This window comes from Vicia villosa, linkage group LG3, assembly GCF_029867415.1.
Source record: "Vicia villosa cultivar HV-30 ecotype Madison, WI linkage group LG3, Vvil1.0, whole genome shotgun sequence".
NCBI classification, from domain to species: domain Eukaryota; kingdom Viridiplantae; phylum Streptophyta; class Magnoliopsida; order Fabales; family Fabaceae; genus Vicia; species Vicia villosa.
The window spans coordinates 6,670,441-6,796,035 of record NC_081182.1 but is presented as its reverse complement, the minus strand read 5'-3'; the positions used below and the strand labels follow the sequence as shown (position 1 = coordinate 6,796,035).

At 34.1% G+C, this 125,595-nt stretch overlaps 6 protein-coding genes and 1 long non-coding RNA gene across 12 annotated transcripts; 6 read left to right on the top strand and 1 right to left on the bottom strand.

Moving 5' to 3' along the window:
* The first annotated feature begins 11,344 nt into the window (after positions 1–11,344).
* LOC131654817 (uncharacterized) lies at positions 11,345–13,217 on the top strand. Its single transcript, XM_058924746.1, has 3 exons — positions 11,345–11,867; positions 11,965–12,309; positions 12,550–13,217. The coding sequence occupies exons 1-3, from the start codon at positions 11,586–11,588 to the stop codon at positions 13,060–13,062; spliced, it is 1,140 nt and encodes a 379-aa protein (XP_058780729.1). The 5' UTR covers positions 11,345–11,585; the 3' UTR covers positions 13,063–13,217.
* Positions 13,218–25,740: 12,523 nt separating this feature from the next.
* On the bottom strand, positions 25,741–26,240 carry LOC131654816 (uncharacterized). The gene is made up of 3 exons (XR_009299577.1): positions 26,148–26,240; positions 25,963–26,058; positions 25,741–25,877 (listed from the first exon to the last, which is right to left on the bottom strand). It is a non-coding gene; the product is annotated as an uncharacterized LOC131654816 (long non-coding RNA).
* Positions 26,241–41,465: 15,225 nt separating this feature from the next.
* Positions 41,466–42,327, top strand: LOC131654815 (transcription repressor OFP8-like). The gene has a single exon (XM_058924745.1). It carries the CDS (start codon positions 41,506–41,508, stop codon positions 42,271–42,273), a length of 768 nt encoding a protein of 255 aa, XP_058780728.1. The 5' UTR covers positions 41,466–41,505; the 3' UTR covers positions 42,274–42,327.
* Positions 42,328–50,660: 8,333 nt separating this feature from the next.
* On the top strand, positions 50,661–54,992 carry LOC131660174 (uncharacterized). Its single transcript, XM_058929347.1, has 11 exons — positions 50,661–51,438; positions 51,526–51,580; positions 51,667–51,766; positions 51,851–52,076; positions 52,423–52,476; positions 52,560–52,702; positions 53,032–53,608; positions 53,765–53,876; positions 53,985–54,034; positions 54,251–54,397; positions 54,563–54,992. Exons 1-11 carry the CDS (start codon positions 50,908–50,910, stop codon positions 54,803–54,805), a joined length of 2,238 nt encoding a protein of 745 aa, XP_058785330.1. The 5' UTR covers positions 50,661–50,907; the 3' UTR covers positions 54,806–54,992.
* A 2,906-nt stretch (positions 54,993–57,898) lies between these two features.
* LOC131660173 (uncharacterized) lies at positions 57,899–66,711 on the top strand. Of its 3 annotated transcripts, none has more exons than XM_058929344.1 (16): positions 57,899–58,055; positions 58,941–59,152; positions 59,575–59,711; positions 59,791–59,901; positions 60,009–60,110; positions 60,206–60,311; positions 60,407–60,607; positions 61,078–61,246; positions 61,334–61,415; positions 61,509–61,602; positions 62,150–62,246; positions 63,174–63,267; positions 64,199–64,271; positions 65,655–65,828; positions 65,927–66,046; positions 66,288–66,711. In XM_058929344.1, the coding sequence occupies exons 1-16, from the start codon at positions 58,043–58,045 to the stop codon at positions 66,444–66,446; spliced, it is 1,944 nt and encodes a 647-aa protein (XP_058785327.1). In that variant the 5' UTR covers positions 57,899–58,042; the 3' UTR covers positions 66,447–66,711. The 3 variants fall into 3 exon arrangements, with proteins under 3 accessions (XP_058785327.1, XP_058785326.1, XP_058785328.1); XM_058929343.1 differs by having other exon boundaries at positions 60,206–60,314; XM_058929345.1 differs by lacking the exons at positions 65,927–66,046; positions 66,288–66,711 and having other exon boundaries at positions 60,206–60,314; positions 64,199–64,266.
* Positions 66,712–81,235: 14,524 nt separating this feature from the next.
* On the top strand, positions 81,236–90,495 carry LOC131660170 (transcription termination factor MTERF8, chloroplastic-like). Of its 3 annotated transcripts, XM_058929340.1 has the most exons (12): positions 81,238–81,493; positions 81,573–82,851; positions 84,050–84,250; positions 84,724–84,892; positions 84,980–85,061; positions 85,155–85,248; positions 85,800–85,896; positions 86,826–86,919; positions 87,333–87,384; positions 87,848–87,920; positions 89,295–89,696; positions 89,952–90,495. In XM_058929340.1, the coding sequence occupies exons 4-10, from the start codon at positions 84,859–84,861 to the stop codon at positions 87,848–87,850; spliced, it is 456 nt and encodes a 151-aa protein (XP_058785323.1). In that variant the 5' UTR covers positions 81,238–81,493; positions 81,573–82,851; positions 84,050–84,250; positions 84,724–84,858; the 3' UTR covers positions 87,851–87,920; positions 89,295–89,696; positions 89,952–90,495. The 3 variants fall into 3 exon arrangements, with proteins under 3 accessions (XP_058785322.1, XP_058785321.1, XP_058785323.1); XM_058929339.1 differs by lacking the exons at positions 86,826–86,919; positions 87,333–87,384; positions 87,848–87,920; positions 89,295–89,696; positions 89,952–90,495 and having other exon boundaries at positions 81,236–81,493; positions 84,980–85,100; positions 85,183–85,248; positions 85,800–85,871; XM_058929338.1 differs by lacking the exons at positions 86,826–86,919; positions 87,333–87,384; positions 87,848–87,920; positions 89,295–89,696; positions 89,952–90,495 and having other exon boundaries at positions 81,236–81,493; positions 84,980–85,248; positions 85,800–85,854.
* Positions 90,496–107,422: 16,927 nt separating this feature from the next.
* On the top strand, positions 107,423–116,692 carry LOC131660171 (transcription termination factor MTERF8, chloroplastic-like). Of its 2 annotated transcripts, XM_058929342.1 has the most exons (12): positions 107,423–107,724; positions 107,804–109,082; positions 110,280–110,480; positions 110,955–111,123; positions 111,211–111,292; positions 111,386–111,479; positions 112,031–112,127; positions 113,058–113,151; positions 113,565–113,616; positions 114,080–114,152; positions 115,527–115,928; positions 116,184–116,692. In XM_058929342.1, the coding sequence occupies exons 4-10, from the start codon at positions 111,090–111,092 to the stop codon at positions 114,080–114,082; spliced, it is 456 nt and encodes a 151-aa protein (XP_058785325.1). In that variant the 5' UTR covers positions 107,423–107,724; positions 107,804–109,082; positions 110,280–110,480; positions 110,955–111,089; the 3' UTR covers positions 114,083–114,152; positions 115,527–115,928; positions 116,184–116,692. The 2 variants fall into 2 exon arrangements, with proteins under 2 accessions (XP_058785325.1, XP_058785324.1); XM_058929341.1 differs by lacking the exons at positions 113,058–113,151; positions 113,565–113,616; positions 114,080–114,152; positions 115,527–115,928; positions 116,184–116,692 and having other exon boundaries at positions 111,211–111,479; positions 112,031–112,085.
* The last annotated feature ends 8,903 nt before the right edge of the window (positions 116,693–125,595 follow it).

Genomic DNA, 125,595 nt, shown 5'->3' with positions numbered 1-125,595 from the left:
CCTTGGGAGAGAGATTCGAATTTGATTATCAATGAGAGAGGAGATTATTCACTCTTGTTTTGATCTTCATTTGTTCTTGAGATTTGATCTTGAATTGATGAAGATTGATGAAGTTTTTGTGAGTTTTTGTGGTTTTGATCCAAGAAAATTGAGAGAGAATTGAGAGAAAGTGTTTTTGATCTTTTGGGTGAAATGAAATTATGAGAGAATGTGAAGAAAAATAGCTTATATAGTGTGAGTGGTGAAACGTCCAAAATGCCCTTAATGATCTCTTTTTGGTTCGTTTTCGAGGAAATGTGATTCAGCGCGAAATTCTGAGAGAAGACCAATGTCAACTCGAAGATGACTAAATTTGTGGATCATAGCCGCGAGAATCGTCTCAATCCGATAAGCGGTGAAGAAATTACGCGCGTTTGAATGACGAGAAACGCCGATTCATCTGGCGCGACTGTGCAGAATTTTGTGCGTACCGCTCAAAGAATTCGATAAAACTCCATCTTCGGCTCGAAATCTGAACAAGCATGTGTGACGAAGAATCGAAGCTAACAAAATTTCCGAGAAAATGCCGCCGGATTGGACATCATACGATAAAAATCGAAGAAGTTATGAATTTTCAAACTTGGCGCGACATACTCGAAAACACACTTTTTTCCGGAATACTACGACATTCCTCAAAATGATGGGAATTTTCAGTGCATAATTGGTCTTCGGTCCGAACATATGAAATCTTGATAATGATGACACGGAGCTCCATTTAAATTTTCGAGCGAATCCAGCGAGCGGATTATGAGATATGATATTTCCGAGGCCCGAAACCCTACATTCAGCACCATTTTTCACTGTGAAATCTCGAGTAATTTGCAAATTTGACGACCTTCCTCAAAGAACTGGCCTCCAAGCCAAACATGAAAGTTGTAGATATTGTCGAAATAGATATTTTCACTATTTTAAACCATTTTTCACATCGCGCTTCCTTAAAACCACGGGAACTCTTTATTGATTTTCTTCAATTTTTGAATGACAAAATAAATGTCATTATTAACTTATGGCTCAAATAAAGAGGGTAAATTTTGGGGTGCAACAGACCTACAGTTTACAATCCCTAAAACACAGGGTTTTAGGGGCGATGTGATTTAAAATATATCAGTTCATAATCCCTCAAGCACAAGGTCTATAAAGGTGATTGATTTAAGATCTACGATTTATAGTCCCTCAAGAATAAGGCCTATAAGGGAGAAAGGATTTAAAGTCTGAGATTTTATTTGCTAGTCGAGCTTGTTTGCTATTATGCCTTTTCGTATGATATACAATTGATTTCATGATATTCTGGGTTTTATTAAACACCCATCATTAAATAAAAGGGTGATTAAAAACGTCTCGGAAAATTAAAATGAATCTAGACCTCTTGCTTTTCTATCGAACATTCTAGCTAGAGGGGTTTTCTTATAAAGACTAGGCCTTTTACTTCATTTTTTTTCGTAGTTTCATTTTAAACAAGTATTTGCTCCAGTAAACATATTTTTTTGTTTTTTCGGTTGCTTTCGATTACATGATCTTCAGTCAACTACAAAGCTCTAGTTCATGTTTTTTTCTTCTTTTGTTGCCTTTCATTTCCTTTATTTTTAGCCTTGGTTTTTTATTAAGGAGTGTGATAAGAGTGGGAAAATGATTGAAACTGATATGGATTATGAGAGGTGTGAGTCATAAACTCGATATTTAATGAGTTTATGGAGGATTGATGGTGGAGTGGATTGGATGTTTATTGTGATTGAGACGTTTGGAAGTTAGGAGAGCCTATCTAGTAATTATTTAGATAACGATGTTGATTTGGTATCTTCTTACCCAAGATCATTGAGAAACATCAGTTTGATGTCATATTTGAGGAGGATGGGAAACATTGATTTGCACTCTATTGAATGAGAAAGTTTGTGTCAATTACATGTTACAATTTTGACAAACATATGAAGGCAGAGATTGACAGTGTATAAATTTTCGATCAATTTTGCGTCTTGGGTGTCAGGGAATCAATTAATTATAAAGCAGATAAACCAATTCTTGATAGTTATTTTCATAAGTGTGTTTTGCATAATTGATTTATCGCTATTTATTTGTCATTTTCTATCTTTTTTATGCTACTTTTTATAGAATGGATAGCTTCGTCTCAAAGGAAGGCAATGATGATGAAGGAAAAAGGCAGACAAGGTGAATGAAGGAACATACCTAGAAAAGTGTCTCTGTTGATTTCATAACTAGGACTTACAAGAAAGGAAAAACAATGAAGAAGATTCGAGTTATATATGCCATGTCTATATCTATTGCGAATCTTCCTCCACACTCATTTAAGGACAAAAAACATAAGGTTGATTTGGAGAAGACCCCGTTTGACTTAGAGGTGGCTGCCTTAATAAATTTAGAGGGAGAAACTTTCCCGAAGGTGGTAGGGCGGGCTCCTCACATGATGTTTCCTCTATAAAGCCTTTAGGAGATCACATAAGCTCTCTTTCTAGAGTAAAGACTTTGATGGCATGAGTTTTCTCTATGACGACCTAGATGCACCAGTGATATGGAAAGGCCAAAAAATGGGTCCAAGCCCATGTTTCAAATGTTAAGGGCCTATATTATGAAACATGTTATGTTAGGAATATCAATGTTTGAAGAATTTGATTTTATGGAGAAAAGGGAAGAAATGTTGAAGTTTGATTTTGGGAAAATGAAGGAAAGTTATAACCTGAACAAAGCCACGCTTGACTAGACCAGTGAAATTATATCTCATTTTGAGAAAAAAGTACGAAAATGGTCAAATTTTTATGAAGAGATGGATAAAGAAGAGAAAAGATGTAGGAGTAGGCCTATTAAAAACAGGTGACAGGCTTACCAAGGTTGAAGTCGAGATGCAAAGTCTTAAGGAGGCAGGCGAGGCTCATGCCTCCATTTTTGAAATGCATCAAATCGATATGGATGAATCTCACATAGATTTTTTTCTGTTTGTTGATTAGGGCTTTGAAAAGGAGAAGAAACATGTTCAGTTCTTGTACCCCGACCTTCTCCTCAGCGAGCTTGGATATTTCAAAGTTATCCTAGACAGGAAGCTGATGTAGGAGGTTGATGAGGAAGAATTTAATAAGGAAACTAAGGAGGAGACTAATGAGGTGGTTTCTTACTCTTTGTTTGAGGATGTGCTCCCTCTTAATCAAGATTCAGTATCGTCTTTTGAAGATGAAGTTAAATCTCTGACTGGTGTTAAAACCACTATAATTCTAGAAGATTGATGCTTGTATTCATCTTGCCTTTTTTGAATGATTTATGTATTATTACTTTTTTTAGGGCTTCTTTAATGGAACCTTTTTTGGGTGATTATATATATATATATATATATATATATATATATATATATATATATAAGATGTTTCTCAAGGTTTATAGGTACCCAGAAAGAGAAATATTTTATGCTTGTAAGTAAGAAATATTTAAGAAATGTCTCTTCATATATGTGTTTCTGTATGTGAATTTATCTTGGTCGAGTTTTTAAATAAAGATGCCACTTTGAGCTTGATAGTATCCAGGGGAGAAGTAGTTTGGGGCATTTGGCAATTGTAGATGCATTTTAATACTCAAAGTGTGTTATGATTCTCCATGGGTGAAATGATACTCCAGAGGATGCGACTTGAATGCTTTGTACTTGGATCAAGAGAGGTCTATTTATCAAATAAGGTGTCTCGTTAAGAACACATATTCTTGTAGGAGGAAAAATTCCACCATAACATTTTTATTGGTATTGATGAATAAGAAATACAACTTTAAAGCATAACATGATGATACTTTATGACTTTGCCTATATTTACTTTTTGGATTTTTAAATCAACTATAGAAGTGCATTTAGTCTGTTGTATTCCAAGTTCTTAGGACAACATTGCCATTGAGCTATTCTAATTTATAGGTGCCATGTGTCAACTTCTCTCGTACCTTGTAAGGGACCTTCCTATTAGGGAATAGTTTTCCTATTCTAGCAGGTGCCACACCATGTTTAAGTACCAGGCTGCCTTATTTCATTTCTCTTGGTTTTATTCAGGAGTTGTAATTTCTTATTGCTCTCTATTTTGCTACAAATTCTTGGACGTGTTCAATCTCACATATTGCATCAAGCAAATCAGTGTCACCCTTAAGACTCGTCTCATTTTCTTTATGGAAAAATCATAAATAGTAATGATGTTTATATATTTTAGGAGCAATTAAGGGAGATTATGAAAATAGGGGCTAAAATTTGTGTAAAAGACGAGAAAAATAAATATGGTGCGTTCTTACCTTCTTTGTTGAAATGTTCACGTTGCCAGGTAGGATTGTTATTTTTCACGAATAACATGACATCTAGGACATAACCACCTTGAAATATGTCTCATTAGAGGAAAATGGGCTTATTGCATGGTATGACCATAGTACCTCATGTAGATGCTCGATCCATATCTTATTTGCTTCATCGAGCTTGTTCTTGGTATCATACAAGATAATCTTATTGGCGGATTCAATTTATCCATTTTCTTGAGGGAGTTCCATCGAGATGAACTTGGTTTATATTCCCAAGTGTTGGAAGAACTCAGCCACTATGGAATTAGTGAATTGGGCGTCATAAATGACGACGCACTTTGGGAGACCGTACATGTAGATTATTTGTTTCTAGTAGAAACGTCTTACCTTGCCCGTCATAATTTTGGATATTTCTTCGACCTCAATCCACATGGTGAAATAATCAACGTCCATGAGAATTTTTTTTAATTGCCCATAAGGCTTTAGTTTGCAAGTAGTATTGGATAGCAATGGTGTACTAGTAGGAATTTTGATGTAAACTTATTATCTGAGGTCACCATGGGGGAAGGCAACTCTGACATTTATCTAGTGAATTTTCCATGATTTTGATGCAACAATGGTAAGAATAGTTCTCACATTAGTCATTTTGGCCACATGTACAAAGGTATCCTCATAGTCTAAGCCAAATTCTTGCTTATTGCCAACCAATCTACCCTTGTGGCGATATGTTGATCCACCTGGAAAAAAAACTTTATATTGAACACAAATTTACTACCGAGAGGCTTAATAGACGAAGGACATTGCACAATGTCCCATGTCTAAATTTCCTACATTGCTAACAATTCAGCTTTTATAGCATTCATGCCAACATTTAGGCTCCATAGATTGTTTATAAAAAGGGATATGAATAGATGCTAAAGTTATTGTCAAAGATATATATGTTAAAAAACCATACTTATCAAGTGGTTTATGAAAGCGAGTATTGTAACATAAGGAGATTCGGTTTGGCTGAAATGTCGGACAAGTAGTGACAAAATAGTCAAGATGGGCGTTGGTGCAGTTTGACGTCTTTAGTAGAATGAGAAAGGTTTTTCTTGTATGGTCTCAAGAAAAAACGTTAGAAAATAATGAAAAAATCAATTTGTTTATAAAAGAATGGGTGTCTTGGTTAACCAAAAAAATATGTATTTTTTTAAAAATATGACATTCAAGAAACTTGAATCATAGGGAGATTATAATAATGACATAAGAAACTTTTTCATGGGGTAAATGACCAAGAAAATTAGATTTAATATATTGAGTTGTGAGTTTTATGTATTCTTCTGGCTAAATGTTAAAATAACAAACACAACCAAAAGTGTGAAGCATGGATAATTGTGTGACTTACCAAATAACCATGAGAAAAGAGAATCATTGTTTAAAACTTGAGAATACAAACGATTAGGTGGAAAATAATGGATAACACTTCACACTTAAATCAGGAGGACATAAATGAGTCCAAATTAAGGTGCGAACCACATCAAGAAGATGACAATTTTTCTTTCTGCTACCATATTTTGTTGGGGTGTGGAAGGACACATCCTTTGTGATAATATGTCATTTTCTTACAATAATTCTTGAAATAAATGAAATATATTGTTAGAATACGGCGACTTATTTAGAGAGGGTGAATAGATCCCTAAGCCAAAATAGTCAATTAAAAAAATTAGGTATTTAAAAGCTTATTTGAAAAGATGCAAGCGGAAGGTTTGAATTTAGATCGATAAAAGTAGTCTAAACGACCTTAGTTATTGAAACTCGGATATGCGCAAGCCATATGGAATTAGTACAATGATAAAAACAATTAACATAATCATTTCTTAATTTACCTTTTACCACAAATCACAATGGTTACCTATTTCTAATAAAATTATCGAACACTTGGTGTGCAATCTAATTTTTCAGAATTTTTCCTTTGAGTTGTGTTGACATGAAAACCACTTATAATCAAAGTGATTATAAGCTAATCAACACACCACTTTAAATAAAACAATTGTAGAAAAATTCTTACAGGTCGATCGATCAAACAATGCTATTCGACAAATTGTGTAATGAAAACAAAAGCGAGTAAAGAGATAATAGAGAGCGACACAAGAATTTATTAAGGCAGTTCCCACTTTCTTCCTTGTGTGTGAGTATGTCTACCCCCAATTTCAAATGAAATTGAGAAGTTATTTCTTACTTTGTAAAAAGTAACTACAAGAGAAGTGTTCCAAGAGTAACCGTTACAAACCTTAACCGTTTGATGTGGATTCAACCTATTCTCTTGTTTTGATCTTTAACAAGACCAAGCACACAATAGATTTCCAATTGATTTATCGAATCTTGCTACTCCTTTGAGATCTTTATATCCAAAGCTTTCGCGCATGATCAATTGCAACTATTGAACCCAAGAACTTCCAATTTCATTCGTCGTTCTCGTGCTACTTCCTTGCAAGTTACCAAAAATCCAAAGCTTTCACCTGGCCGCAATCCTTTGATTCACTGTTCTCGCGCTACTCCTTTGCGAGTTACCAAAACTCCAAAGCTTTCACTTGGTCGCAATCCTTTGATTCATCGTTCTCGCGTTACTCCTTTACCAATTATCAAAACTCCAAGGCTTTCATTGGGCCACAATCCTCTCTTGAATGTCTTGCAAGAAAACCCCCAAATCTACCAAAGATATTGGAGGATAAATCCACGGCTTTTCCTGATGAAACCCCCTCAAAATCTCAACCTAATATTCTCGGCTTCACAAGAACCTAATCGTACATTATCAAACCCCGTCTAGATGGCACCCTAACAAAAGATGGTTATGTGTGATTTGTCAGTATGTATGCATAAGTTAGAGGTTGAAGATGAAGAGCAAATGCAGTAAGTGTTTATAGTTTCATCAAGTTGTAATGACGCATGAATGATGTATTTATAGTTGTGAAAGTTTTGTGGCAACAAGAGGAAATTCAGAATTAAAAGAAATTAATGAAACTGACTTATGAAAAAGTATGTGTTGGCCTGTGTGGTGAATGTGCTGACAAATGTGTCAAAAAATAACATTATGTGTCTGCCTAAACGTCGCATGTGCCGACACATACAAATATTTCTTTCAGTATGTGCAGGCCGGTGGTCAGATTTGTGTCGGCCCATTAGACAGAACCTACATGCTTTATTCTTGAGTTTCATGTGTCGGCTTGAAGGTCGTATATGCCGGCACGAAAGAGCATTTCTTTCAGTATGTACTGGCTTGTGAACCTGTATGTGTCGGGTGAGAATAGGTCAAGTCGGCCTACATGGGCCTATGGCCTAGCTTATATAAGGCCAAGCCAGGCCAGACTTATTTAACAAAAAGGCCAGACTTAGGCTTTTTTAAAAGCCTATTTAATAAAATAGGTCAGGCTTAGGCTATTAAAAAAAGCCTATCAAGCCTTATAGGTCGGTCTATATTTTCATGTATATTAAAAATAGGCTAAATAGATCAGCCTATATTTGTATGTTTATTAGAAAAAGGCTAAATAGGCAAGCCTATATATGCATATATATTAGAACAAATGCTAAATAGGTCAGCCTATATATGCATATATAGGACGACTTATAAGGTTTCTTAAATAATATGGATTAATTGAAAACCATAATGAAAAATAGGCTTTCAGGTCAGACTAGGCTCTTAAAAAGGCCAGGCCATGCCAAAAAGAGAGCCTATTATAGGCCACAGGCTAGGTTCAAGCCTTTCAAGTGTGTCGTAGGCCAGACCCAAGCCTTATAAAGCCTAGCCTAGCCTAGCCTATTTCCACCCCTATGTGTCGGCCTATGAAATAGAAGCTACAAGCTTCGTATCGAGTTACATTTGTCGGCCTGAAAAGCGTATGCGCCGACACATGCAATGCATTTTTGTGCAGAAAATTGTTTTTCATGATTTTGGCCAATTTCAAAGTGGTTTTTGATGATCCGTAAAATCTCTAATGGAAGGCTGCCATACAAACTCAGAGATACCATCCAACATACAAAAATTCTAAATTTTCCTATAGTTTTGACATCATGCAAAACATCTAATGGTGAAGTTGCACTCACATGTGTATGTCGCATTGCCAGAATGCAAAATTTTAATTTTCGATGAAAATTGAGTTTGAACATATGCATGAAACAATTTGAAAGCATTAAAGGCTTTAATTTTAAAATGTAAAAAGATAGACTCATTGAAACAATTACAGTCGTCAGTAAAATTAATAAAATATTTTGTATTGTACATGAGATATAACATGTGCTAATTCCCATAAGCACTATTAGTCATATCAAAGGGATGATTTACATTTAACTAATGAATTGGAAAAATTTATGACTTTACTTTTACCAAGCTTACAAGAATTGCAATCAAATTGAACAACACTAAGAGACGGAGAATTGTTATTGTCAAGAAATCTTAATTTTACCAAATCATAAAGTGAATTTGAGTTTGGGTGAACAAGACATTTATATCGTACTAAAAAACTAGCAATCATAGAATTACAAGAAATAAAAGGCGGTAAAGAACATGAACACAACATGAATTTAAAGGAAAATGACATCTTACTTTAAGCCTTGTCACAATCATTTTCCCTTAGTGTTAATCTTGTAGAAAATAACCAGAATTTGAGAATGCAACTTGACAACCATTGCCAACTAATTGGCAAATTTAATTAACATTGTCGGTTAGACTTGGAGAAATATAAGCATCAATGAGAAATGAGAAAATATCACCAATTGTTGTGATAGGCTAACTATTTTCATCTCTAATATGTATTTTTAAATCACCTATGTAATTTGTACCATTTGTTAGTGTAGAAACATTGATAGTCAAGTGATTAGATGCCTCAAAGTCAAAATACTAATGCAAAGTAGGATAAAAAGCTATACTTGGAAGACCCAAAGCAGAAAATGCAAAAACAATCATTTGTTGAACCATGTTAGGTGTCAAAGTTTACACAAAATCAGACAAATTTTTATCTAGGGAAACAATAGAAGTAGAGTTGGCACATGTGGAAAATATTGTAACATTTCTCTTTGGAGGTTTAATTAATTATTCCTTAAAAATGTAACCTTCTTTTTTTGCAGTAGCTGCAAAAAACAGGACAATGGGGAGCAAAATGTCCAAGACCTTTTATAGCAAAAACATGGAAATTACTCATGTCACGACCTTGGGGTTTGCCTTGTACAACATATGCCACTAGAAGGAAGGACGACTTATTTACATGGCTATTTGAGTGACGAGACATTGTTTTTCATGGAGAAATTCATTTAACCATTCAACTAAGGAAATGACAATTATTATTCATGGGGTTAGTCTGAATAATCTCAAAATCATATCTCAATTTCATAAGAAATTGGTCTTGTTTTGTTATCCCGTGAATTGTTTGGACCGTAGTTTGTCCCTCACTTGACAAATCTTTATAAACAATATTAGTATACTCAACCTAGAAATTCAAGAAATGATAATAGAATTAAGAAATTGAAAGATTTTTTTTGTAGAGAAACAAAAATTTCATGTTCAAATTCGATTATCGAGAATTATTATTTTGCCTATACATTTTCTTCACATATTCTCATATTAACTATTGTGGAAAAGCATCTGAGATTGAGAACAATATTATGATAAATAAAGCCAAAGATCCATGCCCTAATCTATGCATCTTTGGCCTTCCATTTGGCATGTGCCTCCTAGTAGGTTGTTTTGTTAGAAGGCAAGTCAATGCCTTGAACATGACTTCAGAGCTCCACGTCTTTAAAAAATATCTGGAACTAAATGCCTAGGTGTAATAGTTCTTTCCATTAAAATGAACAAAAAGGACACCATACTTGTCGGTAGAGATGATACTAGAAAAAAACAAGAAACTAGATAAGTTGCTAAGGTACCTGGCAAAAAACTAAGAGAAAGAGAGAATAAGATATTGGGAAATATAGGGAATAAGAGACTGGGAAAAAAACTTGGGTTAGATTGAAATTTAGGCTAATACCATGTCAAACTTATTGTTGAGGATGATAAAATTGTGTTATTTGCTCCTATATTATTCTCATTTAAATAGTGTTAATATGATTTGAAATTGTTATTTACAACAATGCTATTTTATCAAAACATAGTTACATAATAACGTAAAATAATATAGAATAATTAGGCTTAAATGACAATTAAATATGTACAAAATTGTTGATTTTTTTTTTGGTAAAAAGGAGGGCCTAAGCCCAACAACATTGTTGATTTAAATGCCTACAAATATCAGCAATAATAAATAATACATTGCTATTCAATTTCATTGACAATTACAAGAATACATAATTAAAGAATAATTTTGTTTTTGCTATGAGTTACTACTACTATTCTTTCATCACATATTATTGTAGCAATTTTGTGGTAATGTCTTTTCTACCATGAGTAACTAATTCCTCTAAGATTATGATTTAGCTCTAGCTTATCTCCTCCCAAAATTATCTCATTTCTTTCCCCTAAACTCCCAAACAAAATCTTAGGTTTGCGATTTTCTCATTTTATAAATAATTGTGTGTTCATCGTGATAAGTAAGAAAATGAGAAAAGTGGTCAAAATGTTGATATTTGGCACAATTATTTAACTAGAGTGTGTGATTTTCTCATTTTATAAATAGAGAGAAAAATAATTTTTCCAGACATAACATTCCACTTTTAAAAAACTCCCTCTCGCAGTCCAAACCTTGGGTGTGTGATTTTTTGATATTATAAATTGAGTTTCAATCATATGTAGAAGCAAAACATATCATAAACAATTTCCATCATATCTATAAAAGAATATATAAAAATTTATGGCATTTTATTATTTTAAAATATAAATGATACATGTAAAAATAGTAATTAAGAAAGAGAGAAGGAAAACATATCACTTTTCTAAACACTTGCTATAAATTTCTATCTAAAAAAAAGAAGAAATATAAGCTAAAGGAAACACCTAAACCTACGGGCAAGGAACACCTAGTAAAAGAAATCTCAAGGGTTGGTCCTGTTTTGTTCTGTGTGTGTTTTGTTTCCCCTCCCATCATTAGGGGACATTATCATTCTACAAACACAAAAAACATTTTATTCTGTCACAACAAACTAATCAACCCCAAGCCCGTTGAGGCAAAGGGGTAAGTAGAAAGAGAGGAAGAAAACACTTTTTTTCTCTCTTTCTTAATTTTTTTCAATATCGTGTTTCTTGTTCATTTTAATATTAGTCTCTCCACGTGAAAAGGTAATTGGCCTTGATAACATTCCTTGGAAGGCAAGCTATGAGAAAATCATGTCCTAATTTTGACAAAGCAGATGGATTGGATACAATTCTGGAAGTGCCTATTCCAGAGGAAATGTTGGCCAATATGGGCACAAATGGGTTTAGTCGTTGGCAAAATCTAAAAACTCTAATGAATAATGCTCAAGATAAGTCGTCGGGTCTATCCGCACCTTCGAATAATGAGTTCACTGCATTGCTTAAGCTTGTTGGTGCTCCCCTTATTCCTTTTCAGGTTCAATCTGACAATACTTTGACTCGGCCTCTTAGAGATTGTTCCATCGTAAGCATTCATTAAATATCTGCATTTTTGTTTAAAAGATTCAACTCCAATTAAGTAAGTAATGATATATATAATTTTGATTGAAATGTTTGTGCAGAGAGATTCAATAGGGAAATACATAATACAACAGTATGTAGCAGCAACCGGAGGACAAAGTGCATTGAATTCATTGAAAAACATGTACGCAGTTGGAGAAGTTAGAATACATGGATCAGACATGCGTCATGGCGCCGATGATAATAGTGTTAATTCAAGAGGGAAAGCTGAAGTTGGAGGTTTCGTTCTATGGCAAAAGAATCCAGATTTATGGTGCTTGGAATTGGTTGTTTCTGGTTTCAAAATCACTGCTGGTAGTAATGGCAAAGTATCATGGAATCAGTCTTCTTCTCAACCTTTTCATTCAAATAAAGGCCCTCCTAGACCCCTTCGTCGTTTCTTTCAGGTAATACTAATTTTCATTACGCATATTTCATTCATCAAGGTCATCTTTAATGGCGTGCAAGACAGGCTATCATATTAGGTCAAAAATTAGTCATTGTTAAACTGCAACTAACTTATACAGAGCCTCAAAAAGCTTAAAGTGGCCCTGCCATTTATGACATGCATGATTTGAGGTTGATAACTTAAAGAATACTAAGGTGTTTCTATCTTTTTCATGTGTTGGCTTGTTAACTCTTACCAGGGGCTGGATCCGAGGTGCACGGCTAACTTGTTCCTCGACGCAGAATGTGTAGGAGAGAACAAAATTAACGATGATTTGTGTTTCATGCTAAAATTACAAGCGGAACAATATTTCCTCCAAGCGCAAAGCACGTCGAACACAGAAATTGTAATGCACACTGTATTGGGCTACTTTAGCCAACGAACTGGACTACTTATCAAATTTGAGGATACAAAATTGGTAAGAATGAAGGCTGTTAAAGGAAAAGACTCTGTGTTTTGGGAAACAAACATTGAGTCTACTATTGACGATTATAGATATGTTGGTGGTATTAACATAGCTCATGGCGGAAGGACAATTTCCACACTTTACAGGTATGGTGCGGCGCATAATCATAAACAAATGATTGAAGAAACATGGTGTATTGAAGAAATCGATTTCAACATTTTTGGGTTGTCTATGGATTGTTTCCTTCCTCCATCAGATCATGAGAAAGAACATGATGGTGCAGAGCATACAGTGGGAGTGAGTTAAGATTTTGATTCAATTTAATCACTTAACTCCTCAAATTGTAGGAAGTGTAAATACAACATAGACAAGTATAGGTGAATCAAAAGTTTTTGTATTTTGTCCTATACTTGGAAGGTCCAAACTTTATCTTTTAACAAAAAACTTTTGTTGACGTCGAATATCTAATTTTCCATTAAAAACAAAAAAACCATGATTCCATGTCTTGAGAGAAGGACAAAAAGTAAACAAAAATAACAAGGTATGTTGTGCAAGTAAAGAACAAGACATACAAAAAATAAAATAAAATAAAATATTCCAGGAACTAAACAAGTGATCAAATCGAATTAAAAGTTACTATTCTAGAATCAAAAGTTATAATTTCTAGATTAAAGTAGAATCATTTTTGGAGGCATAAATAAATTCTAGTTTAGGAACCAAAACATGTGAAAATCAGTGAATCATATTTTTAAAGATGTACTTATAGATTACAAATTTTGTTTGGTTCTCAATTCAACATTAAATTCAATAGCACAGAAACCAGTTCATTCAAAGAATGGCTATAATATTTCATCATTAAGAAAAACATAGAATCCAATGAACAAAATTGATTTTTTGAAGAAAAGAACTTAGCTATTCAGTGTTCCACCGACATAGTCGCTTCAATTATCATTATTTTCTTATCAGTTATTTCAATTTGTATTTTTTCCCTAAACTATGCATATCTAGTGTATAAGTTTTGTTAACAATACTTTTTTTAGTAGCTTACTGGAAGTAATTTTATCCTTTAAAAATGAATAAGTGAGATGTCGCGGGTTCAAACTTACGCTCCAGCACAGATGTCCTTGTACACATACCCACTAGACTTATGCAACAACAATACATGTCTTCTAGCACACCCTTTCCACACTTTTTTTAGGTTGAAGTTGTAATTTTATGTGTGGGTTACACGTTTATAAAGTCTATTTGAGTTACAAGAAGAGTGTGTTGGTGCTTGTCATTGTCAACATTTATAAAATATTTTGATTAGGAGTAATTTATCATTCATCCAATAAATAATTTATAGTTTTTTTATTATATTAAAAACCAATTAGTGTATTGGATCAAATCCACCTTATTAAAGTTATGGATGAATTTAATCCATCAAACATACTTTAAAAATTCAATTAATTGTTTTTTATTTTTAACACACAGGCTTACTCATGTACATTCACAATAATAATGAGAAGTTAATAATACAAATCTTTTAACAAAAAATATCATCTAAAGGTCCATTATTCACTAAGTATAATGCTTGATAAAAATTTCGAAATAATATGTAATATGGATCAACTGCCAAATCCACCATGCATTGATACATAGGGTCGGTAATCACTAATAATCTCTAATTAGAAGCACATGCGTCAGCACAAACTTCAAACATTAGAAGAGGGATGGTCTATGAGCGTCCTAAGCAGGAGACACCAAACGAGAATGTGTTTCTATGCAATATCACTCCATGCATTTCTTTGTATGCTCAAATTGATATGTAGCTATATACTATATTCTAACAACTTCATGCCAACTAGAATGGTAAGCAATCAACTCGACATCTACATCGAAAGTATGATGGTCTGGAAGTGATAATGGAACATCTTGCATGTACCCAAACTATTGGAGACATCTCTCATACAAGCAAGAAACTATAATGTTGCACCTATAAATGCAACCTCTATATAGAGATATTATGTTAAATGGGATGCAGTGTATGTGAGTATCATCTAGATATCATATGGCCAGGGGCGGAGCTATAGCCCAGCGAGCCCGGGCACGCGCCCGGGCTCAACCCCTCATTTCGTTGTATACTCCCCACCTAATAGTTGATTTTTTAGACAGCACTAGGGGCAAAATTAATAATTTTTATACAAAATTAAGGGCAAAATTACTAAAAATAGGGTGTAAAATTTTTGGACAAAATTAAGGGTAAATTTTTTAGACAAAATTAAGGGTAAAATTAGTATAAACAGGATGTAAAATTAGTAAAAACAAGGTATAAATTTTTTTGCCCAGGCTCCGTAAAATTTCTGGCTCCGCCACTGCATATGGCGTCTATAAGTGTCATAGCATATATAAGTTCATGATAGTCATCAACTTTAAGACTCTCATGTTTATACTTTTATCTTAACACTCGAGCTCTTCCATCTGCCCAGTTACAAATATTTTACGACTCCGCTTAATTACCAAATATTAGTGAATTTAGCATAGTTACATAACTAAATTAAAACTAATAATAATAATAATAATAATAACAATAATAATAATAACAATAATTATATTCCACATTAAAATTTCTTGAGGTGATTTCCTTCAAGTTACTTTGTGTTAAACCTAATTTCATCTTCAAAATACTTATAAAATGTAATTAAAGGAGTCACGCCCAAACAATATCTACTACAATATTACAAGCTTCTACAAACAACAACAACAATAATCAAGTCTCGTCCCACTAAGTATGGTTGGCTATATGAACCAAATCTGCCATAACCATGTTTCTGTCCAATTCGTTAATCTTGATTTTTCTTAATAAGTTCTCTAATAGTTTTTCTAGACCTGCATCTACCTTTTCAAGAGAAAAGGGGGAAATATCAATCGGGATAACTTTTTTAATATGTGATTCAAAATTTTACTCTTTTATTCTCTAATCACTTTGAAAACTTTTGATAAAAGTGAAGAAATATGAAAAAGACTGTAGTTTATACATAACAACAAAATGATCATTTCAAAAAATTATAGATGTGGATATATAATTGTAAAGAGGTGTTTAAAATGGATTTAAACCTAAAAAACTAAGACATAAGAGTCTAGCCTCACTTTATTTGGACTATGATAAACCCTAAAGGCATATGACAAAGGGGAATTCTCAATACATTCAAGGACCTTACAATAATCTAATATTTTTCTCTTTTTGAATGAAATCTTCTGAACGCATTGTTATGTGTATAGGTGTGCACGTGTGTGCGTGTGTGTGTGATTATGGCCAAAATTTCAACTCTCATTCAAGAACTAATCTCATATTTACTTAAACCCTCACAAAACCTTTCATTCTTAGTCAATTATTGCATTTGGTTACAAAACCAATATGTATTTTGAGATCACCTTTTCACTTATTCATACTCCGGTTTTTCTTGTTTTGGTAATGTTGTTATCTTCAGGAACCTTTCTTTCCAATTATTTTAAACCTTCTTCGAAAGTATCGTTTTGGACCAATGCAATATTTTTTTCTATGTTTATTTTATGTACAATGATTGTAGGTATGATGCGCCTTAATGTTTTCTACCCAACATATGTGAAACTAGATGTTGTTGGTTTGGATGCTAATAAACTAGGTGTTCCTAAACCCAATGTTACTAAATATTGATGTAAGGAAAGATTCTATCATTAAGAAAACATTTACATTTTATGATCATATAACTAAATGTGTTCATGCAGAAGATGCTAAGTTAGGTTTTGTGATAATTATCAAGAGGCCTAGTTTCTGTTCAGATATAAGATAATCTTATTTTGTGGTGAGTTGTGAAATATATGGTCAATATACAGAAACAAATAGAAATTTGAAATGTGATGACATCAGATCAAGGAAATGTGGATGTCCTTCTATGAAAAGGATTACAAGTTAGCAATATTAACAAATTTGAAAAGAAAGAGGCTCGAAAGTATAACGAATCTTTAAAAAGTTTATAGTTTTCAGCTGAGAAAGAACAAGGCAATAAGGAGTGAAAGAACTTAAATGTAACAGTTGTTAAAGCTTTGAAAGATGTAAGAAATTCTTTTGCAAAGGAGTCTTATATTGATTATGGCGTCTTTTTTAGTAACGAGTGCCCAAAATTTCCAAACTTTTTGGAATATTTTGAAACTATAATAATAGATCAAGTGAAAGAGAAAATAGTTAATGCTTGGGTTTAGTACCTATGATTATGCCTTAAAATTGATTACATTTGTGTTTAGAAGGAAATGCAATAGGTCATAGACTTATAGTAAAAAATATGGCGGAATTTTTTTATATGCGGAAGGCTTTAGTAAGCGCTTTCATTAGAAGAAAATATCATACATGTATCTCAATGAATTTGCTAGAGGATAAGCAATGATTCAAGTATAGGGGAATTTGATTAGTGTCATTCTTTACCATGTTTTCTTGTGTTTTATTTATAAGTTTTTAAGTAGTTTGACCATTATTTGGTGCATTTTACTATCGCATATGTGATTTTCTTTATTTCAGGTGAACGAGGATTAAACAGGACAAGTTGTGGCTTAATTGTGGTAGAATACAAGAAGACTGCGTAGGGATGAGGTCTTCCATAGTAAAAACTAGAGTTTCTTATGGTTTATTCGTAGCACGCATTATTAGGCATTATTGAGATTTAATTAAAATTAGAAAATGAGAGATATTTTAGAGTTGGGAGAAAAATAGAATTTTTATTAAAATTAGAGAGTAAGGGGAAGTTTGAGTAAGAGTTAAGGGTGTGGTGAGATTTAATGGAATAATAGAATTAGAGTAATATTTTAATTTAAAATAAAGTAATGATTTTTAGAAAAATAGAAAGAGTTTAGATGTGACAGAATATAGGGGTGAGAGGAGAATTAGAATTATTAGGTTGAATAAGTTGATAAAGTGAGGAAGAGTTTTTCATTGTACGTGCAAAACTTGGGAAAAGAGACAGAAAGAGGCAAATCTAGGAAGAACCTTGGAGAACGAGAAGAAAATTCCAAAAGGCCAAACAATTTCAACGATCACAAAATTCGAAGTAAGGGAGGGAATTATTCATATATGAGTTGCTAAACACACAAATAGTGAGAGTTCATTACCCTTTTGTCTCCTTCTCTTTCCTTATTTGTGATTGTTGTGTTTGTGGCCAATAAGGGTTTAGGCAAAACTTTCGGAGACATTGTATGATGAGGTTTTCTTTTACTATCATGTATATGTTATGAAATTATATAATTTGTAAACTGATATGCCTTGTTGATGCCTTGGGGTTGATTGATGATTTGTGTTACGCCTTATGGGGAAAATGTAAAAATTGAATAATTGTGTATGCTTTGTCTGTGGCTGTTGATATTTGTTTTTGGGCGAAATCATGTTAAGTCAAAAAATCAAAATAGCAGGAAAGAACTAAAAATTAAAAAATTGGACCGGGTCCAGGGGAATCCTTTTTAAAATTGGCGGCGACACAATGACGAGTCTAACCGGTGGCGGCACAATGTCACGCCTAACAAGCGGTGGCGTGATGTCGCGTCTGACCTTCGGCGGCACGATGCCACACCTGGTTAGAAATGAAGAAGGCGCGCGCCACGCGGCATGAGGTCGTATCGGCATCGGGGCATGCGCGGTACGAAGCCACAACAACGTCGGAGCATACACATTGCCAGGCCACTGCGATTTTGAGCGATCGCACATAAGAAGTGCGAATTAGCCACGACTCAGCGGCTAGGCCACGGTCGGGGAATCGCGCGATAGTGGCTGCGGCGGAGCAGCGAGAAAAAGCGTGGTTTGACGGGGTGTCGTCAGTTCGGAGGCAGGTGGCTAACTGAGCCTTAGAATTAGAAAGTGTGATAAGTCCTAGACATCTGGTGAAGTTGTCAATATGACGATATGACGATATCTTAGTACTCCACTTTATTTGTAGGATACCGCATTTCTCATGTGTCGATATGACGATATCTTAGTACTCCACTTTATGTGTATGGTACCACTTTCCGCGTGTTATTGTCTCTTGTCCCTTGTGTTATGAGGCGTATACTTGCATATTGTGTTTTGTATGGATTGTTAGTTTTCTTGCATGATACTTGTGTGGATGTTTCTGATGCATACTACATGTTGGTTGTGATTTATTTTTGCAACTGATGATGCTTTGGTGCTTATGCTTGCACCGGATTGCTGACTCGATTTTTGTTACTTGTTGCTAGCTTTTACGAGATCTACGGGTTTCTTAGTTCTACATGTATTGCTATTAACAGATTGTTTTCCGTTCGGTATGATTCCTTGAACTGATTTACTATTTTCCGCATTTTACTGCTTACTTAGGACTGAAGTCTGGACCGTTTCTTTTTGGCGAGCATTTTTCCAGAAGTCCTCACTAGGAGGCCATGGTTGTGTTTGTTTATCTTTGTGCTTGCGGAAAGGAGTCAATGGTGCCCTAAGACCTCATCGAAGGCAACACCGTTAAGTCCTCTTTGGTAGGAAAGCGGAGAGGGTTCTAATTGACCCCCGTCACGTTTCATCAAGTTGGTTCAGTTAGTGCGCGTTACACGCAGTTGCTTTTGAACCCCTCCTCGGATCTTTGTCTTAAGTCACAAGTGGAAAAAGAATCTTGCAATCAAATCCCCACATTTTGTCTAACTCGCGTCGCCCGACGCTGATGTTCGTGTATGCACGCATGATTATTTTGCTTTCCCCTTTTTTCGTCATTTACCCGGTGATATGATACCGCGGTATAGACACCCCTATCCATCAAAGTAGCTTTATTTTCCTCGGTCGATTTGACCATGTTGGCTAAAAGCTCCCCGTTTTATTTTATTTTCCCCCGTCCCTAGGTCACTAATTTGGTAGTTGTTTGCTTTTCAAGCCGCACTCGATTGTGTGATATATTACTTTGGTGTTTGCCTTTCCCATTAGGTTGCTAGTCTTAGAGTAGTTTCCTTTTGCATGCCAACTTAGGTAGATATTTCCCTTTCCATTAGGATTCCTTTTCATGCATGTTTAAACACAAACCACACTCTTTCTTTTCTTTTGCCTCAAAGACGCTTAAGAGCACGTTACTTCCTTCCTACCTTTCTGACATAAGTCTCCAAAGGTCGAGATGTCGTAGGATGTGAATGTAACTTTTCACCTAAAAACACAAAACAAACAGAAACTAGTTAGCCAAGCTACGGTATCTCTGATTCCTCAAAAAGGAAACGTAGGCAGCGGGGTAGGGCCTATGCGAGTACAACTCTTTATTTTCCCTACATTTTGCATGCATCCTAGCTTAGCTTTAGACATAGACTCTTTTACACACCCATAGATTAGACAACAAACATGGATCTCATCGAGTATGATGGACGTGAGGGGTGTTAACACCTTCTCCTCGCGTAACCGACTCCATTACTTGTTTCTCTAGTTTGCTTTGGCCATGCTTATCCTTCCCCAAGGTTTTTTATGTGTTTCCTTTCCCTCTATTAGGATAAATAGACACATATGACGACTCTATTTCTCGCGCCACTTTCGCGTTTGTACTTGGATGAAAATCCCGGGAGGGACAAGCTACTCGTGTCATTCTGGTGAACTTATCCATAAAGACACAAAGTACTTGTTTCCTCTAAGTGAAGGTACTTCAAATGGTCCACATATATCAGAATACACTACTCCCAAATCATGCTTTGCTCTTGGAGCCACTTTTGATGAAAATGGTCTAGGTTGCTTGTCTTTCATGCATATCTCACAAGACTTCTCAGGCTTCACAAACTTAGGAATACCATGTACCATCTTCTTAGAACTCAGATGCCCCAATCTCTTGTGTCATGACTCACTTTTACCTTCATCACCTTCTGCGCTAAGGCATTTAGTTTCAGCTGTCTCCACATTCACCTTGAATGTTCCGTTGCTTCCCTGCTCATATTGCATAATCAGATTCTGATCAGAATCATACAACTTCAAGAGATTATTCTTCATAGTTACTTTGAAACCTTTCTCATTGAGCTGACTTACACTCATCAAATTGCTCTTTATACCAGGAACATACCACACATCCTTGATTAGGACAATTTTTCCATTCTTTACTCTGACTTTGACATTTCCCATTCCTTCAGCATTAAGGTAGTTATCATCAGCACATCTGATCTTTGTCCTCTTTCTATAATCAAAATTAATCAGCCATTATTGGTTTCCAGATGGGTGATTTGAGCAACCAATATCAAATATACCACCAGTCTACCAAATATCCACCATTAGATTAACACATGTTCATCATCAAAATCTCCTATGGCTTCCTTTCCTTGTTCGACCAATAGTCTTTAGCGAAATGACCAAACCTATTATAGTTGTAACACTGAACTTTTCTTTTGTCAAGTGCCACCTTTCTCTTATGATGTTTCTTCTCATCAGAGTTGAAGGCTTTTGACTTCTGAGAACCACCATGTCTCTTCTTGGCCTTTGACCAAGAGTACTTCTGATTCTTCTTACCATAAGACACTTTCAGAGCATGCTCTACCTCTCTTTCAGAGTTTCTCTCTATTAAACTCAACTCTTGTGCCTCTAGACTCTGCAGCTCTTCAATTTTCATGGTGTTAAGGTTCTTAGAATGTTCAATTGCTACAACAATATAATCAAATTGAGGTGTAAGGGATCTAAGTACCTTCTCAACAATAACTTGTTCATAGAGCGTTTCCCTACAACCATTCATCTCATTGATGACCACATGCACTCTGGAGATGTAATATGGTACTTTCTCGTTATTCGTTATGTTGTGATTCTCATACGGCTTACGTATACTTTGAAGCTTCACCTTCTTCACTAATGTGTCATTGTCGTAGCATCGTACCACTGTGTCCCACGTAGCCTTCACTGTTGTTGAATCTGCGATCTTCTCAAACACATCTGTGTCCACTCATTGATGGATATAGAACAATACCTTATGGTCTTTCTTCCTTAGTTCTCTTTGCGCGTTTCTCTGCGCTTCCGTTGCATCTACTGCAACCGACGTGTAACCATAATTGACAAGATCAAGAACATCTTGAGCGCCAAACAACACACACATCTGAATCATCAACTGATTCCAATTCTTTCCATCAAATACTGGAAGCTTTGTGTTCAAGATACCGTTTCTGCCGTTCATATTCGTTCTTGTGCAAATACACTCGGATCTCACCAACACTCGTGTTTCTCAATCCCGTAGAATCAAGAAATGTGATTATGTTCCAATTTCGGTCATAAATTCTACGCGAATTCAAGAAACAAAATCAATCACACACGCCTCACGTACACTCTTGTTTTCCTATGAATTTAATCAGAACTCTAGATACCAATTGTTGGTGCACAAGATTGAAGATGAAGAAGGGAGAAGAGAGAGAGAGAGAGAGAGAGAGAGAGAGAGAGAGAGAGAGAGAGAGAGAGAGAGAGAGAGAGAGAGAGAGAGAGAGAGAGAGAGAGAGAGAGAGAGAGAGAGAGAGAGAGAGAGAGAGAGAGAGAGAATAGTGTAACTAACTTCTATCTTAAAATTGAAATTGTGAATTCTGTTCCAAATTAAATTCACTTTGGGTTTTTATACTAACACCCAAGTGAAATGAAACTCAAATGCAAAACCAAAATAATATGCAAATAAAATTAAATTTCGATTACACTTCAACAATGTAGTGTACCGGTCTTTTGGAGAGTCTCCTGTTAGAATGTTAGAATCTCTCCAGCTAGCTAGCTGATGCTAATGGAATTTTATTTTTTAAATAATTTTTTTTCACTTGTAAAAAAATAAAAAATGTGAATTTTACCTGCATTTCAAAAGTAAAATCTAAATACCACTACGTCCTAATTCCGATTTAGAGTTTTTTTAATTGAAAAACCCTAAACTTCAATTTAGAGTTTTTAAATTGAAAAACCCTAAACTTCAATCTGATTGCTAGGTCTCTGATATGAAATTTGTCCATTGTGCATATCTGGGATTTCTCATTCCATAAAAAATAAAGCAATCCCCTCTGGATCAAACTATAATGACATTTATTAAAGAATGTTATAAGGGGAATATAGATAGAGACAGATTCATTCTTTTGCGGTTGGGCTACATGTTGTGTGTTGAAGGTTTCAACGAATTGAATTGCTGGACTTTTAATCAAAATAATCAATCGTCTAAATGGAATGCTTATCCTTACTTGGTTTGGTTATGTGTGTAAACGTGGAATTCTTGCAATTATGTGCATGTCGTATTCAATATGTCAAATTTGTAACTGGACCACAAAATTCACACCTTTTTTTCGAGGAAAAGTTTAATGAAGAATCCTCTCGGAAATCACACGTACACTTACTCTGATTAAGTCATTCTATAACACTTGAAAATTTCAAGTTTTGTTGGACTTATATTCATTATCAATATGTTAAGTTATCTTAGAAATTTTGTATTAAATCTATTATAGATATATAATTTTTTTAATCTTATTTAACACAAACTCTTTAATTATAGATTTCTTAAAGGTATATGTAAACATTACCCTTATTTAATTGTAAACAATTAATATTTATGAAAAGAAAAAAAAAAAGAAAAGAGACTAAAGTTCCAAAGTGTAAAACACCGAATACAATAATTCATATGATAATATAAATATATAATAAATAAATAAATAAATAAAATTATCCTTAATTTACTTCAATTCATGGTCTATTTGTATAAAACTTTGCTTCAATTCGAAGGATAGTCAACTAAAAATGCCGTCTTGATTCGAGATCATCGTGTATAAAATATTTGTTTGGTTTAAGGACTAACGTCTTGAAGTTTTGTTCGTTGTTAGGTTTAGAAACTAACTGCTTCAAGCTTCAGTTTATTGTTTGGTTGGAAGAAGGTTTAAAACTTCATTTCTTTGTAAAAGGGGTTAGTGGATTTAACCTTCTAAAGTCTCTCAAGCAAATAATAGATATTCTCAAGATCAATTCTTAAAGAAGGAGTTTGTCACTTCATTAGACAAAGCCTAAATAAATTTCTAGCGTCGTTATCTCTTCACTTATCTCTCTTATTTTTCATTTAATTTCTTTACTTTAAACTTCTGCTACATATCATTTAAACATTTTTGATAAAATATTTTCAAACTTTGATTTCGAAAACAATTTTTCTTTAAATCAACTATTTTCAAACCTCCATAATTCACCCCCTCTTATATATAGAGTTAGATGTTCAACAAGCGACATCATAACTTAAATCATGTTTAAAGATTAATCGTTTTAGGAGGAAGATGACTTCCAACATAATTTTTAACAACAGGACTTTTCTAAACACACTTCGGAGAAAAAAATACAATCCAAGATCTATTTGTGTTCATTTAATCATCAAAAAGTGGTTATCTTTAATATCTTCATTATATAAAATTATCATATATTATTACTATTAGCATCTCCCATCTATTATTTGATGCATAAAAGTTAGTTACAGATTGTTAACTTTTTGTTTGGTTAGTTAGGAAGGTGTTTTCTTGTAATGTAAGTAACTAGTGTAGTTCGTTGGTTATGATGTACACTCACTAATTATGACGAAGTCTCCTGTTGTATATAAACTATGTTCTTCTTTGATCAATGTAAGAGAAAATCATTGATCTAACTCATTTCTTAAATTTTTGCAAATTCTTTGAGTTTTATTTCCTAATATGGTATTACTCGCAACTATTCATTGTTTTTTTCTTCTTATGGATTTCTTTACAAATTCTTCTTTGATCCATGCTACCACGAATTGTCCCCACTGCAACTCACATCTCTATTGATTTGGTATACTATGTTCATCTGGGTGAAGGTTCAAATTATGTTAATATTATACCTCAATTGAATGGTTCAAACAGGGCCGACCCAAGGGCCAAGCTGCTAAAGCTAGGGTTTTAGGCCTCGAAAATTTGAGCTTAAAAAAGGTCTCAAATTTTTTTGTATTTAGATATAAAAATATATTATGACATTTGAATTACATATATTATTGTAGTTGAATTGTTAATATATAGGCCTATTTTCTTATTGGTATTTAGTTCAACTCTTAACAACTACAAAATTAATATTTTGAAATATATTTTAAAGACGTCACTTTAAAATTTGCTTTAGGCCTCTAAACGGGTTGGGCCGGCCCTAGGTTCAAAATATCTTTAATGGTCTCACCGTTGCAACGAGCTTTTGACGTCAAAAATAAATTAACTTTTATTGATGGATCCATTATTGTCCATAATATTTCGGATCTCAATACATATGCATGAGAACAATGTAACTATCTTATTAATTCATGGATTCTAAACATGAGCGCGTCCAGATGCACAAATATGCTACCTATACAAAAATTACTTGACAAAATCACTACAACGCGGAAGCCCTTTAAAAGCGCTTTTTATGGGCTTTAAAAGCACTGTGAAAGTCAGCGCTGGCGTAGGTAACAAAAGCGCTTCAGAAAGCGCTCTGGTAGGCCCCCCCTATAAGAGCGCTTTTCTGGAAAAAGTGTTCTAGTAGGCCCCCCTATAAGAGCGCTTTTCTGGAAAAAGGGCTCTGGTAGGCCCCCCTATAAGAGCGCTTTCCTGGAAAAAGCGCTCTGGTAGCCCCCCTTATAAGAGCGCTTTTCCAAAAGCGCTTTCGTATGTTGCGTTTTTTTTTAATTTTTATGCTTTTTTATTATTCTTTGGCAGCGCTTTTACTAAGAAGCGCTTTTGTAGGTGGACCTTTAAGAGCGCTTTTTAAAAGCGCTGTCGTTGCTAAATGAGGTATTTTAATGTGCAGCCTGTAATTTAATCCTCCCAGTCGACCTGTAATATTTTCGACCTGTAATATGTTTTCAACCTGTAATATTTTCGACCTGTAATATATTTTCGACGATATAATTTCAGCCATCAGTAAGACAATATATATATATATATATATATATATATATATATATATATATATATATATATATATATATATATATATATATATATATATATATACTAATATAATACCATTATAATATCCAAAATTATATATATAAATCATTACAACATCAATAATATTATAGTTCAAATCGACACAAATCCTACATGAAAAATTGCTTAATATAAAAGTGACACAAATCCTCTTTGATTTCTTCCAACTTAAGTCTCGGGTACCCAGCAGCACGGAATTCGTCAAGGTACTACAAAACAAAAACATAATATGAATGATATATTTAGTTAAATGTAATAAATTATATGAAATTATCTTAAGTTATAAATTCATACCGTGAGCGGAATCTCTAATTGATTCGCCTGAAGGATTTCTTTCATAAACCTCAAAACAAAGTATCCGCAATCTGAACTGTTTCGCTGTTGCGGACACTACATAGAAAAACAAATAAGATTTTATAGTTGTCTTGTTTTATCAAGTAGCATAAATATTATAAGCAAAATTGTGAAAAATAATGTACCTGCACTTTGATCCAAGTAATGTTGTTTGATTTAGTCCGGGATACCTGTGCGTCCCGTTGACTTCGGAACACTTGTATTGATCTAATTAACAAATATATAAAAGCATATGTTTAGATCAATCCCACAAATAAGTAAATATATAAATATACACGAATATTTAGAACGATCCCACTTACAAATCAACAATTTCCTTCATAGCCGGATAATTGGTCCAGTCACCATTTACTGAATTAAGATAATACACGACTTCTCTTATAGGGTTGATAGCAAGCAACAACCAGTGTGCTCTATAAATTAAAACAATAGGTTATATGAAAAATTTGCTATACACAAAAGAAACAGAGATTAGATGAACCAAGAATGAGAACTAACCCTACTGGTCGGGTATTATACGCCCAAAGATGCAGACTTTCTGAATTACCGGTGGACATGAATCTATCGACTAAGAGTTGTCTAACTGATTCCGGTTCCGAATCAATTGCCATTCCGCTGCAATGGGCGGAAGACACGAAACGGAATCTGTTAGACAATACAGTCCCGCGCAACACTCTGTCATACAACAACCTTAAATAAAAACATAATAAACATTAGATTATTTTCATTGAAATGTGTAAATAAATTATATTGTGGGACTAATTAAATAATATATCGGATGAGTGAATATTACCGAATGTATGAGTGCATATTACCGACGCCTAGTTGTTCATGCGTAAAAATCTCTTCCAAGTCATCAATTGCAATATGTGACTTGAATTCAATACCGAAGACACTTTCATCCATATTGATTTCACGTAAAGCACCATCCTTCAAATCGGACATATCAACCATTGTTGCGAGCGTCGTCCGGTATCGAGGCACAAAAGCACCGCCTTTCTTTGCCGCTATCTTCGGAGGACCAGTGGGTGGTACGCTACGAACTTGCTGCGTCACTTGTTGTGACTCCCGAGCGGATGCCTAAAAATCATATAAGTTAGGTAAAATATAAAATCATGCAGATTTAGATTCAGATTATATATTAACACTTTAAATGTACCTCTTTTAGTGATGCAACAGACTCCTCCTCCTGTAAAATCCCTTTACCCTTAATTGCGGGTTTTATAGGAGCAGTCTAAAATTAAAATGTAAAAAATAATTAATAAACGGTTTAGAATTGACATTCGAAAACTAAAGGATTCATAATCGTTTTCAATATACCTCATCACTAATGGTAATGAGCTCCGAGGGCCATGCAACAAATGATCCTATTGCATCTCGCAGCAATGTCGTCTCTGAGACCATGTCAGGTACCGGTAGCATCGCATCATGATCTAATACAACATCCACCGTGTAGCAACCTGCCTAAAAAATTTAGCTTTAGAGAGTCGCCACCTATTCTGAAGGGCGAATAGGAAACCCTACGCAGTATAGAGATCAGGGTAAGATACTGTATTCAGGTCGAGGGAAGGTGTTAGGCACCCTCAACCCTTTCCTATTGGCTTTGAATCTAAGGTAAAGGTTTGTGGCTAAAACGATTGAAGTTTATAGGTAAGGAAATGAATAAGGGAAAAATTGAGATTTTAGGGAGGGGGACTCGCCTTGTTGCCAAGTGCCTACGTATCTCCTTATGGAGAATCAGAGTCAACGTAGTTCGGGACAGGATTATACGCCTTAGAATTTGGTTTGAATGGTTTGAAGTTGTTTTGAGGCTTTTTGAATGGCCTATCGTAGTTTTTTGAATAAGGATGAAAATCCGTAGTTTGATTTGAAGTGTTTTGGATATCTTGGGCGTACAACCCTGATTTGATATGGCACTATTAACCGCAACGATCAATAGATTTGATCGCCATAGTTAACAGATTAATAAAGAATTGCTGGCAATTTTAATCGATTGATTCGATTATCACTTTTAGCAAATTGAAGTATTTTAATTATTAATTTGTTAATTTATCGTTATCCCTCATAATCGATAGATTCGATTACAAATAATAACGAATTGATAAAGGAAAATATGCTAATCATCGTAACCAATAAGATGGTTAAAACCATTTAGCAAAATAAGTTTATTTTAATTTATAGGATTTGATTAATTAAATTAATCGATTATTAACCATTGCGACCAATAGATTTAGTCGGAACGAATAATAAATTAAATCTTAATATCTTTGGCCACGTGGCCAATGGGATTGGGCGAACCCTAATATGTGGGTAACTTTTATAGGGTTTGTTGTGATTAAAATTAATTAAATAAGTAAGTCGAAAAATCGTGGAAAATAATCGAGGGAATCATCCTAAATAATTATATCCTAATTATATATAAGTCATTAACTTAAATCTAATTAAATTATTAACCTAGTTCTAAAATAATCAAATTATATGGCAAATATATTAAATTTGATATAATTATATAAAAATGTAATAGAACCTGGTTTTATTCCTGTGTGGGCAAGCTGAGGGTCTATGGTATGCATCCTTCGTCCTGGTACGTTAGATCTGGAAGAGAGGAGATCATGTGGTAATGAGGTGAGTGTGCATGGTGATCATGCAGAGAAAGGAAGCGCTGAATTATCTTGGAAACCATAATATGCAACTTTTGCAAAATAAATGTCTGGAGTGGGAATCGAACTGAGGTTGTCTCGGTTATCAATTCACTCCCTTTACCAAATGTACCATTCACCTTTGTTGTCAATAAATCACTAAACAAATGTTATATAATAAAATTTAATTAACATATGGACAAAGGTCAACAGACTCGCGTGGGTCCCCGTAGCGCTTTGACTGGCCAATTAGCTTCCGTGTGCGTGGACAGAGGGAATTTTGACTTGCTGACCAACCAACCATCATCCGCCACGAGTATCGTCTTCAACCTCCAACCTGCAATTAAAATTAGCTACGACCTTGCTTTTGATTAGCTACGGTAATCCGCTGCCGTTTTCGTAGCAAATGCTGCGTTCTCCATAAACCTGCGAGGACGAAGGAAACAAACCGGAAAGCAACCCAGATGCATTGATTAAGGTGTCACGAACCTGATGGTGTTATTATTTGGATCTGGAACGGCGTGGATCGTGAAGACCGAAGCAAGCTTTATCTTTGCCCTAACAATGGTGAAATTCAATCCCTACGTTCAAGCTTCGAGTTACTGATCTAGACCTTCTCCAAATCATTCCAACAACTCAAATATGCAGTTAAATCATATTAAAACATGCCATAGTATGAGATACGAAAACAAAAATTGAGAAACAATATGTAAAACACAACCTGAATATTCTGAGTGTTATAGGTCTTGGCTAATGGAGTATTCTTACTCTTTCTTCCCTCTGGAGTGGATTGAGATGATCGAATAAGCTTGATAGTGGCTGCCCACCCTAAAACGAAAGTTTGCTCTCATATGTGATTTTTTGGATTTTTGAGGAGACTCCAAGGGCTAGGGTTTCGTCCCCCCTCTATTCAGTATGTTTTAGTATATATATATGGACACAATTAGGGTTTAAAGATTGCCAATCAACAAAGTTTTTTTTATGGGAGAAGATTTGATTGAAAATTTTGTTATCTTTTCTTTCTAAATTTGGCTAAGACTCCTTCCACACTTATGAACGAATTTTCAACCTCCTTATGGTATGGTTTGGGCCTTTATATGGTTAAAACAAGATCCATGCAATTTAATTTATTTATTTTACTATTTTCCTTAATTTACTTAGTATTTAAATGAATATAATCCAAATAAATGTAAATAAATAATGAATAACATTTATAAAAGGGTTAAGATGAATTTAGAGGTCTTATACAAGGTCATGAATACGTTTGAAGTGGAAGTCTTAGGCCCATTAGTCAAGAAATCCAAAATTCGTCATTTAGGGTTTCATGTATATCTTGAGAATCGACCAACTTGTGCGCCCCGTATCTCTTTCAACATTGACTCTATGGAGGTGTTCTTGATCAATTTAGAAAGCTTATAGTGTCCTCTAAATGATCCTTTTGGTTTCATCTTAATTGAAGCTTCCATGCTCAAGTTATGAGCTTTGACCCAAAAGGTGTATTTTACTGACTTTTTGGAGGACCTGTAATGTTTTTTCCCATATCTCCCAAATGGTCCATTTCTTGATCTTGGTCCCAACATCAAAGTTGTAGAGGATGAAATTTCCTTGAGAATAGGCTTTGGTTGGGCAATTTTTTGATAAACCATGTGAGAGTTATGACCAGTCAAAGTTGAGTTGACTTTCTCCTAAAGAAACCCTAATTTGAACCTTTACATTTGTTCATCTCTTTTAGGTCAACACAGTCGATTATTGGTCGTCTGAGCCATAGAATGAGCATCCCTTGGGATTAACGCTTGATAATAGTCATGGAGATACTTTGATATATATGAGACACCTTGGGATCCATTTGAGGCCTTAGAGATTCAAAATCCTTTGATAAAGTGCAAACCCTAGCTTTGAGAGACCCTTGATTAGGAGAGTGTTGTTTTGAACAGTCCCTTGAATTTTGAGCCATTGAAGATGCATAGAGGGACCTTTGATTGAATATAGGAGGGCAAATTTTGGGGTATGACAGCTGCCCCTGTTCAATCTTCTTAAACCTGAAGAGTCGGATAGGCACGTCTGCCTATCGTGATCTAAAGGTGGAAGATGATTGGACACTGAGAATGCCCCGAAATTTGCATTTGTTTGGGAAGAAGTTATGCGGGAGATGGGCTTAAAGATGCCATCCAAGGTGAATACCCTCCTTTCTTAGAGTGCGAAGCATATTCTTTCGAAAGAACCACTTGCTTTGATTGTAACACGGCCTAAAGAGGCAACCTGACTATTATGCAATGGTATGATGCATGCGATGTATGATGCAGTAAGCTTCTCAAGATAAATGAGAGCGATGTATGTATATGCGTTATGTATGAATGAGATATGTTAATTGAATGATGCATGATTGTTAGTTGTTAGTTGAAGTATGTTAATAATTCTGAAAAGAAAGATAAAACCTTGTTTGTTTTTGATGAAATTTTGAAGAAGATCACTGCCGAGGGACTAACGTGATAAACCCAATTGCAGAACTGTTTGAGAAACCTTGTGATTAAGGGAAATAAATACCTACTTGCAAAGAGACATAGCTTCATATCACTGCCAGGGAACTAGCGTGATAAGGCATAACTTACTGCTGTTCAGGGACTAACGCAATAAGTCATGGTTGGGGTTGAAATTGGAATTGAAAGTGTCATTATCACTGCCAAGGGACTAACGTGATAAGACGTAACGTGATAGGTTACGATTTGAAACTTGAAATTGAAGGTGCCATTATCACTGCCAAGGGACTAACGTGATAAGACGTAACGCGAGGGTTACGATTTGGTTTGAAATTGCCGTTATCACTGCCGTGATAAGACGTAACGCGAGGGTTATGATTTGGTTGGAAATCGCCGTTATCACTGCCGTGATAAGACGTAACGCGAGGGTTACGATTTGGTTGGAAATTGCCGTTATCACTGCCGTGATAAGACGTAACGCGAGGGTTACGATTTGAAACTTGAAATTGAAGGTGCCATTATCACTGCCAAGGGACTAACGTGATAAGACGTAACGCGAGGGTTACGATTTGGTTTGAAATTGCCGTTATCACTGCCGTGATAAGACGTAACGCGAGGGTTACGATTTGGTTTGAAATTGCCGTTATCACTGCCGTGATAAGACGTAACGCGAGGGTTACGATTTGGTTTGAAATTGCCGTTATCACTGTCGTGATAAGACGTAACGCGAGGGTTACGATTTGGTTTGAAATTGCCGTTATCACTGCCGTGATAAGACGTAACGCGAGGGTTACGATTTGGTTCTTGAAATTGCCGTTATCACTGTCGTGATAAGACGTAACGCGAGGGTTACGATTTGGTTTGAAATTGAAATTGAAATTGGAATAGGATTTGAAATTGGAATTGAAATGGGATTTGAAAGCAGGGGTTTGGATTTGGAAATTGGGAATGGGAATTGAAATAGGATTTAGAAATAGGATTTGAAATAGGATTCGAAAGATGGGAGTTGGGAATAGGATGGGGAATCAGTTTGGAATAGGAATTGGAATAGGATTGGGAATAGGAATTGGACTAGGAACTTGAATAGGATTTGAAATTTGGTTTGAAATAGGATTGGGAATAGGAATTGGAATAGGATTATGTCTTAGAAAAGACTACCTGAAGAGGTTCCTAAAAAGGATTGTAGGATCTGTCTTAAAGAAGACTACTTATAAAAGGTGTGGTGTAATGTATCAGCCATTGTATGTAATGCATGAATGTTTTTGCATGATACCCCCATGATAGGTTGTTGATAACCGAAGCGCGTATAGCTTGCTAATGTTGTAAGGTTGTTGGATGCTAGCGCGATTTCCCAATACCTGTTTTTTTTGAACTTTGAAGATCGTAGTTTTAGAAGAAATATTGATTCGAGGTTGTAAAGTATGAAGACGCCTTTACTTTTGTTGCGCGCCTTATGGGTTTAATATATATTGCCCAAATATTTTCTTGGAAAAGATGCTTATGAGGGAAGTGCCCCAGGAAATAACCTTGTCATATGCTTTGACGTTTATATTGAAGGTTATGCCCTTGATCTCCAGGATATGGAGGGTCATCCATGGTGTTCTATCCTTCTAAATTTCTCCTATGTTTGACATGCCCCTGATTGAGATTGCTTCGAGATGTAACCCAAGTCAATTGAACCTTAGGAAGAATGCCCCTAGTTAATAGGATGTTTGGTTGTATGCCTCTGTTTAGGAAAACCCTCTAGACGTGGTTTCCCCATTCAAGAGTCTTTAAAGAAATGATCACCTTTGTGCTAAGTGTATATTTGTAGACGGTGTTGTACCTTTTGAGAAGTAACTTCAATGTAATGCAAAATGCAAGTTTTGAAATCGAGGTTCGTTATGAATTGAGATTGAATGATTAGAAATGAATGCTTGAAGAAGCGTAGTGATTAGAAATAGTGTTAACAAACTTTTGGAGTCAGTATAACAAATCCTGCTTAATATGCTTTCATAGTTAACCTTGCCTCAATTAGGTCTTTTGAATGTTGTATCTTGGCTTGGTTCGTGGTTTAAGAACAATAGATATAAAGCCCAAAATTTATTTAGCCCACCCCTTTCTCCTTGATGTTCTCCAAGTCCTAAAATTCGCTTAATCCAATGGATGTGATTTGTTTGCAAGAGAATCGTTTTTTGTTTCGATGTTGCGCAGAAGCCTTAGTAGAGATCCAAGCATTGGCTGAGAAGCTTTGCTGATTTAGCAATCACAAGATTATCCTTTGTATTTAGCCTTTGTTTTGTTTTATCCCTTATTTTTGCATGAACCAATTCCTTTTGAATTTGATCCATCGGGATGCCCTAATTTTTGCCTAAGTCGTTTTTGGCTTTTATGGAATTTTCCATTTTGACTTAGCGGGCATTTTTTTTTATTTTGAATGCTCCTTTTGAAATATTGATCCTTGGATATTGAATGTTGCGACTGCCATGTTGATTTTGATTTGCAAGCTTAGACTTTGATACTTCCTCGATCTTGAATGATGTATTGAGGAAGAATATTGTTGTGAATGTTATCCCCATTGCTTCCTCAATCTTGGATGAATGCGAGGAAGAAGATATGCTTGAACCTTTGCTTGAATCCTTGCTTGGATGGACTAATTCTCTTGACAACCAAAGTACGCCATTGAATTAATTGAAATCTACCCTGCCCCTGGTTAAAATCAAGGTTTATTTGAAAAAGTAAAAACAAAATCCAACTCCTGGCTCGAGGGGGTAACGAGGGATTAACATCCTTATATCTCCAGTGTTTGGGAATTGAAGAAATGCCTGTACATCCTCGGCTCGGTTTTACTTTGAAAGCATATGTTTAGCTGGACTTAGTTATTTGTATTCGTCATTCTCCCTTAAGTTTGTTAATAATTGAAAGTTGAAATTGAAAAAGAATAGAAGGGTGCGAGTGGAAAGTCGTAGTAGTGAGCGAATGAAGCGAATGAATTGATTTCAAAACATGCATGATTATTTTATTGAATTACTATTTGAAAGGTACAACGTTTTACATCAGATAACACTTTGTGATCGTAAAAGTTACAACTTTAAGTGATAAACCTATTAATCCTAAGGGCAATCTCCTTTGTGGATCCGTCGACTTTGTTTTACTCCTTAGTTCGTGGACTTGTAGAAGTAAAAGGGTGATCTTGAATTCTCCTTGGGCACGTCAAACCTGTCGTGAATAAACCGTTAGCGGTGGGTTTTCGTCGTATCGGAACTTCATGAGTTTCCTTTGACTGAACCTCTTTTGCTTTTCCATAGGATAGCATCACACCATTTGCAACATTCGAAGTTTGTAAATTGATATAGAAAACATATGACCCTTTTGCCCCTTGGTGGGGGTTAACATACGTCGCCTTCCCTCCATCGTAGTTAAGCATCTTCGTTCAGGATGTTGCCCCAGTTGGACTAATCCTTGCCCCCAGGTTATCGTAGAGCGTCCTCGAAAGTTTGATATGTTCTAAGATGAACCCCTTTATGACTAGATACATCTGGAGTGTATCCATGAGGGAACTCTTTGTTGAACTGGTCCTTGCTTGATAACAACCTTTATTGTATTTATAATTCTGTTATGACAAGGCATGGACATGCGGCTGGCATGGTGAAAGACATCCTCTTTTTCTTAGTAGGACTAAGGTCATTCTCAATTTATCCTCCTTTCTCCATAGTATACGATCCTTTTGATTTTTTTTGAAGTTTCGGGAAACCGGCTAGCATGGTAAGTGTGGATGCGGGTGAAGATGCAAATGTAAATGTAGATGCAAATGTATGTCAATGCAAATGCATGCGTATGCGAGAGACTCCTTGTATTATAACTCCATGTATGCAATGCAGACGTGTAACATATGATCCTAGGGATAGCCTTAGAGGCGACATTAGACCCTCTTGGAATCTTTGCAGGATAAATGTTATGACACGCTAAGGGAAATCCCTTGGATTCGAGAGTATGCAGAAGATAGCGGCTAGTGACCGTTCAAGACAGTCACTAAATCTCATGGCCATCGAGAGGCCAATCAACGTGTACCAATGAATTTGTCCCTCGTGGGAAGGTTCTCTATGCGGAACACAACCTATCTAAGGACGATATGGACGAAGAGAAGTCCCTACAGGCTAGGGATGTGATGTGTAAATGGAGATCCAAACCCTACAAGTTAGAGGGTACGCGGGAATAAGCATGGAGTGACCGTTCAGGACAGTCACTAGTTTTCATAGCCATCGAGAGGCCAATCGAACTCATGCTAATGAGGTGGTCCTTCGGGGAAGGACGTGTCGTTGTGAAAACACATGGATGTAACAGAAAATCCCTATATGCTAGGGAGTACGTAGGCGTAAGCACGGGGTGACCGTTCAAGACAATCACTAGATCGCATGGCCATCGAGAGGCCAATTGACGTGCGTTAATGGAAATGTCCTTCGTGGGAAGGACGCGTAGTTGTAAGAATGCAAGGATATAAAAATAAAATCCCCACAGGCTAGGGGATGCATAGTTGGTGATGTCCTTCGTGGGAAAGACGTGGTCTTAGAAATCACAGTCCCTACAGGCTAGGGACTACGTAGGGATACCTGCAAAATTGAAACACATAGATATTTGCAAACATATAATGAGCACAGAAGCACAAAAGCCCTAGGTTCATAGGTTCGACGTAGCGGCTCTAGGGAGCCTACCCTTTTTTTGGGAATGTTCTAGAAGGTCTCATGGGGTCGTTCGTAGCCTCCGAGACTTTTTGTCTCTTCGGATTTTAGAACAACTCATTTTATCCATGAGGTTCGAATTTTTGGGGTAGGTTCCCGGAGAGATCAGCTAAGTATCCAGTCCTGCCCTCAACAAAGTCAAGCCTCGTTTTGGACATTTCTGAATACTCAACCCACTCCGAGTGGAGTTATCAATGAGACTCGTAGGAGATTCATACTCCCCTATTGATCTCAAAGTTAACTCCCACACTTAGGGTTTTAAACAAATAATTTATAATATCCCGACAATATAAAAAGCAGCAATTGTATATAAGCAACCAAAGCAGTATTTATTTAAATTATAATAAAATAAATAAATAAAATTACTGTAAATAGATGTAGATAAATAAACAAATGAATTTAAATTTGAATATTTAAAAACAAACTAACCTCGAAGTCCCGCCGCTTATAATTTGACAATATAGTATGACAGTAATTAAATAAAAATTTAAATTACTGTAGTTTAAGGCTGTAAATAAATAGATAAATTTAAATTTAAATATTTAAAAACTAACCTTAGAATCCGGCCGCTTATAACAATGCAGTAGAACAAATATTTAAATAAAATATTAATTTAAATTGAGGTAAAATAAATGTATTTATAAATAAATAAATAAAAGTTTAAATTTAAATATTTATATATAAAAAAAATAAACCCTAAAATTGGCGAGTTAGCCAAACCCTAAAAATGGCAAATTAGCCAAACCCTAAAAGTTTGCCAAACCTAAACCCTGCCAAAACCTATAGGAGCATAGTAATCACCATTAAGTGGTCCCCAGCAGAGTCGCCAGCTGTAGCAACCTGCCTAAAAAATTTAGCTTTAGAGAGTCGCCACCTATTCTGAAGGGCGAATAGGAAACCCTACGCAGTATAGAGATCAGGGTAAGATACTGTATTCAGGTCGAGGGAAGGTGTTAGGCACCCTCAACCCTTTCCTATTGGCTTTGAATCTAAGGTAAAGGTTTGTGGCTAAAACGATTGAAGTTTATAGGTAAGGAAATGAATAAGGGAAAAATTGAGATTTTAGGGAGGGGGACTCGCCTTGTTGCCAAGTGCCTACGTATCTCCTTATGGAGAATCAGAGTCAACGTAGTTCGGGACAGGATTATACGCCTTAGAATTTGGTTTGAATGGTTTGAAGTTGTTTTGAGGCTTTTTGAATGGCCTATCGTAGTTTTTTGAATAAGGATGAAAATCCGTAGTTTGATTTGAAGTGTTTTGGATATCTTGGGCGTACAACCCTGATTTGATATGGCACTATTAACCGCAACGATCAATAGATTTGATCGCCATAGTTAACAGATTAATAAAGAATTGCTGGCAATTTTAATCGATTGATTCGATTATCACTTTTAGCAAATTGAAGTATTTTAATTATTAATTTGTTAATTTATCGTTATCCCTCATAATCGATAGATTCGATTACAAATAATAACGAATTGATAAAGGAAAATATGCTAATCATCGTAACCAATAAGATGGTTAAAACCATTTAGCAAAATAAGTTTATTTTAATTTATAGGATTTGATTAATTAAATTAATCGATTATTAACCATTGCGACCAATAGATTTAGTCGGAACGAATAATAAATTAAATCTTAATATCTTTGGCCACGTGGCCAATGGGATTGGGCGAACCCTAATATGTGGGTAACTTTTATAGGGTTTGTTGTGATTAAAATTAATTAAATAAGTAAGTCGAAAAATCGTGGAAAATAATCGAGGGAATCATCCTAAATAATTATATCCTAATTATATATAAGTCATTAACTTAAATCTAATTAAATTATTAACCTAGTTCTAAAATAATCAAATTATATGGCAAATATATTAAATTTGATATAATTATATAAAAATGTAATAGAACCTGGTTTTATTCCTGTGTGGGCAAGCTGAGGGTCTATGGTATGCATCCTTCGTCCTGGTACGTTAGATCTGGAAGAGAGGAGATCATGTGGTAATGAGGTGAGTGTGCATGGTGATCATGCAGAGAAAGGAAGCGCTGAATTATCTTGGAAACCATAATATGCAACTTTTGCAAAATAAATGTCTGGAGTGGGAATCGAACTGAGGTTGTCTCGGTTATCAATTCACTCCCTTTACCAAATGTACCATTCACATTTGTTGTCAATAAATCACTAAACAAATGTTATATAATAAAATTTAATTAACATATGGACAAAGGTCAACAGACTCGCGTGGGTCCCCGTAGCGCTTTGACTGGCCAATTAGCTTCCGTGTGCGTGGACAGAGGGAATTTTGACTTGCTGACCAACCAACCATCATCCGCCACGAGTATCGTCTTCAACCTCCAACCTGCAATTAAAATTAGCTACGACCTTGCTTTTGATTAGCTACGGTAATCCGCTGCCGTTTTCGTAGCAAATGCTGCGTTCTCCATAAACCTGCGAGGACGAAGGAAACAAACCGGAAAGCAACCCAGATGCATTGATTAAGGTGTCACGAACCTGATGGTGTTATTATTTGGATCTGGAACGGCGTGGATCGTGAAGACCGAAGCAAGCTTTATCTTTGCCCTAACAATGGTGAAATTCAATCCCTACGTTCAAGCTTCGAGTTACTAATCTAGACCTTCTCCAAATCATTCCAACAACTCAAATATGCAGTTAAATCATATTAAAACATGCCATAGTATGAGATACGAAAACAAAACTTGAGAAACAATATGTAAAACACAACCTAAATATTCTGAGTGTTATAGGTCTTGGCTAATGGAGTATTCTTACTCTTTCTTCCCTCTGGAGTGGATTGAGATGATCGAATAAGCTTGATAGTGGCTGCCCACCCTAAAACGAAAGTTTGCTCTCATATGTGATTTTTTGGATTTTTGAGGAGACTCCAAGGGCTAGGGTTTCGTCCCCCTCTATTCAGTATGTTTTAGTATATATATATGGACACAATTAGGGTTTAAAGATTGCCAATCAACAAAGTTTTTTTTATGGGAGAAGATTTGATTGAAAATTTTGTTATCTTTTCTTTCTAAATTTGGCTAAGACTCCTTCCACACTTATGAACGAATTTTCAACCTCCTTATGGTATGGTTTGGGCCTTTATATGGTTAAAACAAGATCCATGCAATTTAATTTATTTATTTTACTATTTTCCTTAATTTACTTAGTATTTAAATGAATATAATCCAAATAAATGTAAATAAATAATGAATAACATTTATAAAAGGGTTAAGATGAATTTAGAGGTCTTATACAAGGTCATGAATACGTTTGAAGTGGAAGTCTTAGGCCCATTAGTCAAGAAATCCAAAATTCGTCATTTAGGGTTTCATGTATATCTTGAGAATCGACCAACTTGTGCGCCCCGTATCTCTTTCAACATTGACTCTATGGAGGTGTTCTTGATCAATTTAGAAAGCTTATAGTGTCCTCTAAATGATCCTTTTGGTTTCATCTTAATTGAAGCTTCCATGCTCAAGTTATGAGCTTTGACCCAAAAGGTGTATTTTACTGACTTTTTGGAGGACCTGTAATGTTTTTTCCCATATCTCCCAAATGGTCCATTTCTTGATCTTGGTCCCAACATCAAAGTTGTAGAGGATGAAATTTCCTTGAGAATAGGCTTTGGTTGGGCAATTTTTTGATAAACCATGTGAGAGTTATGACCAGTCAAAGTTGAGTTGACTTTCTCCTAAAGAAACCCTAATTTGAACCTTTACATTTGTTCATCTCTGAGTTTCTATTAATGGATCATGATCAATTTTTGATCAAATGATGGATATAACCTCACATACTTGATGTTGACCAAAAATCTTGAAGTTTGACTGTACTTTGACTATAGTTGACTTTTAGGTCAACACAGTCGATTATTGGTCGTCTGAGCCATAGAATGAGCAGCCCTTGGGATTAACGCTTGATAATAGTCATGGAGATACTTTGATATATATGAGACACCTTGGGATCCATTTGAGGCCTTAGAGATTCAAAATCCTTTGATAAAGTGCAAACCCTAGCTTTGAGAGACCCTTGATTAGGAGAGTGTTGTTTTGAACAGTCCCTTGAATTTTGAGCCATTGAAGATGCATAGAGGGACCTTTGATTGAATATAGGAGGGCAAATTTTGGGGTATGACACACCGATACTTTCAGGTGTCCATTCGGGAGCGGTCTATGGTGAAGTAAATCTCCCAAAGTGTTGTGCACTTTTCCCTTGCCAACTAGTCGATAATTCGGTGACGATAAGTATAGTTGGCAAGATGAAATGCCCTAAACCAATAGTAAATATAAAGTCATTATCATTAATAAAATAGAACAATTTGTAAGGAAAAAAATTTATAATTACCTCGGGAAATTTCCTTTGACAGTTGATACTAGCCTTATCACTAGTTTCTTTCACCGATGAAGTGTTGCACTTTTCTCTCATATACATATCTTTATCTCTTTGCAATTCAGAGACTTGTGCTTGCAATTCCTGCAACTTTTGTAACACTTCTTCATTGGTAAGATTTGATCTTCTCCTAGGACTCTTGTAAAAAGAGGTTGGAGTCACACCATGACCCTTACCCCTCACCCGACCGGGATACTCAGGAGCATCTAGTGCTCTACTAAGTACGCTCCCCTCACCGGTGGATACCGATTGCGACAAGGTCTCCTGTAATTCATTTACATTTCAATAATTATTAGTGGAGATAAAAAATCATTTATATATTAAAAAACATTTGATTTAATTAAAGACACATCATTATACTTACACATTCAGTATAAACTCTCTGAACATCGGGATCGACAGCTTGATTCTTGCCCACACGAGCTTCCTTCCACAACACATGTACAGGAAGTGAAGTTTCCTCGCTTTTAGTCTCCTCTAACTATGCATTGACACAAATGATAAAATCGTCAAATAAAACATGCACATTTAGACAATTAATTAAAACGTATTTCTATTTACTTACAATTTTATCCTCTAAGCGTGCATATCCCAAACGCCCTTTTTTGTATGGATACGCGGGTTTGGATGCTCTCGCACTATTCGTGGCACTCCTTTTCCGAAAATCTTCATCTCTTTGCTTTACAAACTCAGCCCAATCTTTTTCATCAATGAAGATCTCATATTTTTTTGGCCGTCCCGGTGCCTCTTCAAGAAAGTTTCCATCTTTATCCTTAAGATAGATGTTTGTCAAAAAAGCTTTCCACCCTCTATATCTTTTGCCGGCCAAACTAAGTATGTAGCGTCTACGATCATCTGGTATCTCAAAAGTCCTCTGTAAAAAAACATACGCATAGTGTGATAACAAGTCAAATTATAATAACAAGTCAAATTATAATAACAAGTCAAATAACATATTATCTGATATTAATCCCATCTTATATTTTTATATTTACTACTTTAAAATATATTTAAACTTTGAATTACTTTTTCCAAACAAAATTCTAAGGTATTAAAAAACTCTCCAATTCTATATATATATCATCACTCTCGGTCCTACTTTCTTTTGTCTTTACTCTTTCCATGCCGGCCTTAAATCATTTCTTAACCTTTCATTTCCCATTATAAATAACCTCAAACCATGAAAACTTTAACTAAACTTGCACCAACACAACACACTTTTCCTTCATATTTAGTTTTCACAGTTCCACTATGTCTAAACGCTTCAAGATGAAATTCACAATCCCTTCTCTTCAAATGTGTCGCTCCAATGACCTTTCCTCTCTCCCCGGAAATCCCGTCCCCGCCATATACCGCCTTTCTCCGGTGAACTCCAAAGCACATGACATAGGATATCCAAACATCTCGCCGACTTCTTCACCGGAACACCAATGCAAGGTGTCCTCAAAGATCAACAAAGCGAAAACCAAAGGCCGAAAAAGTACCTCTAGTGTCCCAACTAAAAAGAGTGAGTTTCTCATTGATAAAATCAATGAAGAAGAAAGTGAAACTTTGATTTCTTGCTTGTCAAGACTCTCCAACGACGAAGATACCGCGATCCATGAGAAAACGGAGAATAAAGATTTAGTTAGCAGGAATAGAAGGAGGATAAATAGTGTAAAGAAGGTTGAAAGAGTGAGGTTTCAAAGTACTATAGAAAAACAAAGAGGAGTAGAAACTAAGGTTATGATGAGTAGAATGGAAGAGAAGGTGAAAGAGAGTTTTGCTGTGGTGAAAAAGTCAAAGGATCCTTATGAAGACTTCAAGAAATCAATGATGGAGATGATAGAAGAGATGGAGATGTCAGAAGCCAAGGATTTAGAGCAACTTTTGCAATGTTTTTTGGCTTTGAATTCTAGGGATTATCATGGAGTAATTGTGAGAGCTTTCATGGAGATTTGGCAACAAATGTTTGTTTGGAACCCTAAGTCAAGTAGAAATATTCAAACAAATGTTCAAAGTGAGGATGTAGAAAAGTAGATTACAATGAATCTTAGAAAGTTTTGTTTGTTTTTTTCCTTTTGATATTTTGTGTGTGAGATATAAACTTGTATGGGAATGCAATAGTGTATTTGGATTGTTTCTTAATGTCTTTATTTGGACATTATTTTTTATTAAAAAACATGAATAAGGTTGTAGGGATGATGTTCTTTTTAATAAATTTTATATCGATATAAAATCATGTAAGATGATATTTGCTTGCATATGTTGTCGAAAACAATCACTTTGTCAAAATTTTAGTTGAAGGAGTTGAAATTTTAAAAATAAGATATTTTGAAATTTAAAAAAAGAAATTGCACTAGCATATCTAACATATCTCATATAAGATCATTCTCCATATTTAGAGTTCATTTCTATTTCAAAAACATACCAAATATAGATTCCACATCCACACATATACAAAACTTCACTAGCTGTAATTTGAAGGTTTAAATGCGGTTTTGATCTCCAAAATTTTCAATTGTTTGATTTTGATCTTTCATATTTTAATTGTTTGATTTTAGTCCCCTAAATTTTTTAATTGTTTGATTTTGGCCCCCAACTTTCAATTACTTGATGTTGGCCCCTCAAGTTTATTCTATTTTGCATTTGATAGTCCTCTAATGATATGTAGACTAAATTTCTCTTTTTGTCTTTGTTTTTCTTCTCTACAATTGTATTTTTCTTGTTTTTTTCAATAGTTAAACTTTAAATGTAATATTTAAAAAATCTTAAATATTTCATTCAAATTATGTCTGGTGACAAATTATTTTATTTGAAAAAAAAAAATAGACCACCTAATTAAAATAACAAACTCTTTAGCCAATAACTCCCTTATATTTAAACATGAAGTCCCAAAGTCTATCAATCCTATTAGTCAATTTTTTATAAGAGATATTGCATGTTTGTCTGTATATTTTAAGTTGAATTAAATATTTAACATTTTCAAAATATTATATTCAAAGCTCAACTATTAAAAAGAGAAGAAAAATAAAATTGTAGAGAAAAAAATTATAAAAAAGAAGAGAAAAAGCAAAAATAAGAAAAGTTTAGTCTACATCTCATTAAGGGACTATCAAATACAAAATGAAATAAATTTGAGGGGTCAAAATCAAACACTTGAAACTTAAGAGGTCAAAATAAGCAATTAGAACATTTAGAGAACCAAAATCAAACAATTGGGAAATTTAGAGAGTAAAAAATGCATTTAAACCTAATTTAAATTATGCAACTCAATTTTACTATTAACCCCACCATTTACTTTATTTTTAAAGTGTTTATATTTATTTTCTTGTTGTTTTAAATTTGAACAGTAAATATATCAACTAATAATACCAAAAGGATCTAATTCTAGTGTTAGGTTAATCATTGATTTTATTTGTTAAATATGATCAAACTTACCATAAAAAAATTAGCATGTATGATAAAACCGTAGTATGAGATATTTTGTCTCATGTTTTTATAATTTATAAGATAAATATGATTAATCCTTCGAGAAGAATAAAGTACTGAGGAGCATGAGAGTTTGAGCTCTCAATACTTGGGTAAAAGTATCTATCTAATCTACGTCGTCCAAACCATGTGATGGATATTTCTTTAACGACAAGTTTAACGTCTCTCATGATTCATTAATAAGTGGCAAATTTACTTGTTTTGCATAAGTATTTATTAACTTAAATCACAAGTAATTACGTGAAACAAATCCAATCAATCATAAAAGGCGATAAAATACTTGTGTGAGCTTTTTAACTATGTTATTCATAAGTACGGGTAAAAATGATAAAGTAAATCACAAGTTTATCAAGTAAAGTGGCAGAGACCTCACTAAGCGAACAAAAGGTTTGCCTAGCCAAAAAAATTCTCACATCGCCAAGTCAAGTAAGACCTCACCAAGCCAAAAACTAAACCAAACTTTCATGAATCTCCTGGCCAAATGAAACACAGGGTCTCGCTATGCGAGCTATGGTAGTTCAAAGAAAACTTTAAAGCCAAGCCAAAACATATACCTCGCTAAGCGAGACAAGGATGTTCAAAGACTTCTTGGCTAAGTTGCTTAAGAGTGAAGGAAGAGTTTGCTCTCTAGGCGAGAAAGGGCATCATGCTAAGCGAAATATGACATTCAAATCCACTTGGGGACGAATTGGACATGATTTTTAGGGGAAGAAAAACAATCTCCCTATGCAAACTAAAGATCTCGCTATGCAAGAATGACTAAGTAGAGCTTTACAAATAGCAATCCAAGTCATTCAGTTGAAAAAAAACTCAGGGAACACCATTCAAGTCACTATTTCACCAAAAATTCATAAACAATTGAGAAAGGAAGATGAAAGATTGAAGCCGGAAGCGTTGTTCGATAAATTGACGCAAATGCTATTCTAATTCTTTCTTCTATATCGTCGTTGTACATCTATTATGAGTAAAAGTAGATGATTTCTTTTTTGTTGGGGTTAGATGTAGCTGTCATTATATTCATGTATAAATCTTGATCATGTCGTTTTATGTAATTCTAATAATGCTTTAATATTGATTGATCATCTTCATTCTTAGTGCTTGTTGTAGAGTAACTAACTATAATATGTTTTCATGATTTTTAATCGATATTGAGAAACACTTTTCATTACTAGATCAAATATTTCGTTTTCTAGATGTTTAACTATAGAGACAGATTTAGATTTAACATCCACATACACTATTGAATCTTAATGATATAACATTGGTTATTAGACTAATAGACCGTCTATTAAGTAATACAGTTGATTTCACATTGTTGGTGTAAAAATAAACAACGAACACATAGACATAAGTGGTAATGTTAATTGTCAATTAGAAATGCATTATGCTGATTAGGATAATATATGAATATAGGACGATAAAATCTAACCTCAATAATCTTTCTCATTTGTTAAAACACCAAATTCATTTGTCATTATTTTATCACTAAGTTTTACAACAAACAACAAACATACTTTTACAAACCTTTCTTAAAACAAAACAGAACTATTGAACGACTTTTGAAATCGCACCAGCCCTTGTAAAAATGATAATCTTAAATAGTTAATTTTTTTGTTTGTTGTTGATACTATACAAACAACAATTATAAAGACATTTGGCATTACCTTGGTCAAAATTTGTTATGAATTTGGTGATGAGTAAAAATTAGTCTAAGAACTTTTCTTCTAACTCATCCGAAGATTGAACAATAGTGTCTAATTATGTAACCCATCATTTGCTCGTCAAGTCAACATGAAGTTGAAAAAAATATCAACTTCTTTGCATCATCATTAACTTTAGGTAGGCAGCTAACCAAACAAATTTTATAAAATTTGATCAAATGTCCATTCGGGGCTATAGTGATTCTCCACCATACTAACTTTCTCTAAGACTCACAAGGACTGCAATTTTAATGTCAAAGGCAACTAGGTTTCCTAGTTCAGACTCGTGAGTGGTTTACCATTGTTTAGTCCTTCTACTATATAGTCCCCTAATTTTTATTTAATTGCAAAAGTTCAATATAAATTACCAATAAAATAAAACGTCTTGTTGAAATTAGTAAGTGTACCAAAATATCATATATTTTAAAAGTTCAATCTATAATATTGTTTCTAACTTCTAAACTTAATAATTATCAAGTCACTTAATCACTTAAGCAATATAATATTGTTTTTAATTTTTAAACTTAATAATTATCAGTATATTGTTGGATGCATAAAGAAAATCACCAGAATTAAATCAATGATAAACACGATTAAATTATTCAATTTTTTTTATGTCTACTCATTAATCACAACTTAATTCTTATAATTAGTCGTCTAAAACTATGACATACTAGCAAATTTAACTAATTCGATGTCTTCCCTCAAAATCCATGTTATCTTAACACACTTTCAAATGTTCTTGGAGAAGTTCTCAATCTACGTCACAATAATCTCCGGAATCATTTTTTTTTTTTAACGTTGTTTTGTTCCGTATATGTACCTACGGAAGTCTTCCATATGTGTATCTACGGAGGAATCAACCAACACACACAAAACTATAACAGAAGCATTTTTAACCATAAAAGACATTGCATTGATTCATTGATTGGTGTTACAGAGAAAATTAAGAAAACTAAGAGATCTAAGAAATTACAACGGTTAAGACAATGTCATCTGTTACATGTATCATTTGAATGGAATCAATATCGTATTTCACTTCATTCCACCAACGTTCCGTTTTTCCGGTTTCAAGCGAGGTCCTTGTTCTAAACCTCTGGATCCTTTTGATTTCTTCTCCGGTTTTGTACTCCCCCTCTAAAAAAGACATGATAGTCCTCTTGAGTTGGTCGAAGGAATGGATATTCCAAAACTTCACCAGTACGGGGAGTTTGACGGAGAGAAAATGACATGCCCTTCCCTAATGCGGGACATTTTTGTGTTTGTGTTTAGGGTTTGTGCTTGTGTGTAATGCAAATCTAGAAACTCCAAATTTATAGAAGCCTTTGGAGACTATGGACCACACAATGTCTGTCACAGAACGTTCCGTAGATATATCCACAGAAGGGCATAAATTTCTCCTTTTCATAGATGCATTTACGGTAAAGACCCTTAATTTTCAATGTAACGCCCTTCCGTAGATGCATCTACGGTTAACACCTATAATTTTTAATGTAACACCCTTCCGTAGATGCATATACAGAAGTTTCTCTGCTATTTTTTTAGCAGAAAGCAGTAAGCAGCAGTTTTGGTAAGAAATTTAGGAAACAAAAAACGTAAACAATTTGAAACACATAGACACAAACACACAAACACAAAAAAGATTATATTGCAATGTTATAGAGTGCATATATTACACTTTGAAACTAAATAAATACATGAAAAGAACTATCACCGGCTAAATCTATTGGTGGTTCCAATTTTGACTTTTCCGCATTTGAGATTTTATCGATATTCTTCAATCTTTCAAATTCATGCTCCTATCAACAAATACATCCGGCCACGTCTCGGCAAGTTCGGTATGATGAAGATTCCATTTCGGTGACATAGGTGGTATGGGGCATCCCGGTTTCAAGTAAACTTGTACAAAATGACGAGATTTGGCGAACCATCCAACACATATAATACGATCAATTGGATTTGGAGGAGGTGTGGTGCGGAGCAGAAAAAAGGTTTCCGAAAAACCACAACGCATCAAGTTAATGCATACCATGTCATATGCACATGCAATAAGATGTACCATTTTTAAGAATCTCATCTAATGCGAAACTGGTGCGTAAGCGCCCCCCAATGGACAAATGCTTCGTTTACCGTTTCAAATTTGTTTTCGTCTCCAAATACCCGCGTGAACGAGTCTTTATGGTTCACCAACTCTTCGATAAGATCATGACGGGCAAGCTCATGGGCATCCTCTCCCTTACCAAGCAAAGCCGATACGGCCCGAAATCCATAATTACCGTCCCCCGCCATATTGACGATCTAGTCGATGTATTTATGCATAAAAACCGGCATCTCATCAATTAATAGAATTTTTAGAGCAATTTGTACCTCTTTGATTGATGGAGCAATAGGTGTTGGAATCATAACTTTTGGATCAATAGGTGTCGGAATCGGAGTCGAAACTTGCGGAACTTGCGGTGGAATAGGTGTTGGAGGCGGTTTGCTTATGCGAGATCCCTTGTTTGAACTCTTTTGAGATTTTTGCGATTTCGGAGTAGGTGAGCCGGAAAAGCGTTTGTCGACGTGCTCACAATATGAAGGAGACCGTGTTGCTGAGTTGTCATTTGGCGTAGACTTCACTTTCTTCGGAGCACCCTCTGTCTTAACGGGTTGAGACGACGGTTTCATGTCGGTGTTTTCGGGAAATTTAATCCTCCGCAGTTGTTCTTTGATGTATAATTTCGTGTTGTCATTGGCCTTCGAAAACCTCTCATGTATCGCCTCCAATTTGAAAATAATAGAGATATTCGAATCTTCTTCGACACAACCATCATCATCAAAACTAAGTCTCTTCCAATGAGGAGTGATTTCATTCATTGTTATTGGCTCACCTAATCTCTCTTTTTTAGCAATAACATAAGCAGACGGGAGACTATACGTGATAGTAATAGTGCAACCACACTTTGTGCTATCACCACCAATTATTCCACCTCGTTTCGCCTCGTGAAAGATATAATTCAATCCGGCCCGCGACACATTGCCAATCAATTGAGAGTAAAGGATGTTGTTCTTAAATCGACGCTCCAAAATCGTAATGCTCCGACCGAACGAGGTTTGTATTTTGTTGCGTTAGTTCAAAATCATGTGATTTATGGTGTCCCATGCTTTAAACAAATCACTCTTGCTATCACACAACCAAATTTTCAAAGTAGCATGTGCCGAATCAACTCTATTGGTGGTTGTATTCCCAAAATGTCGGACCTTATCAGTCCACGCACAAACAAACTTCTCCTTCACTTTGTCAAGAATGGTGCTTTCAATGCATTTCCATAAATCGGGATATTTTTCACATATTTTCTGAAATTGCAATACGGCATCGGCATACAATTCTTTTGTCGACGAACTTGTAATACGAGCCCATGCATCCATTATTTGGTCAACAATCACTCTGGGCTTCACCGCTTTCCCACCTTCGGTTGCTACTTGTTTCGTCCCCACGGCGGGTTTAACCTTACTTCTCATATTACATGATATGTGATATCGACAAAGTAATGCATCAGAAAAAGGAAATACCTTTGCAACCACATTCATCAAAGCGGAGTCGCGGTCCGTAACAACCGCCTTAGACATCTCGACTTGTTTTTTCAAAAGTGAGCGACACACCTCCAAGGCCCACCTAAAATTATCCTTTTTTCACACTTCAAAAAAGCAAAACCAACGGCAAATGTCTTCTCGGTGGATGTAACACCGACCATCTCGAATAATGGGAGTCAATACTTGTTGGTCTTGTAGGTAGAATCGAGAAGGAGCACTGTTGAGAAAGTGTTGAACAACTTTATGGAATCCAGATGAGTCCAAAAAATATCTCGGACCGTAACCTCGTCATCGCAATTTCTGTACTGCACCACGTATTTGTTATCATCCAACATTTTCAACAAATGTTGCATCTCGCTCCTATCTCCCCTACTCGCCTTTTTATTGTGGTACCGTTGATTATACACTTGCCTTATATTTGATATGTTGTCGGGTTCCTTCCTTTTCAATGTGACAAGTATATTTTTGTGTTGGACAAAATTCAAGGACATGTCTTTAATAGATGCCTTCTCAACCGAATTGAGCCGACATGCAATAGGATGACCTTGTAATTTTGCGCACAAATCATGGTTATGCAAATCACAAACAACAGAGCATATCCACTTCGTGCTAGACAACATGTAACAACGGAATTTAAATGAACACTCGCATTTTCTAGTACCCGTATCGTCTCTTTTAAAATTCTTTAGAGGATGATGATATTTCCCCGCTTCTTTCGCACAATATTGTTACAAACATGTTTCTTCTTGCCATACCATTATCTGATCTTCCTATCACCATACCAAAACCAAGATTAGTTGTGTTCTTACGAATTCATGTTAGCATGCTTTCACGATCATCAAAGTCTTGCTTGCTACGAACGTCACCTCCGACATCTACCACATTTGCGACTACCCCATCGATACTCGTACAAACATCGACTAAAGTAGCTAATTCTCTTGAAATATTATCGGGGTGCACCATACCTATTTTGTCAAAATCACACAAAATTACAAAATGTTGGAAAAAAATTGCAGGGACTATTCCGTGCATCTACGGAAGTGTTCATCTTCAACACCTTCCGTAGATGGATCTACGGAAACTACGTAACTTTTTTGCAGAAAAAATCGTTGACAATATGAACAATGTAGTGGTTGAAAGTGATTATTTACCTGAAATTCACATTCTTCTTGCTCCCTTTGATTTATTGCACCAAAAAGTTTGAGTGTAGGAGTGAAATAGGGTATTTATGATGTAGGGTTTTTAGGGTGTGGAGTATGAAAAGTTTGAAGAAATGAAACAATGGGGGAGTGATCATTCTGGTTCAAACTATATCAGACACTTCCGTAGATGCATCTACGAAACAATGTGGCGCTAAGCTTTTCCGTAGATGCATCTACGAAGGCTTCCCTTAACTGTTTTTTATGTGTATTTTTTCCCCGTATACACTAGTTTATTACACTTCCGTAGATACATCTACGGAAGGAATCAAATTTTTTTTTTTTAAAATATGAGATAGTTTCGGATGTGTATCTTTAAAAACTGAGGGCAAAATTGAAATTTTACGTGGTGTATAAAATAACTATGAAGTAGGTTGAGAAATAGTCTTTTTTTTTTTTTTTTAATATTTATTTACATTTTTTTTTTCATATTTAAATTCAGCCCATCGCATTAAGTTGTAGACCTAAAATTGGTGAACATACACAGACCCATCACCTATATTCACATTTACAAAATCAAAATGAAAATTAAAAATGGCGCTAACGTAAAACCAAATTCCACGGCGCGATTTTATAGAAATTTCAAACAACCTTACCGCCATTAATTTACATTAGATTACAATCATAGCACGTTCCGTTTTCATTCCACAGGGTTAAAGCCATTTTTTTCCAACTCCAAAAAGTGTTTCATCCAGATCTCAGAATCAAACATGGATAGTGACGATGATTTCGAACCATCGCCTCCTTCCCCCATTATCGAACGAAAACTCAAGCGTTTGAAAAAGGCATCCAGGGTTTCCGAAAACCCCAAACCTTTATCTCCACCTAGGGTTTCCGAAAACCCTCTACCTTCATCTTCTCCTATCAAATTACCCGAATTCGAAAACAATTCGGTATTCGAGGAGTTAAATGGAGAATCTACCGACGAAATTGAAGCTTTGGCTGATAACAATGTCACTAACATTGTCGAGGAAGATAATTTGGGTGCTAGGAGGGTTTTGAAGTTTGATTCTGTCGATGAAATCGACGGAAAGTCTACCGAGAAGACGACGGAAGAATTAGGTGATATAAATACTGACACAGACGAGTTAGAAAAAAAGCAACATACTGTTGAAGATGTTGAAGAAATTTCCGAGAAGAAAGAGAGTAAGAAGAAAAAGAAGAAGAGAAGTGACGATGGTGACCGGAATGAGAAGAAGCAGCGGAAGGAAACTATCTCTAGTAAAAGAAAAGCTGAGAAGGTTAGGTTCGCACTTTTTTTTTTGCAGAGAATAATTTTGAACTACTTTGGATTTGACTTCTAATTGTTTGATTTATTGATTTAACAGGAAAGGCAGGAGAATCTTAAACAGCTTCGAGCTGAGTCTCAGAGACTTCTTCGAGGTATGAATATGTTTTGGATTCAATTTTTTATTATTGGTTTGTTTTGTGTTTCTAATTACTAACATAGTTTTATATGATTTGGGTAGAGACAAGAGATGCTGCGTTTAAACCTGTTCCTCTGGTTCAGAAGCCAATTTCGTCGATACTGGATAAAATTCGAAAGAGAAAATTAGAGTTCTTGAAGAAGTAGGTGGATTTTTGTACTGATATTTTGTTTTAGCATGCACTTAGTCTGTATTTTTATTAATGCATACTTGGGTTGGGTTTCAGATCTAATGTTTCTTTTGATGACAATGATGGCTTCACTGTGGATATTGATTCTGAGCATCCTTGTCCAAGTGAGGAGATAACTAATAAGACTGAAAAAGCCGAGGTTGAAGAAACACCAGCAGCTACTTGTCCTGCAGTCACAGAGAACAATTTAAGTGAACCCGATAATGGTAGATCTAATGATGCTGTAGAACACTTGAGTGGTGAAAACATTCCTTCTCCTGTGGTTAGTCGTTATTTCAGCATGTTAACAATGTTGTTTGGTACTTCATCATATCAAAGTAGTACAGAATGTTATACTAATGTGTTGAATTTGGATATCTGAGTGGGGGTGGGGGCTTATATTTATATAACTGTATCTGCTATCACTATTTGTTGAGTGTATTAAGAAATGTGATAATAACCTATTAATTGAGACATTTGAAATTCATAAGTTGCAATGTATATAGATATCAAATATAAGAATGTTCTTTTTGCCCTTGAAATCATTGTGTTAGTTTATAACAGGGGATATGTTAGTTTTTTTCATGTGGATATTGCTTTCTAAAATCATGGCTTATGTTGAGTTTCAGGCCGTGGTTTCAGAACCTGTTAATGCATTTCGAGCTCCTGTTGATGATACTCAGGTTTTTTGTTGCCTATTTATTTAAATGCTTTCGTTTACATGTAGAATTTGTTCACTAACTGTTTGTTTGTCTTTGATTTCTAGGATCTCTTTTCTGATTCTGAAATGATTGATATTAAAGAAGAGGCTGTAAATGAGAAGTTGAGTAACCCTTCTGAAGAAGTGTTTGCCCCATCTATGCTTGCAATGAACTTGACGTTAGATTCTGCTCCTGTTGATGATGATGTGTAAGTGTTTAAACATTTCTTCTTTAGTCATCTTCAGATTTAATCTCTTGCTGTAACCATATAAACATTTCATAGCTTTATTTATCGCCACCATCACTTGGTTCACTGCTATTGCTTGTACTATAAAACTATCATTCTTATTTTGGGATAGGCATAACTATATGGTTGTTATTTTGGATTTTTATGTTGGAAAACCTTGACAAGTACCAACTACACATGTATCTTTTTCTTTGACAAATTGTGGCTTTTATAATTCTGCCATAGTGGATGATGATTCTTTACCCCCTCTCTTCTGGAAATTAAAAATGACAACCACTCCTTTTCTCCAGCTCTTCTGACGAGGAGGACAATAACAAGGAGAACACAGTACCACATTTACAAGAATCAGCTGAGGTGACTTTACCTTCAAGTGGCGACCCTGTTAAGGCTTTTGTTGATGAAGAAGCCGAAGAGGAAGATGACAGTGACAATGATCTACAACGCTTCCGAGATAATGAAGAAGATGAGGATGATGATGATCTTGAGGAACTTAATGATATGATAGCAACTGGGTATGAAGAAGAGCCAATTGATAGAGAGAAGCGTGACCAACTCCACCAGCAATGGCTTGAGCAGCAGGATACATCTGGGATGGATAATCTACTCCAAAAACTTAATTGTGGTTCAAGAGTGAATGAACCAACATTGTTTGACGTTGAAGAGGAGGACGAGGAAAGCAAAGAAACTGAAAATGAATCTGATGATGAAATTGAAGACTTCATTGCTCAATCTGATTCTGTGAAGATCAATCTGAAAAAGGTGAAGCAGATGATCCCACAGATGTTTACTGATAAAGAGGAAGCATATGTATCATCTGATGAGGAAACCGAGGAGAGACTAGCTAAACAAAGCCTCTCTTATAAAGTTGTAAGTTCTCACTTCTCAGCTATTACAGTAAATGTATTACTGTCACTTCAATTTTGACAGAAGTTTATTGCATTTCTATCTTTTGCCTACACTAAGGTATTCATGTTATGAAATTTAGATATTTTTGGCTGTTTTCATTATTGTAATGTGAATCAGGAGAAGAAAGCTCAATTTTTTTCACCGGCTGAAGATGAAAACAGCAGGGGAATTTTCAATCTCATAAAGAAAACAAATGTGCCAGATACCAAGAGAAAAGGAAGAACTCCTTGTAAGATAAATTATTTTCAGCATTTCACCAAAAGCTATAGAATGTACTTCATTCAGGCTTTAAATTTATGATAATGCTAATGGTTTCTTCCATTAATGTATGCTGCAGCCATATTTGATATGCCTCACATTGGACAAAACACAAATATATCATCAAAGGTATGTTGCTTTTAACTAATGACTAGAACATAGCTATTTTACCTGATGAAATGCTCCTTTATTCCAGCAATTTTTGTATAAAATTGTTGTGGATCTATTTGTAGATGGTTTTTCTGACAACTTCAGTATATACTTGAACTACACCACTGTTTTTATCATCAATACAAAACTATATATTTAAGGTTATATTTCTGAGTTCTCTTGTAAATATTTCAGTCATCTTTTCTCCGCCATACTTCAAATCAGTCTATGCCTACTTCTAAAAAACAAGGCTCAAACAAAGTCCGATCATCATATATATTTGGGCGAGATGACAGCAACAGCAGACCTTCAGTGTTGATATCGGAGGATTCTTCAGATGCGGTAATGACTATCATAAACTAGAAAACTAGCATGAAATGTGCCATTAATAACTCAACATTTATACAATACAAGTATTGGTTGTCGTTTATATTCTAGTGTCGCTGACTCACTGCTGTTTTATTTTTTATTTTTTTGTTTTATTTTTTTGCTGTTCTGATGTTACAGATTGTAAGAGAGAGTCAAGCACCCAAAGTTGTTACTGCCAAATTCCAAAGAAATACACAGAACAAATATGCTGCTTCAAGTTCTAAATCTCAAGAGTCAAGTGTATCACTGTTAGAGGTATTAAGGAGGTCTTCAATTCATACAGAGCGTTCTGTCCAGAGTACTGTAGTTCAGCAAAATGAATCTGTGTTCCAAGCATTTAAGTTAACGAAGAAGTCAATTAAGACGGGAGACAAAGTTTGATGTATGATGTGAAATTTTGGTCTTCATATGTTATTTATCCGTACCTCTGATTATTGTTTATAAAAGAGATCAGTATTTGCTAGTCTTTATGTGTTGTTTTTGGACCAGTTCCCTTTGTGAATACTGAAGTAATGCAGTAATAATAGTTATCACAAAAAATTATCAATACAAATAGTGGATTGTTATTCGGGATAGTTCCACATCATCTTTTATCTTAATTTTTGTGTCAAATGAGGTGAAGGAACAACTTGTTTCTTCGAAGAAAGAGGTGGAAGAACATGGATTATGTTGCCCTTGCTGCTATGGTCAAGCTTCTGGATGAGCTGTTGGGAGAAAATGAGAAGTCCTTAGGTGAAGTTCGGGCTTCCTTGGCTAGTGTTAAGAAAACTCTGGCTGATGTTTAGGAATCCCTTTGTATCGCAATGACGACGGCGACAAACATGGAAACTACCCTAGCCAAAGAGAAGGAGCCTTGTTTTAAAGAGGCGAAGGCCTATGAGAAGTGTCTGAAAGATTTATAGAAGGGACTTAAGGACTCTATTAATTTAATTTGAGCGTTCAGGTCAAGCGAGTCTTTTTTGATAATGATCTGAGTAAAATCAAGCTAGTTTGTCTAGATGTGAAGATTCCTAGTGAGAAGTTTGACATAGCGATGTACTTCTAATATGAACACAAGGAAAGTAAACATTTTGATGTAGTTTTACAAGTGGTTTGTATGGAAAGAAGGAAAATCATATTTGCAAGCAAAGTAGAGAGTGGAGAGAGTGAGTCTCCTGCCTTCATAGTTGATGAGAAGGAGGCAAATAAAAAAAAGAATAAAGTATAATAAAAGAATAAGAAAGTAGGAATGTAAAAGTTAGCTTTTGAAAGCTGAAAGATTAGCATAGCCATGTGGACAAGTTCTTTAGCAAGAATGACAGAATTGGTAATTTAAGAACAATGAATTTTCTTATATGATAGATGTAAAATAATTAAAGTCATAGTGTCCAACCTCTTATTTTTTAGCAGATCAAACACACCCTTAGACTGATATCATATTAACCTAGTATTCATGCATGAGTTATGACAATGCATGATATTCATGCTTGTGATTTCATTCCTTGATTGTTACAAGTAAATAAACTTATCATATATAATGTAACTTCCATTGAATCACAACCTAAACTAACTTTGAACGACGCTAACTAACTTTTTTATATATAGTTAATTCTATCTTGCTAATTAGTATCATCAGAGTACTCTTTAAGCATATTAAATAAGGAAAATATTCTTTATAAAAGTTAACATTTTAATTTCCAATATATTTTCAATGCATTAAATATACACATTTCAATAAAAACTTACCACTTTAATCACTTAAATAGTATCCCAAGGACACTGATTAGCATTTTCCTATAATTTAAAATAATATAAAATGAAAACTTATTCAATTACTTTGCCTTAGATAATAGATACATTCTAATAATATATAATTACATTTAAAATAATATAAAATGAGTCACTTATTCAATTACTTTGCCTTAGATAATAGATATATTCTAAATAATATATAATTACATTTGAAATAATATAAAATGAGACACTTATTCAATCATTTAAAGTAGATATTATTTGGCAATATAATTTGAGTATGATGTAGAGAAATGGTGAAAATAGATAGACAAATTTTTGGTATGATACATATAACATTTTAAAATCTAGTGTTGTGCGTAACGATAACTACTACTAGTAATAATTTATCTCACATCACTTCACGTGTTATGAAAGCTCATGGATGCAAGTTTAGAAACCAACACTTGGCAGAAAGTTGAGATGAATCATGCAATGAAATGTTTATGGTTATGCTTTAGTACACATCCACTAATCCAAAAAGACAAATAAACATTCTTAACTAAAGACAATTCGTTCACGTAAAATTGTCTTAATAATAATAATAATATTGCTCTAAAATAATCCACTTAATTAAAATAGTTTTGATACTTTTAATAAAGCTCTCACGGCCTATGAAGTCCTCCACTTCGTAGAAATGCAAAAATAGAGATACTCTAAGTATTTAATAAAATCTATTCTATTGATTACAATTTTTTTTTTTTAACAACAAAAGAGAAGACTTATTTATAAGCTTCAACCAATAAATAGAATATGTTAAAACTATATGCTAGAGAAACTTATTTTTATTTTCTCCACCATTTTACATGTTCATGAAATGTAATTATGATTTTGTATCTTGAATGCACATAGTAAAATAGAATATATATATATATATATATAAGTTAAATATATTTATAAAACATGGTATAGAATTATTTATTATTATTTTTTTTCAAATAACCAAAATTTACTATTAATTCCTGAAATATCAATGTTTCAAAAAATATTGACAACATAGAACACATGTCAGTTCAATTAACATCTACTTTTAAATAAATAGAGTTAGTGTCAATTAAATTGACAATTGCATATGAAAGCACTAATTGTATTGACGATAATGCATAACATGTAGATGAGGTGTCAATTGAATTGACAAATGTATATAATTTTTAAATATTCGCCAATTCAATTGATGTTTCCATCTAGTGTCACAATTCAATTGACACATGCATATTAATTAGCATCACAATTCAATTGACGCATGCATATTAATTAGCGTCACAATTCAACTGATGTTTCTATCTAGTGTCACAATTCAATTGACGCATACGTATTAATTAGCGTTAGTTTTATTTTTTTTAAATGCACACGTCAATTTAATTATTGTATTTTTTTATTTATAAATCACAAGTATTTTGGAAATTAGTGAGAAATTTTGTTTATTGTTATAATTTTTAAAGTGAAACTTGATTATTTTGATAAAAAATTCTATTATAGAGTGTTCACATAATCTCTTTTAAAATAAATCAATTTAGATACGTTCTTTTGATAAAAGTGAAATAGAGGATAAAACATGATTTTTTTTTTGGGGTAACTTTGTAGTACGTAATATAGTGTAAAAACGTTTTACACCAACAATTTTCAAATTAACCATGTTTAAAATTCCTTTTTAAAATGATAAAGCAAAATGATAAAAAGTAAATAGATGCTAAAAGATGACTTTTTTTTTTTTTGCTCTAATTGCTCTAACTTTTTAAGCATAAGTATTGTAATAACCTCGCTTCCCACTTAAACGGAAACGAAAACGCGATCACGTGTCCTCTCTCCGGCCACCGTATCAATTAAATAACCTCCTCCGACTCCGATATGGATAACTCCGGTTAGTTCTCTCTTACCTTCATTGTGCCATTTCTTCAAGAATTCTCTTTCGTCATCTCAATTTGCAGTTACTTACGTTTATAATTTCAATCCAACAATGAAAAGTTAACTAGTTTCACCTGCTTTGAATTCTCGTTTATCAAACTCCAATTTCAGCGTAATCGTATGGATTCCGCGTTTTTTTTTATAGCTTCGTTGTTTTTTTTGCTTGAGAATGTTATATTGTGTAGTGGCTTTATTAGAGGCCGTAGCGATCTATGGCGGTTACTGAATCTGATGCTGTATAAAATAGGTTTTAGTGTATCTTTGGTTATGCAGTGAAAAAAATGGATTAATTGATTGTGACTGATTCTGTAAAATTGTTTCTCGTTTAAAAGTGAGTTGAATGTAAAATGATTTATGATTGGATAATTTTATGTAAAATCGAGTTGAACAGTACATTTCAATAGAAAAATCTTGTTTAAACTCAAATGCTACAAATTCTAACTTAAAGTAGAATTGGAGGCGGAATCAATTCTACTTTAAACAAATCAAACACCTCAAAATCATTCCTAAATCAATTCTACACCTCTAGAATTGCTTTTCGAAAACTTTTGGCTCTTCCTAAAGCTAAATCAAACATAAAGGGTTTATGTATTAAAATAGACATGATCAATGTTTTTGCTTGGAATTTCATTGTATATTTATGTTTGCAATTCTGAAAAAAAGCTTGAACTTAATTATAAAAGTGAAGTGTACATATTTAGGGAATTTTGATTTATTAAATTAAAGGAGACTGTTGTTTTTTGGGGAAAGGTTGCGGATTAAATTGATCTTGAAATGATTCTGTACTAAGGTGTTTTAATTTCAATTGAATTGCTTCATCATTTGTTGACGCATTTGGCAGGAAATCCACAAGATGTGGTTGTGCCACCGGTTGAAGGTGTTGCTGGAGGTGGTACATCTTACGGGTGGAATGATGGTGACGCACATGATTTGAATCACCTCAAGGGGCCAATTGACCCTACAGAAATTCCAACTAAGGATTTAGTGCATGTATGGAGCATGCCAAGCACAACGAACGTCGGATTTCAAGAAATGCCAAGACATTTCGAGCCTGTTAGTTTTCTTATCTCTTATTTTTATTTTCTGTTCATCTAAGATGGGCATGGCGTTAGCATTGCTTGTTGTTTATGAGTAGGAACTGCATGGGTGATAATTGATTTGCCATTTCTTTACAATTTGTCTTGTGTGATAATCACTTGTTATTTGATTTTGAGTATGTTCACACAATGACCAAAAGGCCCACAATGCATGATTTTGACTTTGAATCTGTTTATATAGCATTGATAACAATCTCTCCAGAAGTAAGAATTTTTATGACTTTCCCTTTCGAAACTTCACAATTCTCTACCCTAAATTTGAGGTTGAAGTTATAAATGAAGAATTTAATTTATAGAAATGTTTTAGAATGAGGAAACCATAAAATTCTAAAGCATTTGCTATTCACTTGACACTAGAGTTTTTGCTTTATCATGTAGATAAACCTGCTTGCAGCTAGAAATGAGAGGGAGAGTGTTCAATTAGCCATTCGACCAAAGGTTTCATGGGGTGGTTCTGGTGTTGCTGGGACTGTGCAGGTTCAGTGCAGTGACCTATGCTCTCCTTCAGGAGACAGGTTGACATTTTCTTTGTTGTATGGAACTAATGTATGATTACTTTGGTTTATACCGATTTGCTGACATCAGTATTGGCAGACTGATTGTTGGACAATCACTACGGTTGCGGCGGGTGGTGCCCATTTTAGGTGTACCTGACGCTCTTGTTCCCCTTGATCTTCCAGTTGGTCAGATAAACCTACTTCCAGGGTATATGCCAGATAAATATTAGTATATTATAGTTATTCTTCATGTGCTGTCTACCCAAGATGCCGGATGATTGATTACTTTTCACTCTGTTGTTTGGTATTATTCAGGGAGACTAGTGCTCTTTGGATTTCGGTTGATGTTCCAAGTGCTCAACCTCCAGGACAATATGAAGGAGAGATTCTCATTACTGCTATAAAAACAGATTCAGGGTGAGCCACTTTCTTGCAACAATTTTTTAGTTTCTGATTTTGTGTTGCAACTTTTAGTTCATAGCCTTTCTTTGTCAACTTCAACCATTGTACAGATCTCCAGCTCAAAGTTTAAGCAAGGTTGAGAGACATCAATTGTATAAGGAGCTTAAGGGGTGCCTAGACATTGTTGATCCAATAGATGGAACACCATTAGATGAAGTGGTGGGTTTTATTTTCAATCACTGTGTGTCATTCTGGTACTTCTTTTAATCTTGGCCTCCTTATGGATTTTTATGCAAGCATCTCATTTTTAGGTTGAAAGGTTGAAGTCTTCAACTATATCATTAAGAAGGATTCTTCTGTCCCCATCATTTTCTGAATTCTCTTCAGAAAACGATTCACCAGATGTAATGGAAGAGGATGCCATTTCAAGTCTCTCTCTAAGGCTGAAGTTAAATCTCACTGTCTGGGAATTTGTACTTCCCGAAACTCCTTCCCTTCCTGCCGTATTTGGTGTATCCTTGACCCATATTAAATGTTAGACAAACAAAGCCATTTAAAATTTTTTTTTTTGTAATAAGTTTTGGAGAAAATTTTACTGATTTAAATTGTCTCAGTTAGGTTATTAGATACTAAATATCTCTGCTTACTAGTTAAAACAAGTGGAATTTAATGTGCATTTATTCTTTAAGGCATGTACCGTACATTACAACCATTAGATTGATATAAAATTTTGATCTCGATGAAAAATTAATACCGATCTAATGACGGTAACATATGTTGTGTGATGCTCCCATTTTTAATTGGTGCATCCTGAGTGCAGTTTACAATACAAACAAACTCTGGGAATAATATGAGACTGCCACTTGTTTAAACCTTACTGCTTATTTTGCATTTTTCATTCACTGTGCACTTTTGGTCTATATCTTTGTGAAATTGAGTTTATTTGTTTGTGCATTCCGGTTTTTCCTTTACTCTGCACTAGGTATCTGATACTGTAATTGAGGATCGCTTTAGCGTTAAACAGGGGACAGATGAGTGGTATGAGGCATTGGATAAACATTTCAAGTGGCTTCTTCAATATAGAATCAGCCCCTATTTTTGCAAATGGGCTGATGGTATGCGTGTTTTAACATACACATGTCCATGGCCAGGTATATTTCTGATTCAATGAGTTTGATAGAGTTGCAACGTCAAAAGAAATATTATCATTGCTGAATATTTCTCTCTTGACATTGTAGCGGATCATCCAAAATCAGATGAATATTTTTCAGACCCCCGGTTGGCAGCATATGCTGTGCCATATAAACAAGTAGTCTCCGGGTATACAGTCAGTCAGTTGTCCCCGTTCGCTTCTCTCAGGTATATTTGCAATGAGAACTGATGAAATTCAACCCACCTGTTAATGTGCCACAGTAACGATGCGGGGAAGGATTTCTTGCAGAAACAAGTTGAGATATTGAGAACCAAGAATCACTGGAGAAAAGCTTACCTTTACTTGTGGGACGAGGTACAAACATGTGTGGTATAAATTATTAGTAAGACTACCCTAGGATGATGTCAAAGTTAGGTTATCCACCTCTATCCTAAATTTGGATTGAACACTGCTACTGAAAAATTACTAACAGCAACTAACTTTAGCAGTAATCATTGATTAATTGTTTTATTTCTTCCCTGTTTTCATTAAAAAGTTGAGCAGCTTCATTAAATCATTAATTAATTGTTTTTATTTCTTCCCCGTTTTCATTAAAAAGTTGAGTTACTTCATTAAATTTTGACTGCCCTAGGTGGTATATAAGTTATAACTATTTCTCTCCTAAGAATCTCACATGACAAATCATGTTACAATTGTGTCTATCTCTCCATAAACACTAAATAAGTAGGCCCTTATCAATATTTACGAGCATTTATAATAAAAAATAGGCCAGCTCAGTACAAATTTTTCAAATGAGGAAATCCGTTACCATAACTCTGAATCTGGTCCAGTTCACTATGATCCTGTTTTTTTTACTGAAGTTATGGCCTTGATAAGCTGATTTTCTTACCTTTTTGTCCAGCCACTAAATTTGGAACAATATGATTCTCTTCGCAACATGGCAAGAGACATCCGTGCTTATGCTCCAGATGCTCGTATTTTAACTACATACTATTGTGGTAAGTTATTCTAATTTAATTTCTACTGGCTTATACTTAAAATACATGGTAGTTTATTCATTTTAAATTCAAGTTGTTTCTTCATATTGGTAATGCCTTTGTTTTGTTTGGCATATTCACTTTTTGGAATGATTGAAATATTTCACATAGTTATGCTGTAACAGCTGGCTGTAATTGTATTCTTATGTAGTTGATTGGATAAATGAAACTCTACCGACTATTAATAATTGCTTTTATTTGATCAAAGAATAATTTTTGTAGAGATACAATGCAATTTATTTCTTCTAAATTTTTTCATCTTTGAAAATGCTATCAGCCAGGTTTTCTTTTATTCTTAATTACTGTTGCGCTGTCAAAGAATAGTTGTGTCATGCAAATGATTGCAGTTTCTTTCTAGTTTTTTTCCATCTTTGATTTTTTTTAAATGACTGTACAAATAATAGTTTTGCCGAGGATATGACTGCAGTTTCTTTCTTCTAATTTTTTTATCTTCAATTTTTAATTTCCTAAATGGAAAACCATATTTTCTCATTTTTAACAAATGGAACCTTATAATGAGGTATAGAATGGTAAACATTTACTGATTGGCAACGTCTGGCTTCAGATTGTACTTGACAGTAGTGTATCTAAGATAATCTTGGTGTTGGCAATCTAAAGTTTCGCATGTACAAGCAGAAAAATGTAACACAATCTGCATCTACATTTCATTTATATGATAGCCAATCACAAATTTGTTTCGTTGATTATTGGTTTTGTTTTATTTTTCTGATGAATGTAGGACATGCTTCTTCAATCAACTTACATATTCTTAGATTACTCTATCAATTCAAAATTTGTTTTAGCTTACTCCAGCCAGCACTTTCATTTTTAGTTTCTGTAGCTGTTTCTAATTTTCTTTGTATCTTATTGTGGGTTCATTTTATGTAGGGCCAAATGATGCACCTCTTGCACCTACTCCATTTGAGGCTTTTGTAAAAGTTCCATGTTTTCTGCGTCCTCATAATCAAATTTATTGTACAAGGTATTGCTTTAAAATTGACTATATCCCTATCAATCAAGAGTAAAGTACATTTTATTTTTATCAATTGACTTCCACCTATTTACTGTTTTGTTTGCTGCAAGTATTTCGTTAGAGTTTTTGGCATTTCTTGACATGAATTGATTATTAGGTTATTATCATTGGTTTTTCTTAATACTCTTGGATTTGCATCTTAAGATATTTTATCTATTTAAACTGAATACACTAGTGATTTATTGGATTTGCATCTTAAGATATTTTTTCTATTTAAACTGAATACACTAGTGATTTATTGGATTTTCATATTCAGATTTGAACTTGGTATCAATGTCAAATATAGTTATCAGTATGTCAATGAATTATTCTTTTTCTCCTCACTCGCACCATCTAAACTCTTGTGGTGATGCAATTTCTAGTTCTGGGTTGGATGTTCCTGAAGTCTACTTCTTTAGCGAGACTCCATTTATCGTGAGTCAACTTCCAAAATATCTATTTATATGATTTGTTGTGAAGTAGTTTTTAGGATCTTGGTTTCCAAAAGAAGTTAGAAATAAAGTGTTAGATACTATATCTTGCTCAATTTTGTTGAAGAAGTTAATCATTTAAACTGGTTTAGTTTGGGGGAGAGAGGTCCAAAGCGCCCCTTTTTGGATTCTGTTGCCCATATTTATAGTTTTAGACCTTTTGTGTTGTGGTTCACTTGCATACTCAAAAGATATTATTCAGTCAAAACTTAAAAGTGTAACTTAAACTTCAGTTAGGTTGCTGAACCAGTGTCATTTTGGATACATTGATGGGCTTATTTCTCAAGTCTTATTTATTGTGCCTTTGGAAGAAACAATTTTTTTCATTAGAGAAAATAAAAGTGGGAATGAAGAATACCCAAAGTTTTCTTTTCATTAAGCTTTCTAAGAACTTGAATTTGTCTTTACAGTGAATGGGTCTTGGGAAATCGAGAGGACCTGGTCAAGGATATTACTGCTGAATTACAACCAGAGAATGGTGAGGTAATATTATATAAAATTTACCATCTTTTCCTCATCCGTAATTTAGTTTGCGCTCTATGTTTCTTCTGAGTTGATAGATATTTGCTTTTACCTCTTCAGTGCTTTTGAATAAAATATCTTAAAGCAGATTGCAAGATCTTTTATAAGGTCTACATATCTTCTATTTCTCGAGCTAAGCATGTAGTGGATTTCTTATGATAGTGCCCCGCGTCTACCTACTTGCAAAGTGGTACAGCCAATGTTACCATATTCCATATATCCACTCCCAAAAAACAAAGTGCAAACCATTGCATGCATACCCGATATCGCAGTTGCCATTGCTAATCTACTTGTGAAGATTTTGGAAAGTTAAATAAGGAAGAAGGAACTAAAACTGAAGAGACATTAATAGTGCTTACATACAAAAAGTCAGAAATTTAAAAAGCTTTATTTGGAAAACCAACCGAAGCAGCAAAGATAAAACTATAAATGATGGATTGAAGAAAAACACTAGCATATGGACACTTATTTTTTTTTAATTATTATAAAACTATAAGCAAAGTATAGTAATTGCCAACTTTTAATATAGAAAAGTAATTAATAAACTGCACATTTTGTTCTAGAAATGAGATCTAAAAAATAAAGTAATGTGGATATATGGTTCTTTGAAATCTACCAATATACCAGTTAATATTTTAAAATGTACCCAAGCCCAAATAGTATACTACCAAATTAGCATATCTCCTACATACCATGTAACCAACTAAGAGTAATGTATACCAGATAACTACGGGATTAACTCTATGTTCCTTTCTTGGTTGCTCTGCGGGCTTAATTTATGTTCCTTTCTTGGTTGCTTTTTATTTTTAACGGATTGTGGTTACCTTTTCTCTGTTGTGCCATACTCTGGGTTTTGGAAACATCACTAGCCTTAATGTAGTAGGACAACAGTTCTTATATATGAGCTAGACCTGCTTCCAAGATTTATTTCCTTCAAAAGTATATTGTATTAACAATTCAAACCAAGGCTCCATTTGGCTTATTTATGGAATTCATTATATTTATGGAATTCCTAACAAAGCCTTGGAGTATTTAATTTTTTTAGTAGAGTTTGAACTCCATTTTCTTTGATTCTCAAGTTTCATCAGTCAACATTATTACATTGATGTAATCTATCGTATTTCCTCGGACATTTTTTTGGATGTTTGTGGCGATATTTCTCCAACAATTTGAGTGGGTGTACTGATGCTAAAATAATTGGTCTGCTGTACTGAATATTTATTCAGTAAATGCAAAATTTCCATGATCAGACTAATAAAGAGTGATGCACAATAGAATGTATATTTACTATTATGCTGGTTCCTAGTTTTATTTGTTCATTAGAGGCGGGTGGTTTTGTCACAGGAATGGTGGACATATGTCTGTATGGGACCATCAGATCCTCATCCAAATTGGCACCTTGGTATGCGAGGCACTCAACATCGGGCTGTCATGTGGCGTGTGTGGAAAGAGGGTGGCACAGGATTTTTGTACTGGGGTGCTAACTGCTATGAGAAAGCAACTGTAGCCAGCGCAGAGGTGATTGTCTAGCTTGTTTATGTTATGTTACGTTGGAAAATTATGTAACCGTTATACTGTACTGTTACTTTTCTACCATTTATATATTTTTGTGACAGATAAAATTCAGGCACGGCCTTCCTCCTGGGGATGGAGTTCTGTACTATCCTGGTGAGGTATTCTCAACTAATGAACCGGTGGCTTCTCTTAGACTAGAGCGCCTACTCAGTGGCTTGCAGGTAAAGTATTTATTTTCATCCCCTAAAAATATTGCAAATTATTCTCAACAAATGTGTATCTTGACGAAATATTTGTTTTAATATCAATACTTTGGCTACATCACAGTATTCTATTTATAACTGACATGATTTGCATCTATTTATGAAGCTCTATTTTCATGGCATGAGCTGGTATAAGTTGTCTTAAATAGTTTTTCTTTTATAGATTCTGATCTTAGATTCCTTGTTTGCATTTATTTAGGATATCGAATATCTGAGACTTTATGCTTCAAGATATGGTAGGGATGAAGCAACTGCGCTTTTGGATAGAATGGGAGTTTATTTTGGTCCTGAGCGTTACACACACGAACACATGCCAATTGATGCAATGAGGGGTCAAATATTCAATTCGTGCCGGTAGTAATTTTCTGTACTGATATGCTAAAAGATTCAAGGGGTTCATTTAGCAACTGTTGAAAAATACAGGCATAGTTTTAAAAGATGCATCAATCTTCACTTCATCTCGTCGTGGTATTTATATATACTCATCATATTGTAGTGGATACTGTAAACTCTAGGTACATATATTGAAACGTTGTTAGATGAGAAATCTTTTGTTTGTGCCGAAATAGGAACTTCAACCTTACTATCACGATGAGAAATCACAGTTTATTTGCAGTTATTAATTAGGCCTACATAAGAGTTGTATATACCGGCTCATTTCACTTTTAGCCTGCATGATACAACGGTAAATTTTGGTGTTTATTTACTGTCTAGCATATATGAACTAGTTGAGTTCTGTCATATGAAGTCTGTTTATTTACTGTCTAGCTTATATGAACTAGTTGAGTTCTGTCATATGAAGTCTGTTTATTGTGGGTTCATTTGTTCGTAGCATTTGTGTGACAATATGGTGAAGTTGCTAGAAGGGATGGTTTCTTATTCACAGGAAATTGATAAAAATGTTTTTCTTCGTGAAAACATAAATAGATTGATTGCCTTTGTATAACATCTTTAAACTAATGTCGGTGACAATAGGGTTAAGATTATCATTTTATTAGCTGTAAAGCATTGACAAATGATACGTTCTTGCTTCATAGGAGGCCTAGGCTTGGTTTAGATTGTTTAAATAAAAGAAAATACGAGCATTTAACATGTCACCCCTTTTACCCTTGAACTAGTAATATACCCGTGCGACGCACGGGTAAAAATTATTTAGTAGTGTAAAATTATACTGCAATTAAGAGTTAGATTTATGTATGTTTAGTTTAGAATTTAATTGGTTGTGTCCCATGACACTTTATATAATATGATTTTGAGATAGATATTATAAAAATCATAATAAAATTAAATAATAATTTTATGTAGCAATGAATATATATAGAATTGTCATTCATTTGTGTATTTATATAGAATTGTTAATAAAAATAAAATAGGTATCATGTTGATAGTGCCCCGTAATAAAAATAGAAAATTTGACATTTGAAAATAAGAATTTTGTGTCTCAAATAAAGACAATTGGTAATTAAACTAAAATAGATTTTTTTGCTGATAAATTGATAATGCCCCGTGAGAAAATAAAAATTTTGATATTTGAAAATAACAATTTTGTGTCTCAAATAAAGACAATTGTTCGCTAAAATGAAGAAAGTATTTTGTTGATAGTGGCCCGTCAGTAAAGTAAAAATTTGAATTTATTTTTTAATAATTATGCATAATTTTTTAATAATTATAAAATAATTATGTTTTTGTTGAGTGAATTTTTACGTGTTCCTTTTCGTCTATTGAGAAAGATTCAATTTGTTAATTTATTTATGTTTAGAAAAATAAAAAGGGAAAAAGAAATTGAGGGGGAAAATTAAAATGAAAGTAAAAATATTGGAGAGAGAACATGTGAAATAAAGGTGAGACAAAGTAAAATCCAATGGTCAATACACATGTCACTTGGGTATTTGTTTGAAATGTTATAATATTGGCTTAATTATGAAAAGACAAAATAACCCTTTTTGCTTTATAAATTTTAAATGAGTGAAGGTCATTTTTGGTAGAATGGTGGTATCTTCCATTAATGGCTAGATAGTAGATAAGTTAGTGGGGTGAAGCATGAAATTTTCGGAACATTTTTTTGCAAAAAAAAAATTGTACTATTGCAAATTTTAAATTATTGGTAGTATAATTTTTTCTTTTTCCAAAAAAAAAATACCGAAAATTTTAAAAATTCTGATATATTTTTAAAATTTCTGGTAAAAAGTCACGAAAATTTCTAAAAATCCAATATTTTTTTATAAAATTTCAGTAAAATGCATATTTTTTGAAAATTAGCGACTTTAGACAAGTGTATAATGGTAAAAGCATAATTCTTAGAGGGTGGCATGTAAGAGTAGGGGGTGTGTGGCTCGCATGTTAAATGCTCTGAAAATACTTCTTGTCTTATAATTGTTTAGACTCAAGTACTACATAGTCCCTCAAGCACGATGGTTTTTAAACACTTGTAGCTTCAACTCCTATATAAAAGGATTTCTTATTCTCCTTTTTCATTTCTTTACTCATTTTTTCACATAACTTTCTGCAAGCTTCTTCAGGTTTTTCTGCTCGCACGACCCTCTACAAGCTTCCTCCGGTTTTTCTCCTATTCGCAACCCTTTCAAGTATTGATTCCTTCTATCTTTCTCCTTCATAATAGCCATGGTTAGGGATTTTAGACAAAAGGCCTTTTAATAGGGATTTAGGCTGGCGTAGAATTTTAGTTCTGTGAGATTGAGGGGTTTAGTAGTCTTATTAGCAATTGCAATCATGGTAGTAATTTTTTTTTGTTCTTTAGTGTTCCCAGGAAACAAAGAGATAATGACTTCCGCCTCCGCAATGTCTAAAGAGGTCGAAGATATTGGATCCTCTTGTACCGTCGAGGAGAAGATAATCTCCTTTCGAAAGGAGATTGTCGTCTATTCTTTAAAGGATGAAGTGATGATTATCTTGGAGACTTGTTCACCAATGGAGAAAGTTAACATGGCCACCTTTCTTAGCTCATCATCTCCTATTCTTACTTCCACTCCCCCTCATAAAGGACACGACGATTCTTTTCTCCTTTTCCCCTTTAAAGGTGGATGTTATGAAATTCCTTAACATCATTCCTTCTGAGCTAACGCCTAACAATTGGGGCTTTATTAAGGTGTTTGAGATGGTGTGCCAAGGGCTGGAGATTTCTGTTAGAATATAGTTTGGTTCTAATCATATCTTAGTGTTTTGATGATAACAATTAAATAAATTTTGTATAAGTAAATATGGTACTCTAATTATATGTTTCTTATTTCAGAAGAAATTCTAACTCAAGTACCATCAGAACTTGGACTTTATGTAAAGCTCACGCTGAAGTTCTAATGCCTGGAGACTTCTAAATGCACCAACCGCTGTAGCCAACTGATAGAAGTTATATTCACAATGTCAAGACAGAAGTTTGTGAAGAAAAAGAAAAACAAAATACAAAGTTCTGATACAAGATAAAATACCGTTAGAGACATAATGATTAAAAGACGGCTGGAACATTTATGAGGAACAAATATTAAGATGCATGCAAAGCTCAATTAACCAACACGACACGCAAACATTTATGGCGGAATATCTTACGAGGAAGCAACGATCAACAACTTCCAAAGGCTATAAATAAAAGATCATTTGAAAAAGCAAATAACAAATTACGAACAAGAGCTGCTCACGAAAAATCTTATGCTGAAAGTAAATTCTTTGTTCATATCATTTTATTGAGATTCATATTCATTGTACTTAAACTCAGTGAAAATTCACTGTTGTGATAAAGCTTTTTAAGAAGCAATCTGAAACACTATTGTTAGAAGTTCTTATTTGCAATTGTTCTTTGAGAGACCAGTTCGGTCAGATTTCTCGAGAGGAATAGGACTAGTTAGTCTTAGAGGTGTTAGTTACTTGTAGTTGACTTGTGCATTGAATTGTTAGTTACACCAGTTGGTTGTGCATTTGTAATCAGTTTGGTTATAGTGGATTAAGTCCTCGTTGAGAGAGGTGAAATCACCTTGACGGGTGGACTGAAGTAGTTTGAGTTCAAACGAATCAGGATAAAAATATCGTGTGAATTTTCATTTGCGGAAGAAAAGCCCTTATTCAACCCCCCTTTTAAGTGTTTTCATACCCTTCAATTAGCATCAGAGCACTTGGTTCTGGGTGCAAACACTTAACAGTGTCAGTAAAAGATCCAGAAGGAAAACACTATGGAAAACGAGCAAAATAACAGACCCCCTGTGTTTGATGGAGAAAATTTTGAGTACTGGAAAGTTTCTTTCTAGGACAAGATGCTGAACTATGGGACATTGTGTTAGATGGTTACACACATCCTGTAGATACTGGTAAAAAGATTGATAGGAAAAACATGAGTGATAAACAAAAGAAAGAGGTAAAAAATCATCACAAGGCTAAAACTATCTTGCTGAATGATATGTTTGAGTCTCTCAAAATGACTCATGAAGAAATCGCTCAAGTTAAAGAGACTAAAGCTCTGGCCCATATTCAGAAGTACAAGGCATTTAGAATGGAAGAAGATGAGTCCATTGAAATCATGTTCTCAAGATTTCAAACTCTAACTACCGGCTTGAGAGTTTTGAACAAAGGATACACCAGAGCAGATCATGTCAAGAAGATAATCAGAAGTTTACCTAGGGATGGCAAGCAGACCCGCATCCGCGGGGTCCACCCGCACCCGAACCCGAGTCAAAGGGTGAAAAATCGAATTGACTGGGTTTGGGTTCGAGTTCGTGTGCCACCCGATATTTCGAGTACGGGTTTGGATAGTGTAAAATATATTTTATTGCGGGTTCGGGTTTGGGTGAAAAAACCTGAACCCAACGGGTGTGGGCGTGGGTGTTAGTTTGCCATCCGAACAACATTTGGGTTTGGGTGTCGATTTTGGGTGCGGGTTTGGGTAGCGTGAAACCCGACTCGTTGCCATCCCTAAGTTTACCCAGAAGATGGGGACCAATGGTTACTGCGTTCAAAGTTGCAATGAGTCTAAATGATGTATCTCTTGAAGAACTTATCAGTGAATTGAGAAGCCACGAGATAGAACTTGATGAAAATGAGCCTCAGAAGAAAGGTAAGTCTGTTGCCTTTAAATCTATTAGAAAATTTGAAAATAATGCTTTTCAGGCTGAAGAAGAAAGCTCTGGTGACTCTGCATCAGAAGAAGAAGATGAGTTATCTCTTCTCTCCAGAAGAGTAAATCAATTATGGAAGCATAAACAAAGGAAGTTCAGAAATTACAGGAGACCAGAAAATAAAGCATAATCTTCTGGACATAAGAAGCCTAGCAGAAAAAGCATTGTCTGCTAGGAATGTAAAGAACCATGTCACTTTAAGAATGATTGTCCTAAGTTGCAGAGAGAAATGCCAAAGAAAAAATTCGAAAAGAAGAAAAGTCTGATGGCCACATGGGATGATTCAAAATCTTCTCAAGGTGAATCTGACTTAGAAGATGAACATGCCAACTTAGCATTAATGGCTACCATAGGAGATGACCCTGGCTCTGAATTAGAAACTGATGAGGTATTCTTTGAACTTACTAGAGATGAGCTTGTAGAAATCTTATCAAAACTTCTGGAAAACCATAGTAAACTCAGAATCAAATACAAAAAACTTAAAGATAGTTTTGTAGTTGAAACTATGAAACTTAAAGCAGAAAAGTATGAACTTAAAGAAAGTAATCTTAAACTCATAGAGGAGTTAAAAATATCTCTAATTCAGATACTGCTTCAAACTGATGTTACAGAAGTCCTTGATGGATATGGATAGCTCCCTTGTGTTGTAGGGAAGCTAAATGAATGCTTAATTGCTCCTGAAAACCTCAGGAACCTGTAACTCGATTGTACCTACAAGACAAAAAAGTTAAAGTGAAACAATGTATTCTAAGTGTTCTAGATGTGAATCAATGATCTGAACAGCTTATATATGGTATGTAGAAGATGTTTGAATGATTAGTTTGGCTAGTGAGCCTATGGAATGAAGTTTGGAAGGTTAAGGCTCTAAATGGCTCTTTAATGGAGGTTTGAGAGTGGTTTTTGGCTAAGGGTGTTTGTGAAGTGTTTGGAGATGATCAAAAACTTCCAAATGGTGTATGGAAGTTGTTAGAAAGGTTGGTTTTCACCTAGAACTTCTCTAACTAAAATTTGCTATGAAAATGCAAATGACAAAAAAAATGGATTTTGGAATGAAGAGTGACTTTGGGATTTCTTGTGTGTTTGATCAAGGGAGTGAGACCCTCTATTTATAGGCATGAATTAGGGTTTGTGGAGGGAAGAATCAGATCACATGGCTCCATAATTTTCAAATTGTGTACTTTTTCTTCTTCATGAAGAAATGAAGAAGTTATGGTTCCAAAGTGAAGTACAAACATGCTTTGGAGTTGTTAGATGCTTTAGACATGTTTGGTCTGATCTTTTGGTGGAGTGTATGTAGAAGCAACAAGTTGGAAGCTCAAGGAGAGTGGACTTTGTGATTAAAGCTTCTTTATGAAAATGGCAATGGTGCCTTTAGTCTTGAAATGGAATGAAATCTTGGACAATGAAAATGGCAATGGTGCCTTTAGTCTTGAAATGGAATGAAATTTTGGATAATTGCTCAAAAGCAAGTGTAATCTTCTGAAATTTGTGTCTTGAACAAGTTATATGAGCTTCAAGAAAGGAATCTTTCATTTTAAAATGGTTTTGGTTCATAATTTTCTCATGTTCATGGAGTTTTTCAAGTGCTATGGAGCATTCTTCACAAAATCATATCTCATAGCTCAAGACATGGAATTTCATGCTAATGGTCTCTTTGGAAATCCCTTGCTACATACTTCAATTCACGAGTTAAAAGTTTCCTCAAAATCCTTTGGGATCATGGAGAAAAATAGTCACAAAGTTAGAAAAAATTCAAGTGAAAACACTTAAAAAATTTCTAAGTTTTTTGAACATGATCTTCTTAATTCCATCTCTCAAAATAATCATTTTTTGTTGAAATGAGATAAGTGACAAAGTTGTTTATTTGATCAATATCTACAAATTTCATGTTGGGAGATTTTTGAGTGTGTAGGTGAAATTTGAAGTTCCCAAAATGAGGTCAAAATCACTTAAAAACCATAATTTTGACTTTTGTTGACTTTTTGATTCTTAATGAAATTTCTTGATTTCTCTTGGTCAAATGTCTTCAATAGTCATATGATGATGATTTGAATCCTCAAAAATTCATGGTTGACCATTTTTCTCTAAAGTCAAAGGTTGACCCACACAGTTGGCATTTTCCACATGAACTGCAGTTTTGTGGATTCCATATGAATCAAGGTCTCCTCTTCAAATGAATGATGTGAATGGATTATAATGTTGATTTGGATTCCCTTGAATCATGGTTAGAGTATTGGAGCCATGTCATGATTAAAAGTCAACCCTATAGTGGAATTAGGTCAAAACCCTAATTTGGGGCCTCAGGTAATCATGAAAGTGATTGATCTTGAATTGGGCCATCTCTGGACTTGGATATTTATGAGAGAGCTCTTTGAATCATAGGAAAATGTTGAACTTCCTTGTGGGCCTCAAAACCCTAATTTGCCTAGTCTCCTCTTGATCAATCTCCTGTCTTGGGACACAAGCAACAAACAACAATTTTTTTTTTGTATTTTTGGTTAGCAGATGATATATGCATGATGGTTATGATGATGATCCTAATATTTTGAAATATGGTGGGATCTTAGTGGTCAAAAATGGGGGTACAACATGTTTTGACGTTGTCGAGGTGTTGACGTGGCTAGAAAGTCGGAAAGAGACCTTTTCCAGATTCGAATTCGACGCGAGATGCTTTCAGGTACGATGTTTAATCATCTTGAATCCGTTCCTACTTCTTGCTTTGATTTACCATGGCTTTATTGTTGACGTCATTACAGAAATAATGCAGATGAATGTTAGATCGATTAAATGTGATATTATGAAGTTTTGGATGATAATGAAACTTGCAGGTAGAGTCAAGTAAATTGATGGACGGGGTTTGGAGCTACAGATAAAGTTTGAAGGATTTCTGAATATTTGGTATGAGAAGGCTATTTGGTGGTTTATTGGCGAAGGTTTTGAATCAGTTTTGTGGAGCTTATGAAGGTTATTAAGCAGAGTTACCTACAAGGAGATTGCAGATTTATTGATGAGCGCGAATTCGTTTTTGTGTGTGAAACGGTTATGGTTTTGAAGGTTCGTATGCAGGTTTGTTTGGAGGAAGTTTGAAGGTTTTCTGCAGAATTTTCTATTGCTTTTTTTTCTTCCTCTGTGTATTTCTTTCCCCTTCTCTCTGGTAGTGAGTGTGCTCTTTTATAGGAGGAGGATTAGGGTTTGGTTCAAAGAATTGAGAGAAGAATTGGATAAGGATTAAGGACATACGAGCTGTTTTTTGTACAAATTGTAATGAAATTTTAAATTTTTTGCAGAGGAGTGGAATGGTGTAGTGGGATAGTGGAGAGGAAAGACAATTGAGGAGGAGGAGGGGAGTTTGTTTTGTTTTTTTTGTCTGTACTGTGAAGTAGTGTGAAGTGGTGTCATGAATGGAAAAAAAATGTGAAATTTCTGTAAACCGTGTAATGCATATGGGGTGGTCCCAACTTGCTTTTCATCTTTTTTCTATTTTATTGGACATAAGAAGTAAAAGAAATGATAGTAATGAAAATAATAAAAGAAAATGATTAGTAATAAAAACAAATTAACATAAAAATGTAAAATAAAAATAGTAAAATAAATATAATGAAAGAATAAAGAGGGATGACTTTGTATTAAAAATTAATTCAATTTTAACAATAAATTAAATTGAAAAAATATTTCAAGTTTGAATTAGAATCAAAATTAAAACTAAAGATTAATACAAAATCAAGGTATCTTTTAGATTTTTTTTAATAAGAACTAAAATTGTGAAATTAAAATGAGGACAAAGGAACTTTAAACCTCAAATTGGAATGGACTTGAAATGTCAACTTTTAGGTCGAATTTCTTCGAATATTCTCGTGAAGCTTGACATTCTCGATTCAATCTCTGCCTAAAAAAACAAAAGAGAAAGAAGACATATTTTTGTAATTTTTGAATTGAGGGTTAGTAAACATAAAATGATATGAGAAAATGCAATGATGCAAATGACATGAATATCGTAGGATAAAAATAAGGGTGCAACACGCTCACCTCTTCTCGCAAAAAGGGAAGCCATCCTAAAGTAGGTTGATCTCATCAAGGCAGTAATTGGAAGATGTCTAATGCCCTTGAAAACACTGTTCATTGACTCCACAAGACTTGTAGTCATATGCCTTCATTGTTGGCCATTGTCGTATACCCTAGTCTCTTTCTCTCTGTCTAGATTATCGATCCACCTGCCTGTATCCGGATTTGACAGTACGATTTCACGTCGATAATGTTGGAACGTTGGTTGAGTTAATGCATACCCAGCATTGACAAGAGTCTTCCGAAGAACCCTATCCTTGATCTCCCGCATGAAATTTTGCGCAATATATCGAATACAGTATACATGCGTTGAAGGTGGTTCGTGCTAACCGTTTGCTGGATTGTTGTACGCACTCTCGGTGGAAGCATGTCTATCTGAAATCAAATAGAGCCCATGCTGGGGAGCAACGTATGTCTAGATTTCTGAGAAAGAAACTCCAACCCCCAACTGTTTCACCTTCCACAAGAGCGAACACAACTGGAAAAATATTAATGTTGCCATCTTGTGTAACGGTCATTAACAAGGTTCCCTTGTATTTACCGTACAACCAAATTCCATCTATTTGAAGAACTGATTTGCAATACGCAAATCCTATAATGCAAGGTCGAAAAGCCCAGAAAATTCTATGAAATATCCCATTTCCTTGAACACACGTTCCGTCGGGAGAATGCGCCGACAATGTCTCTAAAAAAGAAGCAATTTCAGGAGCATAAGTCTGGAGCGCAGTCAAGAAACATGGAAGTTGTTTGTACGAATACTCCCAGTTGCCATACACAATCTCAATTGCTTTGGTTTTTGCCATCATGCCTTTTTATACTGGGTTGGATTACAACAAGAACCCGAGAGGAAACATTTTGTTGTATCAACAACTTTTGGATCACCTACGACCTCAAGATGTATTACCACTAATTTTTTTATGATTCATATATGTATTACCAACCATCTTCCAAATAATACATTGTATTATTCTGTCCTATACAGTTTTATTAGAGACCATACATGGATCTCGAACATGAGCCGAACCCCGATGACCAAGATGTTTGGACTGCGACAACAGCTATCATAAGATTCAACATTGTGGAGATGCAACAAGCTGGTCGTGCGAAACTCCAATTTGGCATGCGTAAAGAGATCCCGACTCCCCCAATTGATTTGGGCAACTGGCATATGAAAAGAGTGAATCACCAATAGGATGTCCAAGATTGGAAAAATTTCGCACCCGAATTATGTCAGATGTGGAAGGATCTTCGCTTCCATGTTCTCTGGTTCACCGTTGCCCCATTCCCAATGTATCCAACTGAAGAATATGTAAATTGGTATAGATTGGTCACAACCCCTTAAATGTATGCGTCTGACCCGTTTTACTTGTACGACCCCCGCCATCAGCAATACAACCAACAAAGTCAACAACGCCAACGATGTCAACCAAGCCAACCGAGCCAATATAGCTTGTACCAAACTCAGCCTCAACTCCATCAGACTTCTGAACACCAAAGCCAACAACCATACCATGTAAAGTATCAAACTGCCTACCAACTAGGGGTGGACAACAGTTCGGTTCGGTTCGGGTTCGGGCCTAAACCACTGAACTGAGCCAACCCACGGGTGAGAGCTGCAGGCCCAACTTCCGACCAATTTGTCATTCGGTTTTTTCGGGTTCGGTTTAACTCGGTTCGGTTAATAATATCGGTTTTTTTCGTTTACCAATTTATTGGGCCATATCAAATTTTGAGCCCAAATTTAAAATCAATCAAGTTTTTTTACAATTTAAGTCAGCAATATTATTTCCTGGGCCAGTTTAAAATTACAGCCCAACTCAATTCATTAATTTTTCTTCTTAACACATCTTAAAATTTATATTTGAATAACTTTCACACAGCTTTCATATTTCATTTAAAATATTTTCATTAAAAAGATATTATATTAAATGTTGATTAAGCCAATAAAAACATAGTTAAAATAAAACATAGTTTTTAGTGATATTCAAGTCTTTAATATTATACATTCAAATTTGAGAGCATTCAATAGTGTGAGATTTAATCTTGTTCTGTCTCATGTTTGTGATTTGTCCATTCAATATTATGTTTGTGATTTGTCCATTCAATATTGTGAGATTTAATCTTGTTTTGTCCCATGTTTGTGATTTGTCCATTCTTCCTCCTACTGGATCCACGCAAAACCTGTTATATGTTGTCACCACAATTCAAAAATTAAACAAAACTGATAATAAACAATAACTACAATTCAACTAATAAGTCAATAACGAGTAAAATTTAAAATTAATAAATACTAAAAATAACCAGTTTTAATGCTATTTAATTTTAATTAGAGTTTCATATTTAAGCTCATAAACTCAATATATTAAAACTATAACTAATTTCTTATAATCAATTTTTGATTTGACTCTAACATTAAAACTCATAAATTTAAAATTAATCATCCTTAACAACATTTTTATACATAAAACCAATAATATTTATTTTGCTTAGTTTTACATTAATATCTTTAGAAACATGACTAATAAAACTGGAAACCAAATGAAACAATAAAAGTTATAAATTCTCAAATTTGTTCACAAAACACATAAATAGGAATTAACTATTAATCAGCAAAAAAAAAAAATAAAACATTTTTATTGGTTTAACAGAAAACCAATAATATTGGTTTTGATTAGTTTTCCTATCATTCAACTCTAAAAACCAAATAAAGAAATAATATATTTTATATGCAGTTAAAATAAGGAAAAATAAAAGTAATAAAGGAATGGAGAGTAGTTGAATTTACCTGGACAACACAGTTGTGGAATATGTTTCTATGTCAAGAAAAAGCAAAGTTTTTGTAGTATTTGTAGAGAAGTTTTACTAGTTCTTTGATGATTTCTTCAGCTTGAGCCAATGTTAGTGAGAAGCCCATTTTATTACACTGCAGAAGAAATAGTTAGGAAGAAGAATTATGGGGAAAAATAAACCATTCATAGATTATGTTAATTTGAAAAACAAAGAAATGTATGCTAACTTCAGCCAAATCATACATTGAGAATCTTCAGATAAAACAAGTGCAAAACTGAAAATGGAAGGCATAACTCACTAGCTTCCTGTTATCATCAATCATGGAAAACCAGTTAGAAATTCAAACATAGAATCCCACATCCACCAACAAATAAAATACAGAGAAAAATAGAAACAAAAAAATTAAATAGTCAATGGAAGGAAACTTTCACATAATACAATACTATACTAGATCCAAATTAAAAACAATAAGAAGAAAAATCAAATATAGAAAAATTAACCTGCCATTTGAAGAAGGTATTTATACATTTGATATTGTTTTATGATTCTCTTCACCCCCTGTAAGACAATGTCAACAAAGAAAGATGTGAAACAAATCAATTGCATGGAAGACCCCCAAAAGCAATTCCCAGATTTACAATAACACGAAGATCTTAGGCAAAACAGATCTAGATCTGAAAATGTTAAAGACAACTTTAAGAATAAAAACCAAATGAATACTAACTAAACTATAAAGCAGAAATTGATACCTACCACGAGAAGGATGACAAGAACATCAATGAGAATAACAACAGGTATCACGAAGATAGAAGCAAAGATCTGCAACATGACAAGGGTAAAAGTAAAAATAACAGAAGAATCAAGAGAAAGCATCACTACAACAATGGAAAAGTTAAAATGAGTTATATACCTTAAGTTGATCACTGCAATAATCAAATCGAAATCCATAGAGACCCTTAAAACATCCGCATACAACCTTCTTTCAGTTCAACCTTTAAATTTCTTTACGATGTTTTTTCGGATTTTGGAGGTTAGGTTTTGGGTTTCAAAACTTGGTGAGTTAGGGTGAGAATATAAGAGACTTTGAGTGGGAGAGATGAACTATGATGGTGATGGAAATAGATAAGGGTGAAGATCATGGGGATGATCTTGTTGTTTCTGAGATTTGGAGATAGATAGGGTTGAAGAGATGAGAGGAGAGTGAGCGGCGCTACTCAGAAAAAAATGAATGAGAAAAGTTAGGGTTGCCTCCTCAAACCCTAGTACTGTAAGTAAATAAATATAAAATAATAAAGAATTAATTGGGTTCGGTCGGATTCGGTCACCGATGGGTTCGATATTTTCATCCGAACCGAAGCGAAATAATCCACTATGAACCGAGTCAACCATCCGTTTGACCCGTTAATCCGTAGTAATCCGAACCGAAGACAATAATTAGGATCAGACCGGTTGGTTTTTCTCGGGTGAATAACTTTTGTCCACCCCTACTACCAACAACAACCCTACCAACAACAATCATATGGCTTCACCCAACAATGCAACGAGGCGGGCCCCTCCACATCCCAACTTAGCCCCGACTTAAACCCATATGAAGAATACGACCCAAGCCACCCAATAATCACACAGGAAGACCTTTATTGTAGCTCCAAACAACAACAATATGGCTACACCACACCCCAACCAACAATGCCTTTTTACCAAGGCAATTCAAGTGCCAGTTGCTACCAACTATACATGGCTACCCCACCACCACCACGGCAACGACAAAACTTTGAGGCATGGGAAACTGACTCTTTGACAGTAGGATTGAAGAGTACATGGACAATGAGCGCATGGAGGGGCTAATCCAAGGCCCACATACCCAAACACAACAAGAACCTCAGAGGGGTAGGGGTCGACAATGTGTTCAACGAAATCGAGTAGCGCCTAGGTGCGGAACTGGCGTCGTTATGGTGACAATAGGCATTAGAATATTTGTAATCCTTTTTTAGAAAATTTGTAATGCACTTTTTATCATTAATATATTTTTCCGTATTTATAATTATTTTTTAAAAAATTAATATAAAAAATCTTAATTAAAAAATTAAAAAAAAAAGGATTGCACATTGGCGCCACCCCACATGGCAGCCCATTTTGGGCTTGCACATTGGCACCATGAGGGGTGGCGCATACCTTCAAATTTTAAGACAATAGCGCCATGGGGGTGGCTCCTACGTGTAGGCCATCCCCAAACCTGGTTACCCAGGTAATTTTTCTGAAAATGTGGTTTTTTTTTTGTAATTTTTTTTAAAACCTGATTATTTCAATTTTTCTCAAATAATTGTCAAATTTTAGTTTTTGATTTTAAAATAAATTTCAAATTTTTTAAGAGGAATTAAATTTCAAATTTATTCGACAAAAATAAAGTTGAGATGGTTTTTTTAATTTAATTTCAAAATAGTTTTTCCATTAAAGTTTAAAATTTAAAAAATAGGTTTATAATTTATGTTTTTGTTTTATTGCTACAAATTCACCATCAATGGTCACCGACTATTATTCCAACAACCATTATGATCATTATCGACAATTATCGACGATCACAATCAATCATCAATATAATTACCACTTTATCTATCTATGATCTTCAATCTAACCACCATTTACTACTATGACTACCACCCGGGCCACATCAGATCATCACTCCATCCACATATCGCTACCACTAGCCATCAATGACCATCACATTGACCATCAACAATTGGTCATTAACTACCACTATAACCATTACTGTATATGACCTTAAGAAACAACCATTATGACCACCACCGACTATTGCTTGGACCATCATTTTGACTACCACCGACCACATCCAACCCCACTTTACCACATAGGATCTTTAATATGATAACCATTGATTATCATTATGACTACTATTTTTACTACTGTCAACCACCATTCTTACCACATCTAATCAATACTTAGACAATTACAAATTATCACTTCATTCACCTCTAATCACCACTCTAACCACTATCAACGATTATTACTCTAACAACAACTCTAACCATTGAACACCACTACTCTAACCACTACAACTGTTTTGGCCACTATTCAGACTATTATTTTGACAATCTACTCTAACCACTACAACTGTTTTGGCCACTATTGAGACTATTATTTTAAACATTGTCAATAACCACCATAAAATATTCTTTTTTTTTTCTGATTAGAGAAATGGCACTAGCAGCACTCCCTCTATTCTCAAATCCTCCATGCCGTTGCTCTTCTTCACATTCCCGTCAACCCTCAACCTTTTCCTCTCATCTTCAAACTCAGCCCTTTATCTCCCCACTCACCAAATCACAACCGCCAAACAACAACTATCTCCTTTTCCAATTTCGGCCCTCCATCAACTGCCGCAGCAGTTCTCACACACCCAATCTCGACTTCCAATACGGTAAATAAATTTCTCACACGCATTTTCTCAAACACCTTATAAGCAATCTTCTTACTGTTATTTTTTGTTTCATTTGCAGTCAGACTTGTCACTTTGTTTCAAGAAATCGGTATCAGCTTTGAGGAAACCAATTTGCTCTTGAGCAATGCTTCCGAACTGACCTCGATACAACTAGATTTATTGCGGTATCACATTCTTTCTTTAAAGTCTCTTGGGTTAGGTCGTATGTCCATCAATCACATAGTTACAAAGCAATTAAATATGCTAACTTCAAATGAAATTGACCCATTGTTAAACTTTTTGAGAAATGAATTGCAAGGACAGGTTGAGGAAGCTAAGGTGAAACATCTTTTATCGGCTAATCAGCCAAAAGAATTATCTAATTTTCCTCAGAAGGTTCAATTGCTTATTGACAGTGGAATTGGGGTTGATAAGATTGCACATGTGCTTAACAAAGTGAGTTTGTCAAAGGCAATTTGCCATAAGTCAATGGAAGAAATTGAAAGAGTAATTAGTTTCTTAAAACCATTTGGTGGTGTTGATTTGATTCTGAAGCACCCTGTGCTTCTCAACCATGATTTGGATAATAAGCTGAAACCGAGATTCAGGGTTCTTACTGAGTTAAGTGGCGGAGATGAGGATAGTGTTGGGAAAGTGGTGAATATGTTCCCTTCGATCATGCATTTAAGGACAGAACGTCTTGAAGAACAAATAGAGTTCTTGAGGTCTTTTGCCGAACTTGATGATCAACAAATATTTAGGATAGTGTTGGTGTATCCATCTATTTTCAATAGTAATAGAGAGAGGAAACTGCGTCCTAGATTACAATTTCTCAAGGATTGTGGGTTAGACTCGGGCGATATCTTTAAATTCTTGATCAAAGAACCGACATTTTTGGGCATTTCGTTCCGCAATAACCTTGAGTGTAAGCTTTTGTTTTTGGTCAAGATTGGGTATGAATATAGGACAAAAGAGTTGGCAATGGCGATTGCGGCTTCTACTAGAACAAGCTGTGGGAATATGCAGAAGGCGGTGAGTTTATTCTTGAATTATGGGTTGTCGCCCGAAGACATTTTTGCTATGAGTAAGAAGCGTCCAGCGACGCTGCAGTATAATCCCGCCTCTCTAGAGAAAAAGATTAAGTATTTGACAGAGGAGATGGATCGTGACATTCAGGAGTTGTTGGATTTTCCTGCATTTCATGGATACAAGTTAGATGACGAAATTAAGTATAGGTATGAAATAAAGAAGGATTCATGCGGGGGACAAATATCTCTCAATCAACTTTTAACTGTTTCAAGTGAGAACTTCAGTGATAGGCCAAAAAAGGCTTCTGTAAAATCTAAATTGGAATAAAGGTGAACAAATGAATTTGTTTTCTTTTTCCTTGTACATTAGTTTTGCTGTCCTTATTTATTTTGTTGTATTCCTTATGACTCAAGGCCTTTCATCCCAAAATAAGTTTATGAAAAAGAGACTATTTTATTGATAGAAGAATAAAAAAAATGAAGGGACATCAAGACAATAGTGTGTTTTAGAAGTAGCCTATTTCTAATGTAAAATTATTTATTATTCACTAACAACTGCTGCTAATAATTCCTGCTTAAAAAACAATATATCTTCATAAGGGCACTTCTGAAATTTTGTATCAGACAATAGAGATAATTTCTCAACTTATACACCATGCCAAGAAACTATCTTACTATACCAAGCTCTTGGAGCTTGTATCAGACCATAGAGATAATTTCTCAGCTTATACACCATGCTAGATATGCCTTTGTGATATCATAAGCTCAATCAATTTATACATTCTCAGCTTGCTCACCATGTAAGAAATCACTTTTTATATCAAGTTAAAACACACACCAGATATTACTATCTACAACTGTCAAGATAGTTCGTAAGGTATACCATGTAGCAACTGGTGCAAACACCACATTGTAGTCGATACTATACTTTTGAGAGTATACTTTTGCCACTAATTTGACCTTATGTTTCCCATCCCAAGTGCCATTTCTTTCTATGGATTCTATATCAAGATCCATTATTTTTGGCTCGAGAGCTTCTTCCTAAATTCTAGGATCATCACTTGTACTGAAGACAACAAGATTGTGCAATTGGTCTTCTTCCTCAATCTCTATACCAGTAACATTATCACTTTCATCGTCATTATTGTTACTAGGTTCTTGTAGTCTAATTTATTCCTTTTTATCCACTTTCAACCTTTATGAATATCAGCTGGATCAGAAAGTTTGTATGCCTTGGATTCTTCACTAACCCCAAAATTTACACACGTAATACTTGTTCCATTAAGTGTTTTTCTATGTGTATTAGGAACACACATGAGTTAGACATCCAAAAATTCTAAAGTGATGCACTAATGATTTTGCTGCACTCCAAGATTCTTCTTTAGGAGTCAAACTTTTCACTATAATAAGGATATGACTTCTATTTATGATATAAGTGATCCTTATGGATTTTTTAATCTGGTACATTCTGGTACATTTTTTAATCTTGGCCTCCTTATAGATTTTTATGCAAGCATCTCATTTTTAGGTTGAAAGGTTGAAGTCTTCAACTATATCATTAAGAAGGATTCTTCTGTCCCCATCATTTTCTGAATTCTCTTCAGAAAACGAGTCACCAGATGTATTGGAAGAGGATGCCATTTCAAGTCTCTCTCTAAGGCTGAAGTTAAATCTCACTGTCTGGAAATTTGTACTTCCTGAAACTCCTTCCCTTCCTGCCGTATTTGGTGTATCCTTGACCCATATTAAATGTTAGACAAAAAACACCATTTTTTAATTTTTTTTTGTTTTTAATAAGTTTTGGAGAAAATTTTACTGATTTAAATTGTCTCAGTTAGGTTATTAGATACTAAATATCTCTGCTTACTAGTTAAAACAAGTGGCATTTAATGTGCATTTATTCTTTAAGGCATGTACCGTACATTACAACCATTAGATTGATATAAAATTTTGATCTTGATGAAAAATTAATACCAATCTAATGACGGTAACATATGGTGTGTGATGCTCCCATTTTTAATTGGTTCATCCTGAGTGCAGTTTACAATACAAACAAACTCTGGGAATAATATGAGACTGCCACTTGTTTAAACCTTACTGCTTCTTTTGCAATTTTCATTCACTGTGCACTTTTGGTCTATATCTTTGTGATATTGAGTTTATTTGTTTGCGCATTCCGGTTTTTCCTTTACTCCGCACTAGGTATCTGATATTGTAATTGAGGATCGCTTTAGCGTTAAACAGGGGACAGATGAGTGGTTTGAGGCATTGGATAAACATTTCAAGTGGCTTCTTCAATATAGAATCAGCCCCTATTTTTGCAAATGGGCTGATGGTATGCGTGTTTTAACATACACATGTCCATGGCCAGGTATATTTCTGATTCAATGAGTTTTATAGAGTTGCAGCGTCAAAAGAAATATTATCATTGCTGAATATTTCTCTCTTGACATTGTAGCGGATCATCCAAAATCAGATGAATATTTTTCAGACCCTCGGTTGGCAGCATATGCTGTGCCATATAAACAAGTAGTCTCCGGGTATACAGTCAGTCAGTTGTCCCCGTTCGCTTCTCTCAGGTATATTTGCAATGAGAACTGATGAAATTCAACCCACCTGTTAATGTGCCACAGTAACGATGCGGGGAAGGATTTCTTGCAGAAACAAGTTGAGATATTGAGAACCAAGAATCACTGGAGAAAAGCTTACCTTTACTTGTGGGACGAGGTACAAACATGTGTGATATAAATTACTAGTAAGACTACCCTAGGATGATGTCAAAGTTAGGTTATCCACCTCTATCCTAAATTTGGATTGAACGCTGCTACTGAAAAATTACAAACAGCAAGTAACTTTAGCAGTAATCATTGATTAATTTTTTTATTTCTTCCCTGTTTTCGTTAAAAAGTTGAGCAGCTTCATTAAATCATTAATTAATTGCTTTTATTTCTTCCCCGTTTTCATTAAAAAGTTGAGTTACTTCATTAAATTTTGACTGCCCTTGGTGGTATATAAGTTATAACTATTTCTCTCCTAAGAATTTCACATGACAAATCATGTTACAATTGTGTCTATCTCTCCCTTCATAAACACTAAATAAGTAGGCCCTTATCAATATTTATGAGCATTTATAATAAAAAATAAGCCAGCTCAGTACAAATTTTTCAAAAGAGGGAATCCGTTACCATAACTTTGAATCTGGTCCAGTTCACTATGATCCTGTTTTTTTTACTGAAGTTATGGCCTTGATAAGCTGATTTTCTTACCTTTTTGTCCAGCCACTAAATTTGGAACAATATGATTCTCTTCGCAACATGGCAAGAGACATCCGTGCTTATGCTCCAGATGCTCGTATTTTAACTACATACTATTGTGGTAAGTTATTCTAATTTAATTTCTACTGGCTTATACTTAAAATACATGGTAGTTTATTCATTTTAAATTCAAGTTGTTTCTTCATATTGGTAATGCCTTTGTTTTGTTTGGCATATTCACTTTTTGGAATGATTGAAATATTTCACATAGTTATGCTGTAACAGCTGGCTGTAATTGTATTCTTATGTAGTTGATCGGATAAATAAAACTCTACCGACCATTAATAATTGCTCTTATTTGATCAAAGAATAGTTTTTGCAGGGTTACAATGCAATTTATTTCTTTTATTCTTAATTACTGCTGCACTGTCAAAGAATAGTTGTGTCATGCAAATGATTGCAGTTTCTTTCTAATTTCTTTTCCATCTTTGATTTTTTTTAAATGACTTTACAAATAATAGTTTTGCCGAGGATATGACTGCAGTTTCTTTCTTCTAATTTTTTTATCTTCAATTTTTAATTTACTAAATGGAAAACCGTATTTTCTCATTTTTAACAAATGGGACCTTATAATGAGATATAGAATGGTAAACATTTACTGACACATCCTTGGGATTTATTGTTTTACCCGTCACTAACTCTTCTTGGTTGGCAAAGTCTGTCTTCAGATTGTACTTGACAGTAGTGTATCTAAGATAATCTTGGTGTTGGCAATCTAAAGTTTCGCATGTACAAGTAGAAAAATGTAACACAATCTGCATCTACATTTCATTTATATGATAGCCAATCACAAATTTGTTTCGTTGATTATTGGTTTTTTTTTTTTTCCTGATGAATGTAGGACATGCTTCTTCAATCTACTTACATATTCTTAGATTACTCTATCAATTCAAAATTTGTTTTAGCTTACTCCAGCCAGCACTTTCATTTTTAGTTTCTGTAGCTGTTTCTTATTTTCTTTGTATCTTATTGTGGGTTCATTTTATGTAGGGCCAAATGATGCACCTCTTGCACCTACTCCATTTGAGGCTTTTGTAAAAGTTCCATGTTTTCTGCGTCCTCATAATCAAATTTATTGTACAAGGTATTGCTTTAAAATTGACTATATCCCTATCAATCAAGAGTAAAGTACATTTTATTTTTATCAACTGACTTCCACCTATTTACTGTTTTGTTTGCTGCAAGTATTTCATTAGAGTTTTTGGCATTTCTTGACATGAATTGATTATTAGGTTATTATCATTGGTTTTTCTTAATACTCTTGTATTTGCATCTTAAGATATTTTATCTATTTAAACTGAATACACGAGTGATTTATTGGATTTGCATCTTAAGATATTTTTTCTATTTAAACTGAATACACTAGTGATTTATTGGATTTTCATATTTAGATTTGAACTTGGTATCAATGTCAAATATAGTTATCAGTATGTCAATTAATTATTCTTTTTCTCCTCACTCGCACCATCTAAACTCTTGTGGTGATGCAATTTCTAGTTCTGGGTTGGATGTTCCTGAAGTCTACTTCTTTAGCGAGACTCCATTTATGGTGAGTCAACTTCCAAAATATCTATTTATATGATTTGTTGTGAAGTAGTTTTCAGGATCTTGGTTTCCAAAAGAAGTTAAAAATAAAATGTTAGATACTATATCTTGCTCAATTTTGTTGAAGTTAATCATTAAAATTGGTTTAGTTTGGGGGAGAGAGGTCCAAAGCGCCCCTTTTTGGATTCTGTTGCCCATATTTATAGTTTTAGACCTTTTGTGTTGTGGTTCACTTGCATACTCAAAAGATGTTATTCAGTCAAAACTTAAAAAGTGTAACTTAAACTTCAGTTAGTTGCTGAACCAGTGTCATTTTGGATACATTGATGGGCTTATTTCTCAAGTCTTATTTATTGTGCCTTTGGAAGAAACAATTTTTTTCATTAGTGAAAATAAAAGTGGGAATGAAGAATACCCAAAGTTTTCTTTTCATTAAGCTTTCTAAGAACTTGACTTTGTCTTTACAGTGAATGGGTCTTGGGAAATTGAGAGGACCTGGTCAAGGATATTACTGCTGAATTACAACCAGAGAATGGTGAGGTAATATTATATAAATTTTACCATCTTTTCCTCATCAGTAATTTAGTTTGCGCTCTTTGTTTCTTCTGAGTTGATAGATATTTGCTTTTACCTCTTCAATGCTTTTGAACAAAATATCTTAAAGCAGATTGCAAGATCTTTTATAAGGTCTACATATCTTCTATTTCTCGAGCTAAGCATGTAGTGGATTTCTGATGATAGTGCCCCGCGTCTACCTACTTGCAAAGTGGTACAGCCAATGTTACCATATTCCATATATCCACCCCAAAAAACAAAGTGCAAACCATTGCATGCATACCCGATATCGCAGTTGCCATTGCTAATCTACTTGTGAAGATTTTGGAAAGTTAAATAAGGAAGAAGGAACTAAAACCGAAGAGACATTAATAGTGCTTACATACAAAAAGTCAGAAATTTAAAAAGCCTTATTTGGAAAACCAACCGAAGCAGCAAAGATAAAACTATAAATGATGGATTGAAGAAAAACACTAGCATATGGACACTCTTATTTTTTTTAATTATTATAAAACTATAAGCAAAGTATAGTAATTGCCAACTTTTAATATAGAAAAGTAATTAATAAACTGCACATTTTGTTCTAGAAATGAGATCTAAAATATAAAGTAATGTGGATATATGGTTCTTTGAAATCTACCAATATACCAGTTAATATTTTAAAATGTACCCAAGCCCAAATAGTATACTACCAAATTAGCATATCTCCTACATACCATGTAATCAACTTAGAGTAATGTATACCAGATAACTACGGGATTAACTCTATGTTCCTTTCTTGGTTGCTCTGCGGGCTTAAATTTATGTTCCTTTCTTGGTTGCTTTTTATTTTTAATGGATTGTGGTTACCTTTTCTCTGTCGTGCCATACTCTGGGTTTTGGAAACATCACTAGCCTTAATGTAGTAGGACAACAGTTCTTATATGTCGTGCCAAGATTTATTTCCTTCAAAAGTATATTGTATTAACAATTCAAACCAAGGCTCCATTTGGCTTATTTATGGAATTCATTATGTTTATGGACATCCTAACAAAGCCTTGGAGTATTTAATTTTTTTTAGTAGAGTTTGAACTCCATTTTCTTTGATTCTCAAGTTTCATCAGTCAACATTATTACATTGATGTAATCTATCGTATTTCCTCGGACATTTTTTTGGATGTTTATGGCAATATTTCTCCAACAATTTGAGTTGGTGTACTGATGCTAAAATAATTGGTCTGCTGTACTGAATATTTATTCAGTAAATGCAAAATTTCCATGATCAGACTAATAAAGAGTGATGCACAATAGAATGTATATTTACTATTATGCTGGTTCCTAGTTTTATTTGTTCATCAGAGGCGGGTGGTTTTGTCACAGGAATGGTGGACATATGTCTGTATGGGACCATCAGATCCTCATCCAAATTGGCACCTTGGTATGCGAGGCACTCAACATCGGGCTGTCATATGGCGTGTGTCGAAAGAGGGTGGCACAGGATTTTTGTACTGGGGTGCTAACTGCTATGAGAAAGCAACTGTAGCCAGCGCAGAGGTGATTGTCTAGCTTGTTTATGTTATGTTACGTTGGAAAATTATGTATCCGTTAGAACTTGCTATACTGTACTGTTACTTTTCTTCCATTTATATATTTTTGTGACAGATAAAATTCAGGCATGGCCTTCCTCCTGGGGATGGAGTTCTGTACTATCCTGGTGAGGTATTCTCAACTAATGAACCGGTGGCTTCTCTTAGACTAGAGCGCCTACTCAGTGGCTTGCAGGTAAAGTATTTATTTTTATCCCCTAAAAATATTGCAAATTATTCTCAACAAATGTGTATCTTGACGAAATATTTGTTTTAATATCAATACTTTGGGTACATCACAGTACTCTATTTATAACTTACATGATTTGCATCTATTTATATCGTATGGACTATGAAGCTCTATTTTCATGGCATGAGCTGGTATAAGTTGTCTTAAATAGTTTTTCTTTTATAGATTCTGATCTTAGATTCCTTGTTTGCATTTATTTAGGATATCGAATATCTGAGACTTTATGCTTCAAGATATGGTAGGGATGAAGCAACTGCGCTTTTGGATAGAATGGGAGTTTATTTTGGTCCTGAACGTTACACACACGAACACATACCAATTGATGCAATGAGGGGTCAAATATTCAATTCGTGCCGGTAGTGATTTTCTGTACTGATATGCTAAAAGATTCAAGGGGTTCATTTAGCAACTGTTGAAAAATCCAGGCATAGTTTTAAAAGATGCATCAATCTTCACTTCATCTCGTTGTGGTATTTATATATACTCATCATATTGTAGTGGATACTGTAAACTCTAGGTACATATATTGAAACGTTGTTAGATGAGAAATCTTTTGTTTGTGCCGAAATAGGAACTTCAACCTTACTCTATCACGATGAGAAATCGCAGTTTATTTGCAGTTATTAATTAGGCCCACATAAGAGTTGTATATACTGGCTCATTTCACTTTTAGCCTGCATGATACAACGGTAAATTTTGGTGTTTATTTACTGTCTAGCATATATGAACTAGTTGAGTTCTGTCATATGAAGTCTGTTTATTGTGGGTTCATTTGTTCGTAGCATTTGTGTGACAATATGGTTAAGTTGCTAGAAGGGATGGTTTCTTATTCACAGGAAATTGATAAAAATGTTTTTCTTCGTGAAAACATAAATAGATTGATTGCCTTTGTATAACATCTTTAAACTAATGTCGGTGACAATAGGGTTAAGATTATCATTTTATTAGCTGTAAAGCATTGACAAATCATACGTTCTTGCTTCATAGGAGGCCTAGGTTTGGTTTATATTGTTTAAATAAAAGAAAATACGAGCATTTAACATGTCACCCCCCTTTTACCCTTGAATAAGTTAGTGGGGTGAAGCATGAAATTTTCGGAACATTTTTTTGCCAAAAAAAAATTGTACTATTGCAAAATTTAAATTATTGGTAGTATAATTTTTTCTTTTTTCAAAAAAAAAATACCGAAAATTTTAAAAATTCCGGTATATTTTAAAAATTTCCGGTAAAAAGTCACGAAATTTTTTAAAAATCCAATATTTTTTTATAAAATTTCAGTAAAATGCACATCTTTTGAAAATTAGCGACTTTAGACAAGTGTATAATGTTAAAAGCATAATCCTTAGAGGGTGACATGTATAAGTAGGGGTGTGTGGTTCGCATGTTAAATGCTCCGAAAATACTTCTTGTCTTATAATTGTTTAGACTCAAGTACTACATCGTCCCTCAAGCACGATGGTTTTTAAACACTTGTAGCTTCAACTCCTCTATAAAAGGATTTCTTATTCTCCTTTTTCATTTCTTTACTCATTTTTTCACATAACTTTCTGCAAGCTTCTTCAGGTTTTTTTGCTCGCACGACCCTCTACAAGCTTCCTCCGGTTTTTATCCTATTCGCAACTCTTTCAAGTATTGATTCCTCCTTTCTCCTTCATAATAGCCATGGTTAGGGATTTTAGACAAAAGGCCTTTTAATAGGGATTTAGGTTGGCGTAGAATTTTAGTTTTGTGAGATTGAGGGGTTTAGTAGTCCTATTAGCGATTGCAATCATGGTAGTAATTTTTTTTTCTTTAGTGTTCCCAGGAAACAAAGAGATAATGACCTCCCCCTCCGTAATGTCTAAAGAGGTCGAAGATATTGGATCCTCTTGTACTGTCGAGGAGAAGATAATCTCCTTTCGAAAGGAGATTGTCGTATATTCTTTAAAGGATGAAGTGATGATTATCTTGGAGACTTGTTCACCAATGGAGAAAGTTAACATGGCCACCTTTCTTAGCTTATCATCACCTATTCTTACTTCCACTCCCCCTCATAGAGGACACGAGGGTTCTTTTCTCCTTTTCCTCTTTAAAGGTGGATGTTATGAAAGTCCTTAACATCATTCCTTCTGAGCTAACGCCTAACAATTGGGGCTTTATTAAGGTGTTTGGGATGGTGTGCCAAGGGCTGGAGATTTCTGTTAGAATATAGTTTGGTTCTAATCATATCTTAGTGTTTTGATGATAACAATTAAATACATTTTATATAAGTAAATATGGTACTCTAATTATATGTTTCTTATTTCAGAAGAAATTCTAACTCAAGTACCATCAGAACTTGGACTTTATGTAAAGCTCACGCTGAAGTTCTAATGCTTGGAGACTTCTAAATGCACCATCCGCTGTAGCCAATTCTGATAGAAGTTATATTCACAATGTCAAGACAGAAGTTTGTGAAGAAAAAGAAAAACAAAATACAAAGTTCTGATACAAGATAAAATACCGTTAGAGACATAATGATTAAAAGACGGCTGAAACATTTATGAGGAACAAATATTAAGATGCATGCAAAGCTCAATTAACCAACACGACACGCAAACGTTTATGGCGGAACAACTTACGAGGAAGCAACGATCAACAACTTCCAAAGGCTATAAATAAAAGATCATTTGAAAAAGCAAATAACAACTTACGAACAAGAGCTGCTCACGAAAAATCTTATGCTGAAAGTAAATTCTTTGTTCATATCATTTTATTGAGATTCATATTCATTGTACTTAAACTCAGTGAAATATCACTGTTGTGATAAAGCTTTTTAAGAAGCAATCTGAAACACTATTGTTAGAAGTTCCTATTTGTAATTGTTCCTTGAGAGACCAGTTCGGTCAGATTTCTCGAGAGGAATAGGACTAGTTAGTCTTATAGGTGTTAGTCACTTGTAGTTGGCTTGTGCATTGAATTGTTAGTTACACCAGTTGGTTGTGCATTTGTAATCAGTTTGGTTATAGAGGATTAAGTCCTCGTTGAGAGAGGCGAAATCACCTTGACGGGTGGACTGAAGTAGTTTGAGTTCAAACGAATCAGGATAAAAATATCGTATGAATTTTCATTTGCGAAAGAAAACCCCTTATTCAACCCCCCTTTTAAGTGTTTTCATACCCTTCAATTAGCATCAGAGCACTTGGTTCTGGGTGCAAACACTTAACAGTGTCAGTAAAAGATCTAGAAGGAAAACGCTATGGAAAACGAGCAAAATAACAGACCCCCTGTGTTTGATGGAGAAAATTTTGAGTAATGGAAAGTTTCTTTCTAGGACAAGATGTTGAACTATGGGACATTGTGCTAGATGGTTACACACATCCTGTAGATACTGGTAAAAAGATTGATAGGAAAAACATGAGTGATAAACAAAAGAAAGAGGTAAAAAATCATCACAGGGCTAAAACTATCTTGCTGAATGATATGTTTGAGTCTCTCAAAATGAATCATGAAGGAATCACTCAAGTTAAAGAGACTAAAGCTCTGGCCCACATTCAGAAGTACAAGGCATTTAGAATGGAAGAAGATGAGTCCATTGAAACCATGTTCTCAAGATTTCAAACTCTGACTACTGGCTTGAGAGTTTTGAACAAAGGATACACCAGAGCAGATCATGTCAAGAAGATAATCAGAAGTTTACCTAGGGATGGCAAGAAGACCCGCACCCGAACCCGAGTCAAAGGGTGAAAAACCAAATTGACTGGTTTGGGTTCGAGTTCGGGTGTCACCCGATATTTCGAGTACGGGTTAGGATAGTGTAAAATATATTTTACGTATTTTGTTGCGGGTTCGGGTTTGGATGAAAAAACCTGAACCCAACGGGTGTGGGCGTGGGTGTTAGTTTGCCACCCGAACAACATTTGGGTTTGGGTGTCGATTTTGGGTGCGGGTTTGGGTAGTGTGAAACCCGACCCGTTGCCATCCCCAAGTTTACCCAGAAGATGGGGACCAATGGTTACTGCGTTCAAAGTTGCAAAGAGTCTAAATGATGTATCTCTTGAAGAACTTATCAGTGAATTGAGAAGCCACGAGATAGAACTTGATGAAAATGAGCCTCAGAAGAAAGGTAAGTCTGTTGCCCTTAAATCTATTAGAAAATTTGAAATTAATGCTTTTGAGGCTGAAGAAGAAAGCTCTGGTGACTCTGCATCAGAAGAAGAAGATGAGTTATCTCTTCTCTCTAGAAGAGTAAATCAATTATGGAAGCATAAACAAAGGAAGTTCAGAAATTACAGGAGACCAGAAAATAAAGCATAATCTTCTGGACATAAGAAGCCTAGCAGAAAAAGCATTGTCTGCTATGAATGTAAAGAACCATGTCACTTTAAGAATGATTGTCCTAAGCTGCAGAGAGAAAGGCCAAATAAAAAATTCGAAAAGAAGAAAAGTCTGATGGCCACATGTGATGATTCAAAATCTTCTGAAGGTGAATCTGACTTAGAAGATGAACATGCCAACTTAGCATTAATGGCTACCATAGGAGATGACCCTGGCTCTGAATTAGAAACTTATGAGGTATTCTTTGAACTTACTAGAGATGAGCTTGTAGAAAGCTTATCAAAACTTCTGGAAAACCATAGTAAACGCAGAATCAAATACAAGAAACTTAAAGATAGTTTTGTAGTTGAAACTGAGAAACTTAAAGCAGAAAATTATGAACTTAAAGAAAGTAATCTTAAACTCATAGAGGAGTTAAAAATATCTCTAATTCAGATACTGCTTCAAACTGATGTTACAGAACTCCTTGATGGATATGGATAGCTCCCTTGTGTTGTAGGGAAGCTAAATGAATGCTTAATTGCTCCTGAAAACCTTAGGAATCTGTAACTCGATTGTACCTACAAGACAAAAAAGTTAAAGTGAAACAATGTATTCTCTGTGTTCCAGATGTGAACCAATGATCTGAACAGCTTATATATGGTATGTAGAAGATGTTTGAATGAGTAGTTTGGCTAGTGAGCCTATGGAATGAAGTTTGGAAGGTTAAGGCTCTAAATGGCTCTTTAATGGAGGTTTGAGAGTGGTTTTTGGCTGGGGGTGTTTGTGAAGTGTTTGGAGATGATCAAAAACTTCCAAATGGTGTATGGAAGTTGTTAGAAAGGTTGGTTTTCACCCAGAACTTCTCTAACTAAAATTTGCTATGAAAATGCAAATGACACAAAAAAATGGATTTTGGAATGAAGAGTGACTTTGGGATTTCTTGTGTGTTTGATCAAGGGAGCGAGACCCTCTATTTATAGGCATGAATTAGGGTTTGTGGAGGGAAGAATCAGATCACATGGCTCCATAATTTTCAAATTGTGTACTTTTTCTTCTTCATGAAGAAATGAAGAAGTTATGGTTCCAAAGTGAAGTACAAGCATGCTTTGGAGTTGTTAGATGCTTTAGACATGTTTGGTCTGATCTTTTGGTGGAGTGTATGTAGAAGCAACAAGTTGGAAGCTCAAGGAGAGTGGACTTTGTGATTAAAGCTTCTTCATGAAAATGGCAATGGTGCCTTTAGTCTTGAAATGGAATGAAATCTTGGACAATGAAAATGGCAATGGTCCTTTAGTCTTGAAATGGAATGAAATCTTGGACAATGAAAATGGCAATGGTGCCTTTAGTCTTGAAATGGAATGAAATTTTGGATAATTGCTCAAAAGCAAGTGTAATCTTCTGAAATTTGTGTCTTGAACAATTTTTAGGAGCTTCAAGAAAGGAATCTTTCATTTTAAAATGGTTTTGATTCATAATTTTCTCATGTTCATGGATATTTTCAAGTGCTATGGAGCATTCTTCACAAAATCATATCTCATAGCTAAAGCCATGGAATTTCATGCTAATGGTCTCTTTGGAAATCCCTTGCTACATACTTCAATTCACGTGTTAAAAGTTTCCTCAAAATTCTTTGGGATCATGGAGAAAAATAGTCACGAAGTTAGGAAAAATTCAAGTGAAAACACTTAAAAAATTTCTAAGTTTTTTGAACATGATCTTCTTAATTCCATCTCTCAAAATAATCATTTTTTGTTGAAATGAGATAAGTGACAAAGTTGTTTATTTGATCAAGATCTACGACTTTCATGTTGGGAGATTTTTGAGTGTGTAGGTGAAATTTGAAGTTCCCAAAATGAGGTCAAAATCACTTAAAAACCATAATTTTGACTTTTGTTGACTTTTTGATTCTTAATGAAATTTCTTGATTTCTCTTGGTCAAATGTCTTCAATAGTCATATGATGATGATTTGAATCCTCAAAAATTCATGGTTGACCATTTTTCTCTAAAGTCAAAGGTTGACCCACACAGTTGACTTTTTCCATATGAACTGCAGTTTTGTGGATTCCATATGAATCAAGGTCTCCTCTTCAAATGAATGATGTGAATGGATTATAATGTTGATTTGGATGCCCTTGAATCATGGTTTGAGTATTGGAGCCATGTCCTGATTAAAAGTCAACCCTATAGTGGAATTAGGTCAAAACCCTAATTTGGGGCCTCAGGTAATCATGAAAGTGATTGATCTTGAATTGGGCCATCTCTGGACTTGGATATTTATGAGAGAGCCCTTTGAATCATAGGAGAATGTTGAACTTCCTTGTGGGCCTCAAAACCCTAATTTGCCCATTCTCCTCTTGATCAGTCTCCTGTCTTGGGACACAAGCAACAAACAACAATTTTTTTTTGTATTTTTGGTTAGCAGATGATATATGCATGATGGTTATGATGATGATCCTAATATTTTGAAATATGGTGGGATCTTAGTGGTCAAAAATTGGGGTACAACATGTTTTGACGTTGTCGAGGTGTTGACGTGGCTAGAAAGTCGGAAAGAGACCTTTTCCAGATTCGAATTCGACGCGAGATGCTTTCAGGTACGATGTTTAATCATCTTGACTCCGTTCCTACTTATTGTTTTGATTTACCATGGCTTTATTGTTGATGTCATTACAGAAATGATGCAGATGAATGTTAGATCGATTAAATGTGATATTATGAAGTCTTGGATGATAATGAAACTTGCAGGTAGAGTCAAGTAAATTGATGGATGGGGTTTGGAGCTACAGATAAAGTTTGAAGGATTTCTGAATATTTCGTATGAGAAGGCTGTTTGGTGGTTTATTGGCGAAGGTTTTGAATCAGTTTTGTGGAGCTTATGAAGGTTATTAAGCAGAGTTACCTACAAGGAGATTGGAGATTTATTGATGAGCGTGAATTCGTTTTTGTGTGTGAAACGGTTATGGTTTTGAAGATTCGTATGCAGGTTAGTTTGGAGGAAGTTTGAAGTTTTTCAGCAGAATTTTCTATTGCTTTTTTTTTCTTCCTCTGTGTATTTCTTTCCCCTTCTCTCTGGTAGTGAGTGTGCTCTTTTATAGGAGGAAGATTAGGGTTTGGTTCAAAGAATTGAGAGAAGAATTGGATAAGGATTAAGGACATATGAGTTGTTTTTTGTACAAATTGTAATGAAATTTTAAATTTTTTGCAGAGTAGTGGAATGGTGTAGTGGGATAGTGGAGAGGAAAGACAATTGAGGAGGAGGAGGAGGGGAGTTTTTTTTTTTTTCTTTTTTGTATGTACTGTGAAGTAGTGTGAAGTGGTGTCATGGATGGAAAAAAATGTGAAATTTCTGTAAACCGTGTAATGCATATGGGGTGGTCCCAACTTGCTTTTCATCTTTTTCCTATTTTATTGGACATAAGAAGTAAAAGAAATGATAGTAATGAAAATAATAAAAGAAAATGATTAGTAACAAAAACAAATTAACATAAAAATGTAAAATAAAAATAGTAAAATAAATATAATGAAAGAATAAAAAGGGATGACTTTGTATTAAAAATTAATTCAATTTTAACAATAATTTAAATTGAAAAAATATTTCAAGTTTGAATTAGAATCAAAATTAAAACTAAAGATTAATACAAAATCAAGGTATCTTTTAGATTTTTTTTAATAAGAACTAAAATTGTGAAATTAAAATGAGGACAAAGGAACTTTAAACCTCAAATTGGAATGGACTTGAAATGTTGACTTTTAGGTCGAATTTCTTCGAATAATCTCGTGAAGCTTGACAATCTCGATTCAATCTCTGCCTAACAACAACAAAAGAGAAAGAAGACATGTTTTTGTAATTTTTGAATTGAGGGTTAGTAAACATAAAATGATATGAGAAAATGCAATGATGCAAATGACATGAATATCGTAGGATAAAAATAAGGGTGCAACACACTCACCTCTTCTCGCGAAAAGGGAAGCCATCCTAAAGTAGGTTGATCTCATCAAGGCAGTAATTGTAAGATGTCTAATGCCCTTAAAACACTGTTCATTGACTCCACAAGACTTGTAGTCATGTGCCTTCATCGTTTGCCATTGTCGTATACCCTAGTCTATTTATCTCTGTCTAGATTATCGATCCACCTGCCTGTATCCGGATTTGACAGTACGATATCACGTCGATAATGTTGGAACGTTGGTTGAGTTAATGCATACCCAACATTGACAAGAGTCTTCTGAAGAACCCTATCCTTGATCTCCCGCATGAAATTTTATGCAATATATCGAATACAGTATACATGCGTTGAAGGTGGTTCGTGCCAACCGTTTGCTGGATTGTTGTACGCACTCTCGGTGGAAGCATGCCTATCTGAAATCAAACAGAGCCCAGGCTGGGGAGCAACGTATTTCTAGAGATTTTTGAGAAAGAAACTCCAACCCCTAGCTGTTTCACCTTCCACAAGAGCGAACACAACCGGAAAAATATTACTGTTGCCATCTTGTACAACGGTCATTAACAAGGTTCCCTTGTATTTACCGTACAACCAAATTCCATCTATTTGAAGAACTGATTTGCAATACGCAAATCCTATAATGCAAGGTCGAAAAGCCCGAAAAATTCTATGAAATATCCCATTTCCTTGAACACACGTTCCGTCGGGAGAATGCGCCGACAATGTCTCTAAAATAGAAGCGGTTTCAGGAGCATAAGTCTGGAGCGCAGTCAAGAAATGTGGAAGTTATTTGTACGAATCCTCCCAGTTGCCATACACAATTTCAATTGCTTTGGTTTTTGCCATCCATGCCTTTTTATACTGGGTTGGATTACAACAAGAACCCGAGAGGAAACATTTTGTTGTATCGACAAATTTTAGATCACCTACGACCTCAAGATGTATTACCACTAATTTTTTTATGATTCATATATGTATTACCAACCATCTTCCAAATAATACATTGTATTCTTTTGTCCTATGCAGTTTTATTGGAGACCATACATGGATCTCGAACATGAGCCGAATCCCGATGACCAAGATGTTTGGACTATGACAACACCTATCATAAGATTCAACATTGTGGAGATGCACCAAGCTGGTCGTGTGAAACTCCAATTTGGCACACGTCAAGAGATCCCGACTCCCCCAATTGATTTGGGCAACTGGCATATGAAAAGAGTGAATCACCAATAGGATATCCAAGATTGGAAAAATTTTGCACCCGAATTATGTCAGATGTGGAAGGATCTTCGCTTCCATGTTCTCTGGTTCCCCGTTGCCCCATTCCCAACGTATCCAACTGAAAAATATGTAAATTGGTATAGATTGGTCACAACCCCTGAAATGTATGTGTCTGACCCGTTTTACTTGTACGACCCCCGCCAACAGCAATACAACCAACAAAGTCAACAAAGCCAACAACACCAACGACGTCAACCAAGCCAACCGAGCCAATATAGCTAGTACCAAACTCAGCCTCAACTCCATCAGACTTCTGAACACGAAAGCCAACAACCATACCATGTAAAGTATCAAACTCCCTACCAAAAACAACCCTACCAACAACAATCATATGGCTTCACCCAACAATGCAACGAGGCGGGCCCCTCCACATCCCAACTTAACCCCGACTTAAACCCATATGAAGAATACGACCCAAGCCACCCAATAATCACACAGGACGACCTTTATTGTAGCTCCAAACAACAACAATATGGCTACACCACACCCCAACCCACAATGCCTTTTTACCAAGGCAATTCAAGTGCCAGTTGCTACCAACTATACATGGCTACCCCACCACGACGACGACGACAAAACTTTGAGGCATGAGAAACCGACTCTTTGATAGTAGGATTGAAGAGTACATGGACAATGAGCGCATGGAGGGGATAATCCAAGGCCCACATACCCAAACACAACAAGAACCTCAGAGGGGTAGGGGTCGACAATATGTTCAACGAAATCGAGTAGGGCCTAGGTGCGGAACTGGCGCCGTTATGGTGACAATAGGCATTAGAATATTTGTAATCCTTTTTTAGAAAATTTGTAATGCACTTTTTATCATTAATATATTTTTCCGTATTTATAATTATTTTTTTAAAAATTAATATAAAAAATCTTAATTAAAAAATTTTAAAAAAAAGGATTGCACATTGGCACCATGGGGGGTGGCGCATACCTTCAAATTTTAAGACAATAACACCATAGGGGTGGCTCCTACGTGTAGGCCATCCCCAAACCTGGTTACCCAGGTAATTTTTCTGAAAATGTAGTTCTTTTTTGTAATTTTTTTTAAAACCTGATTATTTCAATTTTTCTCAAATAATTGTCAAATTTTAGTTTTTGATTTTAAAATAAATTTCAAATTTTTTAAGAGGAATTAAATTTCAAATTTACTCGACAAAAATAGAGTTGAGATGGTTTTTTAATTTAATTTCAAAATAGTTTTTCCATTAAAGTTTAAAATTTAAAAAATAGGTTTTATAATTTATGTTTTTGTTTTATTGCTACAAATTCACCATCAATGGTCACCAACTATTACTCCAACAACCATGATGATCATTATCGACAATTATCGACGATCACAATCAATCATCAATATAATTACCACTTTATTTATCTATGATCTTCAATCTAACCACCATTTACTACTATGACTACCACCCGGGCCACATCAGATCATCACTCCATCCAGATATCGCTACCACTAGCCATCAATGACCATCACATTGACCATCAACAATCGGTCATCGACTACCACTATAACCATAACTGTATATGACCTTAAAAAACAACCATTATGACCACCACCGACTATTGCTTGAACCATCATTTTGACTACCACCGACCACATCCAACCCCCACTTTACCACATAGGATCTTTAATATGATAACCATTGATTATCATTATGACTGCTGTTTTTACTACTGTCAACCACCATTCTTACCACATCTAATCAATACTTAGACAATTACAAATTATCACTTCATTCACCTCTAATCACCACTCTAACCACTACCAACGATTATTACTCTAACAACAACTCTAACCATTGAACACCACTACTCTAACCACTCAGGGTCGGCCCAAGGGCCAAGCTGCTAAAGCTAGGGCTTTAGGCCTCAAAAGTTTGGGCTTAAAAAAGACCTCAAATTTTTTTTATTTAGATAGAAAAATATATAATGACATTTGAATTACATATATTATTGTAGTTGAATTGGTAAAATATAAGCCTCTTTTCTTTTTGGTATTTAGTTCAACTCTTAACAACCACAAAATTACTATATTTTGAAATACATTTTAAATGCCTCACTTTAAAATTTTCTTTAGGCCTCTAAACGGGTTGGGCCGGCCTTGTAACCACTACAACTGTTTTGGCCACTATTATTTTAAACATTGTCAATAACCACCATAAAATATCTTTCTAGGCTCTAACTATTAATAATTACGACAACCATCACTATTATTAATATTCTTTTTCTTTTTTTTTGATAAGAGAGAGGGCCGAAGCCCAAATATTCTTCTAAGTAAACACATTATATATTGTTAGGTTTCAATTATTTAACAAACTTAATAGTATAAATTATTTGAATTAAGATCTATTTACTATAAATATCTATTCTTATATTATTTGAATTAAGATTTATTTACTATAAATATCTATTCTTATGTTTTCGTTTAAACTAATTTTACTTATTAAAATTTTAAAGTTCAAGAATCTACTTAATATAAATGTAAGGTTGTGATGATGGCAATCCTAGACAAAATCCTAACTTTAGAATGATGTGTCATTCTCTCATAGCTTTTCAGATGACGTGTCATTCTCATAGTTTTTCAAATTAAATTGATTTAATTATTATTAAAAAATATCACCTAAACCAAATAATAAATCTTTTCATTTTTTAAACTTTAACTCTTAAATTTTATAATTATATTTTCAATAATTTTCATTTTTGTTACCATTAAAATTGTATACACTACAATAATAAAAATATATAAAAATACAAATTTAAAAAAACTTTCATTTTCATGATCAATAAAATTGTTATGATCAATAAAATTTTCATGATTAATTTAAAAAGGGAACTAAAAATTAATTGATATGATAGTTTAAATTTTTTATTGAATAATTTTTTATATTACAATATGTTATATTATCAGTACAAGATTTTTATTAAAATACAATCATATTTTTTGAGTTTGTTAAACTATGTAACATTTCATTAATTTAAATTATTTATAGAAATTTTTTAAAATGTGCTATATTTAATTTAATAATTTATTACTTATATTAAAAATTCAATTCATATTTATTAAAATACTTTTAATTTAATAATTTACAAGAGTAAAAACACACAAGTCAAACTACACATTACTATTTTTTATTATAATTTATTAGATTATTACTAAAAACATTTGACACTATAAATAAATATATTGTGTAACTCATATTTTTAATATTTAAGCTATTTTTTTTATATTCTAGAACTCGTATTCTTTCATTATTATAATGCACTCATTTATTGTACTAATAATTTTTTTTAATTAATAATATGATTTGTCATGCAAGTTACATATAATAAAAATATTACTAGACTATTAATTTTGTGAAGTTACATGATGATAAATGAGTTATTAGAAACTTTTAATACATTATTATAATTCACTCATTTATTTTATTAATATAAAACTTAATTAATAATATGATTAATCATGCAAGTTACATAAGAAAACTATTAATAGCCTATTAATTTTGTGAACGTTACATAATATGTGAGTATTAGAAATTTTTAAAGATTTAATAAATATAATTCATAATTTAGTATTTTTATTAAAAATTCAATTCATAATTTATTAGAATATAAATTCATTTACTGAAATATTTTCAATTTTATAATTTATAGAGAAAAATCACATATGTCAACTACCACTATTAAATCTTTTTAATTTTGATTAAAAAATGTTAGGTCATAAGATATTACATTATAATTAATTTTAAATAAAAGTAATAATAATATTTTTTTCCAAAATATAGATATAAATTCATTTATAATACTCTTCAACAACTTTAATTCATGGAAGTTACATAATAAATAGATTATTGGGCTATTAACTTCCTGAACGTCACATGATAAAAGAGTTAAAAGAAATATTTAAGATTTTTAACAAAAATAATTTCATTTAATTTTTTGTTTTGTTTTTAATGTCATCATTATTATATTATTTTTAGTTATAACTTATTTTTGAAACAAAAATCAGTTACAATTTTTTAATTGCATTATCTTCTTAATTATTGTAAAATTAATGTTTAGAAAATGGAGAGTTCTATGAAACGGTTAATTTTTTATATCTTACTATAATATCAATTTATTATTTCAAAAATGATCAATTTGTCTCACTTTCTTTCTTAAATATATAAATGCCCACTCACTTTCTTCCTCGCACGTCTATTTCAGAAGTAGATGCATAATCTGACAAAGAATGAGATGAATGAGTGAGCTATTCTACCCCATTTAAAAAAGAAAATTTATTTTTCTATCTTTATCAAATCCAAAAGCTCTGAAAAGGTTCATCTTTTTCTACATCTATTCAAATATATTTCATGTCCATATTTTTCCGGATAAATTTTATTCAATTATTTTGACCATATTCAAATTTATTTCATAAATATTATTTTGATCATATTCAAATTCATTTCATAGTCATATGTGTAATATATAATTTTTCATTATTATTTTGCAGGTTTTGCAATTTGAATGAGAGTCTACTCGGGTCAAGCTCCTAACAATAACAATTTTAGAATGAAGATTGAAATATACATCTCTTGCAATCATCTGGAGCATCTAAATTTTAAAAGCCGTAATACATATGCTTATGTTAAAATTATTTTGATATATGCTGTATATTTTTATTGTAATAAATATGCATATAAATTTACCTGTTCCAATTTGGAAGTAATTTATCGGCCTCTACTTCTACGCATAACAACCTTAGAATGAATATTGAAATATACAATTTTTGCAATCATTTAGATCTTCAAATTTCTAAAATTATACATGTTTTCGTCCAAATATAACCATACCAGTTAGATTATTATTATTTTTTTAATTTCCTTTTTCCACTTATGATTTTTCGAATATAACCATACCAACAATATTTAATTTCCATTAAATTTCCTTCATCTCAACTTCACAATATTTTTGTGGTTTAGAAGAAACATGAAATAATTGATGTTGTTATTCTTTATAAAAAAATATTTTATTAGTTTAAAGAAACTACTTTTAACAATCAAGATTCTTACACTATAATTTGTGCATATTGATGATATTTAATTTTCATTTTAATCATTTTGAAGTTTTGTTTTTTATTTCTACATTCCTATTCAACCATCAATGACGTATTAAAAATATTAAAATATATTTTTCACTATTTATCAATCCAAATTATAACTCTAAAAAAAATTAAAACTTCATTTTCCTATATTAAAGACATTATCTATCAATAAAAATTTTAACTTTGCAGTTAGTACCAAATTCTAATTTTAAAAAAATCGATCTCAATTATCCTAAAACCTATAATTGATGACTATTAGAATTTTTAAAATTATATTTTTTTACTTATTATTAATAGAAACTTTAACCGTTTAAATGACAATCAATCAAATGTTGTTTTATATATTATTTGTTCATTAAAATCATTAAAAAAAATTATGCAAAAATCATTAAACTTTTAAGATACAAACTAATTGATAGAACTTATTATAATTCCTATATTATTTACTATTATATCTATCTAATTTATTACTCTTTAAAATTCAACATATTCTTAACTATTATAATAAACTCATATACAATAATTAATCAAATAAACTCATTAGAAAAAAATCTTATAAACACAGTCAATTGATCCTTTATATTATTCTTAAAATTCAACTTTTTTTAAAATATGTATCTAAGAAACTACCAATAGGGGTGGGAATAGGCCAGGCCGGCCTACAGGGGCCTATGGCCCAGCCTACATAGGCCTAGGCCAGGCCAGGCCTATTTAACAAAGAGGCCAGGCTTAGGCTTTTTTAAAAGCCTATTTTATTAAATAGGCCAGGCTTAGTCTATTAAAAAAAGCCTATGAAGCCTTATAGGCCGGCCTATATTTTCATATATATTAGAGATATGTTAAATAAGTTGGTTGATGTATGCATATATATTTAAAAAAAAACTAAATAGGCTACCCTATATATATATATATATATATATATATATATATATATATATATATATATATATATATATATATAACAAATGCTAAATATGTTCACTTATATATGTATATATAGGCCGACAAACAAGACTTCTTAAGTTATATAGATTAATTGAAAACTTTAATGAAATACAGGCTTTTTAAATAGGCTTTCAGGCCAGACCAGGCTTTTAAAAAGGTCAGGCCAAGCCAAAAAACTGAGCCTATGATAGGCCTTAGGCCAGACTTAGGCCTTTAAAGTTTATCGTAGGCCAGACTCAGGCCTTCTAAAACCTAGCCTAGCCTAGCCTATTTCCACCCCTAACTACCAATAACAATTACTTAAATAAAATTATTTAAAAAATACTCCATAAACATAAGAATAATTTTAAAATTTTGATGAAATTTAAAATTTTATATATAATAATAATATATTATAAGCTAACCACGCATCGCGTGGGTTATATACTAGTATTAATAATAGTGATGATTGTCAAGAGGCTAAATTAAGCTTTAATGCAATACATTTTCTATTCATAGACTAGTCAGAGACCCGTGCTTCCGCACGGGTGATTTTTTTTTCTGGTGTAGTATTTTTGTAATGATATGAATAATATAAATAAAAGGAATTATAAGCAATATGCATAATTAAAAGGAGTTGTTTTACTTAGTTAGAGTTTTATTGGTTGCTCTCCCAATTCTTTGAAAACCAAATATCTATAGGAATCGTTTTGAAATTTGAAAATAAATACTTTAGTTTTCAAATAAAAGTCATTATTGTTTAAAATAAAATAGGCATTGTATTGAAAGTGACCCTTAAGATTAAACATTATTATCGTATTCATGTGCTAATTTTGTGTGTAATAAAGAACCATATAAAAAAGGATATGTGAGTTGGAGAAAAAATTTAAAATTTTAGCAAATGCAAATGTAAAATTTTAAATATAAATGAAAAATATGAAATAATTTACTTAATTGTAAATTTAACAATAATTATATAGAAAACAATGATCCACAAAAAAAATGTTTAAGATAGGTTAAGAACACAATAGCAAAATTGAGTCAGGTAATTTAATAATTGACGGTCCAACAACAATTAAAAGAAAACGATATAGATCACTATGGTTTATTTTTAAATGAAAAATGATCATATAAATTCAATTACATTAAATAATCATATAAAAAAAATACTATAAATGGAGATAATAAAAATGAAATATTAACATTTAAAAATAAAAATTATCTCTCAATTAATAGTAATTGTTGATTAAAATAAAATAGCTACTATGTTGATAATGACCCGTGAAATAAAAAAATAATTTGATGCGATATAAAATATATTTAAAAACAAATGTAAAATAAACAATAATCATGGAAATGTAATTGTATTAAATAATGATAAAAAATCGTGAGATGGAGAAAAAAATAAAAATAAATATATTATCTCTTAAATAAAGACAATGATTGATTAAAATAAAATAGAAATTATGTTGATAGTGACCCGTGAGATAATAAATAAATAAATAAATAAATAGAGAAAAAAATTAAAATAAAAGTAAGAAAGTGTGAAAAAATGTGGGAGAAATTTGAAATTTTAATTAAGATAGAGAAAATGTGTAATGATCGATTAAATATTGAGTTGATAGTGGCCCGTGAAATAATTAAATATTTTTGGGAATAATAATTAAATGATCGATTATTAATATTTTTTGGGATAATAGATAAATGTAGAAAAATTAAAATGAAAGTATGGAAAAATGAAATGTAAAAGAAATTTGAAATTTTTAGTAAGATTAAAATTTAAAAATAGATTATTAATATTTTTTGTGGTAATAAATAAATTAAGAAAAATTAAAATGAAAGTAAGAAAGTGTGGGAAAATGAAATGTAAGGGAAATTTAAATATGACTTACATCATCCATGGCTTACATGTGATGTCATCACTCATGCATTAAAGTTGTAGGGAAAATGTTATTTAATCCGGACCAATGAAAAGCTAACACTTGGGGCATTCATTCAATAAAGTTGAAAGAGTGAATACTTAATTTGTTAGTTACAAAAATGACCTTTTATTAGTGCAAATAAATTTTGGTGAAAGGGTAATTTAGGCAATTTGGTCAATCTATTATTAATGAATAGATAGTAGATAGGGCGGCACTTAGCAGTTTGCACCCACAATCCATATAAACGACACATGCCGTGCATGGAGGCGCGGTCATCCCTTGTCGTGATTTCTGATTAGAGAAATGGCACTAGCAGCACTCCCTCTATTCTCAAATCCTCCATGCCGTTGCTCTTCTTCACATTCCCGTCAACCCTCAACCTTTTCCTCTCATCTTCAAACTCAGCCCTTTATCTCCCCACTCACCAAATCACAACCGCCAAACAACAACTATCTCCTTTTCCAATTTCGGCCCTCCATCAACTGCCGCAGCAGTTCTCACACACCCAATCTCGACTTCCAATACGGTAAATAAATTTCTCACACGCATTTTCTCAAACACCTTATAAGCAATCTTCTTACTGTTATTTTTTGTTTCATTTGCAGTCAGACTTGTCACTTTGTTTCAAGAAATCGGTATCAGCTTTGAGGAAACCAATTTGCTCTTGAGCAATGCTTCCGAACTGACCTCGATACAACTAGATTTATTACGGTATCACATTCTTTCTTTAAAGTCTCTTGGGTTAGGTCGTATGTCCATCAATCACATAGTTACAAAGCAATTAAATATGCTAACTTCAAATGAAATTGAACCATTGTTAAACTTTTTGAGAAATGAATTGCAAGGACAGGTTGAGGAAGCTAAGGTGAAACATCTTTTATCGGCTAATCAGCCAAAAGAATTATCTGATTTTCCTCAGAAGGTTCAATTGCTTATTGACAGTGGAATTGGGGTTGATAAGATTGCACATGTGCTTAACAAAGTGAGTTTGTCAAAGGCAATTTGTCATAAGTCAATGGAAGAAATTGAAAGAGTAATTAGTTTCTTAAAACCATTTGGTGGTGTTGATTTGATTCTGAAGCACCCTGTGCTTCTCAACCATGATTTGGATAATAAGCTGAAACCGAGATTCAGGGTTCTTACTGAGTTAAGTGGCGGAGATGAGGATAGTGTTGGGAAAGTGGTGAATATGTTTCCTTCGATCATGCATTTAAGGACAGAACGTCTTGAAGAACAAATAGAGTTTTTGAGGTCTTTTGCAGAACTTGATGATCAACAAATATTTAGGATAGTGTTGGTGTATCCATCTATTTTCAATAGTAATAGAGAGAGGAAACTGCGTCCTAGATTACAATTTCTCAAGGATTGTGGGTTAGACTCGGGCGATATCTTTAAATTCTTGATCAAAGAACCGACGTTTTTGGGCATTTCGTTCCGCAATAACCTTGAGTGTAAGCTTTTGTTTTTGGTCAAGATTGGGTATGAATATAGGACAAAAGAGTTGGCAATGGCGATTGCGGCTTCTACTAGAACAAGCTGTGGGAATATGCAGAAGGCGGTGAGTTTATTCTTGAATTATGGGTTGTCGCCCGAAGACATTTTTGCTATGAGTAAGAAGCGTCCAGCGACGCTGCAGTATAATCCCGCCTCTCTAGAGAAGAAGATTAAGTATTTGACAGAGGAGATGGATCGTGACATTCAGGAGTTGTTGGATTTTCCTGCATTTCATGGATACAAGTTAGATGACGAAATTAAGTATAGGTATGAAATAAAGAAGGATTCATGCGGGGGACAAATATCTCTCAATCAAGTTTTAACTGTTTCAAGTGAGAACTTCAGTGATAGGCCAAAAAAGGCTTCTGTAAAATCTAAATTGGAATAAAGGTGAACAAATGAATTTGTTTTCTTTTTCCTTGTACATTAGTTTTGCTGTCCTTATTTATTTTGTTGTATTCCTTATGACTCAAGGCCTTTCATCCCAAAATAAGTTTATGAAAAAGAGACTATTTTGTTGATAGAAGAATAAAAAAAATGAAGGGACATCAAGACAATAGTGTGTTTTAGAAGTAGCCTATTTCTAATGTAAAATTATTTATTATTCACTAACAACTGCTGCTAATAATTCCTGCTTAAAAAACAATATATCTTCATAAGGGCACTTCTGAAATTTTGTATCAGACAATAGAGATAATTTCTCAACTTATACACCATGCCAAGAAACTATCTTACTATACCAAGCTCTTGGAGCTTGTATCAGACCATAGAGATAATTTCTCAGCTTATACACCCTGCTAGATATGCCTTTGTGATATCATAAGCTCAATCAATTTATACATTCTCAGCTTGCTTACCATGTAAGAAATCACTTTTTATATCAAGTTAAAACACACACCAGATATTACTATCTACAACTGTCAAGATAGTTCGTAAGGTATACCATGTAGCAACTGGTGCAAACACCACATTGTAGTCGATACTATACTTTTGAGAGTATACTTTTGCCACTAATTTGACCTTATGTTTCCCATCCCAAGTGCCATTTCTTTCTATGGATTCTATATCAAGATCCATTATTTTTGGCTCGAGAGCTTCTTCCTAAATTCTAGGATCATCACTTGTACTGAAGACAACAAGATTGTGCAATTGGTCTTCTTCCTCAATCTCTATACCAGTAGCATTATCACTTTCATCGTCATTATTGTTACTAGGTTCTTGTAGTCTAATTTATTCCTTTTTATCCACTTTCAACCTTTATGAATATCAGCTGGATCAGAAAGTTTGTATGCCTTGGATTCTTCACTAACCCCAAAATTTACACACGTAATACTTTTTCCATTAAGTGTTTTCTATGTGTATTAGGAACACACATGGGTTAGACATCCAAAAATTCTAAAGTGATGCACTAATGATTTTGCTCCACTCCAAGATTCTTCTTTAGGAGTCAAACTTTTCACTATAATAAGGATATGACTTCTATTTATGATATAAGTGATCCTTATGGATTTTTTAATCTGGTACATTCTGGTACATTTTTTAATCTTGGCCTCCTTATAGATTTTTATGCAAGCATCTCATTTTTAGGTTGAAAGGTTGAAGTCTTCAACTATATCATTAAGAAGGATTCTTCTGTCCCCATCATTTTCTGAATTCTCTTCAGAAAACGAGTCACCAGATGTATTGGAAGAGGATGCCATTTCAAGTCTCTCTCTAAGGCTGAAGTTAAATCTCACTGTCTGGAAATTTGTACTTCCTGAAACTTCTTCCCTTCCTGCCGTATTTGGTGTATCCTTGACCCATATTAAATGTTAGACAAAAAACACCATTTTTAATTTTTTTTTTTGTTTTTAATAAGTTTTGGAGAAAATTTTACTGATTTAAATTGTCTCAGTTAGGTTATTAGATACTAAATATCTCTGCTTACTAGTTAAAACAAGTGGCATTTAATGTGCATTTATTCTTTAAGGCATGTACCGTACATTACAACCATTAGATTGATATAAAATTTTGATCTTGATGAAAAATTAATACCAATCTAATGACGGTAACATATGGTGTGTGATGCTCCCATTTTTAATTGGTTCATCCTGAGTGCAGTTTACAATACAAACAAACTCTGGGAATAATATGAGACTGCCACTTGTTTAAACCTTACTGCTTCTTTTGCAATTTTCATTCACTGTGCACTTTTGGTCTATATCTTTGTGATATTGAGTTTATTTGTTTGCGCATTCCGGTTTTTCCTTTACTCCGCACTAGGTATCTGATACTGTAATTGAGGATCGCTTTAGCGTTAAACAGGGGACAGATGAGTGGTATGAGGCATTGGATAAACATTTCAAGTGGCTTCTTCAATATAGAATCAGCCCCTATTTTTGCAAATGGGCTGATGGTATGCGTGTTTTAACATACACATGTCCATGGCCAGGTATATTTCTGATTCAATGAGTTTTATAGAGTTGCAGCGTCAAAAGAAATATTATCATTGCTGAATATTTCTCTCTTGACATTGTAGCGGATCATCCAAAATCAGATGAATATTTTTCAGACCCTCGGTTGGCAGCATATGCTGTGCCATATAAACAAGTAGTCTCCGGGTATACAGTCAGTCAGTTGTCCCCGTTCGCTTCTCTCAGGTATATTTGCAATGAGAACTGATGAAATTCAACCCACCTGTTAATGTGCCACAGTAACGATGCGGGGAAGGATTTCTTGCACAAACAAGTTGAGATATTGAGAACCAAGAATCACTGGAGAAAAGCTTACCTTTACTTGTGGGACGAGGTACAAACATGTGTGGTATAAATTATTAGTAAGACTACCCTAGGATGATGTCAAAGTTAGGTTATCCACCTCTATCCTAAATTTGGATTGAACGCTGCTACTGAAAAATTACAAACAGCAAGTAACTTTAGCAGTAATCATCGATTAATTTTTTTATTTCTTCCCTGTTTTCGTTAAAAAGTTGAGCAGCTTCATTAAATCATTAATTAATTGTTTTTATTTCTTCCCCGTTTTCATTAAAAAGTTGAGTTACTTCATTAAATTTTGACTGCCCTAGGTGGTATATAAGTTATAACTATTTCTCTCCTAAGAATCTCACATGACAAATCATGTTACAATTGTGTCTATCTCTCCCTTCATAAACACTAAATAAGTAGGCCCTTATCAATATTTACGAGCATTTATAATAAAAAATAGGCCAGCTCAGTACAAATTTTTCAAATGAGGAAATCCGTTACCATAACTTTGAATCTGGTCCAGTTCACTATGATCCTGTTTTTTTTACTGAAGTTATGGCCTTGATAAGCTGATTTTCTTACCTTTTTGTCCAGCCACTAAATTTGGAACAATATGATTCTCTTCGCAACATGGCAAGAGACATCCGTGCTTATGCTCCAGATGCTCGTATTTTAACTACATACTATTGTGGTAAGTTATTCTAATTTAATTTCTACTGGCTTATACTTAAAATACATGGTAGTTTATTCATTTTAAATTCAAGTTGTTTCTTCATATTGGTAATGCCTTTGTTTTGTTTGGCATATTCACTTTTTGGAATGATTGAAATATTTCACATAGTTATGCTGTAACAGCTGGCTGTAATTGTATTCTTATGTAGTTGATCGGATAAATAAAACTCTACCGACCATTAATAATTGCTCTTATTTGATCAAAGAATAGTTTTTGCAGGGTTACAATGCAATTTATTTCTTTTATTCTTAATTACTGCTGCGCTGTCAAAGAATAGTTGTGTCATGCAAATGATTGCAGTTTCTTTCTAATTTTTTTTCCATCTTTGATTTTTTTTAAATGACTTTACAAATAATAGTTTTGCCGAGGATATGACTGCAGTTTCTTTCTTCTAATTTTTTTATCTTCAATTTTTAATTTACTAAATGGAAAACCGTATTTTCTCATTTTTAACAAATGGGACCTTATAATGAGATATAGAATGGTAAACATTTACTGACACATCCTTGGGATTTATTGTTTTACCCGTCACTAACTCTTCTTGGTTGGCAAAGTCTGTCTTCAGATTGTACTTGACAGTAGTGTATCTAAGATAATCTTGGTGTTGGCAATCTAAAGTTTCGCATGTACAAGTAGAAAAATGTAACACAATCTGCATCTACATTTCATTTATATGATAGCCAATCACAAATTTGTTTCGTTGATTATTGGTTTTTTTTTTTTTTCCTGATGAATGTAGGACATGCTTCTTCAATCTACTTACATATTCTTAGATTACTCTATCAATTCAAAATTTGTTTTAGCTTACTCCAGCCAGCACTTTCATTTTTAGTTTCTGTAGCTGTTTCTTATTTTCTTTGTATCTTATTGTGGGTTCATTTTATGTAGGGCCAAATGATGCACCTCTTGCACCTACTCCATTTGAGGCTTTTGTAAAAGTTCCATGTTTTCTGCGTCCTCATAATCAAATTTATTGTACAAGGTATTGCTTTAAAATTGACTATATCCCTATCAATCAAGAGTAAAGTACATTTTATTTTTATCAACTGACTTCCACCTATTTACTGTTTTGTTTGCGGCAAGTATTTCATTAGAGTTTTTGGCATTTCTTGACATGAATTGATTATTAGGTTATTATCATTGGTTTTTCTTAATACTCTTGTATTTGCATCTTAAGATATTTTATCTATTTAAACTGAATACACGAGTGATTTATTGGATTTGCATCTTAAGATATTTTTTCTATTTAAACTGAATACACTAGTGATTTATTGGATTTTCATATTTAGATTTGAACTTGGTATCAATGTCAAATATAGTTATCAGTATGTCAATTAATTATTCTTTTTCTCCTCACTCGCACCATCTAAACTCTTGTGGTGATGCAATTTCTAGTTCTGGGTTGGATGTTCCTGAAGTCTACTTCTTTAGCGAGACTCCATTTATGGTGAGTCAACTTCCAAAATATCTATTTATATGATTTGTTGTTAAGTAGTTTTCAGGATCTTGGTTTCCAAAAGAAGTTAAAAATAAAATGTTAGATACTATATCTTGCTCAATTTTGTTGAAGTTAATCATTAAAATTGGTTTAGTTTGGGGGAGAGAGGTCCAAAGCGCCCCTTTTTGGATTCTGTTGCCCATATTTATAGTTTTAGACCTTTTGTGTTGTGGTTCACTTGCATACTCAAAAGATGTTATTCAGTCAAAACTTAAAAAGTGTAACTTAAACTTCAGTTAGTTGCTGAACCAGTGTCATTTTGGATACATTGATGGGCTTATTTCTCAAGTCTTATTTATTGTGCCTTTGGAAGAAACAATTTTTTTCATTAGTGAAAATAAAAGTGGGAATGAAGAATACCCAAAGTTTTCTTTTCATTAAGCTTTCTAAGAACTTGACTTTGTCTTTACAGTGAATGGGTCTTGGGAAATTGAGAGGACCTGGTCAAGGATATTACTGCTGAATTACAACCAGAGAATGGTGAGGTAATATTATATAAATTTTACCATCTTTTCCTCATCAGTAATTTAGTTTGCGCTCTTTGTTTCTTCTGAGTTGATAGATATTTGCTTTTACCTCTTCAATGCTTTTGAACAAAATATCTTAAAGCAGATTGCAAGATCTTTTATAAGGTCTACATATCTTCTATTTCTCGAGCTAAGCATGTAGTGGATTTCTGATGATAGTGCCCCGCGTCTACCTACTTGCAAAGTGGTACAGCCAATGTTACCATATTCCATATATCCACCCCAAAAAACAAAGTGCAAACCATTGCATGCATACCCGATATCGCAGTTGCCATTGCTAATCTACTTGTGAAGATTTTGGAAAGTTAAATAAGGAAGAAGGAACTAAAACCGAAGAGACATTAATAGTGCTTACATACAAAAAGTCAGAAATTTAAAAAGCCTTATTTGGAAAACCAACCGAAGCAGCAAAGATAAAACTATAAATGATGGATTGAAGAAAAACACTAGCATATGGACACTCTTATTTTTTTTAATTATTATAAAACTATAAGCAAAGTATAGTAATTGCCAACTTTTAATATAGAAAAGTAATTAATAAACTGCACATTTTGTTCTAGAAATGAGATCTAAAATATAAAGTAATGTGGATATATGGTTCTTTGAAATCTACCAATATACCAGTTAATATTTTAAAATGTACCCAAGCCCAAATAGTATACTACCAAATTAGCATATCTCCTACATACCATGTAATCAACTTAGAGTAATGTATACCAGATAACTACGGGATTAACTCTATGTTCCTTTCTTGGTTGCTCTGCGGGCTTAAATTTATGTTCCTTTCTTGGTTGCTTTTTATTTTTAATGGATTGTGGTTACCTTTTCTCTGTCGTGCCATACTCTGGGTTTTGGAAACATCACTAGCCTTAATGTAGTAGGACAACAGTTCTTATATGTCGTGCCAAGATTTATTTCCTTCAAAAGTATATTGTATTAACAATTCAAACCAAGGCTCCATTTGGCTTATTTATGGAATTCATTATGTTTATGGACATCCTAACAAAGCCTTGGAGTATTTAATTTTTTTTAGTAGAGTTTGAACTCCATTTTCTTTGATTCTCAAGTTTCATCAGTCAACATTATTACATTGATGTAATCTATCGTATTTCCTCGGACATTTTTTTGGATGTTTATGGCAATATTTCTCCAACAATTTGAGTTGGTGTACTGATGCTAAAATAATTGGTCTGCTGTACTGAATATTTATTCAGTAAATGCAAAATTTCCATGATCAGACTAATAAAGAGTGATGCACAATAGAATGTATATTTACTATTATGCTGGTTCCTAGTTTTATTTGTTCATCAGAGGCGGGTGGTTTTGTCACAGGAATGGTGGACATATGTCTGTATGGGACCATCAGATCCTCATCCAAATTGGCACCTTGGTATGCGAGGCACTCAACATCGGGCTGTCATATGGCGTGTGTCGAAAGAGGGTGGCACAGGATTTTTGTACTGGGGTGCTAACTGCTATGAGAAAGCAACTGTAGCCAGCGCAGAGGTGATTGTCTAGCTTGTTTATGTTATGTTACGTTGGAAAATTATGTATCCGTTAGAACTTGCTATACTGTACTGTTACTTTTCTTCCATTTATATATTTTTGTGACAGATAAAATTCAGGCATGGCCTTCCTCCTGGGGATGGAGTTCTGTACTATCCTGGTGAGGTATTCTCAACTAATGAACCGGTGGCTTCTCTTAGACTAGAGCGCCTACTCAGTGGCTTGCAGGTAAAGTATTTATTTTTATCCCCTAAAAATATTGCAAATTATTCTCAACAAATGTGTATCTTGACGAAATATTTGTTTTAATATCAATACTTTGGGTACATCACAGTACTCTATTTATAACTTACATGATTTGCATCTATTTATATCGTATGGACTATGAAGCTCTATTTTCATGGCATGAGCTGGTATAAGTTGTCTTAAATAGTTTTTCTTTTATAGATTCTGATCTTAGATTCCTTGTTTGCATTTATTTAGGATATCGAATATCTGAGACTTTATGCTTCAAGATATGGTAGGGATGAAGCAACTGCGCTTTTGGATAGAATGGGAGTTTATTTTGGTCCTGAACGTTACACACACGAACACATACCAATTGATGCAATGAGGGGTCAAATATTCAATTCGTGCCGGTAGTGATTTTCTGTACTGATATGCTAAAAGATTCAAGGGGTTCATTTAGCAACTGTTGAAAAATCCAGGCATAGTTTTAAAAGATGCATCAATCTTCACTTCATCTCGTTGTGGTATTTATATATACTCATCATATTGTAGTGGATACTGTAAACTCTAGGTACATATATTGAAACGTTGTTAGATGAGAAATCTTTTGTTTGTGCCGAAATAGGAACTTCAACCTTACTCTATCACGATGAGAAATCGCAGTTTATTTGCAGTTATTAATTAGGCCCACATAAGAGTTGTATATACTGGCTCATTTCACTTTTAGCCTGCATGATACAACGGTAAATTTTGGTGTTTATTTACTGTCTAGCATATATGAACTAGTTGAGTTCTGTCATATGAAGTCTGTTTATTAACTGTCTAGCATATATGAACTAGTTGAGTTCTGTCATATGAAGTCTGTTTATTGTGGGTTCATTTGTTCGTAGCATTTGTGTGACAATATGGTTAAGTTGCTAGAAGGGATGGTTTCTTATTCACAGGAAATTGATAAAAATGTTTTTCTCCGTGAAAACATAAATAGATTGATTGCCTTTGTATAACATCTTTAAACTAATGTCGGTGACAATAGGGTTAAGATTATCATTTTATTAGCTGTAAAGCATTGACAAATCATACGTTCTTGCTTCATAGGAGGCCTAGGTTTGGTTTATATTGTTTAAATAAAAGAAAATACGAGCATTTAACATGTCACCTCTTTTACCCTTGAATAAGTTAGTGGGGTGAAACATGAAATTTTCGGAACATTTTTTTGCCAAAAAAAAATTGTACTATTGCAAAATTTAAATTATTGGTAGTATAATTTTTTCTTTTTTCAAAAAAAAAATACCGAAAATTTTAAAAATTCCGGTATATTTTAAAAATTTCCGGTAAAAAGTCACGAAATTTTTTAAAAATCCAATATTTTTTTATAAAATTTCAGTAAAATGCACATCTTTTGAAAATTAGCGACTTTAGACAAGTGTATAATGTTAAAAGCATAATCCTTAGAGGGTGACATGTATAAGTTGGGGTGTGTGGTTCGCATGTTAAATGCTCCGAAAATACTTCTTGTCTTATAATTGTTTAGACTCAAGTACTACATAGTCTCTCAAGCACGATGATTTTTAAACACTTGTAGCTTTAACTCCTCTATAAAAGGATTTCTTATTCTCCTTTTTCATTTCTTTACTCATTTTTTCACATAACTTTCTGCAAGCTTCTTCAGGTTTTTCTGCTCGCACGACCCTCTACAAGCTTCCTCCGGTTTTTCTCCTATTCGCAACCCATTCAAGTATTGATTCCTTCTATCTTTCTCCTTCATAATAGCCATGGTTAGGGATTTTAGACAAAAGGCCTTTTAATAGGGATTTAGGCTGGCGTAGAATTTTAGTTTTGTGAGATTGAGGGGTTTAGTAGTCCTATTAACGATTGCAATCATGGTAGTAATTTTTTTTTGTTCTTTAGTGTTCCCAGGAAACAAAGAGATAATGACTTCCCCCTCCGCAATGTCTAAAGAGGTTGAAGATATTGGATCCTCTTGTACCGTCGAGGAGAAGATAATCTCCTTTCGAAAGGAGATTGTCGTCTATTCTTTAAAGGATGAAGTGATGATTATCTTGGAGACTTGTTCACCAATGGAGAAAGTTAACATGGCCACCTTGTAGCGGCGAAAATTTTGAGTTTAAGTCATTGGTTAACTTAAATCGTTAAAAAAGCAAGAGTCGCCACCGAACTTTTTTTATTCCAAAAAGAGGAAAGGGAAAAAACTCGAAAAAAACCACAAAAAGAAATCTGGATACGGGGGTTGGTTATGTAAGGGGAAGGTGTTAGCACCCCTCACATCTGTGGTACTCCACAGGAACCTTTTGAAAATCTGTGTTTATGTTAAAATCATTTTTGTTTGCTAAAAGAAATGAGGAAAGAAATATATACAAAAGAAAAAGGTTATTTACCAAAAGAAAAAGATTATTTACAAAAGTTTGCTCGGCAAGACGTTGTGTCTTGTGCCTACATACCTCCTAAGTGCAATGGAGAAGTCAGAGCATTTGTAGTTCTGCTCAAAAGTTTTGAAAAAGGATTTTATTGAAAACAGTTTTAAAGGAAAAGAGTGCAAGTGCACAAAAGAGTTTAAAGAAGATCACATGTCAAAAGTCAAGGTTTTATTATGAAAAAGAGTTTTGAAAAAACAGGTCGATGGCGGTGCGCAAGGCACTCGACTTACAAAGAGTTGGTTGGGGGCTTGGTATATGGACCAAGTAATGCAGGGGTGAAGTGAATGAAAACATACAAGCTCATACAGGTAAAATCCATACAAACAAGCATAAGGGTTCAAACATAAAGGAATGAACATAGGAGTAAAATAAGGGTGTACGTGCAAGTGTGCACGTGTAAGTACGGTTGATGGCGATGCGTGAAGTGCAATCGACTTATGGTAGAAAACGGCTAAGAACCTAATATTCTTTTATTTTGAAAAACGGTTAAAAGCATGCAAGCAATAATAAAATAAAGCGGTAAAGGAAAGCGGTAAAATTATTACAAGGCTTCGGGGATGGGGATTACACACTTAATAAATGGGGATGAATATAAACTACGAATTATTACAACCCAATCGAAAAATAAAAGGATAATATATACAAAAATTAAAATGAATTATAAATGTCCATAAGTAAGTCCTCAAAGATGGTAGTACCTCACAAAAAATCAAGAAAATGTTAGAACGGATATATATAATGATGCATGAGAAATGATAAAGAAAATATTAACAATTAATCAAGAAAATAACAAAAGAGAAGATATAGAAATAAGCATATTAAATCTAAAGGAATTTAAAATTAAACAACATATTTTTGGTGTTTTTAATATGGAAAATAAAATCTAATTCTAAACATGTTTTTGGTATTTTAAAATATGAAAAATAAAATCTAATAAACGTATTTTTGTATTTTTATGTCATGCAATTTTTATCAACTAAGAAAAATAAACAAAGAAACAAAAATAATTAACACAAACAGTCAAAAGGGGTGCCCAAAAATGGATGCAGGCCCAAGATGTATTGGACCAAATTCATTAGATTGTACTAGCAGGGTGTAGGCCGAAATTAATGATGGTAAGCAAGCAAAAATATGGATCCGGGTTTCTGAAATGAAAACAAGCCCACTAGAAAACAGAATGAACCCTAAATGAGAACCAAACCAATCTATCCCCTGTTTCACTCTGTTCTTTCTCTCAAATAATAACACACAACAAAACCTCACTTCATCTTTCTCAGTTCTCTCACGACCTCACTTCTCTGTTTCTCTCTTTACGATTCTCTCTCACAAATAAACAAATAAAAACCTATCAACATCTCTGTTTCTACTCAATCAAACGATTTCATAACCCACACTCAATCAGAAATTCAAACACAGATCAAATTCACAGCATTCAAACACATATTGAAATCAAACAAGCTATCAATCCAAAATAGAACAAACAACATACAATTTATCAACGATGTAAATCAACATGGAAATCGAAATCAAAGGTCGAAAGGAGTACCGATCTGATGCGTTGGTGCGTTGTTCGTTCCTATTTTCTACTCTCGCTTCGTCTTCGTCTGCGTCACTGATTTGAGTTCGTGTCCGTCTAGCTGTGTGTGTTGTTACGATGAATCTGATAGATCTCTGTGTGCAGGTATGATCGCCTGAAGATTCATGTCCGAAACGGGATCGGAAACGATGTTGTGTTGATGATGATGGACCGACGTTGCGAATCGGTGGCGGAGTTAAAGCTCGGTGCGGATCTGTTACACTTGCAACCAGTCAATAAAACAAATGAAGATTAGCAATAACAAAAATAAAAGAGTTAACTCTGCAGGTTCTGTGTAATCATCGATGTTTCAGTGATTTGGTGAGTGAATGCAGTGCTTTATTGGAAGATTGCTTGTCGCGATTTCGTATTGACGGTTCTGAATTGGTTGTTAGAAATGGTTATGATATTGTGAGTGATTATGCAGAATGGTTTAGTATGTGAGGTGAAATATTGAAGGTGATTTTATGGTTAAAATGTTGAAATGGAGATTTGCAGATTTATGGAGTTGATTTGGAGGTGAGTTTGGACGTATGAAGGTGGAACGGTTTCAAAGGATGAATGAGGATGGTGATATTTGGAGTTTACATGGATTGGAGGAAGTTTCGATTCAATTTTGGCAGAGTTTCGATGCTTTTTCTTCCTCCTCTATTTCTGTGATGAAGCATTGTATTTATAGGTGAGAGTGAGTGAGGTTAGAAGAGGAATTTCTGAGTAAAAGAGAATCAGATCCACTATTTCCGGGATAAAACGCGTGAAGAAAATGGAGAGGTGGCAGAAAGTTTGTTTTGCATTTTTGTAGGAATTTCACGTGAAAGGTGGTGAGGAAATTGAAGATATTTTGCATTGAGTTTTTGTCTTATTATCACATGGAAAAGAACTTTGCTGCAAATGAAACGCGAAGGGAATTTTGTGTAAACTCCTCCTACTGAAAACGTGAAGGGCAAAGTTGTGGTGGACCCACTTCTCAACTTGGCTTCATGGTTTGAAATTGACTTGGATTAAAAATGACTTGGGCCTTACAAATCTTTCTTGAACCAAATGGACTTTGCTTTTATTGAATTGCATCTACAAAACAAATAACAAGTAATAACAAATAAAATTGTTTTAAAATTTTAATAGAAATTCAATCTATCAAGATAAATTGAATTAAAATTAAAATATTAAAATCATGCAATGGTTAGTATATATAAGAAAAACTATTAATTGTAAAATGATGTATGAAATGAATGTATATAATTTTTTTTCAATTTTTTGAATGAGAATGATGCAAATGAGTACTACATATAATTTTTTTGGATTTTTGAGATACAATAATAATACTAAATGTAAATGATGTAGATAAAAAGTCGGGGCAAAATTTAGGGTACAACAGCTGCCCCTATTTAATTATCTTTAGCCAAACAGCTTGAATGACTTAGTCATCAAGATATCAGTGGCAGAAGGTAATTAAATACTTAAAAACCTGAATTTTGCCCCTTGATGCAATGATATGTTATGCTATGAATGCAGGGACTCTTTTTTTGTTTTTGTATGATATAACATGAGACAGACTCGAATCTCCGTGGGGAATAAAGCGCCACGAGAGACAAACTATTGATGGAGAAACATGGTACACGACACAAGAACTCCGCAGGGGAATAAACAAAAGGAAAGAGTAATAGACTCGACTAAAAGAAACAGCTGGGGAAAAGATAAGCGTACCCAGGAATAAAACTGGACTTCGCAAGGGAAAGAGACAGTCAACAGAAGCTTTCAAGAGTAAAACATGAAAGGAAATCTGGACAGAAGATCAACAGAGAAATTCAGAATGAAAGATCTCTGAAACCCACATCAAAAATCATTCAAGAGTAAAACGAGAATGAATTTGGAAAGGAAGATACACAACAAAGGCAATCAAGATAAAACATGATCGGACTTCGAGGAGAGAATATATGAGGCATTCAAGATAAATCATGAATGGATAACATTATGGGAAATCAAGATAAAACATGATTGGATAACACCCTGGACAATCAAGATAAAACATGATTGAGCAGCATCAAAGGTAATCAAGAGTAAAACATGATTGAACTTTGAGAAGAATGTATCAGAGACGTTCAAGATAAAGCATGAACGAAGCATCATCAAATGACAATCAAGATAAAACATGATTGAAGGTAACCAAGATAAAGCATGGTCGAAAGCGATCAGGATAAAGCATGATCGAAGGCAATCAAGATAAAACATGATTGAGGGGAACCAAGATAAAGCATGGTCGAAAGCGATCAGGGTAAAGCATGATCGGAAGCAATCAAGATAAAACATGATTGAAGGGAACCAAGATCAAGCATGGTGGAAATCTTTTAGGAATGGCACTGAAAGAAGAGAGAGAAATCATAACATCCAGGAATGGAACTGAATGAAGAAAGGATACGTCTAGGAACAACACTAGACGGAGAAGACAAACAATTATCTGTTTTAGATAGGTGCCAAGTAAGTTGGACTTTGATCTCAAGGTGAAGATGTTGATAGCTACAGGACCTCGGAGAATGTAAATGAGCATGAATTTTGTTTCAATGCATGATGTTGAATCTTTCTATGCATGCCGAATGATAAATGCAATGCAATTGTTTGTGACAACTGGGGTAGACTCTTATGTGAGGCAAGATTGGAGCTCTGATTCCTCAACACGAGAACTCCGCCAACTCTGCTTGGGAAGAAGATGCTTAAACAAACTTTTGTCCCATTGAAAACAATATCAGACTGATGATCCTTTGAGAAGGACTGATAAAACTGCTTGGGGATTGCTGAAACAGATTGCCCCTGATTCACCAATTGTTGCAAGTTAACTGATCATGGCTTCAGTTGAATTGTACTGGGGATGAACTGATCAAGGCTTCAGATCTTCAAATGAATGTTGGGATGGCTTGCCCCAATATAAGTCTTGAAAGGATATTCTGATCAACAAATCTTGACTGAACATCTAAACAACAGGATCTTGAAGTAACGTGCCCCTGATAGGATCACTGATCAAGTTTCTCGACTGTTTGAAATTCCTGAAAGATGAGTGCTTACTTGCAAATAAAATGTTCATTCAAGAATGGTAATTTTAATGCAAAGCTCAAAGCATATTTTTGAAATCAAAATCATTGGAATGATGTTATTGATGTAAAGCAAATGGAATCACTGGTCAAACCATAAAGGCTAAGACATTCAAAGTGAAAGACAAATCAAAGGCATGATATCAAAACAAATGATTGGCAAATCTCATGGGAGTCAGGTTACGCAACCTTGTTGTAGTATGCTTTCAAACAAACCTTGCTTCAATTAGGTCTTTTAAAGGTTGTAACGTGGTCAGGTTCACGGTTTTAGAAACAAAAGATATAAGGCTCAAAATTTGATTGTACCCACCCCATCTTCGTGATGATCTCCAATCCTAAGCTCAGTTAATTCAAACTATGCATTTAGATTCTAAGAGACTTCTGGATTTGCACCTTTGATAATGATGATAGTTCACAAGCAAAGAGAACTTTTGAGATGGCAGTCACTTCATCCTTTTGATAGTCACAACATTTTGTTGTTTGAGAATTTATTGACTTCTCTTTTTTCATCTTTTTCTTTTGATATCCCTAACTTTTGCCTGAACTGTTTATTTTTGAACTTACAGTCAGCGGGATGACCTTGTTTTTGCCTAAGTCATTTTTGGTCTTGACTTAGCAGGCTTTTCTTTGATTCTATTTTTTGATACTTTTTTTTTGAAAGATAGTGACTGCCTTGCTTATTGATTGATGAACCATCATTGGCTTTTGATTGACATATCCAACACTTCTTTGATGTATGCGGAGGAAAGCTTGTGATTGAAACCTTTGTTGAAAGGTGTACTGAATGATTCTCTTAAAATAGAATGCACAACCAAATTAACTGAGAACTACCCTGCCCCAGGTTTAAAATGCGGGTTTTTTCGTACAGAAAGAAACTCCTACTTCGAAGGCTCAAAGGGGTTAACAAGGGATTAACTTCCTTATTTCTCCAGTGTTTGGGAATCGAAACAATGCCTGTACATCATCAACAAAGTTCTATTTGAAAGCATACAAGTCAACAACTTGGGTATTTCGTTGTCATCATCCTCCCTCCAATCTTTGCATAAAACACAAGTTTGATAGAGAAAGCAAATGGAAGAAAATTTTGTAAAAGAAGGCATAAACATAGTAGTAGATGTGAATGAATTCAAAATATGCAATGCTCATTTCATTAAAATTAACATTCAGGAATAAACAAGTTTGAAAGCAAACAATACAATAAAGGAAATGCAAACAGTAAAGAAACAAAGGCCTAGTGATTAATCAGCAACAAGGATGGGCTATCCTGTCTGAAACACTTGGCTTTAGGAGACCATCTGGCTTTGACTTGTCTTCAGCCACTTTGATCTGGCAAAGGATTAGTGACAACGTTAGGACCCATATCCCTGAAAGATAGCATCTTTGATCTAACCAACTCTTGCACCAAGGTCTTCAAAGCATAACAATGTTCTAAATCATGGCCAGCACCACCCTGATGAAACTCACAATGAAGATCAGGCCGAAATCCTATTGAGGGAGGGTTTCGAGGAGGAGGCATGGCTCTTGTTGTAATTAACCCTTTCCGGACCAAAGTAGGATACAGTTCAGTGTATGACATAGGAATAGGATCAAAGTGAGTCCTATCACGATTCCGATCTTGTTTCTGCTTTTTGTTACCTTGAGAAGGAACAGACAATGGACGTTGATGCAGAGTCCTACGAAGCACTGATTGAGGAAAGCAAACAGGTGTTTCCTTCTCTACTCCAAAATATGAATCACATGACATAACAGATGGTTGCCCTTGATTTGAAGTAGCAACGGAAAAGGCTAAATGAGTATCCACTTGCTTTGTAATAATCGGAGGAAAGTTGCATTCTCTCTTCAACAAGACTTGCAGGGTTTCCATAATCTGATCCATCTGTATTTTCAACTGGCTAACCTCTGCTCTTAGCAACTCTTGGTCTTGTTGAAGTTCTTCCATACTCTTCAGATACATGTTTCTAGTTCAATGTGTCGAGGAATCAGCTTGACGGTAGATAGACGGCTCTGAAGATGGAGACAGACAAGAATAAGTTTTCTGGACAACCTGGATAAATGCATGAAATATGCAAATGATGCAATGCAAATGCAATGTTGTTTGATTTTCAAAGAATTCAAGTTGTTAATTTGTAAACATCAAAGCATGAAGGACGTAAATCCTAAATTGGATCAAAGCATTGATCAAGTTATCATCAAGATCAATCATCCATTTTGGTGGATTAGGGTTTTCACCCCATCAACACCCAAGATCCATTGAGTTTGATGAAACTTATGATGTTTACAAAGAAAGACCTATGAGTTCCTTAGAAATCAAACGAATGCATGGTTTATGTATCCATCATAATCAAGGTCTCACAGGGTCACACAAACAAGGTTCAAAGTCACGAGCATGGAGTCAAGATTAAGAACAACCCACAAAGGAATGTACTAGGGAATTTTGTACCTGCCAAACGGGTTCTACAAAGGTTCCCAGAGTTTTCAATCTTCTATCGGATACTACCAGCACACACAATTGCTCATGGGCACCAATAATATTCCTAAAAAGACCTCGTCTGAGCGTACCATCGCATGACAAC

What these genes read in the sequence shown, in the direction of transcription:
- LOC131654817 (XM_058924746.1), top strand. Translation starts at nt 11,586, where the DNA reads ATGAGAAAATCATGTCCTAATTTTGACAAAGCAGATGGATTGGATACA. An exon ending in CTCTTAGAGATTGTTCCATC is followed by an intron (nt 11,868 to 11,964) that starts GTAAGCATTCAT and finishes ATGTTTGTGCAG; the next exon opens with AGAGATTCAATAGGGAAATA. An exon ending in CCCTTCGTCGTTTCTTTCAG is followed by an intron (nt 12,310 to 12,549) that starts GTAATACTAATT and finishes AACTCTTACCAG; the next exon opens with GGGCTGGATCCGAGGTGCAC.
- LOC131660170 (XM_058929339.1), top strand. Translation starts at nt 81,271, where the DNA reads ATGGCACTAGCAGCACTCCCTCTATTCTCAAATCCTCCATGCCGTTGC. An exon ending in CAATCTCGACTTCCAATACG is followed by an intron (nt 81,494 to 81,572) that starts GTAAATAAATTT and finishes TTTCATTTGCAG; the next exon opens with TCAGACTTGTCACTTTGTTT.
- LOC131660171 (XM_058929341.1), top strand. Translation starts at nt 107,502, where the DNA reads ATGGCACTAGCAGCACTCCCTCTATTCTCAAATCCTCCATGCCGTTGC. An exon ending in CAATCTCGACTTCCAATACG is followed by an intron (nt 107,725 to 107,803) that starts GTAAATAAATTT and finishes TTTCATTTGCAG; the next exon opens with TCAGACTTGTCACTTTGTTT.
- LOC131660173 (XM_058929343.1), top strand. An exon ending in TGCCAAGACATTTCGAGCCT is followed by an intron (nt 59,153 to 59,574) that starts GTTAGTTTTCTT and finishes TTTATCATGTAG; the next exon opens with ATAAACCTGCTTGCAGCTAG. An exon ending in CAGATAAACCTACTTCCAGG is followed by an intron (nt 59,902 to 60,008) that starts GTATATGCCAGA and finishes GGTATTATTCAG; the next exon opens with GGAGACTAGTGCTCTTTGGA.
- LOC131654815 (XM_058924745.1), top strand. Translation starts at nt 41,506, where the DNA reads ATGTCTAAACGCTTCAAGATGAAATTCACAATCCCTTCTCTTCAAATG.
- LOC131660174 (XM_058929347.1), top strand. Translation starts at nt 50,908, where the DNA reads ATGGATAGTGACGATGATTTCGAACCATCGCCTCCTTCCCCCATTATC. An exon ending in AAAACATTCCTTCTCCTGTG is followed by an intron (nt 52,077 to 52,422) that starts GTTAGTCGTTAT and finishes GTTGAGTTTCAG; the next exon opens with GCCGTGGTTTCAGAACCTGT. An exon ending in ACACAAATATATCATCAAAG is followed by an intron (nt 54,035 to 54,250) that starts GTATGTTGCTTT and finishes TAAATATTTCAG; the next exon opens with TCATCTTTTCTCCGCCATAC.